The following is a 144,179-nucleotide window of genomic DNA, read 5'->3' on the forward strand; positions in this document are numbered from 1 at the left end:
GGAAAGGTACTTTCCCAAAAAAAAATCGTTTTATTATAATTTATACATTTTAAATACTTAATAGGTACTTCACAGTATGAGCGTGAACGAACCACCAGCAGAATGTTGGCTTCTGGTTCAAGACGAGGATACTGATGAGCATGAAACTGGAACGATCATTTCTGCACACTGCGATTGCACTGCTGGTGCAGGAGAAACGTGCACCCACGTGGCAGCAGTCTTGTATGCCTTATCATTCGCGCGCGAGATTTGTTTGGGCAAACAGGTATGACATATAACAAAACAATAATTTTGTTTATATCAAATCTTTATTAATTTAAGATTGCCGTGACCGAACTACCGGCATATTGGACAGCGCCAGGAGGCTCGGCAAACCAGAACATGTTTGTACCTATCGAGCAAGTGTCCTTCGGCCGGATTCGCGAAACGTTCTGTGATTTGCGCTTTTTTAATCTGGAGAGGTCAGACGAAGACTACAAAGCACTAATTTCAAAGCTTATGGAATCTGGTCAGGACGTGGCAGTAGCAAAGGCATTTTTCTCAAGGCCCAACGGTACGGACGAGGACGAAGAACTTGTCCGAAATAGGCAGAAAATAGAAAATCTGTCGATGCTTGCCCTGTACGACGATTGCTTTGAGCATCTACCCATAGAAGAACTTCGAGCGGCGGTTAAATTTATGGACTGGAGTATTCAGCAAGAAAGTTGTGACCTTGTCGAGCAGATGACGAGACAGCAATCGGGTGACCCTCTCTGGTTTAAGATGCGCATAGGTAGAGTAACAGCTTCGGTTTTCAAACGGTGTGTCAGAACGAGTTCTTCAAACCCATCAATGTCGCTCCTTCGATCAATCTTCACGGAAAATCAAAATCAAAGTATACCAGCTTGTCTCCACGGGAAACTCAACGAAGCCAACGGTGTTGCTGCAGCGATTAAGTGCTTCCAGATTCAAAAGCACCGGAACGTTCGTCACACTGACAGTGGATTGGTAATTTCTCCCAATTTTCCCTATTTTGCAGCATCGCCGGATCAAATCATTACGTGTGATTGCTGCGGAAAAATAACGGTCGAAGTGAAGTGTCCTTTTAAGTTTGAAAATCTAAATCGAGAAGAAGGCATTAACTTATTATTGAATCAAAAACAAGCATACATCGTGCGTAATGATACTGGTGCATTGGTTATGAACCGCGACCATAGTTACTATTTCCAAGTGCAGATGCAAATTTTCCTCACGAATGCCAACTATGGATTTTTCGTCATATATGCATCTAAATTTCAATTGTTCTTGAAAGTTCATCGTAATAATGAGTTTTGGGAAAAAAATTCCAAAAAGGCAGAAGAGTTTTTCGAAAATGTTCTAGGACCGGAGATAATCGGACATTTTTACTCACCGAGATTTTGAACCAGATTTTGAAAGAATGATTTAACCTTAATTCATTGCATTATTTATAAATAAATTCTAACATTAACCAATCCTAAAGTGTGTTATTTAGTCAAGAAAATTACTGAAAAACTTGATAATTGGATATTTACCATGCTGAATCAAGCCCAACTGGACCTCTATCGCAATACTGTAAACCACGCTCACTCGAATTCGTCCGAAGAGACTGATCTGGATAAGGACATCGTTGAAATAAAGGTCGTCTTGTACAATCTAAGAAAGCATCTAACGTGGGTATACAAACTAAAAAGTTAAATTTGTTTTTATTTTGTGATCCACTCGACGGTTTGTACAAAAAAACTTACCTTTGTTATGGTTATTGCTCAATATTTACAAAAAATATTCGAGTACACTTAACTTCAAGGCTCATCTAATTAAAACTGATTTCCATACAAGATAGATTAAAAAACTTTTTTTTTGTTGACAAGTGCGTTCAAAATAAAAACTCAGCTGGCACCAAAGTCACGGCTCATGTGATTTACACTGTTAGGGTATATGAGTCATAATTGAGTACTCACGCTGTTGTACTTATTTTTGAGTAACACGTTTAAGATAAAGATTTGCGCATAATAATTCAAGCAAAACAATTTAAATGGACCAAATTTGCCTGATCATTTTGACTAAACTTTGTACTCCGATATTAAAACATATCCCGTTATAAACCTAACTTTTGTGTTTTAAGCTGAATTGCTAATTCAAAAATGCTTTTGGAATGTAGCAAAGATATTTGTTTATGAGGTAAAGTAAAGACTTTTGTTTTATTATTTCCGTTTCTAACATCTAGCTGACATTTAGGTTGATGAAATTATTGACGGACACAGGTTAAAAAGTGCACAAGCAAGAGTGACAATCATGTGCAAAACATTAACTCCGTTGTGCTCGTGGTTTAACAATGTGATTGGAAGACGTGTGCTTAAAATCCCAGATTTTTGTCGTAATGATCCTATGCTACGTTCTACTTCATTTCGAATGGATGCTAGAGCACGAGTTCTTTCGATTGCTGTCGAGCTAAGTTGCTTTTTCTTACTTGATGAGTCGGGTACCTTGAGAATAGCTCCTTTGTCCTGAACAGCCTTCCTTATGGTGAAGCCCCTATCAGCTAAAACAATGTCGTCCTTGTGTAGGTTTTCCAAAAAACCACAGGTTTCAGTTAAATACTTATCAGATGTTCTACCTGAGTAGGGTTTTGAAATAAAAGAAATGGACCCAAAAGATGTTATCCCTATCAGCTCCTTAACTGTGTGATGATGTTTGTACGTACTGTACATCTTTACAATTGCATCTTTAACTCCTGGTTTCTCGGTAAACACCTCAAAACAGTCGAGTATAACAGCTATGGGTGCATTATAAAGTTTATGAAACTTAGCGGGGGTGTTCGATGCTATCAGATCAGGCGAAGGCCACTTAACTAAACCTTTAAGTTGCATGTACATAGAGTATAAACCGGAATAGAAGTAGCGGGTTACCGTGGCAGTACAGACCCGAAACAAAACTGACAATGTACTAAAGCATAGACCTAGCCTAATGTACATAAGTACCATAATTATAACTTGCTCCTTGCTCAAAACATCAGAAAACACCATAATTCCTGGCCTTACAAAATCAACCACTGCTGCTAAGGTAATATAACTCGGTAATCCTGTCAAATGTGTAACCTTGCGGTCGTTATCTTGAAATGAATGAAGATCCCACCGAAAGCACTCTAGAATTTTGTTCTGCTTCTCTACCGTTTTCTTCAGCGAGCAAATTTCAGCGTCTTTTTTCTCAAGTTCTTCCTTGTACTGTTGTATCTGTCGGAGTAACCCCAAGACATTTTCCCTGGAAATGTTTTCCTCGTTTTCTTGGTCGTCAACGTTCATGTCCTCCGGAACAGCTTCGTCAAATTCTCCATGCATGTCCTCCGGATAAACATCATCTAGCTGTTCATCGTGGATCAAACTGATGTTTGTTTGATCAAGCTCGGAAGGGTTCGTAATATTATTGTTGTTGGTGTCTTCATTAGGTCCATCATCATAGAAAAGGTATTCCGAGTCGGGCACATTTTGAGGAGCATCTTGTGAAGTGTGCTCTTCGAGCCACTCTTCATCGCACTTGTCCGAGGCCCAATCTAAAATTAAAAGGTTGACCGATTTAATGAATCTTAAATTAATTATCATTTTTATGTGTTACCTGGAGAAGAATCTAGAGAAGTATCCACAGGATTTAGATTTATTGAAGGAACCCAATCGATATTTGATATATCGTTAGGAGGAGCAGGCTTTCCTGTTTTTAAAATAAATATTGGTTAATATATCCAATTAGATTTATTATATTTTTTACCTGAATGGAAATGTTGGCCACAAACAAAGTCCTCTTTGTGTTCTACTTTCAGATTGACCGCACTAATCCACAATTTTCGCCTTAGAACTTCTCTGGCAAGGTCCCCCTTAGGAATTTTGTAAAATCCAGTGTCGGTTTTTCTTTCCATTGCTCCACATTTTATAACAGCACATTTTCGGGGCATTTTCGCAAATAATTTAAATAAACTTCAGGTCGAGCTTCGCCTGGGAGAGCCTGCGGGACAGCTTTATCACTTGTTTCGTCCGGCCGAGGTTCTTCGAGGAGTGGTCAACTCGGGCGTGTTCCGAGAGGGCCTGCGGATCAGCTTTTACACTTTTTTGTCCGGTTCTGGTTCGTCGAGGAGTGGTCAACGCGGGCGTGTTCAGAGAGGACCTGCGGGACACTTGTTTTGTCCGGTGGAGGTTCGCCAGGGAATGGCCAACTCCGGCGAGATGCCACGAGGGCCTGCTGGACAGCTTTTGCACTTTGTTTTCGTCCGGCCGAGGTTCTTGGAGGCGTGGTCAACTCGGACGTGTTCCGAGAGAGCCTGCTGATCAGTTTTAACACTTTTCTGCGTCCGGGGGAGGTTCTTCGTCGATTGTTCGGCTCGGGCGTGTTGTCTAGAGGGCCTGCGAAATGTTTATCCAGCTTGTGCGAATTAAAAAGAAAAAGATAGAAAAAACAGCTACGCGCATAAACTTTTACGATCACGCGGGTTGAGTCGTCGCCATACTTGTGAAAATTTTTGACAGATCGATCAAAATGGTTTTCTTGAGCTGTCAAACCAGACTTTGACAACTCCGGCGGTCAGCAGGACGCAGCCAGTGTTTGCTGCATTATCGATTCCTCCATTAATAAAAACGTGGATTTGGGTCATTTTTGTCATTTTAGTAATTTTTGGTAATTTTTGTCATTTTGATGATCTTTGTCATTTTTGTTATTTTTTCATTAAAAAAAATGGTTTGTTTAATATTGCCTTTTTTGTGTAATTCTCAAATTAGTTTTCAAAAAGACGTAAGAGCCAATGATAAACAAAGTCTATTTTGCATCACTATTCGACCTACTTACGAAAAACCAATTTCAAAAATGCTTGAGATTGTTCATATACACGTCTTTTAAGTGCCCCAAACTAAAAATAAATGAAATTTACAGTTACAGTTTGTAGAAAAAAGAATATTAGAGTCGGAGGTCACGATGACTCTTACGGCTTTTTGAAAACTCACCGAGAATTTTACTTAATAAATGTGAACCTGTTACTATCATTTTTTTCTGTAAAACACTATATTTCTAGCGTTTGTTTCGAATTGGTCCTATAAGCTATTGTGCTTCATCTGTTTATAGGATCATTTAAAAAAAACTCTAGATTTCCAAATTTCAAAAAAGAAGTGTAAGTTAAACAAAAAATAAATGAAATTTTCAGCCAAATCGGTGCAGATTTGGCTTTTTCAACAAATTGGCCCATATGTGGTTAAAATGTGTGATTTAAACCGAAAATCATAAAAAAATGTGCTGAATTGATGAAATTTGGTGATGATTTCATACATTTTTGTCATGAAATTATAAATTTTATATTATTTGATTCATAAAATCGTGAACATTTATTCACGCTAGCTATTTTTATTTTACTTTATCAATTTGAGCACGACTAATTGCTTACATTTCATGAAATCATGAACTTTATTCATGTTTACGAGTGGATTTGGTCCCACTTTCACTGTCATGTCTGTCTGCAGAAACGTCCTGTTGTGTTGAGATTTGGCATTTGTTGTGTTAATCAATAGGACAGCTGTCATAAGAAGAAAAAAAAAACAGCAGTGATTTTTTTATCAGAATTCTTCTAGCGCAATTGTTTCGCGATGATTGTTTTGTTTACAATTTTTTTTTTCGTTGAAAACTGGATCTGCTGCTCGCTGAGTGCCGCTACCACGTTCAACTAGATTTGTGATCATATTTCTTGAAAGCTTCAAATTCTACTGATTCTACACGTGTTCCACCAACCTACTGCGACCGCGATCACAACTGTCAATTTGCACCCCAAATTGCAACCTTCACCGCGCACCTGTGCTCAAAAAATGCAACCACCGAAATCCAACATGGCGCCCGACTACCCTACCTTCTAGCTCGGCAAAAACCTTTGCTCTTCTTGTCACTGCGCTCTCTCCGCCGCCGCACTCTCTCACCAAACACGCTTTTCACTTTTCAGAACTTTTGCAGCAGCACGCGTCGCGTCGCGACGCTGGTCCGGCAGAACAAAAACATTCCCTTCCGAAGCGGCCCCGGAGGCAGTCGTCGTCGTTCGGCTTACTGCGATTTCGCGCCCGCTCTCCCTCTCTCTCGCTTGTCTTTCGGTACCAGTGAGAGAGCGCTGACTCGTTTGACAAGCGCTCCTGCGGAGCTCTGGTTTCAGTTCAACGAGGGCGACGCGACACGACGGACGGATAAAAACGGTCGTTCCTGCAGCTGCTTCGTGCGCGCGTGTGTGTGCATCGTCGTTGTGTGGGTGTGTTTGTGTAGCGTTTTGCTAATAATTATACTCTGGCTTGCTGAGTGTGATAAGGCCCCGGTCGAGGAAAATTTTCGTCCCGTTGTCCGCGGAATCGAGGGTCGGTCGGTTGGTTTTTGGTTCTCCGGGTGATTCCGTCGCGTTTTCCGGTTCCGGACGTCCGTGTCGAGGGAGTTGTCAAAAGTATTTCGTTCGCTCGCGTTGCTTTCTGGAAGTGAAAAAAGAAGTTCGCACCTGCCAATCGTAGCAAGCCGCGAGTATCCTTGCCGAACCGGAAGCTGCAGCCCGAAAAGGTGCGCGAAAACCAGTCGAAACTTCCGGAAGTTGCGTGTCGATAGGTTAGTTCCGAATCCGTCCCAAATCAAGCTTCCAATCCGGAAAACCCGGAGACTTCCCCCTGCTGGCGTTTATCAGCCCGGGGGCATTTTCGGACCGATGGTGGTTCTGAAGGTTCTCCTTCTTGGCGTTTATCGATTCCGACACAGACGACTGGGAAAATCGGCGTTCGGCACACACACACAGACACAACCAAGCCCCGGACTCTCGCGTCTGGGCCGCACACCACCATGTTTGTTTACGTTTTTTGTTTGGTTGTGTCAGTGGGGGAAAATTGATTTTATCGCAGCGGCAGCAGCAGTGTCAAACGCTTGCTGTTCTCGAGTGTGTTTTGATGAGTTTTGCGGACACGGGGGTGCTCTCGAGTCGTAGCAGCAGTAGGGCCGATCTGCCGGGAGATTGCGGAACCGATGAAGAGGGGTACTTGTCGTCGTCATCGTCGGAAGAGCTTGGTGATGAGATGATTAACAATTTACGGCCCGGATTGAGGAGTTTACAAACAATGCAGAAATAGTTTTAGTCAGCGGGAAAGGTGGACGATAAGAAGTTGAATGTCAAAGGATGGAATACATTGTGTGTGTGTGTTTGAGCAGGCGAGGAGACCGTCATAAACGTCAAAGAATCTCAAACTTGTCCTTTTGTCGATTTTAATAAGATCTAAACGTCAGAGTAGTTATAGCGCAGACAAAACCGGTATGGCTTAAGACCAGTTTATATAGTTCAATACTGACTTGCAGAGTAGGAATTAAATTCAGAGTTAGATACTTGAAGTTCACGTCGGTGTTAGGGAAGTTTGGTTGAAACCCCAAATAATTGAGTATAGAAACGTTACAAACTTATTCGATTGAATTGATTTTGAAATTGCGGTAACTACCTTTTTCCAATTTTTGACAAAGAACTTTGTCCTAAGGTTTCTATACGTGGTGTCAATCCAAAATTTTCGCGAAGCGAAAACGTTACGTGACGAATTCCCCTCTCGGCCAATTTCCCCTCTTTTTGGTGCACGCCGGTTGGATGAACGAACGTTTCCCAATCAGTCAATCGAGAGACGTGAGATTGATGTATCTAAATTCACCCCCAATCCACCTCATAATTTTCGGATCGTCGACGAGCCAACAAAACTCGGCTCGGTCGGTCCCGAAAATTCATTCTATTGCTGGACGTCGACGAGAACACATCAGAAGCAGATGGCCTGGTGGCCCGGTAGCAGACGGCCTGGAGGTCTGGGAGCAGATGGCTTGGAGGCAAGGACCAGCTAAGACATGGCAGTCGCGGGAGTCGATCATTGGAACTGGCCACCACCTGGACTGGAGCGGCCGGAGGCCCCGGGGATGTTCCGATGGGGGGACATTTGCCGAACCATAAGAGTAGGGGCAATATGGGTATCAAACTTTATGGTAGTTATGAATCTAGTGAATCTTGGGAAATTTGGACCAGACAATGTAATCGAAAATTTCAACAACCATCTTGCAAAGTTCTTTGTCATACTGGTCATGTGTAACATAACCACCTGCACCTTTTTTTAGTTCCTTTTCGTTGCTGGTTAGGTCCAAGGCGGTCATTTATTTTTCTTTTTTTTTGTCTAGAGTATTTCATAACTACATTGTTTTAAAATCTATCAACTGTCTAAATTTTTCTAATATTTGCAATTAAATTTATTAGAAGGAAGATAAACACTAAAATTAAATTTCTTGCTTGAAAATGTTTCATAAATGTGGCAAAACAAAAACCAAACTGTTATTCGCTGTAAAATGTTTTAAAACAAATTTATGGAAAACTAGTTCCGCGAGGTGATTTTTTGTGGCCCGTGGACCCATTTTGAATTATTATGTTAAATGGCCCTTTGATGCATCTTTAAGTGATATTATAATTCCTTAATTATAAGTACATGCCTTTTTGTGTGAACCATTTCAATTTTTGTTAATTTAAAATTAATGATTTTTTCATACTTTGATCCCAATTATATAAACAAATATTCGCATCGCTTCGCTAGGAGACGGTTATTATGAACAAATATTGTGTTGATAAATCTATCTTGTTTAAAAAATTTAGGTATTTAACTCGTTTAAATGTTATTGAAAAGAGTAAATTTTGTCGAAATTTTCATCAAACATTTTTGGAAATGAGTTATAAACATTCGAATTCGATTAATGCAGGAAACTGTAAAGAAAGTTAAAATATAGTCCTTTATATGATAATTCAAAAATCATTGCGCATTTTATTATCCGGGCCTCAAACTTATTTGGCACTTGGAAATATTCCACTCTTGATTTGAACTCATAACATGTGGGTTTCGTATCTGAGTACCATACATCTGATTAAGACAGAATTAAATTTATTGAAATTTTGTTGCAATTGAAGGAATAAGTTTTGAAAACAACAGCAACAGTTTATCATTAAAGTTTTTATGAAAATATAAAATTACGCACTTTAACAAGGTTTGTTTCACCCATTCTAAAATATATTTGTTTACAAAAAACATCATACCTTTAATTTTTCAAATTTGGCCCGCCATTCAAAAAAAAAAATTGAGCACCCCTGTTTTACAGTTTTTCCAACCTTTAATCATATTAATTTCGTATATTTTTTAAACTATTAATATCATATTTCAACTATAAATTAAACGACAAATTTCATGCAAAAGAAAGGCCCAAATGAAAAAAAAATCCGAGTAAATTTTGTAGACCTATGTGAGTTTTGTAAATTTTCTGAAGAAATCATCAAAGTCGTTTCGCTGATAGGATATTTTGCCTAATTCTATCTTTTGCTTAAAAAAAATGTGCTTTTCTTAAAATGAATGTAAAACTCACAAAAACTTGTTTCGAAAAACTCTGTTTTAGCTGATCTTGTTAAAGAGAATGCAAAACCACACATAATTAAAGTATTCTCGCTAACTGGGCTGAACGGAAAATTACGAGGGGACAACCGACGCATTTTTTTTTTGCTCTGATGAAATATAAAAATAAAGGTTACCAAAAATAGTTTACTTCAACTGTTTCTTTAATTGTGACTTGAAATTAAATAAAAGTTTGATAAAACTTTTCTTATTTGCTGAACATGAATTTAACATCCACTAACCCCTCGGTTGTTTCGGTTTGTTTTGGTTTGTTTGTTTCAGGCTAGAGAACCATTCCTCATTCCTAATTAAAATAAATAGAAATAAATAAATAAATAAATACACTGCAGAATACCATTTAGCATTGAATCAACCATACTCCCTATGGAAATAGCTGTTAATCAAAATAGTTTCTGTCATGAAAGGCTGCGAGTTATTTATGTTTTTTCAAATTTTGTTTCAAAATCCATTTTTGAAAGCGCTTAAAATATCTCAATTTATGAACTCAATAATTTTCCAAGGAACTACTATTATTCAGGAATCTGCCAATGTTTCAAAAAATGCACAAAAAATAGCCTGTCCCATTTTGAGGTCATGTCGAGGAATTTCAGGTGCTCACTTCTTAAATGATAGATTATGATGTTAGGAACAATGCTTTCCTAGACAAGAAAAAATAATAAAATACTTTCTCGCACTTCGATTTACTGTCACTTTTTTGAACCAATTGTCAAAATCGCTTGGAATCAAAACAAAAACTATTTTAATCTGGTGTGTATCTTGCTTAAACGATAGGTTTTTGTCTATAGGTTAAGATGCACTATCAATATTAGACCAAATTTTAAGTTTTTGGCTTCTCCCAGGCTGATTTATGTTGACAAAATCGCATTTTTTCATAACTTTTTTCATAAATTCTCATTTAATTTAGAGTAGCCCATTTTTCCCAGCAAAATTAATGCATGAGTAATTTTTCTGGTACTTTTGCACCCGACCCTCTCCGATTTCAATGAAACTTTGTGGTCATGTTAAGCTAAGCCTATATTAGCCATTTTTATGTATATGGAACCAATTGTACTCGAAAATAACATTTGAGAAGGGCGTATGTTATTTAAATATTTTTGTATTTTATAAATTTAAAAATTTGTGTATCTCGAAGCCGTTGCATCGTATCAAAAAGTGGTCAGAGACAAACTTGTAGGAAATTGGACGGGCTTTCTGAAAAAAATACACTGAAAGAAAAATACACGCCACTTTTATGAGATTTTTCAATTTTTAAGTTTAAAAGTTAAATTTTAAGGTGATGTCACGATTTTTTCTCGTTCAAAATGTTTGAGGAAATACGACGAAAAATGCAGGATGCTATGTCTCTCCTAAAAAAATACAAAAATCATTTACTAAAACTGTTTTTTTTTCGAAAAGTGGTCTAAACGTCAAAATTTTAAAAATCGTGGTCCTCCAGACAATTTTACATAAAAGTCTCCATATTGACCATTGTCCTATGTCCAATCCTTGTTAAGATACAGCGGTTTAAAAATTAAAAAAGTTGAAAAAATAGTTTTTTTGGTGGTTTTTATTAATTTCTATATGACAGACTTGATTTTTCAGTCTCGAAGCTTTTCAATTTAACTCTTTTTAATAATTACGTAAGCTTATTTGCTATCAAGGTTTCTACCACACTGAAAAAAAAATCTATTTTCAGTTATGATCAATGTAATTAACACCCAAGCTCGGAAAAAAGGGAGAATTTGTAGGGAAATTCTCCCTTTTTCTCGAGTTTGGGAGTTTAGGTGTTAAGCTTATATCTGCAAGTCAATTCATTCAATTGAAAAGCTATCAAAGACAAACATATGAGAAATTGGACGAGCTTTCCGGTAAAAATACCGCTATCGGTTTTTAAAAATTTTGACGACCACTTTTAGAAAAAAATTGTTACCGTAAATGATTTTTGTATTTTTTTTAGGAGAGACATACCATCCTGCATGTTTCGTGAGCCTTTTTGTAACATCTTAGGCTATTTTCTCAAAAAATTTGATCGAGAAAAAATCGTGTCATCACCTTAAAATTTAACTTTTAAACTTAAAAATTGAAAAATTTCGTAGAAGTAGATTGTATTTTTTTCAGAAAGCCCGTCCAATTTTCAAAAAACATTTTTGTATGGAGCGCCACCAGAGAAAATATCAAATATTAAGAAAGCTAGTTTTGATTTTGTTCATTTCCGAACGTCAATTCCCTTTGATCAATTTCTAAGCAACCTGGGCTGGACAATCACGACATGTACATGACGAAATCCAGTCCGCAACCCGCTAGGATCACCAACTCCATGTGAATGCGAATGTTCAGCAAATTGTGTGATATTTACGATTTAAAAAAATGTTAATGTAGTAAGGGTCTGTTGTCTGCCCTACTGTAGGACTGATTCGAAAAACATAATGAGGTTCAAAGTTGAGCAGATATACACTCTGATTAAAAGAGCAACTGATTTGATAAAGTCTGTCAGGAAATTTAATTTCCACAAGCACCATGTGTCCTGCTGGAGTACTACCAGACGTCCTACCACGTGTTGTTACGCAACAGAGCCACCACCACCATCATCATTGTTATCATTTGTGCTGAAATGTTTCTCATTTAAAGAACCTAAAAATAAACAGTTGGAAAAGAATCGTTCAAAAAAGGATCCAACAACTTTAAATTCCCATAATAGAAAAACTCACAAAAAAGGCGCCTTTTGGCAATAAACATTTCCCTTCTTTCCACCCCCTTTACACACCACCACCACCGAGAGTGTGACATAATGGCAAATGACATAATCGAATCAAATATCACTATTTCATTGCAGAGTCCAGAGATCGAGTCCGGAAACGACACCACGAGGCCCGATAGAATCAACGTCGCGTCGATTTCTGTGTTTTTTTTTTCGTTGTCTAAGGAAAAAGGGTTGTGAAAAGCTCGACTTGGAGGAACCACTAGAAAAAAAACAACAGCAAAGAAACGTTTTCAATTTCGTCCTGTCCAGTCCTGTCTCGGAAAAATTCTGTGATTTGTGAAAGGAAACAAGTGAATAAGAAAATGTCTTTAATTTAAAACAAAAGTGGAAACTGTCTGAAAGAGTTGATACTGTCCCGGCTCTGAATCGCTTCAAGTTTGGCCCCGCAAAATCGCCCCAATTCAGCGTGTATTTGATGCGTCCAAACAGTTCCGTGTACGATCGGTATCGCTGGAAAAAGATGGACCAACAACCGTTGGAGCGAAATCAGGCCAAAAGTGGCGGCGGGGATAGCGAGGGTGGTCACAAAATTCCGGTGCTCACGGGAGGGGCGACGACCACCAGCGGGTCGCCTCCCCGGACGGGATCGGGATCGGCGGCGTCGTCGGCCGGAAGCGGAACCACCCCCGTGGCAGCGTCGCCCTCGCGACGGGCCGGAAAGCGGAAGAATTCTGCAAGTGAGTACACGATTTTGATTGTGGTGTTAAATATCAGGGGCCCGTTGCCCTAATGTTTAGGCTTAGGGTGGTTTGTTCTAATGTCCAACACCGATGCCATCTGCTCTTGTGTTCAAAAGTGGGGCTCTTTGACTCATTGTCCAATACAACGGTCTTTTCATCTTTGTTCAAAATCAGGACCGTTACCCTAATGTCCAAGACTACGGTAGTTTATCGTAATTTTAAAAAGGACTCCAATGCCACGGTCCACTGCTCTAATGTCTTAAAATAGGGCTTTTTGATCTAATCTCCAAATCAAAACCCGTAATGGTCAACACTACGATCCTTAACCCTATTGCCCAACCAGGACCTTATATCCAATTCTACAGGATCCCTACACAATGTCCTAGTCATAAAAAATTTTATAACTCTTTCAAATTTGCGTTGATAATTGAAAAATTGTTTCTTGTTTTTCAATAAAAATACTAAGGTTTCTAAATTAATTATTGTTAATTCTCTACAAAATCGTTTTTTTTTTGAATTTTAATTTTTGTATTTTTTAATCCGACTGAAACTTTTTTGATGCCTTCGGAATGCCCAAAGAAGCCATTTTTCATCATTAGTTTGTTCATATAATTTTCCATACAAATTTGGCAGTTGTCCATACAAAAATGATGTATGAAAATTCAAAAATCTGTTTCTTTTGTAAGGAATTTTTTGATCGTTTTGGTGTCTTCGACAAAGTTGTAGGTATGGATATGAACTACACTGAAAAAAATGATACACGGTTAAAAAAAGTTTTGGTGTTTTTTTTATTTAACTTTTGTCACTAAAACTTGATTTGCAAAAAACACTATTTTTAATTTTTTTGACAATTTTTTAAAAGTTAGTTATTTTTTCGAAAAGATCGGAAAATTTCACGATTGTTTCATATTTTAACATTGAAAATCTGACCATTAGTTGCTGAGATATCGACATTAGAAAATGGTGTGTTGTTTGGGTGGGACTTAGAAAACATCAATTTTCCTGTTTTTAAACCTTTTCATGGCAATATCTTAGGTTCGTATCAACAAAGTTCAAAAAAGCAAAATATAGAGAATTTTTTTAGCTTTCCGAAATTTGTTTTTAAAAAGTGGGTAGACATGTGCACTAATTTAAAAAAAAGAAAAAGTGAGATTATATTCAAAAAAGTTACTTACAAATGGCCTTAACTTGAAAACAGTGCACTTAATCAAAATTTCACTATGGTACTTTTTGATTGCACATTGAATTTTACATCGAAAAATGAGGTTGACAAGTTTTTGCGACTAATATTCCTGTTTTTTGAAAAAAATCAGTATTAATTCAAAAATTCATAACTCGGTCAAAGATTTTTTGCACAACCTGGACATTTCTGAAAAGTTGTCATTTGATGTCCCCTAAAACATATAAAAAAATAAAAAATAAAAATAGTGTTTTTTTGCAAATCAAGTTTTAGTGACAAAAAGTTAAATAAAAAATCACCAAAAATTTGTTTACCGTTTATCATTTTTTTTCAGTGTAGTCTTTATCCATACTTACGTCTTTTCCAAAAACACCAAATCGATCAAAAAATTCCTTCAAAAGATACAGATTTTTGAATTTTCATGCATCGTTTTTGCATGGACAGCTGCCAAATTTGTATGGAAAATTATATGGACAAACTAATGATGCAAAATTGTTTCTTTGGGCATACCGAAGGCCCAAAAAAAATTTGAGAGAACTGCTCTATTTCTAAAAATTTGGTTTTGTTGGGTTCGGGATTAGTTTTTTCTCTCATATTTTTTTATTAACCTAAATTTCAAGATTTTTAATTTTATATTTTTCGATTAGATTCGATCCATGCATTTGTTTTGTCAATAGAAACTCCATGCAATTTTTCAGGTTGGTCATACAAAATGGGCATGTAAATATTTGAAAATCTGTATCTTGAGAATGGGTTTTCTGGCAACCGTCGTAGATTATGGCAGGACAAAAAAAGTTACGCGGATTTTTTTTCAAATATTCAATATTACCCCCTTTTAAAATGTGAGTCTTGATTATTATTTTTTTCAAAATATTGTTTTCGAAATCGAAAAATGCGAAATCGAAAAATGCAAATATTTCGCTAAATTAAACTTTCGGTGGCGGAACCACTTTAAAAAAAATCTGAGCAACTCTCTACGAAATCGGCCGATTTCGACCATTTTTATTTTTTGTATTTTTTTTATTTGACTCAAACTTTGTGGGGGCCTTCCCTATGACCAAATAAGCTATTTTGCGTCCTTGGTTCACCCATACAAGTCTCCATACAATTTTGGCTGCTGTCCATACAAAAATGGTATGTAAATATTCAAACAGCTGTAACTTTTGAGTGAATTTTCTGATCAATTTGGTGTCTTCGGCAAAGTTGTAGGTATTGTTGAGGACTTTTGAGAAAAAAATAGGTACACGGAAAAAAAATTTGGAGATTTTTTTATCAACTTTTTTTTCACTAAAACTCAATTTCCCAAAATACGTATTTTTTGATTTTCGAGATTTTTTGATATGTTTTAGGGGACAAAAATCCGCAACTTTTGAGCCATAGAGAAACATGGTCAAAAAATCTGCCGCCGAGTTATGAATTTTTGAAAAAATAGTGATTTTTGGAAAAAATCGAAGTTTTATGCAAAAACAAGTTTGACATTACTTTTTAATGCAAAATTGAATTTGCAATCGAAAAGTACTTCACAGATTTTTTGATAAAGGGCTCCGTTTTCAAGATATAGCCACCGAAAGTTTGATTTTAGCGAAATATTTGCAGTTTTTCAATTTTTAAAAATAGTGACCATAAGTGACCATTTCTAAAAATATTTTTTTTGAAAAGTTCAGAAAATTTGCTATAAAATTGTCTAAGAGACATTGAAGATTGGACCTCGGGTTGCTGAGATAGAGCCGCTTTAAGAAAAAGAAACACGAAAATTGAAGTTTTCTAAATCTCACCAAAACAACCCACCTTTTTCTAATGACGATATCTCAGCAATTAATGGTCCGATTTTCAATGTTAATACATGAAACATTCGTGAAATTTTCCGATCTTTTCGAAAAAAATATTTTGAAAATTTTTAAATCAAGACTAACATTTTAAAAGGGCCAAATATTGAATATTACGCCCATTTTTCATTTTTTATTACGCAATTTTTTATTTATGGAATATTTTTTAATTCCAAAACTGAACATATTATCAAAAAATTACCACTTAAAAACAGGGCACTTTATCGAAAAATGTGTAAAATAATTGTTTATTGAAAATTAAATTTAAACATATTTTCGAGAAGCTGAGAAAATTCCTACAATTTTCCTTTTTTGACTTTGTTGATACGACTGTTGACGGCTGAGCATGATTAAAGTTTATTCTTTGTGAAAAAATAGTTTTTTCTCAGTGCTTGTCGAATTAGTCCTAATTTATTCAACTCACGATATCTCGGAAACTATTGGTTTGATTTTCTATGTAAATAAAATGAACCTCTGTGAAATTTTTAACTCTACTGTAAAATCTAGTGCGTTCATCTTGGGATATTCCACGACAAACTTCCGAGTTTTATATTTTTATTTGTGCTTCAAATATTTGTATTTTTTTTTTTACTTTTGGCGAATAAATTTTTTTTTGTTAGATAAAAAATTTCCGTTTTGTCTAAAATTTATTAGAGTTTTTCATGAGATTGCCATTTCAATTGATTTTGAAGTAATAATCATACAAATTTTACATAAACTTGAAAGGTTTTACCTTAAAATGAGTACAAATTCGACGATATTAATGGAAACTGCACAGACCTGTTATTGATCCGCAACTATCTAAAGATCATCAACGTTCATAGTTAAACTCTGAAAATAAAAAAAAAGCTTTTTGAAAAAAATATATTTTGATTCGGATATCTCGCTTACCACGAGCCTTCAAAGCCTTGGCAATTTTGACAGTCTGAGCTGGTGTGAAAACGGCAACAGACCTCGCACCAAACAGGACGTAAACACAAAGACGAAACGAACGTCACATTTGCACCACTCAAGCAGCCACCCGAACGAGACAACGTGTTCGCTCTCTTTCTCGCGTTTTTCGTCTCTCTCACTCTCTCTCTCTCTTTTGCTTGCGTGGTGACAGAAGTCATTTGATTGCGATCAGGCGAGAGATGATCGGAATCTCGGTAGAATGTCAAACGATCGTTCTCTGAGCGAATGTATTTCTAGAGGGAAGTCAATGACTGTGTGCGTGTGTGAGTTTGCGTAGCACTCATTTTTGAAAGTAGAATGTCAAAATCAGGTTGTCGTGGTGAAGACGTTTGGAGTGTTCTGTCACCTGTCACAAACAAAGTCGAAGCTTCGTAAGCACTGTCGTGACACTTGAAGAATATTAAAATTGTCTTTTTTGTAATATTGTCCTAATTCGCTTTGCTTGGAGACGGTGATTTTAGCGGATTGCAGACAGACTTTTTTTTATTAAATTACAAATAAGAAGTTTCGAAAAAAATAAAAATAAAAAAAATGTCATCGGAAAATTAAATCTGGAACATGTTTTCTGGAGAACGGTCTTGTTTTTATTTCAAAATTGAGTTTCCAATTTCGTGACCAAAATTGCCCCTTGAATTTGACAAATTCCACCACTAGAAAGTTTAATGCAGTCCCTGGCTGATTCCCCTAAACCTCCTCTAATATCCTTCCATCACCCACCGGTTCAAACGTGTTTGTGACCTGCTCCTAGCTGTATGTGTGTGTGTTTGCGTTTTTCCACCATCCGTGTCGGTGGAAATCGCCTGTTTCCAAAATATAATAACAGAACGAAAAACAACAAGAAGTCGGACCAGAGTTCTCTCGCGCAAATTCAGCACAAAATGTGACGACTGCCTGGCTTCCGGTTCTTCTCCGACGGTGGTTGTATGAGTGTGTGAGTGTGGGAATTGGAACCATTTTGTGTATGTTTTGGTATCGCGCGCGCTGAGGATAGTTTTGCAATTGGCGTGAAACTATTTTGACCCCCCCTCCCTTCTAGAGGAATGAAGGTTTCCTAGACTTTGTTTCCGTTTCTAGTGCCAGTGTCTAGTCAGGGAATTTTCTACAATTGCTGCAGACAGTGGCGTGCAGTGAAATTATGATAAATTGAAAAAATACCAAGAAATTGCAAAACTGTTAAAACTTATATTTTTTATTTTTTGAATTGCCAATTATTTTTGAAAATTCAAGTTTTCTAATTCAATCAAGTCACTTTAGTTCTACAAAAAACATAACTTTTGTCATCTGATTTTTTATATTTTTTATTTTCATATTTTCTAAGTCACCTTTTTGACTTGCAGCAAATTGCGTTATATAACATAGTCCAGGATACAACACAAAATTGCACAGTTTAAGTTTGACTGTCAAATTTAGGCATTTTTTGTGAACAATTTTTTTCAAATTTGCCTTATAAAAACGTAATTTTTCGATTTACTAACGATTGTTGTTTCAAACTACAATAAAATCATTTCTAAATGTCTACGCCCATGTTCTTCCCCCAACCCCTCAAGGAATTTCGTGCCACATTCCGAGCCAACTCCGCAATGCCATCCTCCGCCAAATGTTGCTGTCTCTGCGCCTTTCTGTCCCCTCTTCCAATTTCAATACCAAATCCACCGCAGTGTGGCCATTCCATATACTCTTGAGCCCAATTCCTAAGCGATTAACCCTCAACCTTCGTGTTTAAAACATTTTTTTTTTCATTTTTATCAAGATTAGAGTTGTTTTCTGTAACTTTCCTTTGGTAAAAGATTTAAATTAAATTTAGGGTAAAAAATGTTTTTTTTTATATTTGAAATCTACCAACAAATAAAAAAAATAATAACAAATAAAAAATGCACAGTAGAGGGTTACTCTTGCAAAAAAAAAAAAACTAGGAAATTATTCAGCCAAATTCAGACTCAGAGAGAGAGAGAGAGAGAGAGAGAGAGAGAGAGAGAGAGAGAGAGAGAGAGAGAGAGAGAGGGGCGGGGGGGAGGCATGGAAAATATCCGCATTACGCTAATTGCCTCTAACACACTTCCGCCGTTGTGTCCCACGCGGTTTTGGTCTTGGGTCCGGTGAAACCGACCTCGCGGAATTTTCACGCGACTTCCAGACACGTTAAGGCCAACCATAATGACAACTTAGTCTTGGAGCATAGATAAGGGGAGGCGATGTTTTTTGAACTTGTCAAAATAAATAAATAATAATAACAATTTTTCGAAACTTTTTTTAAACATCTAAAAAATCTTTTTATATGATTGTCACATAACTTCAGACACACCTCCTTGTTTATTTTTCCCCTGATTTTTTGGAAGACAAAAATTTCAAATGAAATTCGAGAAATTATCCCAAAAATGATACAATTTTCAGCAAATTTAATTTTTGCGTTTTTTCATTTGGATGAAACTTTGTGCGTCCCATGACCAAAAAAAGTTATTTCACATTATTAGTTCGTCCATAAAGTCTCCATTGAGTTGCTAGTAAAATATTTAAAATCTGTATTTTGAGAACGGATTTTCTGATCAATTCGGTGTCTTCGGCAAAGTTGAAGTCATTGCTCAGGACTTCTCAGAAAAAAAAGTTTTTTTTGTAAATCGACTTTTCACAAAAAATATTATATGTTTGAAAAAGATATTCAAAGCTTGTTGGGCAGTGTTGGCAGGCTTGAAGGGCAGTGTTGCCAGTTTTTGAAAAAAAATCGTTACTTAAAAAAACACAAAAAATACTTTATTTTGAGATATAAAAATGTGAAAATTAAAAATTATTATCAAAAATGATGATTTCGTGCAGAAGAAATAGAAGAAATAGCCACAAAAAAATCGTTTTTTCAAAGTGACTTTTTTGTCTGTAGAAATTATGAATATTTTTTGAAATTTCCTCCAGATTTTCTTGAAAGGCATTGAAGATTGGACCGTTGGTTGCTGAGATACAGCCTCTAAAAAACAAAAAGGAATAAATATGTTCTTTTATTCTAAATCGCCAAAAAAAAAGTCGTTTTTTAAGTGATGATAACTCAGCGTTCAATTTGTGATAAAAAAAAACTTCAACTTCAAATAGTTTCAAACTTATAAAATCAACCATAACATTTGAAATAGCCCCAACACTTTTTTTTGTACCGTGTAAAATGATAGGGTTGATTCGAAAATTTTGAAAATATTTTTTTGTCGAAGGAATTAGAATTTTTATTTTAATTTTTTGATATTTGGAAAATTGGACACATATTTGCTGAGTTATCGTCTCTTGAAAAATCGACGCTATTTTCGAAAATATACAGTGGTTCATTTTTTCACACTAAAAATCGAACCAATAGTTTCGAGTAGAGGTGGGCAAAACCGCTCTTTAGGAGCCGCTCATCACATATGTGGAACTTTAAGTTCAAAAACGGGGACAGTACATGTGCTGCCTCTCGCGGTGGAGAGCTGCAACTTTCCTACCAGTTTTTATGGCAGTTTTGCACCGATGGGTCGTCCATAGTGCTTGTAGTAAGGATATTTTGAATTTTATAAAATTATTTAAAGTAGCAAATTATTTATTATTAGTTTTGGATAACAGCATGTATTTCCATCCAGCACATAATGTTGACTTAACGGCACTTCGGCGTGCAATTTAACTTCATCATTTTTGACTGAACTCTTGTAATAAAACTCGGAAACTTTTGAAAGGCCAGAAATGACCGCTAAAATCACGCTAAAATTGACCAAAAATAACCGCCCTCCCTCCTATGTCACACTTTGTCACGCTGGCTCCAACGTAGTCAGATTTTGTTGATTTTTTGAACAATTTTTGCATGATATATAAAAAGGATTATGTTCAAATTCGGAGTTCATTCGCTAGATTTAAATTGTTACAGGTTGTATATGGATTTTTATTTTTATTTTGTTGAGTGATAGAAATCAGAATATTTTTAAAACCCTGGTTATGTTTTTCTTGTACTGATAGCCGATTATAATTGTTGATTTTAATGAGCCTTTTGTGCCTTGGACAATCTGTTACAAGGTATCATTGTCAAGTAGATTCTAATAATTGCCAGTAGATGTAACTAATTAGTAAACTTTATTTGAATTTGAACCGTTCTCACCTGATGATCATAATTTTGCTTTAATTATAATTTTTTGCTGTAATAAAATCTCATAATAACACTCATATAGTGCAAAACATATTTTTTTCTAACTTGAGATGTTTTTGATAATGATACTGTAACAATATGTAACCTATGTGTTTTTCTTTTACTACTTACTTACTTAAAACCAAATTTTAATTTTCTAGTAAGTTTCCCTATATTCAACATTTTCAAATGTTACTCAAATGACAACATCCTATCTTTCGTTCAATTTTTAAATTAATATGTTTTTACAGAATTTTGGTTGATTTGTATAATGTCATTTAATCGTAAACAGATACCGGCTACATGAAATATGCATTGACCCCTCGTCCGATCAAAACTGGTATACTGAGAAGATTCCTCAAGTAAACAAAATCGCAGCATGCCATGATTTGAATTTTCATTTTTCTTCTCGCGCGCCTCTCGTGTCAGCCGTTTGTTTTTGCAATTTATCTACTTTTCATGCTCCAAAATGCCGGAAAAACCTGTGCAGTTAAAAATTGCATCTTCAATAATCATTCTATTCCTTTGGGAACAGGTATTTAGCTAGTGCTGGTAAAATGGCTTGAATTCTGTGACATTGAACAACAATAAGGGAGGTCGTCTTCCTCCAATCCCCCATTCGCAACATCAAAATCTGCTCCTTTCCTTTTTAAAACACGATTTTATCAACCCATCAGTGAAATAACGATGGTGAGCAAGCTTTAACTGTTGAAGAAGAAATGAAGTGTTCACAGCAAAAAATCCGATGGTAATATCGCATGCAAAAGCATGCACATCACCTTCGTCAAAATAAACACTTAATATTACACACCGCATGTACAATTTTTGCAAACACAAAAAAAATGCAACCAACGGGATTCAAACCCAGCACCAACAGTAAGGACTGCCTTAGCCCACTCGGCCATTGGACCGATGAATAGCTGTTAGGATAAACGCATATATGAGCTTGCCATTTCGGTCAAGTAGGTTTCCCATACTGATGGGCTACATATTTCAGGGTGTAAAATCACATAAAATTGCATAAAATAAACCAATATTTATTTTACACCCAGGTCTTTTACACGCAGCTGAATTACTACTTTTTTAGCTGTGTTGGCAAAGAAATCGCGCCGCTGGAGCAACATATTCTCCACAAGTCGATCATGTTTGGAAACAATACTTGAATTACGCAGAATTGGTAGATAAAACAAAAACAAGGTCTGTCTGTCAATTTGCGAGTGGTATAAGAGATTCATATTTTTTTGCTGAGTAGGCTGTGACTACCTTGGACAAATTTACACTATACCAGCGACAAAGCTCAACAATCGTCCCACTTTTTGGGCTAACAGGATGTATGGAGTTCCAACCATGTGCGCTCATTTTCGTTCGCTCATAAAAAAGAGTCGCTCTTTTGAACGGCTCTTTCGCTCTTTTTCAAAATATTGATGGAAATGTTTTTTTTTTAAGAGTCGTGTGATTTTATAAGTTATTTCATACTGGACTTTTACACATTATTTGATAAAAAAATTAAAACTGAAAACGAGAAGATGTCCTTGAAAACCATAGGTCTTGGCGGTTTCTTTGTCAAGATTTCTACAAGAACCTAAATATTCGAGAAATTGAATCGCATCCAAACTTAAATCTACTGGAAAAAAATGCTATTAATATTAAAATTTATTTCGTTTATTTCTGCAAGAATTGAACTAATGCTCATATTTTATATGGAGAAAAAATTCTGTGAACTCTTTTCTACATTCTGATTTAATCGATAAAGTCTATAAACGCTAAAGTAGATTCAGACAGAAGGATTTATTTTTTTTTCCAAAATCTCTTATCGATTCAGAAGATTTTTGATAATATTATGCAATGCTCAAATTTGTATTCCAGTAATACTTCAATTTAAAAGCAGTTTTAAAATGAAAAATATTTTCATGTTTTTAAAAAAGCATTTTCAATTCTCAAAAACAAATTTTATACTACATTTTTTGGAAATTCAATAAATTATCAAAAAAATCAAATTATAACAGCAGCGATTCTCAACCTTCTTCGAGGCCGGTACCCCCTGCCATGTAAATCAAGTAGGCCTGGTACCCCCATTGACAATCGCTGCTCTACAGCATTGCCTTGGCGTTCTCGATTGCGAGATTCCTAATCGAAACTAGGTATCCGAAGGCTTGATTGTTGAGGCAATTGCAAACCTCTTTTTACACCTTAGCTTCCATCCAACCCGGGATTCGAACTGACGACCTTTGGATTGATAGTCCAACTGCCTACCAGCGACTCCACCGAGGCAGGACCCAGGGAGACGACTCCTACACCTGGATTGAGGTAACGACCTAACCCTCTAGGTTAGACCGGGGCCAAAATTTACTTCCCCGTCCGACGGAAGGTGTGATCAGACAAATCTCGTCTCGAAAAATGCCACCGGGACCGTCGAACCCAAGCCGACTGAGTGAGAGGCAACCACGCTTACCCCTACACCACGGTTCCCTCAATAAATTATATTTATAACAAAATCCATGCCATCTTGGGCCGGTTCTTTCAAAAGACCGAAATTTAGAAAAGAACCGCGGTTCTTTTTTTGTGAGCCACGGTTCTTTCGCTCTTTTCGGGGAATCGGCTCTTTGAGCGGCTCGCTCTTTTTTTGCCCACCTCTAGTTTTGAGATATCGTCAGTTGAAAGATAATAATTAATAAGGCGGTAATAAAAAACGTGTTTTTCGAAATTAATTTAAATTTTAGAAAAATAATGTTGTAGTAAATTTGCTAAAACAATTTTTTTAACCTTATTTTTTCTTGTTTTCCATGAACTTTTTTCTTTATTGAAAAACAAAAATATTTTCTGATAAGGCTGGTACACATATTTTAAAGAGTTTTTGTCACCCAAATCTTAGGCAAAAATATATTTTTTTCAAAAAAAACTTTCAAATTTAAATGGAAGTTTAAGTGCAATCAGCTGAATCATGTTTTACAAGCTAGCTTTTACGCTTAGAATAATTTTTGATTTTATTTTTTTTAAAGACAGAATTTTTGAATCTTTTTTATATGCAGTACCGTAATTTTTTTCGCTAAACTTTTGTTTTCGTCAAATTTTACATTTTTTGAAAACTAATGCTTGCAAAACAACTGAATTTGTGTAAAATGTTTAAGTCTTAGTAAACTTGTAATAGTAGTTTATGATTTTTTTCAGCTCAAGGTTGACCGAGTTGGATGAATACGCCAAGTGCTGAAAAAATCAAGTTTTGAAACGAATTGCTTACAACATTTCTTGCAATCCCGAAAAACGCTTTTTGAATGGAATCATCCACGTGTTAAGTAAATTCATCGCTCAAAAAAAAATAATTTTCGATACAAGTGCTGAAAAGTTCAACTTTTCAGCACCCATTTCAGTTATTTTTGGTAGGGAAAAGTAGGCCGTTTCAGTTTTCCGAAAGGACAGTAAAAGTTGAAAGTTTCAAAGAAATAATTTCTTTTATGAGTAATTCCATGTCAAATAGGGAATCGGTTGTACCCGAACCTCTCCGATTTCGATGAAACTTTGTAGACATGTTATCCTAGGCATATATAAGCCATTTTTGTGTATATGGAGCCAGTTACACTCGATAATGACATTTGAGAAGGGCGTAAGTGTTTTAAATATTTTTGTATTTCGTAATATAAATATTGCTGTATCTCGAAGTCGTTGAATGGTATCAAAAAGTGGTCAAAGACAAACTTGTAGAAAAAAAATACACTGAAAGAAAAAAACACTCCACTTTTATGAGATTTTTTAATTTTTAAGTTTAAAAGTCAAATGAAGGTGAGCCCACGATTTTTTTTCGTTCAAAATTTTGTGAAGATAGCCTAAGATGTTACAAAAAGACTCACGAAAAATGCAGGATGGAGCAACTCACCTAAAAAAATACAAGAATCCTTTACTGAAACTGTTTTTTTAATGTGCTCTAAACGTCAAAATTTTCAAAAACCGAACACGAGAGTCGATTTTCCAGAAAATTTTACAAAAGAGTCTTCATGTTGACCATTGTCTTAAGTCCAATCCTTGTGAAGTTACAGCGGTTTTTTTTAAATAAAAGACTGAAAAATCAAGTCTGTCATATAGAAATTGCCAAAAACTATCAAAAAACCTATTTTTTCCACATTTTTATTTTTGAAACCGCTGTAACTTTACAAGGATTGGACTTAGGACAATGGTCAATATGGAGACTTTAATGTAAAATTGTCTGGAAAATCAACTCTCGTATTCGGTTATTGAAAATTTTGACGTTTAGAGCACTTTAAAAAAAAAAACAGTTTCAGTAAAGGATTTTGGTATTTTTTTAGGTGAGTTGCTCCATCCTGCATTTTTGTGAGTCTTTTTGTAACATCTTAGGCTATCTTCACAAAAATTTTGAACGAAAAAAAATCGTAGGGCTCACCTTCAAATTTGACTTTCAAACTTAAAAATCAAAAAATCTCATAAAAGTGGAGTGTTTTTTTCTTTCAGTGTAATTTTTTCGGAAAGCCCGTCGAATTTCCTACAAGTTTGTCTTTGACCACTTTTTGATACGATACAACGGCTTCGAGATACAGCAATATTTAAATTACGAAATAAAAAAATATGTAAAACACTTACGCCCTTCTCAAATGTCATTATCGAGTGTAACTGACTCCATATACACAAAAATGGCTTATATATGCCTAGGAAAAAATGTCTACAAAGTTTCATTGAAATCGGAGAGGGTCTGTTTTGGGCTGGAATTGCTTTTATATTTTTTATTTTTTGCTCCACCTAAACAGCATCACTAAATGCTCATTACAGCATTACAGTTTTGCCTCTGTCACAAATTTGCAAGATATCAAATATTTTTTTCCCTAAGCTTTCATATTAAAACTTTACCAAATTGGTATATCTGCTCAAAAAAATCTTCTATAAAAATCAGATTTCAATATATGTATTCACATAGTTATTTTGTATGGAGACTTGTATAAAAAAACTTATGATGCTTACAAATTTTATTCAAGGTTTCTATCTCATCAATATCTTATATTTTGTTATAAAGATTCAAGCTTAATTTTAAATAATTTTTTTTATCTTTTTCATTTTTTCTGTTTCATTCCATTATTTTAATTGCAACTATTTACATTAAAAAAAAATCATTTTTCCGGTATAAATTTAGAATTTTTTCTGTTTACTAGACAAATTTTTCATCCAATTGTCTTTGTCTCAACTAGCGCGAACTTAATTCCCCCTCCCCAAACGAACACCACAAACTTTGTCCGGTGTCGCACGTGGCTCCGCCACCACCACGATATCCACCCACGACGGTTGGAGGAATATCCTTGCGGCAATTAATGGCGATACTTTTAGAAAATAATGTTATTCACGGTTTACTTGTGTCATTACGCCTCGAGTCGCCATGCCGAGCAAGTGTTGTGCGTTCGTGTGTGTTTGAATGTTTGCAATAAATTCTGGGATGACCTAGTTTTGTGTTGTTTATTGTTATGTAAAGTATTTTTTTTGTATTGTTTCAGTTATGTTATTGTTTATTGAAAAGTGACGAGTTTTTCCACTTCTCTTTTGTTCACTAACTTCCTTTCATTCTTTTTCAAGTGACTTTTATGATGATTAAGCGTTTTTAAACTTCCTTTTACTTGATTTTCCCCCCTCCCTAAATCAACCCCAAATCCCCCCTCTTTTCCCTCAGTTTGCTCTCTCCATTTTTATTGGCCTTCGCCGCATAATTCCGCGTTCATAATTCATATCGGAGCAATGGCGACAACAACAACAACAAAAACAGCAGCAGCAGCAGCAGGCCCTGGCATAATTCGATTTTTATCAGCCTCTTGACTGTCAAGTTGTGCACAGAAAAAAATAATGTAAATTTGGAAGCTGTAATTTTGGAAGGTTGAATATGACCTCTTTTATGATGTAATTTTACCTCAATTTAGACTGAAAAAGTGAAATTACACCAGAAAAGTGGTAAAATTACACATTTCCAGAGGTAAAATTACACCTTTTTTCTGACATAAAAGATGTACTCCTTCCCAGATGTAATATTACCATGATTTTTTTTTCTGTGTGCTGTTTTGTGTAGTCCTCTATGGGTGAAAAAGGATGGATGGATGGACGGAAATATGCACGCGGCGGCCCCGTTAATTTGGATGCAGATGTATGTAAACAATGTCACGTCGTCGTTTGTGTTAGCGATTGCCCGCTGGTGGTGGTCATATGGCTCGGATGGGGGAATTTGGCAATTTGGGGAGCGAGTTGAATGTGATATTTATTAGAAATTTAGTTTTTTTTCGGATTTTTCAACTACATTTCGGTTTGGATTTTTATTGAAATAATATTACATGATTTTTCACGAACTTCAAATCAATTTATTTATTTATCTTCTTATAACTCGACTGCTATTTGATGTTTGAGGATTGTATTTTGTAAAATTGACCCAGATTGTTGCCAATACTTTTGTAGACAGTATTTCAGACAATAATTATATATATCAACTGTTTCCGTAGTTTGAAAAATACTAAAATGTTTGTAACAAAAATCTATGAAACAATGTTTTCTTTTATTTATTTATTTATTTTGAATTTTGAACGCAGGTCTACAAGTTTTATCCTTTGGCAAATTTTGCAATGCATTGGATATGAAATGTATCGTATACTGATAAAAAATAATTTTCAATCGCAAAATTTCTCTACCATAAAACATACTTTTATTTTAACACATGTTGTAATCATTTTTGAAAGAACTTTTGTTAAAAAAGTGGGCTTGGAATTGGAAATGTGTTTATTTTAATTGCTAATGCCACAACAACTTCTCTCTTGAGAGCAATCATGCTTATGCTGTGTGAGTTTTTGTTAATTAATGATTGATTTTACAATTTTGACATAAAAAAAAAATCGAATTATTCGCTCTACAGCATTGCCTTGGCGTTCTCGATTGCGAGATTCCTACTCGAAACTAGGTGTCCGAAGGCTTGATAGTTGAGGCAATTGCAAACCTCTTTTTACACCTTAGTTTCCATCCAACCCGGGATTCGAACTGACGACCTTTGGATTGTTAGTCCAACTGCGTACCAGTGACTCCACCGAGACAGGACCCAGGGACACGACTCCTACACCTGGACTGAGCTAACGACCTAACCATTAGGTTAGTCCGGGGCCAACATTTACTTCCCGTCCGACGGAAGGCGTGATCAGACAAATCTCGTCTCGAAAAATGTCACCGGGACCGTCTGGGATCGAACCCAGGCCGACTGGGTGAGAGGCAATCACGCTTACGGATCACGGAATTTACACGGACAAAATTATGGTGGTAATGTTCACCATGGAATGGTGATAGATTTTGTGTCAAAAAATGTGTAATATTACATCAGGAAACTGTAAATTTTCATCAGATTCTGGTAGATGTTTATAAGGTTCACTTTTTTACACCTTTATTAGGTAAAATAATTCAAAATGAGGTAATATTCAACCAATTAAATTTTCAACCTTCCAAAGTTCAACTTTTGTAGACCATAAACATAAAAAAAGGTGAAATTAAGGAAAAATCGATTATTGTATTTATTTTTATTTTTTTTTATTTTGAATGTGTTTTTTTTTCAAATTACTTCAGTTTTAAGGTAATTCTTTAAATTTGGTAAATAAAAGGCTTTTTTAAGTAATAATATGCAAAATAGAAGTCTATACCTCTTTTAAAGAGTTATTAAAATCATATATTTTTTTGAATGATTTATGTTAATAAGCTACTGATGTGTTGTAACCTAAATTAAGGATTAAAAGACACATTTAGTAGAAAAACTCGGAAAAACTTGACTACCAAATGAAATCCAAACGTTCTTCTTCTTGATCGATGAAAAACAGTTAAATTACTTTTTTGCTTTTGTTAAAAAATATTGAAGTTGTAAAAAGGATAGATTAGATTCAACACGTTTTTTTAATTAGTCTCTTCACAAAATTCGTATAAAATAAGAGTGAAGTTTTTATTAAACTACATTTTAATTGAAATGAAATGGAAAACAATAAAATACTAACAAATTAATAAATCAACGTAGATGTTTAGAGTTACAGATAAAATACACAACATGGAAAAAGAAACCTCCTAAAAACAGTGCGCTAATTCTTGGACTTTTCGATTTTTTTTAAAACTAGTTAATTATAAAATTTAAAGTTTAATTATTTTTATCTTTTTGCCATTCCCTTTTCTCTTTCTATTGAAACCTACAAAAAAAAACTCAATGTTTAAAATTAAACTTAAAATCTTATTTATTTTTGAGCTCAATTTTTTTTTTAAATTTTGGGTTGTTTAAGTTGTCTCCGTTTGTCAAAATTAGGAGTGTTTCATGCATAACGTACTTTTTTTTTAAATAAATTTGTTGTTAATAGTTTTTTTTTAATTTATCTAGAAATAATATTAGGAGGTAGATGGTCACTTTTTAATAAATTCTTTTTAGCAATAAATTTTTCGAGTGAGAAATTCTTATTATCTGATGTTCTGGAAAAGTCGAGAAAAAGTAAAAAAATAGAAAATGGGATTCATTTAAGCTAATCGATTTACGACATATTTTACTGTCTGATGGATTTGGATTGCTTAGCTCAAATGTGACATAAAACAAGCTCCAAAGTGATAGAGTTAATCTAATTAATTTATTTTGTACAGATAATTAGCCACTATAGTTTATTTAGTAAGGGGCAATTTACTTAACAGTTGAGCCAATTATGGTTGTATTACATCTGGGTATAAGCAAATAAATGGGTTAGCCATACTGCAATACGTCGTAACATCCATCACGACCTCCGACACCTGTTTGATTCATTTATACACAGTAAAAAAATCATGGTAATATTTCATCATGGAAGGGGTACATCTTCTATGTCAGAAAAAATTAAAAAAAAAATTAACCTTCAATATTCAACCTTCCAAAATTACAACCTCCAAACTTACATAATTTTTTACTGAGTTGAACAAATCAAATTTTAATTGTTTTTCAGTAAAGGGCATTTAAAGGCCGTTTATCGATGGACGATTTAAAGCAATTTTGAAGTTGATAATTCGTAAATTGAACTAGAAGCGATAAAAAAGACAACAAAAGCTTTTGCAAACTAACCCAAGAATTTTAGATCTAAAAATATGTAAATTTACTGACACTTTGTAATGCCACTTTTCAGTCTTAATTGATGTACTTTTATCTTATAAAAGAGGTAATTTAAACCATCAAAATTTAATATTTGTTTTACTAGAGGGTTAAAAAAATCTTAGAATTAGAGTTATTCTTCAAAATCCACCGATAAAAAAATACAATTCATGGTTAATCCGTAAACTCGAATTGAACTGAAGGTAAAGGACAAATTTTTCAATGACTCCGTCATATTTCACATAAAAAAACACTGAAAAAAAGCAAAACTAAAAAAATTGCAATTTCAAGTTTCATCTGGCAACACTGCCTAGCAACTTTAAAAAATATTTGCCACGGCCATTCACGATTATGTTCGAAATAAATTGTTATACTTGAAATTTTCATAATCTTTATGAATTATGTTCAACACTGTTTTTTTTCCATAATCAGTTAGGCTATTACAAATTATGTTGTTAAATTATTTCACTCGAGCATAATTTGAAACTAATTTTAAAAATGTCACAAACATTCTATGGAATTTCGGTTTAATTTTGCCTAAATTTTTAAAGCTAGGAAATAATTTTTTGAGTAATATAACCTAAAATAATGTGTAAAAATGTAAAATTCAAAACAAACTGATGAAAGTTTTATCAGTTCCTGATGTAAAATCACACATTTTTTGACACAAAATCTGTCTTTTAACTTTGTAGTTCTTTCAACGACATCCACCAAATTACCCTCAATGTACCTGCCCAAAAAAACACCATCCTTTTGGCAAAACCTTTGGGTTCTGGTTGCGGTTTGGTTGTTGTAGCATAACTGCAGGGGTTCGCAATCAAAGCCCATCGACGTCATCGCAAATAGTTTTTCTCCTGAGGGGTTGAAACGTGTGAATGAAAATTGCTGGCCCCTCATCATCACAGTAATAGCTCGATTATATCACTGCGCCAAAAATGACGGCCCAAAAGGTGCCGCCGCGTGCTTTATCTCACTCGCGAAGGAAAAGTTTTGCCCGGCACGTCATTTACACGCGAGTTTTGTGCGATTGAGTCAATTTTCGAAAGAGTAGAGAGAATGATTCAGTTGTGGGGGGAAAGTGACGCTTGGTTATTTTTAGAGAGGCGGGTAGTATTGAAAGGCATATTTGTGCGCAATTTGCGATATTTTGGGATTGTTTTTTTTTCGTCTAAGTATAAGATTTTGAAATTTACAAATTTCATCTCCCGCTGTAGCCATAATCGGCAGACAACAGTCGTAAAAAAAAGTGTCAGAATCGATCTGAAAAAAAATTTCACACACTTCGCATCGTCCTCGATGTTGTTGTTGTTGAGTGTCGCGTGGTGGGGACATTAAAAAAATTAAACGGAAATTTATACCGCAATGAGTGGATGGAGAGCGTGCGCTTATCGGTGTGTTTCCGGTTGAGGGGATTTAATTTGATTTTTGGGATATAAAAAATAAAATGGAATAATTAAATAAAAATAAAACAAACAATCGATGAGGGAATTCCGAAAGTCGTTGAGAGGTTAATGCAATCGATTTGTTTTGGAATAAAATTTCAGGCTTTTTGGAGTTATGAAGAAACAATTTAAAATTCTTTTTTTTTGTTCAAATTGCTAATTATCAAACAAATGTAACTGCTTTTAATGAGCATGAGCATGAGCATGAGCATGGTTGACTGCCAATGAGCTGCTACTCCGTTATTGACAGATCAGCTGAAGTTAAACAATGAATCAAAAATGATCAGTGGGGGCCAACCATCCGTTCACTGTTTAACCCCTGAAGACCCCGACTTTATTAGTCAATACCGGCGCCCTCCCAAGAAGCCTGCAGTTCAACGAAAGGGAGGAATGTTAGTCCGATAGTTGAAGTTGCAGACTCATCAAGCACATAGTTTTTCGCTATATACTTGTCGATACAGCTTGAGACCGTTGAATCCACAGCATCTCCTTCAAGCATCACGTGATTATTATTTTTTTGGGTTAGTAGGATAAGATCGATGCCTCCCGAGCTACGACGCTATGGGGAGGACTTTCATAACAGACCCGTCGGCGAGCCTTCCGAGCAACGATGCTATGGGAAGGTCTTTCTGGTTTACACACAAAATCACACACACAGTTATTTTGCTCCACTATTAACTCAACGATCCAAATTGTCAGTGCGTCTTTCGTTCATTATATAGAATTGGCTTTTTCACCGCAAAAAAAATTAAACCTTATTCGAAAAATTTAAACACAATCAACCCGACGCCGTGCCTTCCGATCAACGATGATATAGGAAGGGCTTTGAAAATCACAAAATAAATCACTTTTCACTCCGCATATTTTTTACGACCACGCGCTCCCTTCGTCAATTATGCACTGATGACGCTACATTTTCAGAGGGTAATCTTCTCCTCGCAGCACACAATACACGATAAAAATGCGAAACAAAATGCACACAAAAAAAATCACTTTTCACTCCGAATATTTTTTACGGCCACGCGCTCCCTTTGCCAATTATGCACTCTGCACTCGAACAGCGACACAAAAGAGATGGAAAATAACACGAAAAAACAGGACTTCGCCAAACAAATGTAACTGCTTTTAATATCCAATAACTAATCGTGTAAAATGTAAGAGAAATCTGAAAACATTATCTTATTTTGTGTACTTTTTATTTTGTTACCAGATGTTGTAACATTTTCTTATAATTAATTTTGAGCGACTTTGCTCTACGAAAAACTTAACTTCTCTTGCTTTATGTTTTTCGTGTTTAATTTTTAGTATTTTTATTTGCATTTATAGTTTTTTTTTGTTTCTGCTAGTATTTGGCTTATACTACCACCTCCTATCAGTTTGTTTTGCCTATTTAGTCTTTTCATATTTTTACAGCCACTTTTCCATTTTTTTAGTTTTGGGGAGTCTTAAGTTTTTTTGTAACGGTCCAATAACCCAAATTTTCTTTTTTTTCTGGCTCAATTATACTTTCAAAAGCCATAAATATATAACAATATATTGGACATTAAAAAACTCCGTTTATGTATCCCTAATTTTTTGAATGAAATTTGATTGTTCATAAGAAATTTAGGTACTTTTTTTAATTTCAGTTATTTACAGCCGAACACATAAAATATAAATTTTTAAATCAAGAATTTTCCGCAATTTGATAACAATTGTTTACATTTTTTTCTGTATAGTTATCAAACCATTATTTTAATTATTTTTTTTTCAATCCAAATTCATTGGGACATTTTAAAACTTATTATATTCAAATAAGAATTTCAAGCTTAAAAATAAAAAAAACATCACATAGGGCAACGGTGCATTTTTTGAGGTCTAGTTTTGTTTACAACCAGTAAAAGTATATTTGTGCAATGTGCATTTTTAATCAATTGAGAAAAACAAGATTGATGTTTTATTTTCAATCGATATTTATCATGCTTTCCATTTGAATAAAATAATTTTAAAAGTGGTCCATTGCATATTTGACAACGCTTACTTGTCTCATACGACATAGCATTGGCCATAATCCTATGAAAGATCATACAAGCATTAAAAAGTTATAGTGTTTTGGAATCGGGATGATGTCAGCCATCGATTTAAACTAGAATTACATGAACATTTTAACAAAAATGCGTATTCTTCCTGTATTTTGGAAATGCAATTTTTTTCGAAAAGAAACTCGAATTTGTTGTTTTTGCTATATGGGTATCAAATGATCGGGATTTTTTCACACACTTTGATAGTAATAATATTTTTTGTGAAATATTAAAAAATTTCACAAAACTATGTGTTTTCAAAAAAATACTCCAAATTTTAGTTTTTTACAATATGGGTAACAAATGATCGGGAGTTTTTTATACATTCGAAACTAACAACACTTTTTTAAAATACTCAATTTTTTTTACAAAACTATGTATTTTTGAAAAAATACTCAAAATTACAGTATTTTACATCAAAAGATCGGAAATTGTTCAAACAATTCGATAGCAATAATATATTTTCGTGAATTTTTTTTTGCAAAACTACGTATTTTCGAAAAAAAATACTCAACATTTCAGTTTCATACAAAATTGGTTTCAAATGATCGGAAATGTTTCAAACATTTCGATAGTAATAATATTTTTTGTTGAATACTAAAATTTTTCACAAAACTGGTTTTTATGAAAAAAGTATTAAAATATAAAATGATTGGGAATTTTTCATACATTCTGAATCACGTACTTATGAAAAAAATACTCAAAATTTCAGCTATATGGGTATCAAATAATCGGATTTTTGGTGTAAAAAACTGCAAAAATTTCGAGTGTTTAAAAAAAAATTTGGCTGTACTTTTGAAATGTGAAAAAAACTCCCCATATTATAAAAAAAACTAGAATTCTTAGTTTTTTTTTTTAAATACGTAGTATTGTGAACAAAATCCCGATCATTTGGAACCCATATTGTAAAGAACTGAAATTTCTAGTATTTTTTCTAAAATACGTAGTTTTGTGAAAATTTTGAGCATTTTTAAAAATGTATGAAATGTATGAAAAAAACCCGATCATTTGATATCCATCTTGAAAAATAAAACTTAAATTTGTATTTAGTATATTTTTGAAAATACGTAATTTTGGGAAAAAATTTAGTATTTTACAAAAAATATTATTACTATCGAAATGTACGAAAAAATTCCGATCAATTGATACCCATATTGTAAAAAGCTGAAATTTTTGTACTTTTTTTTTCGGAAACACACAGTTTTGTGAAAATGTTGAGTTTTTTTTTAAAAAGTGTGTTAAAACTCTCAAAATTGCTCTGGTCGACGTGGGGCAAAAAAAAACTAAATTTCAAATTTCAAGCCTGATATGATTAGGAATTTGCAAAATATCATTTAAGCCACGAACTTTTTTTTTGTACAAAACTTTTACTTCTTTTACTGAAATGTGGTCAAAAATAAAAAAAAAAATTTGAAGAAAATTTTGGAATAAAATTTGCAATGGAAATTTTCAAACAAAACATAAATTTAACAAGGCAAATCCATTGCTAAAACTACTATGAAAGAAGAAAAATTTCAAACAGGAAAAGTTCAATTTAAACAAAAGTTTTCATTGATTGGTTTTTATATCAGTTTCCACTGAAATCTCGTCAACTAACATAACAGCTGTTTGAAGTTGAAATCTATGTATTTAAAGTATTCAAGAAAATAGTCACAAAATCATGCATGGCATCAAAAATTATCGTCGCGCATAAAATATGACCATGTCGTGCTCACTTTTCCTTTTTTTCTCCTTTTCGATTTTCCACCAAATCGCGTGTCATATTTAAAAATCAGCAAAAAAAAAAAATAACTCTGTCTCATTTATCATTAATTCACATTCCTGCAACGCAACACATTTTATATTTACAACTTCTTCCGCCGTTTTACACATTCATCGTGGCAATTTCGTAATATGACACACTAACAAGGAAGGGTGATTTTTTTGGAGCACGAAATCGAAGGGGAGCAACTTTTTTTGAAAACCGAAAAGAAATAAAAATAAATTTTCCAAAACATTTCGGTCGGACGGCCGCGAGCACTTGTGGCTTGCGCGAACCCCTTGAAAATTGATTGAAAGTGGCAGCTTCTTACAACGAAAAATAGATTGGTGGGAAAAGGTTTTCACAGCACGTGCTGAAAACTCTTAGGGAGTTGTGATCTTTTTAAGGTTTTAATTAAAATTAGGAAATGAAAATTAATAATAACGTTGAGTAAAAATAACCATAATCATGCGTCTTCTTACCGTAACGTGTACTTGACGTTAGCGAACTGTCACTTACACACGCTTAGGTGGACTTACCCGAGCTGTTTTGTTTTTCAACTTTTTTTTTAAGAAATCTTTCAAAACAATTTTTTGTAACATCCCCATCGAACAAAACAGGAACTAAATCACGTTTTGGAAATCAACCCAACGCGAAACATAAAGTTCACTGCCTGCCGTGTCGTGTCATGATTATCATCGTTGTGGTGCTGGTGGAATTAAAATCACCTCTCCAACTCTCAACCCACTCGGGTTCTCTGGCCACTAACCTCTCCGCAAAGACCTAACCTCGCAAAAGTGGTTCAATGTTTTTTGTTTTGTTTTTTTTGCACCAAAAATTACCCCTTCTTCATTTCGAGTGCAAACTCAAATCACATCACAACATACACCAATACACACACACTGCGCACTGTGGACTGTCACTCATTTTCAAGTGGATTTGCGGGAAAGGGTAAAGGGGTTGGTTTTTGGCAAATGAAATGGCCTCTGGAAATCGATTATGGTGTGGGTCGGTTCTAACCTACAAAAGCGGGATTGGTTCCGAGCTTGATGGGACGGGGTTTCGAGCATGAATATTTTGGCGTTTGACACTAGCCGTGGGATTGGGTGTGTGTGTTAATTTTGCTTGATGGGTTTGGACATTGAACGCGGCTGACACTTGGGAAGCGAAATAATCTAATTTTTGGTCGAGCCAATCAATCAAAAGTGGTAGATTTCTCTAAATTTTTGGCAATAACTGGAGTTGAGATGAAACTCAACAATAACATCGTTTCAAAATCTTGAAACATAACTTGTTTGTAGAGTCCTCAAAAGTTTATTTTCGCAAGAAAAATAAATAAGTCATCTACGAAAAGAAAACCGTATTTTTGTAAATACTCAAATTTTCACAAAATATCGTATTTTTGGAAAATAATCTAATTTTTTGAATTTGCAAAATGGGTTTCAAACGAAACGACATTTTGTATGTTTTTTTTTACATTTATATGAGTTTTTTTTGCAAAATACTCAAATTTTCAGCAAATACTGTTTTTTGGAAAATACTCAATTTTTCATAATTCGCATTCTGTGTATGAAACGTAGTGAAATTAGCTTTTTTCACTTTTGTTAGAGAATAGTGTTTTTTTTGTAAAATACTCTAATTTTCAAAACTTGCATAAAACGAATCGAAATTTGTATGGTTTTTTGCTTTAGATAAAGTTTTGTAAAATACTAAAATTTTCACAAAATACCGTATTTTTTCCAAAATACTACAATTTTTACAACACATTTTTTACAATTTACAATTTATTGGAAAATATTCAAATTTTCATTATTCTCATTCTTTTTATAAAACGAAGCGAAATTTGGTATGCTTTGTTCGCTTTTATTGGAGTGTTTTTTTTTATAAAATGCGTGTTTTATAGATGGTCTCATGCTTTTTTAATTCTATTAGAGCGTTTTTTTGTTAAATTCTAAAATTTTCTCAAAATACCTTTTTTCGAAATGCTAACATTTTTTAATTTGCAAAATGGGTATCAAATGAAGCGAAATTTTGTATGTTTTCACACTTATAAGATTATTTTTGTAAAATACTAAACTTAAAAAAAATATCGTATTTTTTTCAAAAATAATCTACTTTTGTTAGAGTGTTTGTTTCTTTTGCAAAATACTCAAATTTTAACAAAATACTTTTTTTTGAAAATACTTTTTTCGAAAGCTATAATTTTCGCAAAGCGATTTTTTGGATTCTTTATCACCTTTGTTAGAGTGTTTATTCGAAAATACTCAGATTTAATAGTTTGCCCACAGTATGGAAACAATCGAAATTTTTTATGGTTTTTATCGTGAAATAGAGTTTTTTTTGTAAAATACTCAAATTTTCACAAAATACCGTATTTTTTGAAAATGCTCAAATTATCATAATTTTCATAATTTTTATTCTGTGTATAAAACGAAGTGAAATTTAATATGCTTTTCTTACTTTTACTTGAGTGTTGTTTGTTAAATACTCCATTTTTTACAAAATATTTTTTTTTCCGAAAATACAAAAATTTTCACAATATACCGTATTTTTTTTTGGAAAATGCTCAAATTTCCATAATTTTCATTCTGTGCATAAAACGAAGCGAAATTTGGGGTATGCTTTTCTAACATCTGTCTTTTTGTAAAATACCCAAATTTTCGCAAAATTCCTTTTTTTTTTTTGAAAATATTCAAATATTCATAATTTGCAATACGGGTATGAAACGAATCGAAATTTTGTATAGTTTTTCACTTTAAATTAAGTTTTTTTTATTGTAAAACACTCAATTTTTTACAAAATACCATATTTTTCGAATTAATTCAATTTTTCAGAATCCTCATTATAAAACATAGCGAAATTTGATATGTTTTTTCACTTTTATTCGAGTGTGTTTTTTAAAAGATTTAAATTTTCAAAAAAATGTTTTTTTTTCGAAAAAACTCAAATTTTTACAAAATACCGTATTTTTCGAAAATTCTATTTTTTTTGAATTTGCAAAATTGGTACCAAAGGAAGCAAATTTTCTATGCTTTTGCTATTTTATTAGATTTTTTTTTGTAAAATACTTTTTTCATTAAAATACCGTATTTTTGCGAAAAAAATCATAATTCGCATTGAGGCTAGAAAACAAAGTGAAATTTTTATTATAGCGTTTTTTTTTTGTAAAATACTCAAATTTTCGTATACATAAATTCTCATTATTTTCAATATGGGTATCAAACGGAGCGACATTTTGTGTGCTTTTTCACTTTATTGTAGTTTCATTTGTAAAATACATAAATTGTTGAATAAATAAATGAAAACAAATTCAAATAAATACACACAGTATTCTTGAATGTCGGTCTAAAAAAACTCAAAAGTTGTGCAGTACAAATTATCAGGTTCAATTGTTTGAATATTTTTTCAGTACAGATATTTTACTTCAAAACTTCTAAAACTGTGAATACCTAAACCCATATGGCAAATTACAAAAGCTTCAGCATTTTTTTAATTTAAGTGATAATTTTAGTATTCTATTCAAAAAACTTTTAAAAAGTGTAAAAACATGCAAAATTTCAAACTGTTTAACAGCCTTATTACATATTCTGAAAATCTGAGAGCTTTAAAAATTACGGTATTTTGTGAAAATTTCAGTATTTAATTATTTAATTTAACTTCTAAAACTTTGAAAATGAATACCAAATTTTAAATCGTTTGATACCCATATTGCAAACTATGAAAATTTGTGAACTTGAAAAAAATTGTATTTTGTGAAACTTTCAGTATTTCATTCCAAAAGCTCTAAAACAGTGAAAATGCATGCGATATTTCGAATTATTTGATTGATTGATTGTGAATGATGAAAATTTTGGTATTTTCGAAAAAAAATCGGAATTTTGTGATTTTTTTAGAATTTATACTTTGAAATTAACCATATCATCAAAAAAAAAAAAAAATTCGGTGAGAGCTTTGAAAATTAAACATAATTTAGTTGGATTAAGTTGATTTCAGAAATAAATTGATTATTTATTTGATTCATTATCGTAATTGAACCTCGATTATATAATCGTTAACAACTTTTATGCAAATGTATTAGTGAGTTCTCCCGACGCATCTAGAGCCGTCTCTCCTTCCACCGATTTATGAAGAGAGCTAAGAGAGCCAGGTTTGTTTTATCTCTCTTTTGCTCTATATTTTTCTTTCATTCTCTCTCTCTTTTTCTCTCTTTCTCTCTGTCTCTCTCTCTTTCGATATCGTTTTTAACAATTCTCTCCTTCTCGATATTTTCTCTCAGTGAGTGCTCACTGAAACTTTTTTGATCAAGATTCATCCTATACTGCTTGAAGCACCACGGGAAAGTCTTCAGTTCTAAAGCTGGTATTCCATTACAGGAAACGTTGTTTGCAAACTAGACAAGCCTAACACCTTTGACGTTTTAAAAACAGACTCTTCAATCTTTTTGCAAAAAAATCAGCTTTCAGATAATTGAAAAGCTTGTTTACGTCAAAACACTTTTCCAAAGAATGTTTCGACCAACTTGGCACCCACCATAAGCGGCATTCCGACGTGCTGAACCTACCTTGAATAGCTAGTTTAGCTACCCGATATAGAACTCCTGCTGCTGCTCGTTTGATTGCTCACTTTGACGTTCGCCGCTTGAGCGCCCGAGCTGTCAACGAGGCGTGAAAAATCGCTGCCCGCGGCCAAAGGAGAGACAAATGATAACAAATCAAGCTCGACATCGTTGGGCTCTTCACACAGCAGTTGTTTACGAACGTGGGAGTCTCCTTCTTCGATGTGTGTGTGTGTGTATGTGTGTACGATCTGATTGTGTGAGTGGCTATTAGGTCATCCTTTATGGTTGGACTAGGAGGAAGCACTGATCAAAATCATTGTTTACGTTTAAGAAATTGAAAATTTTTGATTTTTTTAAATGTTTCATGTTTTTTTTTCAACTCTGTTTACCTTTACTAAAATTTCATTTATTTTTTGAGTGGTTAAATAAATCACAAAATTGCATGGCTTTGGGTCATATTGAATTGATGAATTTTCGCCAACTCACTCGCACCACCCACACTTGGGAGCCAATTTGACGCGAATCTCGTGGTGAATAGACAAGCAGATTTTGAAATTTTCAAACTAAACTCGTTTTGTTTTGGTTTGCGAGCTGTCAAACGCAAAGCGCCACCCGTTTCAAGGTGGTCAAACCGAGAACTAACCAAACTTCTTTTTTCTTTCTAAAATGTTGCAATCCATTTATCTGTGCCGCTGACGTACTTGCACCGAATGTTGCAACTTTCTGCCAAATCAAATCCCAGAAAATGCATTCGACGACGATCCAAAAGGGGTTGCCACATAAATCAGCCCGGAGTTGTGCGGCCAATATGTGCGCGCACACATTCGTGGATTTTCTCCAGGCGGAATCTAAATTTAAAATTCGCGACTGCCAACAGGAAATGGAGTTGCATTTTGCGCCAAACCAATAATTCAGCGGGGCAATCGCAATCAATTTGGCCCTTATTGCAAGTGTAAATTAGGGCTGAGGCCGCCAACTTGCAGAAAACTTTACGAGCTCAAAAAGCTAAAGTTATTAACCCTCCCCGGTTGCAAAATAAACAACGCCGGCAAAGGTTAAAGACCACTCCGACCCCCTCCCTACCCAGGTCGTCAGAATAAAACAAACGAAATGATCAATACCCGTAGGACCGGAGTCGGTCCAACCCACAATGTCAACCTCCTTCCCTTAAAAAAGAACGACTCAAACTGCCTATTTACGAACGTTTCCCATCATAACCTCAATCCTAGCTTCCCCCAGCTAGACACTACGCTGACGACCCCCGCTCACACCTGGACGGTCTATTGAGAGGGTCGTTCCCCAGTTCGATATCCTTCCTGAAAGTTGCCGGTTCTCTGCGAAAAGTTACATGCGTTTGTTGTAAATTTGTAAATTTAAATAAATTTTAAGCGACCCCCAGGAAGTCGCCTGGTGGTGTCGAAACGTCAGTTAGTTAAAAAAAATCGATTTAAAAAGTTAAGACATAAACTGACAACAAAAATCGATCCCTGGAATGACATTTATCTATGAAAAATTATTGTTTTAAATTTTTGATAAAAAAACTAGCTTTTGGGTTAGAATTACTGAAACATTAGTAAAGTTTACCAATTAAATTTTGTTAAAGAAATAACGATCGAAACATTGCTAGCATAAACTGGAAGCCGAAAAAATTACTGATAGCAAAAGTTTTGATATGATATTCCTCGTATTTACAATATTTCAAGTATTGCTTTTTCCAGTATTTTGAGAATTTCAAGTATTTCAATTATTTTAAATATTTCAAGTATTTAAAAAAACGATTTTTAAAGTATTTTAAGTATTTCTAATATTTCAAGTACCTTTTTAAAGTATTTTGAGTATTTCTATTATTAAAATATTTCAAGTTTTTCGAGTATGTTAAAAATTTCAAGTATTTTAAGTGTTTTTATATTTAAAGTATTTTTGATATTTTAAGTATTTCATGTTTTCTAGTTTTTCAAGCAATATTTCAAGTATTTAAGCTATTTCTCATATATCAAATATTTCTTATATTTCAAGTATTTCGTGTATTTCAATTATTTCTGATATTTCAAATGTTTCAAGTTTTTCGAGCATATGAGAATTTAAAGTATTTAAGGTATTTTTAATAATTCAAATAATTTCAAGAATTTCCAGTTGTTCAAGTATTTCAAGTATTTTCGATATTTTATGTTTTTCGAGTATTTTGAGAATTTCAAGTATTTTAAGTATTTTGAATATGTAAATTTTTCGAGTATTTTGAGGATTTCATGTATTTCAAGAACTTGAAAAATTTCAAGAATTTCGAGAATTTCAAGAATTTTAAATACTTAAAAGATTGCAACAACAAATTTCAAGAATTAAAAAAAATAAGAATTTTATGAATTTCAAGATTTCAAGAATTTCATGAATTTCAAGATTTCAAGAATTTTAAGAATTTCAAGAATTTCAAGAATTTCAAGAATTTCAAGAATTTCAAGAATTTCAAGAATTTCAAGAATTTTAAGAATTTCAAGAATTTCAAGAATTTCAAGAATTTCAAGAATTTCAAGAATTTCAAGAATTTCAAGCATTTCAAGAATTTCAAGAATTTCAAGAATTTCAAGAATTTCAAGAATTTCAAGAATTTCAAGAATTTCAAGAATTTCAAGAATTTCAAGAATTTCAAGAATTTCAAGAATTTCAAGAATTTCAAGAATTTCAAGAATTTCAAGAATTTAAAATATTTCAAGAATTTCAAGAATTTCAAGAATTTCAAGAATTTAAAAAATTTCAAGAATTTTAAGAATTACAAGAATTTCAAGAATTTCAAGAATTTCAAAAATTTCAAGAATTTCAAGAATTTCAAGAATTTAAAAAATTTCAAAAATTTCAAGAATTTTAAAAATTTCAAGAATTTCAAAAATTTTAAGAATTACAAGAATTTCAAGAATTTCAAGAATTTCAAGAATTTCAACAATTTCAAGAATTTTAAGAATTTTAAGAATTTTAAGAATTTTAAGAATTTTAAGAATTTTAAGAATTTTAAGAATTTTAAGAATTTTAAGAATTTAAAGAATTTCAAGAATTTCAAGCATTTCAAGAATTTCAAAAATTTCAAGAATTTCAAGAATTTCAAAAATTTCAAGAATTTCAAGAATTTCAAGAATTTCAAGAATTTCAAGAATTTTAAGAATTTCAAGAATTTCAAGAATTACAAGAATTTCAAGAATTTCAAGAATTTCAAAAATTTCAAGAATTTCAAGAATTTCAAGAATTTCAAGAATTTCAAGAATTTCAAGAATTTCAAGAATTTCAAGAATTTCAAGAATTTCAAGAGTTTCAAGAGTTTCAAGAATTTCAAGAATTTCAAGAATTTCAAGAATTTTAAGAATTTCAAGAATTTCATGAATTTCAAGATTTCAAGAATTTTAAGAATTTCAAGAATTTCAAGAATTTCAAGAATTTCAAGAATTTCAAGAATTTCAAGAATTTCAAAAATTTTAAGAATTTCAAGAATTTCAAGAATTTCAAGAATTTCAAGAATTTCAAGAATTTCAAGAATTTCAAGAATTTCAAGAATTTCAAGAATTTCAAGAATTTCAAGAATTTCAAGAATTTCAAGAATTTCAAAAATTTCAAGAATTTCAAGAATTTAAAAAATTTCAAGAATTTTAAGAATTACAAGAATTTCAAGAATTTCAAGAATTTCAAGAATTTCAAGAATTTCAAGAATTTCAAGAATTTCAAGAATTTCAAGAATTTCAAGAATTTCAAGAATTTAAAAAATTTCAAAAATTTCAAGAATTTTAAAAATTTCAAGAATTTCAAAAATTTTAAGAATTACAAGAATTTCAAGAATTTCAAGAATTTCAAGAATTTCAACAATTTCAAGAATTTTAAGAATTTTAAGAATTTTAAGAATTTTAAGAATTTTAAGAATTTTAAGAATTTTAAGAATTTTAAGAGTTTTAAGAATTTTAAGAATTTCAAGAATTTCAAGCATTTCAAGAATTTCAAAAATTTCATGAATTTCAAGAATTTCAAAAATTTCAAGAATTTCAAGAATTTCAAGAATTTCAAGAATTTTAAGAATTTTAAGAATTTCAAGAATAACAAGAATTTCAAGAATTTCAAGAATTTCAAGAATTTCAAGAATTTTAAGAATTTTAAGAATTTTAAGAATTTTAAGAATTTTAAGAATTTTAAGAATTTTAAGAATTTTAAGAATTTTAAAAATTTTAAGAATTTTAAGAATTTTAAGAATTTTAAGAATTTTAAGAATTTTAAGAATTTTAAGAATTTTAAGAATTTTAAGAATTTTAAGAATTTTAAGAATTTTAAGAATTTTAAGAATTTTAAGAATTTTAAGAATTTTAAGAATTTTAAGAATTTTAAGAATTTTAAGAATTTTAAGAATTTTAAGAATTTTAAGAATTTTAAGAATTTTAAGAATTTTAAGAATTTTAAGAATTTTAAGAATTTTAAGAATTTTAAGAATTTTAAGAATTTTAAGAATTTTAAGAATTTTAAGAATTTTAAGAATTTTAAGAATTTTAAGAATTCCAAGAATTTTAAGAATTCCAAGAATTTTAAAGAATTCCAAGAGTTTCAAGAATTCGAAGAATTTCAAGAATTTCAAAAATTTCAAGACTTTCAAGAATTTTAAGAATTTCAAGAATTTTAAGAATTTTAAGAATTTCAAGAATTTTAAGAATTTCAAAAATTTCAAGAATTTCAAAAATTTCAAGAATTTCAAAAATTTTAAGAATTTTTAGTATTTCAAGAATTTTAAGAATTTTAAGAATTTTAAATATTTCAAGAATTTTAAGAATTTTAAAAATTTAAAAAAATGTTTAATTTCAAGAATTACAAGAATTTCAAGAATTTAAAAAATTGCAAGAACTGCCAGAAATTTAAGAATTTTATGAATTTCAAGACTTTTAAGAATTTTAAGAATTTCAAGTATTTCAAGAATTAAAACTTTTTTACAAGTATTTCTAATATTTCATGTATTTTGAGTATATCTCATACTTCGAGAAATACTTGAAGTATTTTAAGTATTTTAAGTATTTCTTATGTTTCAAGTTTATCTAATATTTCAAGTAATTCTAATATTTCGTGTTTTTCTAATATTTTAAGTATTTAAAGTATGACGAGTATTTCTATTAATAAAATATTGCTAGTTTTTCTTGTTTTGTGAGATTTTCAAGTATGTTAAGTATGATTTTTATACATATCTAAAGTACTTTTAATATTTCAAGTATTTGGAGAATTTCACTCTTATCTAGTATTTCTAATATTTCATTTTTTTAAAATAATTTCTAATTATATTCTAAGTATTTTAAGTATTTCTTATATTTTAGGTATTTCTAATATTTCAAGTATTTAAAATATTCCGAGTATTTCTTTAATGAAATATTTCAAGTTTTTAGATTATTTTGAGAATTTCAAGTATTTTAATTGTTTTTTTTTTATATTTAAAGAATTTTTAATTTCTAGTTTTTCAAGCAAAGGTTTTAAGGGTTTCTTATATTTGAGCTTTATTCTCATATTACAAGTAATTTTTTTTTTATTATTTTAGGTATTTTTTTGTTTCAAGTATTTCAAGAACTTACAGTTTTGCAAGTCTTTCAAGATTTTAAACAATTTCAAGAATATTAAGAATTCAAGTTTTAAAGTATTCCTTATATTTTATGTATCTATGATTTAATTTCTGATATTTCAAGTATTTCTAATATTTCATAACGAGTATTTCTATAAATAAAATATTGCTAGTTTTTCTTATTTTGTGAGATTTTCAAGTATGTTAAGTATTATTTTCATACATATCTAAAGTATTTTTAATATTTCAAGTATTTGGAGAATTTCACTTTTTTCAAGTATTTCTAACATTTCATGTTTTGAAAATAATTTCTAATAATATTCTAAGTATTTTAAGTATTTCTTATATTTTAGATATTTATAATATTTCGAGTATTTCTTTTAATGAAATATTTCAAGTTTTTAGATTATTTTGAGAATTTCAAATATTTTAATTGTGTTTTTTTATAATTAAAGTATTTTTAATTTCTAGTTTTTCAAGCATTTCAAGGGTTTCTAATATTTGAACTATTTTTCATATTTCAAGTAATTTAAATTTTTCAATTATTTTAGGTATTTTTATGTTTCAAGTATTTCAAGAACTTACAGTTTTGCAAGTCTTTCAAGATTTTAAACAATTTCAAGAATATTAAGAATTCAAGTTTTAAAGTATTTCTTATATATTAAGAATCTAGAATAATTTCTAATATTTCCAGTATTTCTAATATTTTAAACATTTCTCATATTTCAAGTATATCTAATATTTCAAGTTTTTCAAGTTTTTCAAGTATTTCAAATATTTTTAATATTTGAATTATTTCAATTATTTCTAATAATTCAAGTTTTTAAAGTATTTCAAGTATTTCAAGTTTTTCATTATTTTAAGTATTAATTATTTTAAGTGTTTCGAGTATTTCAAATATTTCTGAGTATTTTGAGAATTTAAAGTATTTTTTATATTTCAAGTATTTGAAATTCAATCAATTTTAAATTGTGTCACTTTTCCAGAGAATCAATCCGGGTGTCGTACGGGAGCACCTTTTTCCTTCCCGCTGCTGTGCAAAATCCGAGTTGTGTTTGGGGTTTGTCGAAAGACAACACAAAAAATGGCAACTGCCACACATTATAGCCCCATTAGTCTCTACCCTCCCCCCGTAAAGTCAGGACCCAAAGGGGACGACGACCATCGAGTGTAGTTCCCGCTTGATGGCAGGTTGGACGGACTACCAGAGGACGACACTAGCTCTATAGCCTTGGTGGTTTGTTAGTTGGAGGGGAGGAGAGTGGGGTAAAGTGGACCTCCTTGAGCATATTTTTCCACTTTGATGGAATGTTTCATTTAGTTGGAGACATATTGTGTGCGCAATAGTCCTGGCTGGTGGCCTCAGAGAGAGAGAGAGAGGAAGTTATTTCCTTCTTCCTACTTAATGCGAAAACGAGCGCGCAAGTATTTTCTCGTGCTGAAGATTAATTTATGCAATTCCATGAAGTCGCATATGTCACGTAATTAATATCACTTCAGGAAAGTCAGTGAGTACCAATAGCTCAGAAGCAGTGACTTATGCAGTCGTTAGGTTTTTGTAAGAATTTATCATCATTATTTATGTATCTTCTTTTTTTAGAAAAATCGTAAACATAAAATCATCATAAAACTGTGCTGAAAAGTTCAACTTTTCAGTACTTTTATCAAAAAGTTACAAGTTACAAAAAAGAGAATGTCATGAATGTCAAAAGAAGTATCGAAAATGATAACTTTTCGATACAAGTGCTGAAAATTTGAACTTTTCCGCACTCAAATGGATGCTGAAAAGTATTTTCTAGTTCTGTTATTTTTTGCGTTGTAAAGTTGGCCCTTTCGACATCCTGGAATGACAGGAAAAGTAAGAAGTTTCATAACTCATTCATTGATGCTCACTTTACCTCATTAAACCCCCTTCTTTTTTGGTCTGTAACCGTACCAAGTTCACACAACCCGTCCATCCTTTCGCGTTGCTGTCGCTTCTTTTGTACACAAAAATCTACTCTAACATAAACATAACCACACATGCTCTTCGTCGTCGTTGGTCGTCAGCAATGCCCCCCCCCCTCCTCCTTTCCCAGGAGGATCCTTCCTTCCTTTCTAACTGGTTCTTCATGCGACACCCGGCTAGACCCTGAGGTTCGATTTCCCCTGCGGAGTTTTTCTCTTCCTTGGACTCCAAGCCGGTTCTCCGAGCGCCGGAAAATGCCAGACTATGCGCCAGGTCGTCGTTCCTTGGGGTCCACTTTTTTGCTTCACTTTGAAACTTAGTTTTTGCGCTTCTTTCCTCGTCGTTGTTTTGTTTAATGATGCTAAATAAGTAATCGGAGTTGGTTCTTCAATGAAGTTGTGCCAGTACAGCAGTGTGCACCTGCTCTGGGTGTGTTGGCCATATCCCCGTTTCGTGAAGGTTGTAGGACATAAGTTTGCTCGGAAACTTAATTTGCCCAACCAGAGGACGAGGCTCGTCGTCCAATAAGCATAAATTGCAATGCTTTAGTGCGCACAGGAGCAGCATAAAAGTGTAATGGGTGAAAGGACTGATACAAACTTTGTTTTTTGTTGTTGTGAAACATTGGTGTTCACATAAAATTGTTATTCATAAGAATGAGTACACGTAAAAGTCATTTTAAACCACCATGTGACAGTGATGCTCCTCAAATCAATTGAAAGAATATTTGGTTTGCTATAAAAGCTTTACTCACGTTGCTGAAATAAAAGCTTATTTTTGCCAATTTTAGCCTTTTTTTGCTGCCAATGTTGGCCATTATTTTTGCAAATGTTTGCCAATTTTGGGGCAATTTTAGCTTGTTTTAGATAATGTTAGCACATTTTTGGCAACTTCAGCCAATTTTTGCCATTTTTTTTTGTCAATTTTAGCAATTTTTTGCTTATTTTTGCCAATTTTAGCATTTTTTGCCAACTTGAGGCAATTTAAGCTAATTTTAGATATTTTTTGCCAATTTAAGCTAATTTGAGATAATTTTAGCTAATTTTTGCCAACTTAAGCCAATTTTTGCCATTTTTTGTTCATTTTTGCCAATTTTAGCATTTTTTTGCCAGCTTGTGACGTTTAAGCTAATTTTAGATTATTTTTGCCAATATTTTGCAGTTTTAGCCGATTTTAGCCAGTCTAGCCAATTTTAGCCAATTTTAACAATTTTTTTCTAATGTTTGTCATTTTTTGCCAATTTCAGCTGATTTTAGCAATTTTTTTGTAAATTTTAGCCAATTTATTCTTTGCTGCCATTTTTTGCCAATTTAAGGCAATTTTAGCTAATTTTATATAAATTTAGCTAATTTTAGCCAATTTTTGCCATTTTTTTTGTCAATTTTAGCAATTGTTTGCTTATTTTTGCCAATTTTAGCATTTTATGCCAACTTGAGCCAATTTAAGCTAATTTTAGATATTTTTGCCAATTTAAGCTAATTTTAGATAATTTTAGCTAATTTTTGCCAACTTAAGCCAATTTTTGCCATTTTTTGTCAGTTTTAGCAATTTTTTATTCATTTTTGCCAATTTTAGCAATTTTTTTGCCAGCTTGAGCCAATTTAAGCTAATTTTAGATTATTGTCTTTTTTTTTGTCAATTTTAACATTTATTTTTCTAATGTTTGTAGTTTTTTTTTTGCCACTTTCAGCTGATTTTAGCATTTTTTTTGTAAATTTTATTTTGTTGCCATTTTTTGCCAATTTTGAGGCAATTTTAGCTAATTTTATATAAATTTAGCTAATTTTAGCCTATTTTTGCCGGTTCATCCAATTTTATCAATTTTTTGCCAATTTTAGCTGATTTTAGCAATTTTTTGTAAATTTTTGACAACTTTCCCTTTTTTTGCCAACTTCAGCATTTTTTGCCAATTTGAGTCTAAAAAAATCGTCAAAATTGGCAAAAAAAATGACTAAAATAAGCTAAAATTTGCAAGAAAAATTACAAACACAGGCAAAAATCAGCTAAATTTTTGCCTATGTTAGCCATTTTTCCTGTTAATTTTAGCTTATTTTAGTCAGTTTTTTTTTTGCCAATTTTAACCCATTTTGCCAATTTGAGGCAATTTTAGCTAATTTTAGATAATTTTCGCTAATGTCAGCCAATTTTTGCCGGTTCAACCAATTTTATCCAATTTCATTTTTTTGCCAACTTTAGCTGATTTTAGCAATGTTTTGTCAATTTTAAGCCAACTTTCCCTTTTATGCCAACTTCAGATTTTTTTTGTCTATTTTAGCCATTTTTGCCAATTTCAGTCTAAAAAAATTGGCAAAATTGGCAAAAAAAAAAACTGACTAAAATAAGCTAAAATTTGCAAGAAAAATGCCAAACACAGGCAAAAATCAGCTAAATTTTTGCCTATGCTTTTAGTCAGTTTTTTTTTTGCCGATTTCAACCCTTTTTGCCAATTTGAGGCAATTTTAGCTAATTTTAGATAATTTTAGCTAATGTTAGCCAATTTTTGCCGGTTCAGCCAATTTTATCCATTTTTGCCAACGAATGTAATTTGTTTGCCAACTTTAGCTGATTTTAGCAATTTTTTGTCAATTTTAAGCCAACTTTCCCTTTTATGCCAACTTTAGATTTTTTTGCCTATTTTAGCCATTTTTTGCCAATTTCAGTCTAAAAAAATTGGCAAGATTGGCAAAATTGGCAAAAAGGGTTAAAATTGGCAAAAAAAACTGACTAAAATAAGCTAAAATTTGCAAGAAAAATGGCAAACACAGGCAAAAATCAGCTCAATTTTTGCCTATGCTTTTAGTCAGTTTTTTATGCCAATTTTAACCTTTTTTGCCAATTTGAGGCAATTTTAGCTAATTTTAGATAATTTTAGCTAATGTTATCCAATTTTTGCCGGTTCAGCCAATTTTATCCATTTTTGCCCATGTTTGTCATTTTTTTTGCCAATTTTAGCTGATTTTAGCAATTTTTGTCAATTTTAGCCAACTTTCCTTTTTTTTGCCAACTTCAGCAATTTTTGCCAATTTTTGCCATTTTTTGCCAATTTCAGTCTAAAAAATTGGCAAAATTGGCAAAAAAGGGTTAAAATTGGCAAAAAAAACTGACTAAAATAAGCTAAAATTTGCAAGAAAAATGGCAAACACAGGCAAAAATCAGCTAAATTTTTGCCTATGCTTGCCATTTTCTTGTTCATTTTAGCTTTTTTTTAGTCAGTTTTTTCTGCCAATTTTAACTCTTTTCGCCAATTTTAGCCATTTTTTTTGCCAATTTTACCTAATATTTCTCTTTTTTTGCCAACTTCAGCTCATAATTTGTCTGCCTGTATGGATCAATTGGACCGCGCACTGGACTCACAATCCAAAGGTCGCCGGTTCGAATCCCAAGGCGGGCGCAAAAAAAAATCTAAGTGTAAATATAGGTATTCGGTGCCCTCTCCCCGTGCCATAAATTTTAAAATTTGCGTGGTAAGTTCCCGATTCTTCAAATTGACAGATAATTTGTTTGTTCTCTGTGGTTAGACGTCAGATTTTGTTGATTTAAAATTTTTTAATGCAATTTACCTAAACTCAATTCAAATTAAGATGAGTCCTTTGAGTTTGATTTAAGAACAATCGTAGAAAATACATGCTTCAATTGATTCAAATGCATTGTTTGTCATGAACTCTTACTACCAAAAGACGTTCTTTACTTCAAAGGACTCACCATTGAGGTTAACTTGCGTACACATGGAACTGCTTACGTGGTTGCTTTGATCAAAAGGAAACCTCTCTCCTTGAACAGAACCGATGATGGGTGGTGCTGGAAGTGTACACTTTGTTCTGGCCCCTCCCCCCCTTTAAGGTCAGCACCCACTTTTAATTACCAAGTGCTCAAGCTTGAACAAGAAAAAAAAACCAGGCGAATGAACAAACTAGGAGTGCACAAATGCAGTTTGGTTGTGCGCAAGAAGCTGGACAAGTGTTAGTTGTTGAAGTTTTCTGCTTGGACTACACTTTAAAATTGATTTTAATACAAATTTTCAGAAAAAAAATATCAGTTCGAAATATCGCTGTCCAATTTTTGCAAATTTTTCTGTAAATTGAATTTTCTAAGAAAATCCCTTTTCCAATTTTGCGTGTACTCTCTCTCTCCTTAAGATGTGACTCCTTTTCACAAGCGCAAAAAACGGAAAGTCACCGCCACCTTCCCGGCATCCTGGGCTAGGGGGTGGGGGGGGGGAGACTGTTGATGGCTCCCCGCCGACTTGCTTCCGAGGTAAAATCTTTTCTGAATTGCGAAATCACGCCTGGCACCCCAGTCTGACACTTTACAGCTAACCAGTCGGGAGAGTCAGGGAAACCCCCCTTTTCTCTTCTCCTTGAACACACTAACAATGCTTGCCGGGGTTTCCGGCGGCGCGGGGGGTATTTAAAGAATAGTGAAACTGGGCGGTGGGAGAGGGTGGGAAGGAAGTTTCTTTGGTTAGAGCACAAGACTAATACTTTAAGGACACAGAAGGTGGGGTTTGTTAGGGGAAAGTAGCAAATTTTAGGATGCGTAGAATGTTGTTTTAAGAATGTTTAAAATAATTAAAAAATATATCACGATGCACTAAAATTAAATAACATGGAGCGTTTTGCACGGTATGTCCACGCATCCTTCTTCTTCTGTTGATTCAGTGAAATGTGAGTCCGTTCACATTTTCCAGTGGTGTCGGATGTAGGGGAAGGTGGGGCAAAACGACCATATGGGGCAAGAGGAACAATTGCTCGTACGGCAGTAATTTTTACAATTTTGATTATTTCCAGTATGAGGAATTGTTGCTAGCAATGCAATTAGCTGATTCTACTACCACATAACCGCCAAAACGACGTAAACGCCACTGTTCATAAGACTTAGTGAAGTTTTTTCAAAACCTTTGTTTTCTTATAATATTTGGAAAGTGCAAAATAAGGCTTAGGGTTCGTTTTAAGGCTCATTTTATCAAAATGCTATTTTTCCTAGATCAGTAGTGTCCCTACCAATGACATGCACCTATTACGAAGTATGATTTAACTTTTGGTTATTTTTGTTGAGAGCTTTTAAAAAATCTTGTTCAGGTGGGGCAAGTGTACCATATGGATTTTTAGTATGGAAAAAAATACGAATTGCTGCAACAACATATTTTATTGGGAAATAAATACTTGATAGTACTTAAAAATTGATAAACAATTTAAAAAAAATTTCATACAAAATAAAGTGATATTATGAAAATTTACTATTTGTCATCTAAGTGATATTTTTTCCGTAAAAACGATAAAAATCTTAGTAAAATATTATTATTTAATCTAAAAATGGAAGAAACCTTTCAAATACATTCTAATCTGATGTATCTAAGTGATAACAGTTCAATTGTTAGCAAATTAACATGTTTTTTCATGCATTGTTCCTCTTGCCCCACTAGTTGAGTAGAACGTACGGAAAATCAAAAATTTTAAAATCAATTTTTTACATTAAAAACTGGATTTTTTAAAAACTGTTTCTTACAAAGTCTTAGTCAAGACCTAGAAAAAGATGATTATAATAAAATCCGACAGATTTTTTTTACCTTTTTAATGGGTTATAACGAGCATTTCCTTAGCTTGTTACACTTGCCCCACTTTCCTCTAGATAAGATTAGATTATTATGTTCGTATAAACATCAAAAATCAGAAAAATAGTTATAATTAACATTTCAAATGGGCGTTATATTGAATGTTTGGCCTTTTAAAATGTTAATTTTGATTCCATTTTTTTTTTCGATAAGTTTACAAACTATCACAAATATTTCATCTTTCAACTTTGAAAATTGGACCATTAGTTTGGATAAGACTTTAAAAACTTAAATTTCCTTGTCTAGTTTTTTATTCGCTTTTTTTCTGCAAGGCAGGGTTGCCACTCAAGTCGGAAAAAGTCGAGAATTCGTCAAAATCCGTGAAAAAGCGGGAAAAAGTCGGAAACTTGTGATTTTTGGTCAAAAAGTCAGGAAAAGTTTGGACTTGCTTAGAAATTATTTTTTAACTTAAATAATTTTGCAATAATATGTACAATTTAAAATTGTTTTCACCCAATTTGACTTTAGCACTTGACTTTAAATGTAAGGTTTTTCCGTTATTTTAAAAGTGATGCAATTTTTTTTATATATTTAAAAGTTAACATTTAACTTAAACCCCTAACCCCCAGGGCAAAATCGAGATTTTTTTACTTTTTTCACCATTAGGGACTTTTTATAAACCACATGGACACATTTTTGAAATCTCAGACCCTCAATCCCCCCTCGTAGACAATTTCCATGCAAAATAAATCATTTGAATGGATGAAATTTTAATGGTTATAAGTACATTCTTTTAAACTAATTTGAAACATATTTTAATTTTGGGTAAATAATTATAGATAAAGCTTGATTTTGAAACTTTTTGACGTATTGAAAATATGAAAAAAATATGAAATTCAAACTGCAAAGAAATATCCAGAAATTTTTGTTTAAGTCATTACAAATAAGTTTGAAGAATTTGTCTCTTAAAACATTTCACATAAAATGAGTGGTAAACATGGAGTCTTATTCGAAAATATAAGGGAATTTCGTATCAACATGTTTTTAAAGGAATACTAGATATTTTGAATTCTTTTGAAGGAATGAAATCTGTAATCATGTTTAATGCATATTTGATAAAAGGAAAACAAATCTTTGCCATCCTCTAACATTAAGAGTTGAATTTCAGTTTACAAAAAATATGTTTGTCAAATTAACAAAAAGAACATTGTAATTATACGTTTTGTTAAATTTCTAGTTCAAACTTTTTTCAGTAAAATCGCTGTTTCTCGCCAATAGTTCATATTAGTTTGAGGTCTACATTGATTATTATGTAAAATTGTCCGGGAAACACGATGGTGCTAAAATAAAAAAAATATAAGGAATTGGTCAAAAGTGAATTTTTAAACTTAAAACGTTAAAATAAAATATTAGGGGGCATTTAAGGTTACAATTTTATTTTTATCGAATTTCTTGGACAATTTTCTATAAAATGTAACCTGTAGTAAGTCTTTTGCTCAAATATTTGCAAAGTTATGATTAAAAGAAAAAAAAGTTTTTTTTAGAAAATCGTCAAAAATGAGGGCAGTGCCAAAAATAGAGGGATGGTCCAATCAGCTCCAAACTTGGAATTTCTGATAATTATCGATACATGTACGTTCCCTCCAAGTTTGGTCCAAATCGGTGAAGGTCAAGTCCAAAAGTGTACTTAGTTGTCCTGGAATGACCCTAATCCTTTTTCGAAGTAATGTTTTAAGAAATCTATTGTTCTGTTTCTGTTTTTACTTCGATTGTCGTTATTAGATTTTGTAAATTTAATTAAAGTTAGTTTTTTGCTTGATTTTAGCTATTTTTAAAATTGATTTTAATCATTCTTTAGACAAGAAATGACTGTTATTTTCTGGTTCTAGAAAAGTCCAGAAAAATTTGGAAATTTTTAAATGGGATTTTAGTGGTCACCCCGTCAATGTCTCATAAGCAGTTTTATTGGAAATTTTCTGAACTTTTTGATTTTTTTTCAGAAATGGACAATCATTTTTTCATTTCGTTTCATTCCAGAAATGGACAATTATTTTTTCGAAAAACGGAAATTTTTCAGTTAAATTTTTTTCTTGACTGATATTTTTTCTCAAAATGTACCTTTTTTCAAAAAATATAACTCGGCTTGCGGCTTACGGGTTACGGTATTTTAAAAAAATTAAATCATATAAATTTTGGGAAATAATTTAAAAAAAAAAAAAGTTAATTTAATTAAAAACTGCATTTTTCCGTTTACCTTTTTTGAATAGTCCTCATCAATACCTCCAACTTTGCCGAAGACATCAAATCGTTCAGATAATTTCTTCAAAAGTCACTAATTTTCGAATATTTACGTACCATTTTTTTAAACCTCAATTTTATGGAGCCTTGCATTGGTGAACCAATGACACAAAACGGCTTCTTTGGCCAAAGGGAAGGTCCTCATAAAGTTTGAGCCAAATAAAAAAATACAAAAATATTATCGAAATCGGCAGATTTCGTAGGGTATTTCTCATAAATTAATATTTGTTTACTTATTTGACTGTTAGTCAAGGCACAAAACCCAAAAAAGGCGATGCATGAAGCAAACTGTGTAACAGGTCAGTTTTGCATAGATATAGACTAAATTCTCGATTCTCGACGGGAACCGAGATATTCAAGATGGCTTCCAATATGGTGACTGAATGAAAAAAAAACCACCATAAAGGGATTTTTAATTTCAATCAATTACAAAAATTTAACTTATTTGGGGTTGCTGAACTCGAATTTTAATCCCCTAGAATACTCCAAAGTACTCAGGGAATGTGCAATCCAAGATGGCGGCCAATATGGCAAAGCTAGAATGTTGGAATTTTCTGGATGCCATCTTGGATGACACATTCCCTGAGTACTTTGGAGTATTCTAGGTGGGTCATTTAAATTTGAGTAGTTGATTGAAATTAAAAGTCCTTTTACGGTGGTTTTTCCATTTAGTCGCCATATTGAACGCCATCTTCAATAAATCGATTCCCTTTGAGAATTGGGAAAATTAAACGGCAGATTGTATTCAGGAGAGTCAATTTAGTCTAGATCAACCAAAAACTGTCCTGTTACACGATTTGCTTCTAGACACTTAAAGTAACATGATTTTTTGTTAACAATTCGTTTACGTTTTATGTAATTAAACATAAATGCAAAAGTATGATTTTGTGTTAAAAAATGGCTTCAATAAAAAAATGGGAGCAGTTCCAACGCAGTGATTGAATTGACCTAAAATGTTTATTTTTGGAATAAACAATTACGCAAAAATCAACCAATCAAACCAGTCAGAAACTGCGAACACAGCCTGTCACTTTAATCGTGCCTTTGTTTTATTTTATTGTTGGGTTAGGGTGGGACCGGAGGGGGTCTCCCAAGCGATTATTCCACCCACCGAGCTTCTAAATTAGATCAATAAACAAATTTTCCGCCCTCCCGAAACCTGACACAGTGTTGACACATTTCAAAACAAAAACAAACCCAACTAGAACTCGAACGAAAAAAAAAAACAACTAATAAAGTGTGAAAAGGCGCGCGCGTGCAAATAGAGTCGGTTACCACCTCGCTTCCCGTCCCTGTTTTCCCCTGAAAAGTGAGTTTCACTAAAACAATAACGGCATAGTATCGCGCAGTAGTGTGACAACGGCGCGCGTCCCTTCTGTCATTTTCTCTATCTGAAGGAGGAACAGAAAAAAACACGGAAGAAATACTTAGAATTGTTGTCCCGACGACGATGACAGCGAAGGAAAAGTGTCAAGTTGATTCACCTAACAGGGTGTAAGAGTTTTTGAATTATGATACAATATTTTTTGTAAATTTCATTCAGATGTAAAGGGGGCAAAACTTTATCCAACTCTACTCGACAAAACAAAACAAAACGTCGAAAGCAACAAAAAAAAACGGTCCTCGGGTGCAACACCCGACAGAGTTTGCTGTTATTTTTCCGGGTTAGTTTTGTGATTTGATGGGTAAAAGTTTTGATTGATATGGAGAGAAAAAAGAAACAGCGACGACCACCACCTGGAATGGGGCGTTTTACTTACGTGTGCTTAAATTTTAATTAAAAATGGGAACAATAAAGCAGAACTAAAGAACTGATCCCACGCAGGGGAAAAAATCTAACTAAACACCGTGCATTGAGGTGAATTTGAAATCATTGTTGATTTTTTTTTTTAATATTTTTTGCAATTTCGTTGTGAAACTAATATCTTTTCCTGCCCTTTTGGAGTGACAAAACGACCTACTTTTCATCACCCGAAATAAAGAGATTTGAAAAGTTCATTGAAGCACTAATTTGAGTTCTGAAAATTTCGACTTTTCCGTACTCTTCTCAAAATGTATCGCAAGGTTAAACTTTTCCAAACTCATCTTGACGTTATTTTTATATTCGAAGTCTAATTAATTAAGAAAGCGGTTAATTTGACCAAACGCACACAACATAAATTTGGTCCACTGAAAAATCGTTGCAGAAGTAAAAAAAAGCTTCTTTTGGCAACTAATTAAGCCCATCATTTGAAAATTTCAAAAATAAACTTTAGCTCTTTCAAAAAGTTATTCTTAATTTATAAATTTCAAGCTTAATTTTAGTTTTTAAGCATCGAAAATCGGACAATTTGTTCTCAAAGATATCGGTGATAGATATAGAGATAGGGGAAATCTACCCTTTCCAATCAAACACCTATCTTCGTCATATGGAGAGTTTGATGCTCGATTAAAGCTCCAAAAATACTATTTGGGCTATAAACTTACCAGCAACAGCACCGCCTCGAGTAAGCACGCAAATGTATGCCACTTACTGGCCAAAAAGATCACATTTAATGCACTTTTGATCATAATTTGTATTTTGCGAGACCACTTCTCATCATTTTGTTGGCACACACAGTGACACACACGAGAATCCCTCAAACGCTTAATGAATATCGCCAAAATTAACTTTTCACTTTCGCTTACTTTTTCACGGCGCTTAAGATATGAAATTGCTTCCAACTACCGGCAACATGTTCTTTTGATCATTAGTAAGGCACTCACTTGAAGAATAATCCCGAAAAATGTAATAAATTAGCAAGCGCCATCAAAAAAACAAACGCGCCAAGTCGTTTGACGTTTCAATTTTCACTTTGCATTCCACTCGAAGGCTGAAGAAAACCGAGCGAGAGACGAAGGCAAAAAAGAACAAAGGCTGGCCGTCAACACCACCAGCAGCACAGCCAGCGATGCCAGGAAACTTTCCCTATAAATGCCACTTTTCGTGAGTGTTCGTTTGAAATGTCAGCGCAAATGGCAACACTCGACAGAGTGTTGGAAGAAAAAAGAACTAAGCCGATATTAGAAAAATGGGCGTGGCCCAATGCATTCGCCTCGATTAGAATACCCTTGGGAATTTTTTTTTTGTTAAATGCTTGGTAAAGAAATAGAATAACTTTTAGTGAAAGTGAAAATAAACAGAAATGTTCACAAAAACTTGCTCTACTCGTTGGTGTACTTGGTTTTAGTAAAATTCAAGGGAGACTCTAGATTATCCAGCATCATTCATACACGACCGCTTATTAGGATTAAAATGGGTAGATTTCCCCTATAGAGTTATAGAGAATATTCTTAGCTTTTTGAAAATACTACTTTAAAAAAATAAATAAAAAAAACGAAAAAAATAAATAAAATTAAAAGTGAAAAACTGCGAATTTATATACAGTGGACACTCTGGCTGTCGATCTTCTCGATGCCAATATTTCTCCAGCTGTCAATAATTTTTTCATTCCTTTCAAATAGATTGCTTTGATTTTTCGCTGTAGTAACCTTAAAAAAGTAACTTAAAAACGGTGCACTTCATCAATATTTCAAATACTTTTTGATTGCAAATTTATTTTAACATTAGATAATTAATCAAAATCACTTTTAGTAATAAATGATGATTTTAAGAATCAGCTAAAGGAGCAGATTTTTGAATTTTGACAGAATTTTGTATGGACAGCTGCCAATTTTGTAAGAAATGGTTTCTTTGGGAAGGCACCCAACAAGTTAAAACCATATTAAAGAATAAAAAAAACATATATTTGGAAAAAAGGCTCACTTCGTAACGATTTGGTCATTCTAATTAAGGTTTGGAATGTTCCAATTTTCACATATTTCAGTACTTTTAAACTGATACAAATTTACCAATACCCGTATATTTGAAAATAATCATATTATCATAATTTGTAGTATTGGCATCAAACGATGTTTATCTGCACTATATTAGAGTGTTAATGCAAAACATCCAAATTTTAATGACTTATTTTTTAGAAAAGCTAAAATTTTCAGAAAATTCTCTTCTGCTGGAAAATATTCATCTTCTAGAATTTTCAACGTTTTAGCATATTAAAAATATAAACATATTTAACGACATGAATTTGGTTTACACTTGTTTTACATTTATAATTTTTATGTGCACAAAATACCGTTTCTCTATGAATTTTCATGGTTTGACAAAAAAAATCTTTTTTACAATTTTTTTAAAGCCGCTTGGACAATATTTTGTTCTGATTTTCAGTATATTATAATTTTTTATATTGAGTACTAAAATGTTTACAAGGTATGTTGTAAAAATTTAAATTTTTTTGAATACTTTTTTGTTTTTTTTGTAAAAAACCTCAAATGTTAAGAAAATTTATTGAACATTTTTCATCGTTGAAGAATACGAAAATTAAAGCTGAAGATTTTTTTTGTCAAAAAATAGTTGTTTTACACCAAATTCTTTAAAAAACCTTCAAATTTGAATCAAAATTCGATTTTTTTTTTTCAACATGTCGATGCCTCTGTGCTCTCTTATGCTAATAAGATAGGAAAACCAGCAAGCTAAGAACAAGAGAGCACAGAGGCATCGATATGCTGAAAATATTTTATTTAGATTTTAAATTTATATTTTATAAGCCTGAATTAAGCCATTGTAAATTTTATTTAAAGTGTTAGCTCCCCTCCCCGTTGATTTTTTTTTCGAAAAATCAGGGGTAAAAAAATTAATGTGTGACAAAAGGTCAAAAGACGTGAGGTCGAATTGTCAAAAGGTCTATGTCAGACTTTGAAGATATTTTTGTATGATTTATTTTCTTACTAACAAGACCGTTTGTATCAAAACTATCTAACTACATATTTGTAAAGGTATTTTCATTCCTGAAAAATATTTTATTGTAGTAACATTCAAAGTAATCTCATTTCCTTATTTTGAGAGACTTACATTTTTAAAAACTTGCTAACTTGTAATATTTTTTTATGTTTTTCCATTCATTCAAACTTTAGCACTTCTTTAAAAAAAAGTCTGAATTCTTAAAAAAAATATGTAAGTTATTTTTTTATCAAAATAATTTTTCAAAATGTTGAAAAATATTCAACTGGCTGAGAGCAAAAATTTCGCAAAGTCCTGAAAATCTAATAAATTCTACCAAAAATCTTATCGTGATACTGATCCCGTAAATTTTCTATGTGCCGGAACGATTTTTGTAGGGGGTATATCAATAATTATTAAAAACCAACTTTCGAATTTCAGAATTTCAATGAAGACGTTTTGTTAGGGACATTATTTTAGGAACCAACTGATGTTTTTGTAAAAATCGGACGAAAATTTCCTGTAATTTCGACGATTTTTCCAAAATTTTGGTTCAAGGCAAAAATAAACATCAAAATAATTTATCATGTTTCCAAACTCCCAAAAATTTTCTAAGTCCCAATTTTTTTTTTCATTTTCCTGCTCTCCAAAATTTTTTAAGTGTTGAAAATATTTTACTGGCCAAAAGCCAAAATTTTGCTAAGTCCAAAAAATCAAATAAATTCTACCAAAAATCTTGTCGTGATACGGAACCCGTAAATTTTCTAAGTGCCGGAACGATTTTTGTAGGGGGTATATCAATAATTATTAAAAACCGACTTTCGAATTTCAAAATTTCAATGAAGATGTGTTGTTAGGGACATTATTTTAGGAACAAACTGATGTTTTTGTAAAAATCGGACAAAAATTTCCGGTAATTTCGTCGATTTTTCCGAAATTTTGGTTCAAAGCAAAAATAAACATCAAAATAATTTATCATGTTTCCAAACTCCCGAAATTTTTCTAAGTCCCAAAAAATGCTTTTTCTGTAAAAAGTAAAGAATTAAAAAATATACGCAAAAATTTCAAAGTCCAGCATAAATAAAATCAAACTTTAAAATATCAGCTCATGAAAATTATTCTAAGTATCAGAAATTGAAAATTCTGTCAGTGACTGCAAATTTTGCTAAGTCCAGCATAAATTTGAAATAAAGTCATAATAATCATTTCATGATGTTCGGGTAAAATTTTTGAAAAAAATTAAATTAAGTCTAAAAAAACTACCACTAACAGCTCAATATCAACTGTAGATAATGCAGTATGGTCATGGAATATACTTTCCATGATACGCAGTCGGTTTCAAAAGTCGTCATAACTCGAGGAGTTTACAACAAGATGCAAATAAACAAGCCAAGATAGTTCGAAGTTATCGCAACCAACTCACTTTCCACCCGGGACTTCTTAAAATTATGTTGAGGAATGTTCCATCCTTGAAAAACGCAGTAATCTTGATTTTTGTAATATTTTTGTAGGTTTTTTGTCATTCTTTTTAAGATGGTCATGGGTTTAACAATGGTCTTTTTAAAAAAAAATCGTGTTTCTAAAATATTTTTTGAGTATAGATCTATCCTTGAAGGTCGTTAAAAAAATTGCACTAATAATAATTTTATAAATATCATTTTTTAACCCTCTACTGCCCAAATGACATTTTGGAAAACATTGGCAAAGTCACACTTCCGACCCTAAAATTTTCTATAATTTTAAGATTTTTTCTTTCCAATGCTTTTTAATGATCAAAAATTGGTTAAATTTTTTGGTTAATTTCTTTAGATCGAAGCCTGTCTAGAAGCGGGGTTGGGTTGCAAAGGGTTAAAATAACCTCTAATTTTTAATGAAAATAGAAGTGAGATTAAATGTAACCGATCAGAATAACATTTCATAGCTGTTTTGCAATATGCATCCTAAAATATTTTTTTCTTTTTATTAAGGCCGTTGTAAATATTTTTCAAAGTGACGCCCCTTTCAAATTTTTTACGAAAAATCACGGGGCAAAAAAATATTTTTTTTTTCAAAAAACTTCAAAATTTCAATATAAACAGAAGTTAAATCAACTGAAAACATTCTAAAATGCATTTTTCTGCAATCTAAAATGCATTTTTAGCATGTTTGGGCTGGATTAAAATATTTTTAATTTTTATGAAGTTCCAATGCACAGAAACGCAAAACCTTTTTTTTCGCGAAAAATAAAATTTTCGTCAATACTTAGCTATTTTGGAAACTAATGATTGCAAAACAACTGGACAGGTGTATAATGCATTTTAAACACTTTTTTCATTTAAATGTTGAAACCATGGCTCGTCAATTCAATTTTTAAACTTTTTTATTTTTTTACAGAAATTTTGAAACTGTCAAGGTTTTGTTATCAATTTGAATTTAATCTGAAGAGTTTGTTTTCCTTAAATTTTGAATTAGGTATGAAATTTGACGTTTCAAATTTTGTTTTAATTTAAAAAAAAATCTCTGCCAAACAAACTCCCTCCTCATTACGGTTTAAAAAAAAACAAATCGCTTTCGGTGGCTTCCCTGGCCAGTCCTTGAATTGTCACGAGTTAGCCAAGCGAGGAAGGAAGTGGGAGGGGGTAAATAAATTAAAAATGCGATCCGGAACGCGCCAAGGACCTGCTACTTCCGGTCTCTCGATGCTTAGAAAGAAGGTGTTAGAAATTTAATGAAACACAATAAATAACGGTGGCGGCGGCGGGGAAAAAACTAACCCTTTTTAGATTTTTCTTTTTGTTTTGACATTTCAAGCTGGGGCACAGACCAGACAACAAAGAGTGCAACAAACAGCGGCACGAAAACATTTTAATTAATGCTGACACCTGAAGTGAACGCTGCTTGATTTGTTTGGAACTTAATTTTCGTTCTATTTAGAAAAAAAAAGCAAAAATGCTTCAGGTGTCATAAATTTCAAATTCTACTTCTAGCGATCAAACTAAAGAGAAGCGATAAATTTCAACCTCAAGGAAAGGGCGAATAAATTCAGTTGAAATTCGTCAAAATAAATCAGGACACGTTTCTGAAAAAAAAAACTAGAAAAGCGATTGGAGCATTAGAGCGCGGCAGTGTAGGAGGAAATAAAAAATCATCTATTTATAGTGGGGCACGTTTTCGCCCCCACCCTCTTGAGGGGAGAAGAGTAATAAGAACAAGCTGGGGGGAGAAAACTCCAAGGAAAATTGAAACGCTTCCTACAATTGCGAAAGAAAAAGAGTCGAGTCTTCGAGGAGCGCTACTAGAGTCTATTAGGCGTTGGTTGGTTGTGCTCGAAAAAGGAAAAAAAAACAAATAAAAAGAAAAACTACACCGCAGAACTAAACAGAGCTATGGAGGAAGAAAGAAGGACATACATACCGGAGACTGTAGTTATGCCTGAACACTAAGCTCTTGAAACGGTTTTTTTTTTGTAGGGGAACATGGCTAGTACTGAAAATGAAACAATGAATTTTAAAACTTTAATTTGTGATGATCATCTGCGCTTATTAAGGTGAAACGGGTTGGCAGCGCCATATTGAAACCACGATTCGTGTTTTTGGAAGCACCTTTCCAATGCCGCAACTTAGACAAGTTTTGTTTGTTGCAGACGATAAATGTGAAAATTGCAAGCAATCTGTCGAGTTCAGAAATTGATTTAACTTCAACTCAGGTTGTTCACGAACTGGCGTCCCGTTTCGCCTTAAACCTTTTTCAAAGCAAATTTTCTATCAAAATTTCAATTTACGGATACTTGAAATGGTTGTTGAAAATTGAAAAATTAAACTTAATTTCCAATGTTTTTTTCATCAATTATGGAAAGAAATGAAGATCTGGCAACCCTGCCTTAAACATCGGCTCATAGTTAAATGTCAATCCTTTCATCAATCATGTTGAAATAAAATTAAGAGCGTTTGCTGTGACTTTCTCAGTCTTTCTTTTAAAGGCTATTATGTTGAACGAAAACTTTTAAATTCTGGCAACACTGTTGTGTGATATTTCCACTTGATCCACTGAGTCATAATTAAGATTATATTATTTTAAAGAAATAATATGTTGGAATCAATCCAATAATTCTGTGGATGGATTTTCGAAAGACAATCGGACAATAAATAAAAAACCAAAAAAAAAAACACACAACAAATAAAACATTTATTTTAAAATAAACCTTAAAAAAATAAAACTGTGAGAAATAAAAAAATAGGAAAATAAAAATATTTGAAACATACATTTCAAACAATAAAACTTTATATGAACATTCCAACCATTAAAAACATTCGAAACAAAAAAATCATTTCAAGTTGAGAAAAATGAGAAAAATGAAAATCCTCAAAAACATTTTAAAAATTTGAAAACATATTAAATATTTAAAGCATTTAAAACATTGAAACAATTTAAAACATTTGAAACATTTAAAACATTTAAAACATTTAAAATATTTAAAACATTTAAAACATTTAAAACATTTAAAACATTTAAAACATTTAAAACATTTAAAACATTTAAAACATTTAAAACATTTAAATCATTTAAGACATTTAAAACATTTAAAACATTTAAAACATTTAAAACATTTAAAACATTTAAAACATTTAAAACATTTAAAACATTTAAAACATTTAAAACATTTAAAACATTTAAAACATTTAAAACATTTAAAACATTTAAAACATTTAAAACATTTAAAACATTTAAAACATTTAAAACATTTAAAACATTTAAAACATTTAAAACATTTAAAACATTTAAAACATTTAAAACATTTAAAACATTTAAAACATTTAAAACATTTAAAACATTTAAAACATTTAAAAAAATTAAAACATTTGATCATTTAAAACATAAAAACAGTAAAACATAAAAACATAAAAACATAAAAACATAAAAACATAAAAACATAAAAACATAAAAACATAAAAACATAAAAACATAAAAACATAAAAACATAAAAACATAAAAACATAAAAACATAAAAACATAAAAACATAAAAACATAAAAACATAAAAACATAAAAACATAAAAACATAAAAACATAAAAACATAAAAACATAAAAACATAAAAACATAAAAACATAAAAACATAAAAACATAAAAACATAAAAACATAAAAACATAAAAACATAAAAACATAAAAACATAAAAACATAAAAACATAAAAACATAAAAACATAAAAACATAAAAACATAAAAACATAAAAACATAAAAACATAAAAACATAAAAACATAAAAACATAAAAACATAAAAACATAAAAACATAAAAACATAAAAACATAAAAACATAAAAACATAAAAACATAAAAACATAAAAACATAAAAACATAAAAACATAAAAACATAAAAACATAAAAACATAAAAACATAAAAACATAAAAACATAAAAACATAAAAACATAAAAACATAAAAACATAAAAACATAAAAACATAAAAACATAAAAACATAAAAACATAAAAACATAAAAACATAAAAACATAAAAACATAAAAACATAAAAACATAAAAACATAAAAACATAAAAACATAAAAACATAAAAACATAAAAACATAAAAACATTAAAACATTAAAACATTAAAACATTAAAACATTAAAACATAAAAACATTAAAACATTAAAACATAAAAACATAAAAACATAAAAACATAAAAACATAAAAACATAAAAACATAAAAACATTAAAAACATAAAAACATAAAAACATAAAAACATAAAAACATAAAAACATAAAAACATAAAAACATAAAAACATAAAAACATAAAAACATAAAAACATAAAAACATAAAAACATAAAAACATAAAAACATAAAAACATAAAAACATAAAAACATAAAAACATAAAAACATAAAAACATAAAAACATAAAAACATAAAAACATAAAAACATAAAATCTAATCTAATCTAATCTAATCTAATCGAACACAAGCGCAGCCAGTCCGAAGAAAGCATCCGGGAAGAACTTATGGTTAGATTACGCCTCAAGTTCTTTCTTGTCACTATTAATGATTGCAGTACTTTCGAGAACCCCCGAAGTGTATTACACTCATTAAAGCGGCCCGGCCTACTGCGTTGCATTAACCGCATGAGACAGATTCTATGAACGGATCCCACATTTCATAGAACCAACAGGGGAAGAAGAAGAAGCCGGGGACATACCGTACCAACCGGTTCGAGTTATTTATAGATTATAATGGTGTGTGGTGTGTAGGGGAATCGTTGGGGAAGGGATTGTTGTATTATATAGTAAATGACCTTGTGACATTATTTCACCACTACGGATTAATTCACTCAAGGGGTGTCAACCCCTCGGTGGCCGAGTGGCTAGAGCATCTGACTACCAATCCAAAGGTGTGAGTTCGAATCCCACCTGATTCCATGCGTTTTTTGTTCATATTCAAAGTTCAATTATAGTCGAATAATTTCAAGGAGACCGGTTGGGAATCGAACCCGGAACCTTCCGCATATGAGGCGGGAGCCGTAGCCATTAAGCCACGGGCCGGTCACATAAAAACATAAAAACATAAAAACATAAAAACATAAAAACATAAAAACATAAAAACATAAAAACATAAAAACATAAAAACATAAAAACATAAAAACATAAAAACATAAAAACATAAAAACATAAAATCATAAAAAAACTTTTAAAAATTAATAAAAAAAACTTTAAAAACCTTTAAAAAAAATTAAAAACTTTAAGAAAAGTTAAAAAACTTTGAAAAACGTTAAAAAACGTTAAAAAAACTTTAAAAAACTTTAAAAAGCTTTAAAAAACTTTAAAAAACTTTAAAAAGCTTTAAAAAAGCTTTAACAAACATTTTAAAAACCTTTAAAAAACTATAAAAAACCTAAATTTTTTTTTCAAAAAAGTAATTTAGTGTCATTGGTTAGGCCGATGCCCTGGCCCTGGCCGTGGTCAAGGGGGGGGGGGGGGGAGGGCAAAAAAATAAAAAAATATAAAAATTTAAATAACAAGCCATAGTCTTCACATTTAAATGAAAAAAGTGTTTTAAAATGCATTTTACACCAGTTCAGTTGTTTTGCAATCATTAGTTTTCAAAAAATCTAAGATCTGACAAAAACAAAAATTGTATCGAAAAAAAAGATTTTGCATCGAAAATTTTCAAAAAATCTTAATTTTTTTTAATAAACCCAAACATGCTAAAAATGATTTAAAACGCAGAAGAATGTATTTTAATTTGATTTCAGCTGGTTGCACTTGAATTTTCATTGAAATTTTGAAGTTTATTGTAAAAATATTTTTTTGCCCCCTGATTTTTCGGGCCAATTTTGAAGGGGGGGGTGACAAAAACTTTTAAAAATATTTGTACCAGCCTTAACTTAAGAAAAAAAACAGGTACACGGAAAAATTTGCTTTTTTATTAACTTTTTTGCTCAAGAAATCCTTTTTTTATTTTTAATATGTTTAAGAGGACAAAACCCCGCATCTTTTAAGCCATTCAAAAATATGGACCAAAATTTAGTCGACGAGTTATTTTTTTTAATTAGTGATTTTTGTAATAAATTGAAATCTTGTACTTAACATTTTTTGACCTCAGACTTAGAAAACTTTATCTTTTTCTGTTACTTTTTCCGCTGTATCTCAGCAACCAGATGTCCAATCTTCAATGTTTCTTCGACGAAATTGTAGGAAATTTCCTGAACTTTTCGAACAAAATATTTTCAGGAATGGACAATGTACACTATTTTTAAAAGTCAAAAAACCGAAATTTATCAGACATATTTTAACTTTGAATGGCTGAACTTTGAAAACGGTTCACTGAATCAAAATATTTGTAAAGTACTTTTCGATTGCAAATTCGATTTTACTTTAAAAAAAATGAGGTCAAAATTTTTTAATATACAGGATTTCAATTTATTACAAAAATCACTTTAAAAAAAAGCATAACTCGTCCGGTAAATTTTGGTCCATGCTTCTAAATGGTTTAAAAGATGCGGATTTTTGTCTCCTAAAACATAAAAAATAAATAAAAAATCAAAAAAATATGGATTTTGGGAAATTGAATTTTTGTGAAAGAAACTCCTAAAACACAAAAAACGTAAAAATATAGATTTTGAGAAATTGAATTTTTGTGAAAAAAAAGTTAATGAAACATCATAACTCGTCGACAAAGATTTGGTCCATATTTCTGAATGGCTTTAAGAGCGAGTTTTTCACCAATGTGTAACAGGTCGTATCGAGGTGCTCCGATTTGGATGAAACTTTCAGCGTTTGTTTGTCTATGCATGAGATGAACTCATGCCAAATATGAGTCCTCTACGACAAAGGGAAGTGGGGTAAAACGGGCTTTGAAGTTTGAGGTCAAAAAAACATAAAAAATCTTAAAATTGCTCGCATTTCCGTAAAACTTCATCAATTCCAACTCTCTTAGATGCATTCGAAAGGTCTTTTGAAGCACTTCAAAATGTGCTATAGACATCCAGGATTGGTTTGACTTTTTCTCTTAGCTTTTGCAAATTACTGTCAAAAATAGATTTTTTCAAAACCTTAATATCTTTTTCCAACAGCCTCCAACACCCATACTCCTATAGGTCAAAAGATAGGCAATTTCATGGACTATAAGCCTACGGAAATAACTTTTTGGCCAATCGCAGTTTTTCTCATAGTTTTTCGATTTTTCTGCAACAAACATTTTACAACGTTAGTTTTTGCCCTGTAGGCCTCCATAACGGCACTTTTTGGTCTCAATTTTGTCATATTCGGAATCCTCGGACAATTTCACGTAAATTAGAAGTATTGGAGTTGTAAATTTGATTGGAAAAATTGCCATTTAGAATGAATTAAAATATTTTTTAACAATTTGTTGGATTAGGGGTAAAACAGGTTTTCGCCTACTTGATACAGCATTTGACGTATTGATCATAGGGTAAATAAAATCTATTTCTTTTTTCAAAAATGTTTTATTTAATTATTTTTTAAATCAAAATTACAATTCCAATACTTTTAACTAACGTGAAATTGTCCGAGGATTCCGAATATGACAAAATTGAGACCAAAAAGTGCCGCTATGGAGGCCTACAGGGCAAAAACTAACGTTGTAAAATGTTTGTTGCAGAAAAATCGAAAAACTATGAGAAAAACTGCGATTGGCCAAAAAGTTAATACCATAGGCTTATAGTCCATGAAATTACCTATCTTTTGACCTATAGGAGTTTGGGTGTTGGAGGCTGTTGGAAAAAGATATTAAGGTTTTGAAAAAATCCATTTTTGACAGTAATTTGCAAAAGCTAAGAGAAAAAGTCGAACCAATCCTGGATGTCTATGGCACATTTTGAAGTGCTTCAAAAGATCTTTCGAATGCATCAAAGAGAATTGGAATTGATGAAGTTTTACGGAAATGCGAGCAATTTTAAGATTTTTTAGGTTTTTTGGACCTCAAACTTCAAAGCCCGTTTTACCCCACTTCCCTTTGTCGTAGAGGGCTCATATTTGGCATGAGTTCATCTCATGCATAGACAAACAAAAGCTGAAAGTTTCATCCAAATCGGAGCACCTCGATACGACCTCTAGAACAAACCGAGCAATTTTTGCAAATACTGCCTCTTAAAGATGCGGGTTTTTGTCTCCTAAAGCAAATAAAAATTAAAAAAATACGGATTTTGGGAAATTGATTTTCTATGAAGAAAAGTTATTAAAAAAATCACATTTTTTCCGTGTACCCATTTTTTCTGAATAGGAATAGGAAATATTCTCTTCGTGGATTCGGAAAAATTATTTTATTAAGTATTTCAATATAATTTTAAAAAATATTTAAAATTTGATGATCAAAATATTTTAAATAAAAATTTGAAAATTTGACGAATTGAACTCAGTTACGATAAAGTAAAATGATAAATTTCACGTGTTTTTACGGAAATTTCAAATGTTGTGCCATGAAATCGTAAAAAAATCACTTACCCTTATAATAGTTGATTCAAAACATTGCGCAAACTTAACATGAATGCACGTTTTGCAAGCGATAAAATACCTTATTTTCTTCTTCAGGTGCGATTAAGCTTTGCGATTTCTCGACTTCGATTTCGTCACCCTTCGACAATGTCATAATAAAAATAAGGAAGCAAATAAGTCATACCCACACACTCACACACACATTCACACAGAAATGCATATATTTTTGGCTATTTCTGGAGACCACCAAACAACGCGACACTTCATTTTTTTTTCGAAAATAAGGGTGAGGGTGGATTTGCGAGGGGGGTCAAACCAGCGTGGAAGGTGTCATATATTTCCCAAAATTTACGGCTCAGGTCGACGCGGGCACCGTTTTTTTGACATGCACGGTGAACAAAGTTTGAAAGGGGGGGCGGAGGCTAGAATATGTTACAAGAAGCACTACGTCAAAAGGTGGAAGGTAGAGCAAGTGGGGCCAAACTGGCATTTAGACAATATTGTATATTTTTGGCGGCTCTTTTGGTCGTGTCGCGTTGACACTTTTGGCTTTCCGCACAGAATAATGTGAGAACGTGGTGCAGTCATTATGCGATGTTTTTCCCCTCTCTCCTTCATTCGGTCGTTTCCCACCTGAGTTACCATTTTCTTTTTGTTGAGGGGCAGGGTGATGTGGGGGCGTCAGGCGAAAAGCTAGAATTGAATTATGAAATTGACACACTAAGAGGGTGGGAGGTGTTGCCATAAAATAGTTTTGTTATGCTCTCCCTCCTTCGCTCTTGTTCACCCCTCCGGGTTTGTTCTTGTTTTCATACGGCGAGCCTTCCCCTTAATGCACCCCCACACCACCCTTCCCCTTTTTTCGTGAAACGATGACACCTCGCGAAAAAAGTGTGCTGAGTTTTGTTTTTGTTTTGTTTTATTTTGTTTTCTTCCCGAAGGACATTCACCCGGCGGCATCACAGAGGGCGCCAAAATTGCGATGCACGAAAATTTTGAGGTTAGGGTTGAGTTTGCATGCATTATGCAATGAGAACTTGAAGAACCGAACGGAGTTTGTTTTAAAGTGTTAGTAACAATCGATACCTCGCGGTATCCAACTGTTGAAGTGGCGTGAACTTTAAGTTTAACCTACTAGCGGCAGCGTCTTGACTTGGCGACTTGGCGACTTCTTTTTGAACAGTTTGTTTTGAAGAAATCAGTTCAGAAATCTGTTTATCAACCAACTCCAGCTTGATAAATGAGCTCAAACAAGCTAAACAACCTCATTTTTCTCGATTTTCAAGCACCCAGGTGTTAAACAGCCAATTTCACCTCCACGAAACATCGCACAAATGTTACCCAAAGATGCCGCACCTGGCTTCGACGATTTCCCCGTATGTTAATGTGTGTGTGTGTGTGTTTGAGTTGGAAATTAATTGCCACGTTTTAACCTGCCACACCGTCGTCAGGTGAGCCGCTAACTAACTGGAGCGAAATTGAGAAAGGAACGAAGGAAAACAATCTCTCTTTTTGGGCACAGTTAAAATTAATCATTGAAAATTTTTTTTTTACATTTTAGAATTGGTATGAAGTTAATTCTGGCAACCCTGCAAATAAATTTCAATATCGTTGCATAGTGTTAATTTTTTTTTAATTATTCAAAAACTAATCAAAAAATCTAAAAAAATTACAAAAGAATGAACAAACAGAACAAATAAAACAAACAGACAAAACGAATAAAACGAACAAAATGAACAAAATGAACAAAATTAACAAAATTAACAAAAATAACAAAATTAACAAAATGAACAAACTGGACAAAATGAACAAAATGAACAATATGATCAAAATGAACAAAATGAACAAAACGAACAAAACGATCAAAACGAACGAACAAAATTATCAAAACGATTAGGATGAACACAAGAACAAAACGAACAAAACGGTCAAAACGAACAGAATAATAAAACGAGCAAAACAAAAAAACGACCAAAACGAACAAAACTAAAAAATGGTAAAAAACGATGAAAACGAGCAAAATGAACAAAATGAACAAAATGAACAAAATGAACAAAATGAACAAAATGAACAAAATGATCAAAACGAATCAAATGAAAAAAAACGAATAAAAAGAGAAAAACAAACAAAACGAATAAAACGATCAAAACGAACGAAACGAACAAAACGACCAAAACGAACAAAATGAACAAAATGAACAAAATGAACAAAATGAACAAAATGAAAAAAATGAACAAAATGAACAAAATGAACAAAATGAACAAAATGAACAAAATGAACAAAATGAACAAAATGAACAAAATGAACAAAATGAACAAAATGAACAAAATGAACAAAATGAACAAAATGAACAAAATGAACAAAATGAACAAAATAAACAAAATGAACAAAATGAACAAAATGAACAAAATGAACAAAATGAACAAAATGAACAAAATGAACAAAATGAACAAAATGAACAAAATGAACAAAATGAACAAAATGAACAAAATGAACAAAACGATCAAAACGAACGAAACGAACAAAATGAACATAATGAGCAAAATGAACAAAATGAACAAAATGAACAAAATGAACAAAATGAACAAAATGAACAAAATGAACAAAATGAACAAAATGAACATAACGAACAAAACGAACAAAACGATCGAAAAAATCAAACGATCGAAACGAACAAAACGAGCACAACGAACGAAACGAACAGAACGAACAACACGATAACTAGTCGAAGAGCCATAAGTCAACAAGAGAAAGTGAAGAAAGATTCAACGAGGCAATGAACCAAAGAGCCAACGAGCGAGAGAGTGAAGGAGGAAAAAAGCAAAAGTGTCAAAGAGGAAAGAGGGAAAAGAGTCAAAGAGCCAAAGCGTCAAAGAGCCAACGAGCCAAAGAGTCTAAGAGCCAACGTGCCAAAGAGTTAAAGAGGAAAAGAGCCAAGGAGCAGCATACGAGTTAAATAGCCAAAAAGCCAAAGAGTCAAAGAGTCAAACGAGCTAAATAGCCAAAGTGTCAAAGAGTCAAAGAGCCAACGAGCCAAAGAGTTGAAGAGGAAAAGAGCCAAAGAGCAGCAAACTAGCTAAAAAGCCAAAGAGCCGAAGAGTCAAAGAGTCAAGGGCAGCAAACGAGCTAAATAGTCAATGAGCCAACGAGCCAAAGAGTCAAAGAGCCATAGAGTAAAAGTGCCAAAGAGCAATCGAGCTAAAGAGCCAAAGAGTCAAAGAGCCAACGAGCCAAAAAGTAAAAGAGCCAAAGAGCAGCAAACGAGCTAAATAGCCAAAGAGCCAAAGAGTCAAAGAGCCATAGAGTAAAAGTGCCAAAGAGCAAACGAGCTAAAGAAGTGGCAAAGAGTAAAAGAGCCAAAGAGCCAACGAATTAACGAGGAAAAGAGCCAAAGGGGCAAAGAGTCGAAGAGACAAAGAGTCGAAGAGACAAAGAGTCGAAGAGACAAAGAGCCAAAGAGTCAAGGGGCAACGAGCTAAAATGTCAAAAATCTTACAAGGGAGCGTTCTTTGATTACGTAACGCATAAACAAATATTTAATCAAAGAAATTCTTCAATATTACTCTTTTATCGTTCGAAATTTCATGGCATTTCTTCAATATTTTGTTTTATTCTAATTTTGATTAAAAAAAATCAATTAAAATTCATCAAAATTTGAAAAAAGTTACCTAAATTATTCTTTTTTTTTTTTTTACTGTGCACTGTTTCCAAAATTGACTTCCAGCGCAGCAGTAGTTTGGAGAGAAAGAGTAGCTGGTGAGGAAATAAACAAAGCCAAACAAGCACATCTGGTGTGTTTATTCCTTCGATAATCACACGCGGTCTTTGGCCGAACGTGCCGCGGCCGATTTCCGCAGCGAAGTTCTTGGAGGCACTTATTAATCAATGTGTGTGAACTCTGCAGAGGGGTGAATCATGTTTGGTGTTTTTCAAGTTCTAATTTTTTTGAAGTTTCTTTGAAAGATTTCAAAATTTGTGGATTGTCATTTGTGGATGACCCCTCAATTTGGTGTCATTTTTCGCGGAAACCAAACGTTTGTAAACAATTTGAAAACAATGAAATTAGCACATTCTAAAGTGACAGCTGTTTGTTTACCATCCAAAAAGCGTGTACGCTGACACAAACAAACTAATTTTTGGGTTAAAAAGTTGGAAATACAATTAATTTTCAATTTTCACTGTCCAAATAAATTACCACCACTTTAAGCGTTCGCTCCGCCAAACCTTCTAAAAAAGAATTCCCACGTCAACACCTAACCTCACCTTCAGACATCTTTCCGTCAGGTGCAAATGATGTAATGTCGTAGGTGGGAACTGCACCCGAAAAGTGCACTAAATTGCACACGAACCCTAACCCCAAAATATTCCGTTCCTCCTCCTCCTCTGCCTTCAAGTCAAGTCAAGTGCAAAGTGAAACCATTGAAAAAGTGTAAACTCGACCCGACACGTGCATTCCCACCGACCTGCCCCAGTAACCTCCAAATAGGTGGGACGTTCCCACCAGAAGTAAAACGGGAAGGAACGCGCTCGCGAAATTTCAACGCTTGTTGATCCGATTGGCAAACATAGAGTTGCGTGCCGATGGTATAAATCCTTCCGCCCTCCCCTCCCCTCCCTTCTCTGGAAGGATTTATTAGTTGGGATAGTGATTTGCGAAGCCAAGGTGGTGCGAAAAAGGTGGGAATGGTGGTTGTCAAAATTGAAGAATTTTTAGGAAGTGATGATCGACGTAAATTTTTAGATTGATTGAGAAAACAAGTTGATCTTGATGATTTTGACGTTTGATTCCCACCTTTCCATCAATCATCTTGGTTGGTTGAGTAGAGCAGACCACGGTAACAATGGAACCTGCACTCATACCGTAACATATTGGTTGATTTCATTACAGCTTTGTGTTCTATTTTCGACACTAATCCTATTTTGATTTCCACTTTTCCTACCTTTTTCCCATCCTTTCGCGCAGACAATTTATAACTAGCGATTAGGGGCTTGTTTTTTGCTATTATATTCTATCGAAGGAAGAAAAGGGGATTTTTGCGTGCCAAAGGCTTTCTTCGGGATTTCAATTTTATTGCTTCCCACCTTTATGTCTCGTGCGTGTGCGTGTGTGTGTGATCGTCAAGATTATTGGAACGTTGAAAGCACAAACGCACATGCACCACGTGGCTCAATTTGGCGAGGTAGATTTAAGGTTTCGTGTAGCTTTTGTTTAACGATGAGGAGTAATTTATGTTTTATTAAAAAGGGAGTCATTTTTTGACAGGTATCCCTTGAAGTCTTGCATCCTTTATTTTCTTTTGAAATGACATTTCTATTTTTTTTGGAAATAAAAATAAAATAAAAAAAATTCCCATCAAGAATCACAAATGAGTGAAGCAGCAATTGTTAGATTGGAGTGAATTTCAGTCTGAGTAAAAATTTAAATATAACATTTTATCAGGGTGGCCACTCAAGTCGGCAAATCGTGAATGTTGGGAAAAAGAATTACGCCAAATCCGCAAAAAAAAATCGGGAAAAAAATCGAAAATTATAAATTAAAATTATAAATGCACTCCATATTTGAAGCTGTTATTAAACTTTGCAGTTTTGCTTCTATTTCGACTGTTTTTTTTTTATTAAAAAAAATATATTTAAATTTTTTTTAGATGGTTAAGATTCACTTTTCAAAGTAAATTTTTCGATTTGCAATCATTCTTTGGCTACGAAATGCCTATTATTAGAAGTTATGAAAAAGTCGAAAAAAAAAATCGGAATTCCGAAAATTGGGTTGGAGTAGCCACCCTGCATTTTACTTATTTTGGAGTAGATTCGATTTTCACGAAAAATTTGCTGTTTTGATTGTGCGTGTATCGTTTTCAATTTCAGTTCAGATTGCAGATTCTGTTTCACCCAACAAATAAACAACTTATTTTTCTGATCTCAATGACACTTTAAATGACCACAAAAGAAATAAAATTGATTTTTAAATCAATTTTGAAAAATTTGGTTTGCAACCTTTTTTGACAGATAGAAACTAATTTTTGCGGAAATATTTAAAAGGGTGATCAGAAATTGTTCTCTGAAGTGCATTTTATGGCTGTATGCTAACATTAACAAATAGCTTTATGACCTAATTGGTAAAACGCTCACGTTAAAAACAACTATCATGAAAGTTGTTTGTTTATACTACGTAATTTTCCCAATTAAATTGTTTTGATCGAAGATTGGAAAGCGACTTAGCAGTCAAAATTGTGCGATGAAATGTTTCAAAAAATACCAGTTTTTTTTTTTAATTTCAAGATCTCGAAAATTTCAATTTTGTTGATTCTTATTGTTATTGAAACATTTCATCCCACAAATTTGACATTTGGGTCAAACTTATAATTTTGGTGGATTGGTTTGAAATGTTTCATCGGTAAGTTTGCTCGTGCCATGTCGGTGAAAAGTTTGGCGAGGATTGACACATTTTCGCCAAACATCAGCCTGAAAAGGGCAGTTAAATTTGTGCGATGAAATGTTTCCTGAAAATCCACCAAAATTGTAAGTTCAAAAATACTACTTTGATCCCCGCTAATCTTTACACAGACTTATCGATGAAAAGTTTCAAAAACCCCCTCAAAAATTATCTATTTAACAATACGGCTTTGACATTTTTGAAACATGACATGAGAAAAAAAACAAAATATGTATTTTGAAACATTTCATCGCACAATTTTGACAGCGTTATTTAATTATCTAACTTGTCAAGCAAAACAATGTCCAGTTGGAAACTTAAACAATCAATCTACCCTGCCAACGCCAGTTGTTTTTCTCATTTGGAACGAGCAGTGTTTGTTTACATTTCGTAAACGGGGAACGACTGTCAAGCTGTCATATTCTATCAAAATTAGGGATGGAATATTTCAAAAAAATACACAAAAGCTCTCAATTTAACAATGGGCTCGTTATTCATGGTTTTCAATGAATGTTTGCTTTTTTATATGTTTAATTTTTTGTCCATTCCTCGTTATTATCATCAGCATGTTTTGACAGCATGTCAGTGTGACGTTTGGCAAAAACAAAACAAAACTTTCCCCGTCATGGCGTATCAAAACTGTCTTATGAAATGTTTCAAAAATGATTGGAATCAATTCAAGGGAAATTTTATTGTAGTGAAATAATCATAACTTTTGTTTTATAAAAAATGTTTAAATCAAACAAAAATAAAATTAAGCACAACTCAACATGCAACTTCACATGGACAAAAAATTACAGTTCATTAGTGTGCGAAAATGTCTGTTTGTATGTAAATTTTGGCTTCTTGCCCGGAAAATCACGGCCGAGACTTAACATTTTCCATCCACCGTCCAAAAGGTGACGCAATTTTCCGCTGACATTCTGCAAAGTCTCAACATTTTTCCCGCTGAGCTCTGAAAATCTTTGACAAAGCTTCCCTCAAACTATTTGCTGAGCTGTGTTTGCTGGACGAGCTCGGGCCGTAAAATCCTTATCGAGAAACGACAATTGAAAGGTGGCGGCTGGAGTCACTTTTCAAAGTGGCTTATTTTTTTAAAGATTTTGTTGTATTGAAGTTAAATTTTTAATTTAAAAAAAAACCTGCAATGTTTTTCACTATTTTCTAGAATTTTGCACTTTCAAAGTCATTTGATGCTTTCTATTATTGCATCTGTCGTGGATGCACTTGAACTTGGGTTGTTAGTTCGACTCCATGTGGAATTATTGCCCGCCGCCCCTTTATTTGTTTGCCAGCCTTTGGAGCGCACTAAACGGGCTAAGTTTTGCTCCCTCTCTCAGGCTAATTGGATCGATTGCAGCCCGCCAGACACCTGGTCTGAAACTTGGCAATCTGTTTAGTGGATGGATATATTTCCAATCAAACTTTGTCGAATTAGCTGCAAGCCATTATGATGAGTAATTATTTGAGTAGAAAGTCTGAAATTGAAATGAAACTGAGACTGAAATTGAGATTAAAATTGAACTGATATCATTAAATTTAATTATTTTCAACCTCTGTTTGAGATTCAGTTTCAGTCTCAGTTCCTGTCTCAGCTTCAGTCGACGTTTCTGTCTCAGATTCTGTCTCAGATTCTGTCTCAGTTTCTGTCCCAGTTTCTTTAGAAGTTTCAGTCGCAGTTGCAGTCTCAATTTTAGTTTCAGTTTCTGTCGCCGTTTCTGTCTCAGTTTTAGTCTCAGATTCTGTCTCAGTTTCTGTTGCAGTTTCTGTCTCAGTTTCAGTCGCAGTTTCAGTCTCAATTTTAGTCTCAGTTTCAGTCTCAGTTTTAGTCTCAGATTCTGTCACGGTTTTGTTGCAGTTTCTGTCTCAGTTTCTATCTCAGTTTCAGTGGCAGTTTCAGTCTCAATTTTAGTCTTAGTTTCAGTCGCAGTTTCTGTCTCAGTTTCAGTCTCAGTGTTAGTCTCAGATTCTGTCTCAGTTTCTGTTTTAGTTGCAGTCTCAGTTTCTGTCTCAGATTCAATCTCAGTTTCAGTCTCAATTTCTATCTTAGTTTTTGTCTCAGTTTCTGTCCCAGTTTCAGTCGCAGTATCAGTCGCAGATTCAGTCCCAATTTCTGTCTCAATTTCAGTCGCAGTTTAAGTCTCAATTCTAGTCTCAGTTTCAGTCGCAGTTTCTGTCTTAGTTTCAGTCTCAGTTTTAGTCTCAGATTCTGGCTCAGTATCTGTCTCAGTTTTAGTCTCCGTTTCAATCGCAGTTTCAGTCTCAATTTTAGTCTCAATTTCAGTTTCAGTTTTAGTCCCAGCTTTTGTCTCAGTTTCTGTCTCAGTTTCAGTCGCAGTTTCAATTTTAGTCTCAGTTTCAGTCGTAGTTTCTGTCTCAGTTTCAGTCTCAGATTCTGTCTCAGTTTCTGTTGCATTTTCTGTCTCAGTCGCAGTTTCAGTCTCAATTTTAGTCTCAATTTCAGTCTCAGTTTTAGTTCCAGATTTTGTCTCAGTTTCTGTCTCAGCTTCTGTCTCAGTCAGTCGCAGTTTCAATTTTAGTCGCAGTTTCAGTCTCAGTTTCTGTCTCAGTCTCTGTCTCAGTTTCTGTCTCAGATTCAGTCTCAGTTTCTGTCTCAGATTCAGTCTCAGTTTTTGTCTCAGATTCTGTCTCAAATTCTGTCTCAGTTTCTGTCCCAGTTTTTTTCGAAGTTCCAGTTGCAGTTTCAGTCTCAATTTTAGTCTCAGATTCTGTCTCAGTTTCGGTTACAGTTTCTGTCTCAGTTGCAGTCGCAGTTTAAGTCTCAATTTTAGTCTCAATTTCAGTCTCAGTTTTAGTCCCAGATTTTGTCTCAGTTTCTGTCTCAGTTTCAGTCGCAGTTTCAGTCTCAGGTTCTGTCTCAGTCTCAGTTTCAGTCTCAGTTTCTGTCGCAGTTTCAGTCGCATTTTCTGTCTTAGTATCTGTCACAGTTTTTGTCTCAGTTTCAGTCTCAGATTCTGTCTCAGTGTTGTCTCAATTTCTGTCTCAGTTTTTGTTTTTGTCTCAGTTTCTGCAGGTATATTTTGTCTTGTGATTTGTTGTTAATTTTTTTTAACATTACTGATTTTAATTTTTCAGTTCAAGGTGTCACCCTGTTCGACCTTTCAACATCGCCGTTGCCTCACAAAAACGGCACATTGGTTGACAGTTTTGGTCCCCGATTTTTTTCCTTTTTTCGTGTCTAAATTTTCTCACTTTGTCACTACTCGCTGGAAAAAAAGACATCTAACACGATGGCCCGTCCCAGCGCAGACACGCAGAAGAATGACATCGATCACACTTTCGACAGAAACCGTTGAAAATGCTCTGAGTTTTTGTTTCGTTTTTTTTTTTGAGTTAATAAAAAAAATCGTTTTTTTTAATTTAGAAGCCAAGGGATAGCTCTTTTGAACACCAACATTTTTTAAATTTCAATTTTAATTTTGCATTTAAAATTTTTGATAAATATTAAAAAAAATTTAAACAAATATCAAAATTGAATGCAAACCTCAATTTATTGCTTCATAATCAACCTATCCCTCAGCATGGCCCGTCCTGCCCCAACTCAGCCATAATCGTTGACAGTTCGTCTTGACACGCTGAAAATTGGGTTGAATTTCAAGCTGGCCCCGCGCGGGCAGTCTTTCGTCACGACTTCAACCTGTGTATTTCACGTCGTCTCACGCGTGTTTATTCCTCTGCAATGAATGAACCTGAGCAAAAGGGGTAGGGAGGGGAGGGGAGAGGAACAACTATTTTTAAACACCCAAAAGTCTATTAGGAAACTACGGCCGAACGAGAGCGGTTGGCAACGGTGCGACTCCATAAACAACCGCGAAATATTGCGAGTAAGGTTTGAAAAGGGCGTAAAGTGGCAAACATTTTGAAATTTGACATTTGGTTTTCAATTTTGTGGTTATGCCCTTTTCAAATGTTGCTTCATTCTAGCTTTATCGAAATAAGTCTTCTCTAGATTATCTCATTAACGTAATATTTTGAAAAACGACTAACTTTTCCTCTACTTTGTCTATTTTCTTCTCTTTTCCCGCCACCAAAAAAAAAAAACGTCTTCGCGCCTTCACGCCCCAAAATGGACACTAAAAATAGTAAATCTACCGTCAGGTGAGTTTCTGCTGTGACGTTTGACGTTCCCACCTTTTTATGTTTGTCTTGGTTTGGACGCAAATTAATTTCAAGAATGTGTGAATATTTTTATCTCTTTTTTTTCATTCTTTTGTCTTTTCAAGTGTCAAGTCCCCCCCTTTATTAAATATTTATTTTCATTATCTCCTTTGCTGCAGTCCCTTATCGCAAAAATCGAAACGAGCTGCGACGACGACACTTTGATAAAAATCTCAATTCCCACCTCTCTCTCTCTAGGCCACGTGGCAGCCCGGAAACGGCGCAAACTGCAGCAGGCCCAGCTCAAGGTGGGGGAACCGCCCTCGGGAACGGGAGCCGGCGGCGGTGCGGACCAGGTCCCCCAAACCAAGAACACCGTTGCGGTGCTGAACGAGCTGAAGCGCAATCTGGTGTACAACCTGGAGTCCCAGTCGGGGCCGGTTCACGCGCCGCTCTTTACCATGTCCGTCGTGGTGAGTATTTGGGAGGGTGTGTGATTTAAGCGGAATTGTTTCGTTTTGATTACAGATTGAGATAACATTTCCAGAGGTTGTTTTTAAAAGGTCCCATAAGCTTTTGTGTCTTTTTGGATCTTTTTGAAATATGATCTCTAGATTTTGACTAGAAGTATAAACGTTATGATCGGCAATGAACAGTGCTCATTGCAATGTAGCCCAGATTTAGCTGCGCAATTTTGCTGAAGACACCAAAGCCCTAGGACGTAACCCCAGAGCGCTATTGATTTTGTCCCACTAGTTTGCCACCTCGCCCCACTGCAGTGCATTGGTCCAGATCCCAAAATTAAGTGGAAAATTTATTTTCCGAAAAATAGTGAAGTTTTGAAGCTTTGGTGTTGCTTTGATGTCTTCAGAATAGTTTTTTTGTTTGGTTGAAAATTAGGGTGGTTCACGAATAAGGTGATTTTCAAAATCTAACTATTCAGAAATATTTTAGGGTTTTTTTCGTCTTCTAGAAAGCCTCCAGTCTCCAACTCCAATCCAATCGACTTTGTCGAAGACACCAAAATTTTATCGCGCAATCTACGACCAAATCTCAGGCTGTAAAAACTCTAAGAGGTATTTTTTTCAGAAAATCCATGTTCCACTTAATATTGCGATCTGGCCAAATGTGCAGTGGTTGAAAACGAAATTTAGCAGGAAAAAAATATTTCCGCTTCAGGAATGAAATTCTACATCTTTTGGTCAAAACGATATTAAGGTGATTTCTAATATTTTCAAAAACTATCTTCCCTCCTAGATGAGTCAGAGGTATTCTTTCTTTGGCAGTATTGTAAGTACTAGCCATTTCGAACAACTTTGCCGAAGACACCAAATCGCTATCTCTTAATCTGTTCGTGCATTTTATATGAATAGCACTAGGGTGGCCCATCAAAAAAGTGTTTTTATTAAGCGTATCTTTTTGCCTTCCTCACCTTACTGAGGAAAGGCTATAAAATCACTCGAAAAATGAACTTCTCAACTAGACCTCCTAGACCCACCTTCATGTATACCTATCGACTCAGAATCAAATTCTGAGCAAATGTCTGTGTGTGTGGTGGGATGTTGATCAAAAAATTGTCACTCGATTATCTCGAGACTGGCTGAACCGATTTTGTCCGTTTTGGCCTCATTCGATCCGTCTTGGGGTCCCATAAGTCGCTATTAAAAATTATGCAGTTTAGTTAAGTACTTCAAAAGTTATGCTAAAAAAACAATTTTGACTAAAGTTCGGAAGATTGTAAAAAGGGTGGTTTTTGTAAGAAAACCTGTCATGTTATACATTTTCAGAAAGGTATTTGAAAGACCTTTCCAACGCGTCCAAGACATTGAAGATCTGACAACCCTATCAAAAGTTATAAGCACTTAAGTGTCATTTATGCACCTTTAAGAGGCCGGATCTCAGATATTTTGATGAAACCGTTGTCCGGATCTCTCATTCGACATATCGTTGGATAGGTAATCAAAAGACCTTTTCAACAAGGATTGGGGATCTGGCTACCCTATCATAAGGTGTAAGCATATAAGTGCCCTGCAATATGAAGACTATCCAATCTAGTGGTATGAATAATGAGTCAAATTGATAAAACACTGAAAAACATCGCCCTTTTGTGTCTATTTTGGATAGCACCCTTTAAATGTGAGGAAGGCACCAACCATCCTAGGGTGGATTAAGTTACGTTTTTGTATAATTTTTGGCAATTTTGGTGGGATTTTTTTAGAGCATAAAAACGAGACTCTTGAAATATGAACGAAGTCACGGTATCATGTTGGTAAAAAGTTACAGAGTTTTTAAGTTTTTAATAAGCCTTTTTGAAATGTTTGTATTATTTCGAGTGGAGACTTCTTCTTTGATATGACTATATCATCTCAAAAGGGTTTTTCTAAACCCAAGTTACAGCGCGATTGAAAAATTGCCATTCTATGTATTTTGTTGTTTTTTGAAAAAAAAACGAAAATATTGTTGGTCAAAATAAAAAAAAAATACAATTAAAAACGACTTCATTCATTTTTGGTAAAGTACACCGTTATCATTATTTGCATTTTTAGGTAAAAAAAAAAATGGAAAAAGGAACATTGCATCGGCAAAACCGGCTCCGTGGCTTAATGGTTACGGCTTCTGCCTCATAAGCAGAAGGTTCAGGGATCAAATCCCGGCCGGTACCTTTGAAATTTGGAATCGGGAATTTGAACTTTGAATATGAACAAAAACGAAAATGAATCAGGTGGGATTCGAACTCACACGTCTGGATTGGTGGTCTGGGACGCTAAGCAGTCGGCCATCAGAAGGTTTACACTCTAGCAGCGAATTGATCCGTAGTGTTGAAACATGTTATCTTCTCATATTAAATACGCGCTGATCCCTGATTTGCCTGAGGGGATTGGAAGTCTAAATATAGATCGAGTTTCCTTCAGATGCTTGCTTCTATGTTTAGGCGGGGCCGAACAATGCCCAGCGACCTCGGAATTGGACCGCAAGGAGCTCTGTCATTCTGAAACGGGTCGTTGGAAGCAGCGCGAGGGCTATCACCACCTAATAATACCCGGGACTGAGATAAGTTGTATCAACATTCGGCATATACAAAGCCTGATACAAACTATACTTTCCCATAATATCGCTACCGGTTAGCGGGTAATGCAAAATGGCAATTTCTAACATAGGAAATGCATGGAAAGTGCTATCCAAATAAAAGAAATACAAAGAAAAGAATGCATTTTATAACAAATCCCTTTCGAATCAACTTAAAAAAAAATTTAGGTAAATGATGGGAAAATGATTCTAATGACTATACGAAAATTATAGGTCATATATGACTCTTCAGCCCTGTAAAGGTTAAAGAAGAAATGTTTAGCGTTCAGATGCACCGCGGAGCATTTTTTTGTTTTTACCCCCTAGAAAAGATGCAAACATTATTGAAAACTTTAAAAACGCTGTAACTTTTTACCAAAATGATCCAGCGACTTCGTTCATGTATGAAAAGACGTGTTTTTTATGCTCTAAATATGTCCCGAAGACACCAAAATTGCCAAAAATAATACACAAAAGATATGCAATAAAAACACTTTTTTGATGGGCCACCCTAGTGCTTTTCATATAATATGCTAGAGGATGAACAGATTAAGAGATAGAGATTTGGTCTCTTCGGAAAGTTGTTTGAAATCTATGTTCGCTCGAAAATGCATTCCTGAACCGGAAATATTTTTTAACTGCTAAATTTGCGTTTTCGACCACTGTGCAATGGTGGTGGTGCCAAAAACGGATCGATTCGGAACTAAATTATGAAAAAAAGGTTTTGAGTGTATTTGATGTACCGAAACTCCGTGTCGCATAATATCAACAACAGTCCAGGCTCAATTATCCGAGGCCTCAAAATTAAAAAAAAATAAAAATTCAAATTACAGGCCATGTTGTTATTATTTGAACGAAAAAAAGTTTTTTAAAATGCATTTTTAACCTGCTAAATCAATTTGCAACTATTAGTTTTCAAAATATCCAACCTTTGAAGATATTTTTTTTTCGCCGCAAAAAAAAACCTTTTTTGCGGTGCTGTACATTGGGATTCTATAAAAATTGATAATATTTTTGATCGATCTCAGACATGCTTAAAAATGATTTAAAACGCGGTAAAATGCATTTAAAATTGTTTTCTGTTCATGAAAAATATAGACATAAACTTCGAAAAATATTTGCTCACGAATAAACTTCAACTTGTAAATTTTTTATCTAATGAATTTGTGCATAAAATTTACAAATTTTTACAATTTACAAATTTTAGAATATTTTCTGGATTAATTTTTATTCATGAACTTGTGCATGAAATTCACGAATTTAAGAATATTTTCTGGATTGATTTTTGGAGCCACGATTTCAATAATAAAATCCATGAAATCGTAAATTGTTATTCATGAAATTAAACATGAATATCATGAGTTCTAGAATATATTTAGTAGAATTTTTTGAAGCTGTAAATAAAATTCACAATTTTCCGAATTTTGTTTTGAATTTTAACATTAAATTCATGAATTCCAGAATATGTTTTTTTTAAGTAAATTTTGAAGTCGTAAATCAAATTGTTGATTATTATTATTCGTAAAACTCAAAAATTCTAGAGTATTTGATTGGGTTCATTTTTTCAAATACACGATTACATTAATATAATATAAAAAATCGAATATTTTTGTTATGGATTTGTACAAAAAAAAATCATGAATACCGGCATTTTTTTTTTTTTTGATAATTTCTGAAGCCGTAAATAAAATTTATGATTTGATGATGATGTACAAAATTTATGAAAACATGAAAAATTAACAAATTTACTTTTACGGCGAAATGTATTCCATGTATAAATTGTTAAAATCATAATTTTTCATGACCACATGAAGTTTAGTCATGGTTTCGTGATAATCATTCATGAAATCATGAATCATCAGTGATATTCCTGATGTCATGAATGAAAATTCATTTTTGCTCGTATTTTTTTTTAAATATGAATAAGTCCGTTGCAAATATTTTTGAATTTTATATCCCTCGACCCTGGTCGGAATTGAGGGAGAAGCAAAAAAAATTAAAATTGAAATAACAAGCCATGGTCTGAACATTTGAATGAAAAAAGTGTTTCAAAGTGCATTTTACACCTGCCCAGTTGTTTTGCAATCATTAGTTTTCAAAATATCCAAGTAAATATTTAAGAGCTTTTTTGCCGAAAATAAAACATTCTGCAGTGCTGTACAATTGATCCCAGACTAGAGCGTCCGATTTCCCGTCCCAGGAAAAAAAATCCCGGGAATTCCCGGGATTTCCCGGAAAAAAATATTTCCCGTTTCCCGGGAAGTTTGTAAATTTCCCGGGAATTACCGAAATTCAAGCGGAAGTATACGTTTTCCTAACTTCTTGGCACATTTTTTTTAATTTACAAAAAAAAATTAAAACACTGAATTTGATTTGATTTAATTTAATTTCATGTTCATATAACTTATCGGTTCGTTTGAAAATTTCACGTCAAGGTATATTACAGATAATATTAGTTTCTGAAGCTTTTACAACTGGGATCTTGTTTATTCGTAAAGCAACTAAAATTACGATATGTTGGTATGAAAATTAACTATTATAATTCTGGTTAGTTTTTTAAACGAAAATTGTTGTTATATCATCTGAAAATATGGTACCTCTTTTTGCCAAGATCAAAATTAAGTTTTTTTTTTCACGATTATGTTTACCATGGCCAAATTGGATGAAAATTAAAAAACTAAATATCACAAAAATTGACAAAAACTTTGAAAAATATTTGCCCCGCCCTAAATCACAACATTTCTCTCCATATGGTTCAAAAGTGGCGGTTTTTTGTCCCTTAAAATTTACAAAAAAAAAATCAAAAATTAAAAATGGCCGAATTCAGCCGATTTCGTAGATAATTGCTCTTTGTCGTACAAAATTCTATATTTTTTTTTTCTTTATAATTAAAATAAAGTGGAAATCACCCCGAATTCAAACAATGATAGTATTTCTTTCAAAAGCTATCAATAACCACGGGTTAAAGCCATTTGCATTTAACCTACAATTTCCCCTTTCATCGCGCAAAGACACACTCTTTCCCAATCAAACAACAGCGCCCCGCACCTTTTCACTAATGAAGCAGTTTATGACAGAGCAAAACTAGAATCAAGGGAGGGCCTGAGGATATTCTCAATTTTCCGAAACTGTTTAATTACTGCCTACGATCGGGAATCAATATTTACTACAGCACAACTTCGCTAGTTTGACAATTGATAGTTTAAGGTGGTATTCCACTGCGGGAAGCTTTGTCAGCGATCCTGTCAAAACACAGTTTGTGACATTTCCGGAATTCTGACGCCACAAGTGACAGCTCGGGACTTGTTGGCTTGATATTTTCAAACCAACGAGGCTTCAGTGTACCTTCACCGCCATCTGCGCTCCGTAATGATGATTATGATGACGTTCTTGTTCAGTTCAATGTTTGTTGGCTTGTTGGAGGTGGAAAGAATTTTTGACGATGTCTGCCTACTGTGTGTGTGGGAAATCGTTAATGGGCTGGTAATGCACACTTGGACGACCGGCAAAATATGACCGGGTGATGTCATTTGATGAAAATTAGGGGTTAAAGATAGTTTCAGTGACAGCACAGCACTAATTTCGGGTTGTTTTTATTGGCGATAGATTGGGTCTTCAAAACTGGTCGTTTGACTAACGAGAGTCGATCAATGTTGATGGCTGCGCTGTCAAATGCGGTGGCTCTGCCTCATCGACCTTTTGCAATTGACGTATGCAAAGCGACTTAACCTCACTTTTTGGCACCCAGCAAACGTCAAATGTATGATTTGATGCTTGCTGAGGGTGATCGTAAACAAACGTTGATTCTTTTCTCTCTTTGCCCGCAGGTTGACAGCCAGAAGTTCATCGGCCACGGTCGGAGCAAAAAGTTGGCCCGGATCGAGGCCGCTGCCGCGGCTCTCCGGAGCTTCATCCAGTTCAAGGATGGCGCCACGTTGACGCCGATCAAGCCGCTCCAGAACGTGGACTTTACCAGCGACGATCCGATGATCGAGAACAGCATCTTCCCGCTGTCGGACCCGGTGGCGGTGCTGCCGGAGCAGATCGAGACGGTGACGCCGGAGAAGAAGTCGGCGGAGCGGAAGTCCAGCTCGGAGAAGGGGTCCAAAGAGCAGAACGGGCCTAGCCACAACAACAACAATAATAACAATAACAACAACAACAATACCAACAACAACAACAACAACCACTCAACAAACAACAGTAATTCCCCTTGTCAGCCCAATCCACATTCGAATTTCAGCCATCATAACAATACTACCACTAGTTACTATCACCAAAACGCTAGCCATAACAATACTACTAGTTTAAACAGCAACTGCAATAGCCACAACACTACTTCCGGTTATTCCCCGTCCCATCCTCCTGGGTCCTTTTACAAGGGCCCTTCACAGTCCCATCACGGTCACAATCCCAACCTCAATCAGTCACAAAATCACTACACGAGTTACAATCAGCAACAACAACAACAATACGTACCAAAACAATATCACCATCAACAACAACAACAACAACAACACCACAATCATAGTCAGGTGGTGCCACATCCGCAACCGTTGTTAGCGCAGCCAATGCATCACCACCACCACCACAAGAACAATAGCTACAACAGTAACAACAACAACAACAACCACATCGGCAAAAATGGTGGTGGCACTGTGAAAGCCTACGCCGCGGCCAACTCCAACTCCTTCTCCACCACCACCATCACCAATATTAACAATAGTAATGACATTTTCTTTACTACTACTAATACTACTAACCCTCCCGCCAACCTCTATTGCTACCATAACAAGCCCGTGCCCTCGAGCCCGCTCAGTTCGTACAATAATAATAATTCCAACCCCTTTAATGCTCTGTCGTCACGAACGCGCAAACCACCACTGCTACCAATACCATCAAACCACCTTCCACAACAACAACAACAACCACCACCAATACAATCACGTCCTGTTGTACTAGCTACCACAACAGCAGCAACAACCAATAGGAACAACAACAACAACAACTACAGCTGCAACCAGAACAACAACCACCAACAGAACAATCGCAGCAATCCGTCGTCGTCGTCGTCGGTGACGGCAGTGGTGGCAGCGGCGCCCCAAACGTCAAATGTCACGCTAAGCCCCTCCCCCTCTTCCGCGGTCCCGATACAGCCGCCGCTGCTGCAATCGCAGCAGGCCGCGGCAGCCGCCCCGAACGCGCAAAACGGGCACCGGCAAGTGGTTGAAAAAATTCAGCAAAGTTTAGATCTATTTAAAAATTCCAATGAAAAGAATGTAGCATGGAAGAAGCGATTAGAAAGCAAGTATATTTTGTTTTTCTCACTCCTCTCTCTCTCTGTCTGTCTTACCTATCTGTGCCTTTATCTGTCCTGTCATCTGTCGTGTTTCTCGCTCTATCTGTGTCCTTCTCGCTCATTTATTTTACGTTTCTGTTCTGTGTACTCTTCCGTCGAGCGCGCGCGCTCTCTCTCTTCGAGAGAGCTGCCCCGAAAACACTCTCTCTCAAACACATACACATACGAGCAAACACAGTGTTTTACTCTCTCTGTTCCTGTTTGTCTGTCCTGTCTCGCTCTCTCGCAGTAGTGACACGATGTTAGCTCATGACGTCATCAAATTGGCATTTTTTTTTCGGCGAAATTGGAAGTCTCTCAAAAAAATCGAAGCGAAAATGATTTGTATGTATGTGTTATAGCGATCCCCCGCCACCACCCCCTTCTTGTGCGTAGCCTATTGTTTTGTTTTTTTTTGCGTTCGTTTTTGTAACATTTTTGTTTTTGTTTTATTCAACTGCCCCCAGCCCCCCATCGTTGTCGTCGTCGTCATCACACATACACGTGCATAAGATCGTTGTTGTCATTATACCTTTTGGTTGATTTTTTTTATTTTGTTGAGATTGTGTTGAGAATGTGTTGAGCAAGTTCACTCTCACTTGTTGTGCAACTCTCTGTCTTTGTTTAAAAACTGCGTTTTTTGTATTTTTTAAAATAAATTTTGATAAAAATAATATTGAGGAAAAATGTCAAATAGAAAAATATTTTTTTGTTTTTATCAAAAATATAACCACATATTTGTCACTAGTTATTACGTGGAGAATACCTTGATTTTGAATACTCTCAATTGAATAAAAAACATGGAAACATAAGGAAATGCCTAAATAAATTATTTTTTGCCGATAATTTTGTTAGGACATCGCTACGATAACGATAATCTTATCGTCATTTATCCACGATAATCATCGGCGATAATTTACGAAAATACATGACAAACGTGCCTATTAAATAAAAGTTCTGTTTTCAGATCACAGTGTTTTTTTTTTTCAAAATAATCAAAATATTCTCAAAATCCATTATTTAAACTAAAAAATAAAAAAAAAATTTGAGAATAAATCTGAATAATCAGTATTAAAAGAATTTCAAAAATATTACTTGGGAAACATTAAAATACATATTTCAAAAATTTATATTTTAAAAATTTATATTTTAAGAATTTATATTTTAAAAATTTATATTTTAAAAATTTATATTTTTATTATTTATATTTTAAAAATTTATATTTTAAAAATTTATATTTTAAAAATTTATATTTCAAAAATTTATATTTCAAAAATTTATATTTTAAAAATTTATATTTTAAAAATTTATATTTTTAAAATTTATATTTCAAAAATTTATATTTTAAAAATTTATATTCAGAAAAAATACATTTCAAAAATTTATATTTTAAATATTTATATTTGAAAAAAAATATTTCAAAAATTTATATTAAAAAAAAATATTTCAAAAATTTATTTTTAAAAATTTTTAATTTTAAAGGTAAAACTTAGAAATTTATATTTAAAAAAATATTTAAAAAAATATTTCAAAAATTTATATGATTAATAATTATATTTTTATAATCAATATTTAGAAAAAAATTATTTTAAAAATTTATATTTTTAAAAAATATACTTTGATATTTTGTTTTAATTTATATTTAAAAAAATTATATTTAAAAAAAATATATTTTGAAAATTTATATTTGAAAAATTAATATTTGAAAAAGTTATATTTGAAAAATTTATGTTTTAAAAATTTATATTATAAAAATTGATTTTATAAAAATTTATATTATAAAAAATTATATTAGAAAAATTTATATTTTAAAAATTTATATTTTTATTATTTATATTTAAAAAAATTATATTTAAAAAAAAATATTTTAAAAATTTATTTTTTTAATTTTTTTTTATTGGGGGGGCCCCCGACTTTGATCGAGGGGCATAAACTTCAAAAAATATTTGCAACGGCCTAATTTTTATTTAAAAAATGTTTATTTAAAAAAATATTTTAGAAAAATATATTAAAAAAATATATTAAAAAAAATATTTTAAAAATCTCAGCAAAATCTGGGGTTATGTTAAAAAAAAGAAATTTGAGGGTTAGACATTTTAGGAAATACTACAAAATTATTACAATTTCTTTTAATTTCGTTTAAAAAAAATTGCAAAACACTTATTTAATTTTTTTGTGAAATAAAAAAACCTATGGTCTTTCATATGTTTATCGGACCTTTTTTAAAAAAAACCTACAAATAATCAGTTTTTAAAATTCATAAATTTAAGTCTTACAAAAATTTAAATATTTCACAAAACAGAGATCGAGATTTTTTTTAATATTTTCATTTACTCAAAATACCTTATTAATGAAAATGAAAAACACTATTTTATTTCATTCCTACACTATTTTATTTCATTCCTTCTGAAAATGTAAGTGTTAGCATTGAAAAAATATATTTTGTCAAAATACTTGTATCTCACAATACAGTTAAATGTTAGATAACTCAGCATTTTTTGGTTTTTTTTTTAAGAAAAAGGAATGTAATTTGAGCATTTGTATTTTTTTTAAATCGACAAATTTAGTCTTTTTGTAAAAAAAAACTCCCTGATAACTTCATAAAATTAAAATTTAATAATTAATAAAAATTGTTACCTTTTTGTCAAAACTTTAGCACATATTTGAAAACAACAACAATTTACAATTTTTGCATTTTCATTAAAATCATAAAGTATTTTTGATAAATACTTTTTTTAAAAACCCGAATCAAAAATAATATTTTGTAAAAAAATCAAGGGTCCTGATTGCTCAAAATCAACCACTCCATTCGCGAGCACAAATAGCAGGCGACGCGATACTGCCCTGATAAATTCCTACCGTTTGTCACTCTATCACCATTCGCTCCCGAACACTCTCTTTTCTACTCTTCTCTCTCTCTGATCGGCTCAGTCTCCGAACGGTTCAGACAGGCCGATCGTCTCCGATCACTCTGAACTGAAAACATTTTTTCTCTGATGCGCTGCGTTATACTCATTGATTTGGGTTGCCTAAAATCAATGTTATCAATTAAATTGTGCATTTATTTTGATTTCATAACATTATAGACACCATTCAAAGAAACTTCCACCAAGAAAAAATCAAATTGATGGCAAACTGAGGGCGTGAAGACAAAAAGACTGCCGCGCTGGCATTTTGTGAGAGCTGAGCATGGTAGTGTGTGAGTGTCGTCGAGCGACGGAGTAGGCAAATATTTTCACGATGCATTTGTTCGCTGAGTGAACAGTTCGGGCCACTCGCTGGCTGCTTGCGAGACTCATTCGCTCATGAATGCTAGCGGGTTGGAATAGGCGACGAATGGATAGGCGATGAGTGAGTGGTTTCTGTTCATTGAACCGAAAATCAGGACCCTTGAAAAAAATTCTATATTCTACATTGAAAAAAATACGCAGTGTTTTGAAATACTTTCATTCAAGTCCTCAGAATATTTGAGTATATTGCAAAACAGCATTGTTATTATGCCTTAAAAAAAATAAAAAAAATATTTTTAAAATAGGCATTTTGTTAAAAAATTGGTCTCTTTCTGCCAGATTTTTTTTTTATTTTTTTTTATTTTGAATCTATTATAGACTGTGTATACACATAAACTCTAGTCTACTCTTTTCAGTATTTTTTGATAGAAAAATCACTTTACCTCAAATTATTTATTAAAATTAGCATTGAAATATAGTTTTCTGTGAACATTGTGAACACCTTAAAAAAAAACAATACTTTTCGAAATCCCAGCAAATTTGAATTCCTGTGACAAAAAAAAAATTAAGTATTCGCTATTTGATTTTTGAACATTAGCAAATTTTGAAATTTCGCGAGAAAAATTATATTTTGTGAAAAAGTCTGTAAATTATGCTTAAGGCCGCTGCAAATATTTTTCAAAGTTTATATCGCCAGGTTTGACAGGTTTTAAGCTTTAAATAGGTTAGTTTTCACAGGATCTTCGTAAATTATCGCTGAATGAATAAAGATGTGTCGTTGACGATTACGATAAATTCATCGTTAATCGTTAACACAATATTATTTTCAAACCAATACTTCTTTACCTTGTCGTTACCCTTAAACCAGCTCATAATATAAAGCAAATTTCCTCTCATAACTTAAAATAATATAATCACAGATAAAGCATATAACTTCATACATATAATAGAATAGATTCATTTCATTTTTTTTTAAATGAAAGTTTATTTTTTATTTTGTTTTTTGAAGAAAAAAAAAAAAAGATTTCTTTTTACCCCGAAAACACGCAACAGATTTTCATTGATTTTTTCAAATATATTTAAACTGTATGAAGGTCGAAAAATCACTGCGGGCTAAAGTTTGCGCGACTAATGAATCTGTACATAAAAAAAAGCAAAACAATTCCAGGAAAATACGGAAATTTTTGCGCGAATTAAACTTACTTCAATTTTTATTAGTGTACATATTACAAGTAGCACGCGCAAGCGCCTCCTTTCTCGTTGTACTAGAGTTAGCGTTTAGTTGTGTATTTTTTTCTGTACTAAAGATTATTTATCAATGTGTACATATACAACTTTAGCGGAAACAATAGAAGTTACCATTACTCTCTCACACTCACACACACACAGCGATACACACCCAGCTACACTGACACACACATTTTCCCCCGAAACTCCAAACGCTTTGAAACCCTCTCATGCTTTATCGGTAACTCTATATTTTTTTAGACCAGTCCGGTAGGGACGCCCTCATTTTGGCATTACGAAACCAAAACAAAAATCGAACTCCACCAGCAAAAAACAAAGCAAACCTTGATAAGTGTTTTGACGGTGATTCTCAGTGAGGATCAAACTTGTGTTTACGTTATGATTTCTTTTTTTGAAGTTGTACTAAAACTGTACTAAACTTTCGATGTGCGTGTGTTACACCTCAATTTCGACACGTGTTTGTGTGCGTTACCTTTCTACCCCTTCTCTCTCTCTTTCAAGCCTGAACGTTTGATGTGTTGTTTTGTTCACAAATAATGCAACTTTCAGATGATTGCTACATTTTTTCTAATCAAACAACAATTCCCTGTTTCTTTTCCCCTTTCCATGAGTTGACAAAAACAAATCAAACTCTTGAGTCGAGTATTCTCGGATTAAGCGTAACGTATTTCATGAACCTCCCCTCGAACGATGCATCGAAACTTCAAAATTTATAACCCTCGATTAACCACCCTTTTCTTGTTCTAAATCACCTGTTCTAAAACTGTCCCACCGTCTTTGGTTCTAATGTCAACCAACCAAAAATTGCCACAAACAAGAGAATCAACAATTGTTTTCTTTTTCGGTTTGACAATCTTTCCTAATTTGTTCTAAAACAAACCCGTCGTATGTGTTTTTGTTCTAAAACCAAACTTTCTGTTCGAAAAATAAAACGCAAATCTTCCTATCAGTTTTTAATCCATCTTTTCTCGATCGTTCCCACAAAACCCAAAAAAAAAAAACAAAAAACACGGCGCGCAGAGCTGAAGGCATCCGCGGTGAACGCGTCCCGGAACGTGGCCCCGGGCCAACCCCCGAAGCCGCAGCCCGAGAAGGGCCCCGTCATGCTGCTGCACGAGCTCTTCACCGACGCCCACTTTGAGTGCGTCTCGACGGACGGCCTGCAGCACTCCAAGTTCACCGTGGTCGTGTCCGTGGACACGCAGCGCTTCGAGGGCACCGGCCCGTCCAAGAAGATGGCCAAGAACGCGGCGGCCAAGGCGGCCCTCGCCTCGCTCTGCAACATCTCGTTCAGCCCGCTGCAGCAGGCCAAGTTCGGCGTGATGAACTCGTCCGGAATCGGCGGTGGTGGCGGTGGCGGAGGCGTCGGTCCCGGCGGAACCGGTGGCCTCAACGCCGGTGGGCTCAACCCGGTCGCGATGATGGGTGGGTTCGGGTCGAACGGGGACCTCGGACAGTGCTGTGACCACCAGGGCAAGAACGTGGAGCTGCCGCAGACGTTTGCCGATTCGGTTGGAAAGTGAGTGTGTCCTGCCCCTTGGGAAGGCAAGATGTGCGTGACGCTAATGATTGTTGTTTTCCTTTTTTAGGTTGGTCATCGAGAAGTTCAACGAGGTGATGAAGGGCAACGATGTGTACTCGCGGCGGAAGGTGCTGGCCGGCATCGTGATGACGCAGGGCTATGACGTCAAGTCGGCGAAGGTAATTTTGGCGAAATTGGTGGCAATTTTAGGGATTTTTTTTTTCGCATTATCTGATTGAGGGAAACAGGAGCAAAACAGAGAGCAAGGTTGGAAACTCAAGGGAAGAGAGTGGCTTTCTTGCTCACGGTCTTGCGTCGAAAATTCAATTTTTGTTGAAACTTCGATGGTTTGACATGGATTATTCGTGGTAAATTTTTAATTTACACGGAGCTAAAACAATTTTTTTTGTATATTCGACGCGGGGTATTGTTTTCGAGACATTTGAAAAATCAATATTTATTCATAAATCCGGTAAACTTTTGGGGTAATTTGGATGCTAAATGCGAATTACTATGATTGGATATCAATTTTCTATGATTGATTTTTTTTTTTGTTGGTTCCTCGCGTATTTCCAAAGAAGCCATTTTACATCATCAGTTTGTCCATATCATTTCCCGGCAAAATTTGGCTACCAACTGATGTCAAACGAACGGGGTCACTTTTTAGTTTGACACCCCTTTTACACGGAGTTCACACACACTACAAAACGTTTGCTTTGATAAAAGTAAAAAGTAACAATTCATCACTTTTCAGTTCGACTTTGACCAACCAACGGGATACAAACTAAAAAAGTGTCAAACGAAAATGTGACCAACCACCGGGGGTTAAGTGTATTCATACATAAAATGGTATGTAAAATGTTGTATGAATACACTTAACCCCCGGTAGTTGGCAACTACTTCTCGCGGGCACCAGACGTGTTGCTCTGCTGTGCTTTCGCTATTGTTTGCAAATACAATCGTCGCGTGGTGCAGACTCAGCAAAATGAGTGCTGACCAAAAACACAAGCTCGTTGTGGACTTCAGCGTCCTCCCGGAACGTCCGAAACTGGATGTCGTGCAGCGGTTTGTGCAGAAAGGGCTGGGGATAGCTCCCTCCGACCTGCGCAGCATCCAGCTGCATAACATCCGCCATTGCGTGCTAATCGAGATGGCGGACCCAGCTGCCGCTATCAAGATTGCAGATGATTACCACCTCAAGTACGCGTTCAAGAACAACCCGACCATCAAGATCCCGGTTTACATCGACGACAACACCGTAGATGTCCGGGTTCACGATCTCCCGCTGGACCTGCCAAATGCCAAAATCATCGATGCCATGCGTGAGTACGGAGAAGTGCTGACCATCAGGGACGAGGTTTGGAGGAACTTCTTCGCCGGTGTGCCTAATGGTGTGCGGGTGGTGAAGATGAAGCTATCCAAACCCGTCCCCTCATTCATCACCGTGTGCGAGCTGAGTAGCCTAGCCACATATACTGGTCAAACGGCCACGTGTCGACGCTGCGGGGAGAATCGACACGTGTCTAAGAGCTGTGCCGAAGCAGCGAAGAAAAATCGCCTCAACAAGCCCCAACAACAATCAAACAAAACAAACCCGCCCGTTCCGATTGCTTTGCAGCCAGCACAACCAGCAGTAGTTGAATCTCAAGCCGTCGTGCCCCACACAGAGGACAATGGCAAGGACGGATTCACTACTGTTGGGAAGAAAGGCAAAGCAAAAAGACTTTTATCGCAAGAAGAAGCATCAGCAGAAAAAAGAAGCTGCGTCGATGAGGAGAACAACACACCGATTTCTGGTAACGAACAATGCAACGACCCTGGACAACGAGAGACTCAACCGAAAATAATCACGCCGAAGAGAAGACAGTGGAAGCCTGCAGTTTGACGTGGGACTGCGCCAGTCGCATTTATTTTAAATAAATATAATTGAATTGTAAAAAAAAAAGAAAAAGGTAAAACTTGGCCAAACTATGGTAACAGAGGCCAGATAGTTAAATAAACAAAAAAAAAAAAAAAATAAAATGGTATGTGAAACTTCAAAAGTTTGTTTCTTTTGAAAGAACTTTTGGATCGTTCGGTGTCTTCGGCAAAGTTGTAGGTATGAACGAGGACTACTCTGGAATAAAAATGATCCAACGAATATTTTTCTTCAGATTTTAAAACCAATTTTCTCACGAAAAACGCAATTTTTGTTTTGTTTTTTTACATGTTACAAGATTCCAGAACAGGCAAAAATAATTTACCAAAACTGGGAATAAATATAAAAATTATGAAAAAAGACTTTTAAAAACATTTGCAAAAGCTTAATAAACCTCTAAACAATATGCAGTTTTTCATTTTTTCAAATAGTTTAGTGCCCATGTTTGCATATTTTTGAAAAACAATATTTTCAAAAAGCTGGGAAAATTCCCTACATTTTGAACTTTTGTTGCTGAGATGATATAGCCACGAAAAAATCTTGAAAAGTAACGAGCCTGGAAGGGAGGGGGGGGGATGGATTTTTGTAAATTTTCTGCTCTATTCAATTAAAAATGTCACAATCTGCTTAAAACTATCTAAAGTAAGCCTTTTACAATAATTTTCCTTAATTTTAAAATTTATTGAAAAGAGCAGAAAACTTCACATTGTTTTGCATTGCAAATCGGACCATTAGTTGCTGAGATATCGACATTAGAAAATGGTGGGTTGTTTGGGTAAGACTTAGAAAACATCAATTTAAAATCTTTGCATGGCAATATCTCAGCAACCAAGAGTCGTATCAACAAAGTTCAAAAAAGTAAAATATAGAGATTTTTTACAGCTTTTCAAAATTTTGTTTTTTTTTTCAAAAGTGGGCAAACATGGGCACTAATTAAAAAAAATTAATAACTGCGACTATTTTCAAAAAAGTCACCTAAAAATGGCTATAACTTGAAAACGGTACACTTTATCAAAATTTCACCAAAGTACTTTTTGATTGCAAATTCGATTTTACATCGCAAAATGAAGTGGAAAAATTATTGCGACTAATATTTAGATTTTTTTTACATTATCAGTATTGATTAAAAAATTTGCAACATAATTTTTTGCCTGTTTTGGAAATTTCTAAAAAGTTGACATTTGATGTCTTCTAAAACATACATACAAAAAAATCAAAAATAGTGTTTTTTTAATCAGGTTTTTGTGACAAAAAGTGAAAATCATCGAAAAAGATTTACCTTGTATCATATTTTTTAAGTGTCTCTTTATTCATACCTAAACTTTGCTGAAGACACCAAATCGATCAAAAAAATCCTTCAAAGGATACAGATTTTTGAATTTTCATACATATATAATTTTTGTATGGAGCAGGGGCAATATAGAAAAAGTAAAGAAAAAACACAGAGTTGACCCCAAAAAAAATCATTTTTTTAAATATTGGCAAAGTCACATAAAACAAGTTAAGGGGGCTACATACATGTTGAAAATAACAAAATTTCATGTTACAGAAAATATATTCAATCCCCTAAAAAGATTATTTTCAAAAACTCCTTGAAGTTTCATGTAAATACTGCTTGATTAAACTGCGTTAGAGACGATTTAAGCTCAAAAATTTGCCAAGCGCAAAGCGACCTGTCAAATTTTCTGAGCGTTTTACTTAGGGACCTACATAGGGAAATGAAATGTTCTGGGAGAAATTTCAAAGACCCAAAGTCATTCAAATTTAAGGTTGAAAAACTTGTAGTTTTTTTTTTTGATGCTGGCACTTTTCTTCCCGGGCAGAAAGTTGCATCTTGGAAAAATCTACCCATGTTCGTAAAAACACGAACAAGTCAAGTTCACCCCAGGGTATGGTTAAGAGATTACCGAACATGGCCACGAACATAAATTGTTCGAGGTGTATCTGCGAAAAATCTTGTTGAGTTTATTTGACCAACAATGCCACATCAAGTTGAGTTTATAGTAGCAAACCACTGAAATCTTCCAAAAATCATATCTAGTTCATAAAGTAGATTTTGATCCCAAAAATAATTTAATTGGTTTTTAATGCACCCCGCCACAATTCAGACCGCCCCCCCCCCTCCTCCTTTCTTCCTCTTCACAAATATGAGTAATATTGCAGGAATATACGCACTTACATCAAAACAAGATTTTTCAAAGTTGAAAAATTATTTTACTTTAAAAACTCATTAAAAAATTGTGGAGAAAGCGTTGAATTGCCAAAATGTCATAATAATTTTCCAAATCACAAAAAATCCAAAGTCTCTATATTCCATTTTTTTAAATTAAAAATAAAAGTTTATGAAAATATTCCTAAAATTGCATAAGTCCAAAAATCCACAGTAAAATTCCAAAAAGCCTGGTAATGTTTCTTATCAAAATAATTTTTCAAAATGTTGAAAAATATTCAACTGGCTGAGAGCAAAAATTTCGCAAAGTCCTGAAAATCTAAAAAAATCTACCAAAAATCTTATCGTGATACTGATCCCGTAAATTTTCTAAGTGCCGGAACGATTTTTGTAGGGGGTATATCAATAATTATTAAAAACCAACTTTCGAATTTCAAAATTTCAATGAAGACGTTTTGTTAGGGACATTATTTTAGGAACAAACTGATGTTTTTGTAAAAATCGGACAAAAATTTCCTGTAATTTCGTCGATTTTTCCGAAATTTTGGTTCAAAGCAAAAATAAACATCAAAATAATTTATCATGTTTCCAAACTCCCGAAAATTTTCTAAGTCCCAAAAAAATGCTTTTTCTGTAAAAAGTAAAGAATTAAAAAATATATGCAAAAATAAATTTGAAACAAAGTCAAAATAATCATTTCATGATGTTCGGGTAAAATTTTGGAAAAAATAAAATTTTCGAAATTTTTGCTAAGTCCAAAAAAACTACCACTAACACCTCAATATCAACTGTAGATAATGCAGTATGATCATGGAATATACTTTCCATGATACGCAGTCGGTTTCAAAAGTCGTCATAACTCGAGGAGTTTACAGCAAGATGCGAATAAACAAGCCAAGATAGTTCGAAGTTATATCCACCAACTCACTTTCCGCCCGGGATATCTAATAACAAAAAAATCCTGAATTATTTCCGTCTGCTCGGGATTAGCTCAATACTATTAATATCAATCTAAACAAGGATAGCCGTTTTTAGATAGCTTAAACAAATTTTTGTTGTTCTCTGTTGGGCTTTGAATTTTATATGCACCACATTTATAGTTCAAATTAAATAAGTATCCTATAAATAATTTTTTTAAATTTATTTCTATATGACATGACTAAAACAGCTTAAAAATTGGTTTAAGATGTCTAAAAAACAAAAATTACAACACATAAAATGGTACCAATTTATGTAAAATTTTAGAAAAGTTCAAACGTATTAATTGTAATGCTAATGTAATCTCCAGGCCAAAATTAGAGTTTTGTTTGATTCCGGGAATTTCCCGTACAAAATATAAAAATTCTCGGGATTAGGGAAATCCCGGTTTTTGAAAAAAAAAATCCCGGGAATTTTGTGCCGGGAATTCCCGGGATGGACGCACTATTGCCAAGCACGTGGTTTTGTGCGTTTGACAGCTGTCAGTCGATTGAATTCCAAAGACTTTTCTCAATATGCTGGAAGCTAGGCAGTAATTCCAAGTTATTTTTATAAATTTTAGCAATTCTGCGTGGTTTCTGGTAATCCCTCGAGTAATCCCTAGTAATTCTGGGAAATCAAAGTAATCCGTGGCATATTGCCAGTAAACCTGGTAATTCCATTTAGACTGGTCAGTAATCCTTGATGCTGAAAACCCCTTTGGTAAAAACATGTTTTAAACGAATTCCTAGATATTTTTCTAAATTCTTTGAAAGAATGAAAACAGTTACCATGTTTTAAGCGTTGAAAATCATTCTTTAGAAAAGAAATTACTATTATTTGAGTTCCTAGAGACCAGAAAATGGGATTTGAGTAAAAAATATCAAATTTTGTATGGGAACAATTTTAAAAGTGAAAAAATCACCAAAATCTCCTTTCATTCCAGGTCATCGCCCTCGCCACCGGCACCAAGTGCGTCAGCGGCGAGCACATGAGCGTCACCGGTTCCGTGATCAACGACTCGCACGCGGAAATCATCGCCCGGCGGGGTCTGCTGGACTTTTTCTACACCCAGCTGGACCAGCACTGCAAACAGGCAGCGGCGGCAGCGTCGACCAACAACGGCAATAACAATAACACTGTTGCTCAACAAAATGGGAAAAATGGCGAACCGGAAGCGGCGGAACCCGAGCCGAGCATCTTCGTCCGGCCGACGGACGGCTCGTCCAAGCTGTACCGGCTCAAGGACGGCATCTACTTCCATCTGTACATCAACACGGCCCCGTGCGGAGACGCGCGGGTGTTTAGTCCGCACGAGAACGACAACATGGACGTGGACAAGCACCCGAACCGGTAGGGAGATCACTCTGATCTGAGGACATTTCGCCAGAGAAGCACGCAAGCAAACAATTTTGCCACCAGATGGCACTGCTCAGGTTTGCGTCTTGGCTAGGTTGTTTGTTTGATTTCTTTGGTGGAATTTCCCTTTCGAAAAAAAAAGCCCGTAACTGATTCCATCTTTTCATCGATCGCGCTCCCGATTCTGGGCGCTCTGCTCTCCCTAACATTCCTACCCCGCCCTAACCTCAAAAAAAAAACACAGGAAAGCCCGCGGCCAGCTGCGCACCAAGGTGGAATCGGGCGAAGGGACGATACCGGTCAAGAGCAGCGAGGGCATTCAGACGTGGGATGGTGTCCTGCAGGGGCAGCGTCTGCTGACGATGTCCTGCTCGGACAAAATATCACGCTGGAACGTGCTCGGCTTGCAAGGATCGCTGCTCGCGTCCGTGATCGAGCCGATCTATCTGCACTCGATCGTGCTGGGCAGCTTGCTGCACCCGGCGCACATGTACCGGTAAGATACGAGAACGGCCACAAACAGAGCGGAAACAGAAACAAAAAATGACAAGTGTTGTTTCCCGGAACCGGCCGCTGCGTCAGCCACGCCGAAATTTGCTGAAAAAGTTTAGTCAGGAAAATTTTGTAGTGTGCAACGCACGGTTTGACACTTTCGGAACTAACGTTGCAGTATTCAGACTCCTGCTGCATAGTTCCGAAAGCCACCGGGGTTCCGGGTGTTTGCTATTACTACTATGTTACCAATACACTGTGTGAGTGAGTGTTTGCTATAGACACAAACGATTCGGGCGTAACAATGTAAAACGGTCAACCGGAGTGCGTGTTTACGTTGTTACGCCGGAATGTGTTCTTCGCTTCGAGATTTGGTTTTCTTTTTTGTTTGTTTGTTCGTGTGGTAAGCTGCCTCTTTTTGATAAAGGTTTTATCATTTCCTTCAGACACATTGTAAGCCAGGTTCAGTGTCACGTTAAACGAACGCATGATCTGTTGGGGTGTTCAGTGTTGCCAGGCTGTTCGGAAAGAACAATAACCTTCTTAGCAAATTGACAAAATTTTAACTGGCATGTAAAATCATCTATCCTATCAGAATTCAGAATTCTAACAATTTTTTTAAATTATTTTTAATGTTATTTGTCATATTGGTCACCGGGACCCGTGGTGTAGAGGTAAGCGTGGTTGCCTCTCACCCAGTCGGCCTGGGTTTGATCCCAGAAGGTCCCGGTGGCATTTTTCGAGACGAGATTTGTCTGATCACGCCTTCCGTCGGACAGGGAAGTAAATGTTGGTCCCGGTTTAACCTAGTGGTTAGATCGTTAGCTCAGTCCAGGTGCAGGAGTCGTCTCCCTGGGTCCTGCCTCGGTGGAGTCGCTGGTAGGCAGTTGGACTAACAATCAAAAGGTCGTCAGTTCGAATCCCGGGGTGGATGGAAGCTAAGGTGTAAAAAAAAGTTTGCAATTGCCTCAACAATCAAGCCTTGGGACACTTAGTTTCGAGTAGAAATCTCGCAATCGAGAACGCCAAGGCAATGCTGTAGAGCGAATAATTTGATTTTTTGATTTTTTTTTGTCATATTGGTCATGTCTATAACATAAAAACCACATGTATATTTTAAATGTAAAAAATCATAGAGCAATTTTTATAAATGTTTTAAATAATCCTTACCTAAATAATCCTTACATACAAGGTAAAATAACTAACAAAGTTAGCAAAAAATTAACAAAATAAATAAAATTTACAAATTAAAAAAAAATACAAAATTAACAAAATCAGTCAACTTTACAAAGCTGAAAAAATTTAGAAAATGACGATAATTACTGAAATAAATAATACTAAATGAACTTAACCAATAAAAGTACCGAGCTTAACAAATAAAAAAAAATTACAAATTCATTACATATTTAGCAAATATAACAAACTTATCAAATAAACTAAACAAAATTATGGAAATTACCGCAATCTACAAAACCCAAAAATAAAATAAAAATAAATAAATAAAAATAACTAAAAACTAACAAAATGCATAAATTAATTAATTTTAATAATCATACAAATTTTTCAAATTAAAAAAAATACATTTGCAACGAATTTATTATATTCAACATATTCAGCATAATCATTCATTTCAGCAAATTTTACAACTTTATCGAATAAAAAAATTGATAACTTGATGAAATAGATAAATTTGTCAAATTTGATAAATTTTTCAAATTTGGCAAATTTGATAAATTTTTCAAATTTGATAAATTTGTCAAATTTGTCAAATTTGATAAATTTGTCAAATTTGATAAATTTGTCAAATTTGATGAATTTGTCAAATTTGATAAAATTGTCAAATTTGATAAATTTGTCAAATTTGATAAATTTGTCAACTTTGATAAATTTGTCAACATTGATAAATTTCTCAAATTTGATAAATTTGTCAAATTTGATAAATTTTATAAATTCCATAAACTTCATAAATTTGATGAATTTCATAAATTTAATGAATAAATTTTATAAATTTCATAAATTTTATGAATTTCATAAATTTTATGAATTTCATAAATTTAATAAGTTTCATAAATTTCATGAATTTCATGAGTTTCACGAATTTCTTGAATTTCATGAATTTCATAAATTTAATAAATTCAATAAATTTGATGAATTTCATAATTTAAATGAATTTTAATAATTATCATAAATTTTATAAATTTGATGAATTTCATAAATTTGATGAATTTCATAAATTTGATAAATTTGATAAATTCATAACTATCATAAATTTCATAAATTTGATTAATTTCATTAATTTTATAAATTTCATAACTTTCATTAATTTCATAAATTTGATGAATTTCTTAAATTTGATGAATTTCATAAACTTGATGAATTTCATAAATTTAATGAATTTATCAATTTCAATTTTTTTTATAAACTTCTATAATTTTATAATTTTTATGAATATTATAAATTTTGTGAATTTCACAAATTTGATGAATTTAATAAATTTAATGAATTTCAAAAATATAATAAATTTTATTTATTTGATGAATTTCATAAATTTTATAAATTTCATAATAATAACGAATTTTATAAATTAAATGAATTTGATAAATTTAATGAATTTCATAAATTTAATGAATGTCATAACTTTCATAAATTTGATGAATTTCTTAAATTTGATAAATTTTATAAATTCCATAAATTTTACAAATTTCATGAATTTCACAAATTTGATGAATTTGATAAATATAATGAATTTCAAAAATATAATAAATTTTATTTATTTGATGAATTTCATAAATTTTATAAATTTTATAATTATAACGAATTTTATAAATTAAATGAATTTGATAAATTTCATGAATTTCATAAATTTAATGAATATCATAACTTTCATAAATTTGATGAATTTCTTAAATTTGATAAATTTTATAAATTCCATAAATTTTACAAATTTCATGAATTTCATAAAATTGATGAATTTCATAAATTTAATGAATTTCATAAATATCAGTAATTTCATAAATTTTATAAATTTCATATTTTTTATAAATTCATTTTTTTATAAATTCCATAAAGTTTATAAATTTCGTGAATTTCACAAATTTGATGAATTTTATAAATATCATAATTTCATAAATTTCATGAATTTCATATTTTTTTAAAATTTCATAATAATAATGAATTTCATAAATTAAATGAAGTTCTTAAATTTAATGAATTACATAAATTAAATGAAGGACCTCCGTGTACGCACGAGAGCAAGCAGCAGTCAAGTGCTCAGTGCTCCATCGTTTTTTCGATTTTTTTCGCCGTAGTTTACCGTGATTAGCCGCGAGTTTGCTCCTGCAGCATGCCAAAGGCCGGCCGTGGCCGTGGCAGTTCGAGTGCGGCCTCGAAAAACCCGCGAAGTTCGTCTACTGGCCGTGTGCAAAAAGGTAAACAAACCAACGCCGTGTCGGCCGCCATCGCGCAGGGGAGCGTCAGCGCTGAAGGCATCGATAAAAAGTTACTACATCCCGGATATGTCCCAAGATCACCAGTGCGAACCCGTTCCGGTACTTCCGGTGCCACGACCAGTGGCACATCAACATCCGCCAACATCCCCATCAGGAACGAGTTCCAGATGCTGAGCGACGACGAAGAAAACAGCAACACCGACGGTAGCAGCACTACCGACGACGACGACGACGATGATGGTCGTGCACGGAAAAAAGTGCCGACGTCAAAAAAGAACAATTCTCCAACGGAACGAAGACCACCTCCAATTTTTGTTTTGGACACGTTGGCGGACGATGTTGACGAGTTGCTGGAAGGCCTCGGATATTGTCTGAAAATCGGTAAGTCGGCAGTGCAAGTGATCACACTGAACAGAAAAGATTTCGACCTGGTGCTTGAAGAACTGAAGCGTAGCAACTTCAACTTCTACACATACGACCCAGAGAAGCCCCCTGTTAAGGTCGTCTTGCAGGGTTACCAAGACCGTCCGATCGCCGACCTGAAGCGACACCTCTCGAACGCCGGAATAAAGCCACGGGAGATAAAAGTGCTCTCGCGAAAGACAACAGTCACAGGTACACACACCCTGTACCTGTTGTACTTCGACCGCGGCACCGTCAAGATCCAAGATCTGCGGCGGACTAAGACACTGGACGGTTTTTGGGTAAACTGGCGGTTTTACACCAAGAACCCGACAGACGTAGCGCAATGCCACCGTTGCCAGAAATTCGGCCACGGCTCGCGGAACTGCAACCTCCGGCCCCGCTGCGTGAAGTGCGGTGAGTCACACCTCTCGGAGGCGTGCGCACTGCCACGAAAGGCGGACTTGGGGGAAAACGCAGAACAAACTAAGCCGCGCGTAAAGTGCGCGAATTGTGAAGGCAACCATACCGGTAACTACCGCGGATGCGTCGCGCGCAAGGCTTACCTCGAGGAGCAGGAAAAGAGGAAGAAGAAAGCAGCAGCGCCCCACTCTCCTCAGCGAATTACGAGCGCAGCCGTTCCTGCAGTTGGGCAGCGTACGGTTCCAGCGGACAACCCAGCGATCCCTCCTGGATGGGGGCGTTCGTTTGCCAGCGTGGTCGCTGCCGGTAGCGGCGATGCGGCCCAGCAAGGAGTCACCGGGGAAGATCTCTTTACCCTGCCGGAGTTCTTTGCTCTCGCGGGGGAGATGATGACGCGGTTTCGGAGCTGCCGTAACAAGGCGGAGCAATTTCTGGCCCTCGGGGAGCTGATGATCAAGCACATCTATAATTGATATTATTTTTGTCTGTGATCTAGTTTTAAGCTTTCTCTCTATCTATCCTTTTCCAATTGCACTTTCTGTAAGTTTTTTGAAAACTTTTTCTTACTCTTGTCTATTCCATAGTTATAAGTAATAATTTTTCGATTGAATTACGATGTAAATCACAGCTGAAAGGAACACCAAAACTCTGTTGTGTACCTAAATGAACTCATTGTAAATTGATTATTCACAAATAAAACTGAATTGAATTGAATAAATTAAATGAATTTCATAACTTTCATAAATTTGATGAATTTCATAAATTTAATGAGTTTCATAAATTTAATGAATTTCATAAATTGAATGAATTTCATAAATTGAATGAATTTCATAAATTTAATTAATTTCATAAATATCATAAATTTCATAAATTTGATGAATTTCTTAAATTTGATGAATTTTATCAGTTTGATGAATTTTATAAATTTGATGAATTTCATAAATTTGATAAAATTCATAAATTTATATCCATCATAAATTTCACAAATTTGATGCCTTTCATTAATTTTATAAATTTCATAAATGTCATTTATTTCATAAATTTGATGAATTTCTTTAATTTGATGAATTGCATAAACTTGATGAATTTTATAAATTTAATGAATTTATCACTTTCAATTTTTTATAAATTTCTTAAATTTTATAATTTTTATGAAATTTTATAAATTTTGTGAATTTTACAAATTTGATGAATTTTATAAATTTAATGAATTTCATTAATATCATAAATTTCATTAATTTGATGAATTTCATAAATTTTATAAATTTCATAATCATAATGAATTTCATAAATTAAATGAATTTCTTAAACTTAATGAATTTCATAAATTTTATAAATTTCATAAATAATAATTCATAATCAATTTGAGGAATTTCTTAAATTTGATGAATTTTATAAATTCCATAAATTTTATATATTTCATGAATTTCATAAATTTGGTGAATTTCATTAATTTAATGAATTTCATTAATATCAGTAATTTCATAAATTTTACAAATTTTATAATTTTCTTAATTTCTTTTTTTATCATAACTTCCATAAATTTTATAAATTTGATGAATTTCATAAATTTAATGAATTTCATAAATTTGATGAATTGCATAAATTTTATAAATTTCATAAAATTTATAAATTTCAAAAAGTTTATAAATTTCATAAATTTTATAAATTTAATTAATTTTATAAATTTGATTTTAAGAGCCAAAAAAATATTAATTTGATAATTTTTATAAATTTTATCAAATTCATGAATTTAATGAATTCTGATTACTTTAATAAATTTGATACTTTTTTCTCATAGATAATGTTAATGAATTCTGATTAATTCAACTTATTGACATTCGTTAATTTTGATAAAATGTATTGAATTAGGATTAATTCAATAAATTTTTACTAATTTTTACTAAATTTTACTAATTTTTTACTCTGAATGAATTGATAAATTTAATAAATTTTGAGTAAGTATTTCTGTAAATTAGATAAAATTGTTAAATTTTATAAATTTGTCATATTTGTAAAACTGAGAAATGTTCAAGAAATGTTTGTGAAATTTTGTTAATTTTATTTTATTTTTGAAATTTGAGAAATTGATGAATTGAAAAAAAAATCAATTTTTGAGTTTTTCGTAAAATGGTCTAATTATCTATAGAATATTCTATGTTTAAAGGACTTTTTCAAGTAAAAATCTAGAATTGATAAAATTGATGAAATTTCCAACAAATTGACAATTGCTACTGCCAAAAATATTTTAAAAAAATTGGCTTCAAATTAAAAAAAAAATACATATCTCATTACATGACCCTGGCAGCACTGAACTATCCGCTATGGACAACATTCGTCAAGTCCCAGTTCTAATGCATCACTCAAATCTTCTCTTCCTCCTTTCCCACCAGCGCCATCTGCGGCCGCGTCGAGAACTCGATCCAGGGCCTGCCGCCGCCGTACCGGCTCAACAAGCCGCGCCTCGCCCTCATGACGTCGGCCGAGTCGCGCAACCAGACGAAACCGCCCAACTTCAGCATCAACTGGGTCATCGGCTGCCAGGAGGTGGAAATCGTCAACTCTTTCACCGGCAAGCTCATCAACAACAACACCAACACCAACAAGATGTCCCGGCTGTCGAAGCAGTCCTTTTACCGCCGGTACGCGGCCATCATCGAGCGACTGCCGGAACCGGCGCCGGTGCTGCGGGAAGTGCTGCCGACGTACTTTGAAACGAAGATGGCCGTGCCGGAGTACCAGCAGGCGAAGAAGGAGCTGTTTGCGGCTTTTGCGAAGGAGGACCTGGGCGACTGGCTGAAGAAACCGATCGAGCAGGACCAGTTTACGCTGATTCCGCCCAAGCCGGAGGAGCTGGCGCTGGTTCAGCAGCAGAACCAGGCCGGCAACAATGGGGTGGCCCCGGTCGGCAATGGGAACGGACCGACGCAGGGCGGCAAATGACACGGGGGGAAGCATGCCGGCAAGCAGGGCAAGTAGAAGGGCGCGAGCGATGATTCTCGAGAGAGTCTAGTTTTAAGGTTTAAAGGCTGTTTCTTTTTTGTCGTGTAACCTAGGATTAGGTTGGTTGTTTTGATTTTATTTGAACCGTTTAAGTTTTCTGTTAGCTGTGCAGAATTGTAGGCTTAACTGTACCGGACACAAAGCATAGTCGAAGCTCGACCGTCTGAACAAGTGAGAAAAGATTGACGAAAAAACTGCGTCAAAGCGAATAATTTAACTGATTTTTAAAGAATCTGTAACTAACCTTCCCGAAGATGTTTAGGGTAGAAAGTACTCTAGTATTTCACGTGAATTGTAGTTGTTTTGATTGATCATTTACTCAGAAGGCACGTTCCTCCTCCTGCCGAATCGTCCAGATCTCGTGACCATAGAGGATTCTGTGGAGGTTTCCGTAATCCGAAGCGGTTACCAGCGATCCTACCTTCTTCAACTCATCACCATCCACAGCTTTCGTTAAACTTACCTATTTCCTAAACATTGAGAATTTTCTTCAAAACTAGATCATTTTAGAACAATACAAAGACCGTTTCGAGTAAACCTTACCAAAACAAAGCAAACTTGTTGGAAAATTTGCCTGAACAGAAGCAAAACAAAGTGCCAACTGTCATGGCAACGAGTGCCCAGTGGTGTGCATTGTTTACGAATTGACGCTGCTCCGAGGGGTAAGACACTTCGATATTTTTTTTTTTAGTTTTGTATTATTATTTATTTGACTTTTTTTAAAAAAAAAAAAGATCGATCAAAACAACTAAATTTCTAGAAAAGCAAACTCGGTGAAAACTCATAAACAAGAAAACATCGGCGATTTATACAGCCGACATAATTGTGTAAAAATCCATCAAAACAAACCCCAACAAAACCAGCAAGTTCTACAACAACAAAAATCCACTAATCAACTCGTATCTAACCACAACATTTAACCACCCCCGTTCTTCGCCAGTAAGTAGAGTTCAAACAAAAAGAAAGCAAAAAACAAGTACATCAATTAAAAGTAAACAAAGTAAACCAAGTTGGAAAAGAAATAACTCGAAGAGGAGGAAACCCGTGTGATATATTTCAAGTAAAGATAATATTTCAGTAATTATTCAAATTTAACAAGCGCGCGCACGCACGCAGCGTGCGGACCCCATTGAAAATCGACTGAAACACATAGACAGCAAGTGCGAACAAACAGTGTTGTGCGTGTGAGAGTGTTTTTTTGTTGCTTTGAGCGGTTTGACAGCTAACGGTTGTTAGGTTAGGTTGCCAAATGTCAAACATTTGGCAACCTAACCTAACTTTGCAAATCTTGCCAGTAAAGTTGTGTGATTGAGACTCATTTTTTTTTGTTTTAGTTCAGCGTGTAGTTGCGAGGTAAACAAACGAATAGCACGTAGTACAAGTTTTTTGTTTTGAGTTTAAGATTTTTTTCGAGGTTATGTTTAGGGTTAGCGAAACGCACGTTTTAACCGGCAGACAAACAAAAACAAACGGAACGAATACACCAATGGTAGAGCGAAAGGGATGAAGCAGCAGCAAAGTGTAGACTTACTAAAGTAAACAAACAATGCAGACACAAACGTCACTTTTAGTAGGCCTTGAACGTTACTTACCGTTATCGACTCGGTTTTGGGTGTATTTTACGTTTTAATCTTGGCAGCGCAGCGGCAGTAGGCCGTGAGAATCTCTCTCCTTTTGTGCTTTCCAGCAGAAGCAGTGTTAGTGACAGATCTCTTCCCGTGAGTGAGTGTGCGTGAGAGCGCGAATGAGTGAGTGAGAGCGAGTTTTCCCCCACACAGTTTCGCCCCCAGAATATTTGTGTATGTGTAAATGTCGATAATAAATTGAAATATTTACTGTGATATTAATCTTTACTTCAAATATTGACATTCGTATTAGGGAGTAGAAATGTCAAATGAGCGTTAAATGGTTAAAGAAAAATCAACCAACAAATATTCAAACCGACGAGCGGAAGGCGTTAATTAGCGAAAGTAACGTAAAGTCTAACATTATTAAACAAAAAAGTAACAGTTAAGAATTTATCTTCCTTCAAAACTTATCCGATCGTTGCGCATTAAACAAAAAGTAAACAAAAACACTGCTAGTAAACACAACGCAAAGCACGAGGAAGCTGTCCGTCCGGTCGCCCGGCCGAAAGTCGCCCGAAAGTTGAATAATTTCAGTAAAAAACAAACCCGCAAAAATTAGCACTGCAAATTGGTCAATTTTCCCTCCGTGTGCGCAAACTAGTGCGACGGACAGCTTCGAGCTCACCAATACATTCACAACACCCATACCTTAAGCGACACACCTTTTCATTCGAAATCTTTAGCGAAAAAAAAATGAATAATAAATATTACCAGAGATCAGCTTGTTTGCCTAGACAGAATTTCAAGATAAACTAAATAAATCTTACACATTTTAACTTATTATCTAACCCAACAAAACAAAACAACAACAACAAAATGCATCAAGCGTTCGCTTTGGATTTTTCTTTTCTTACTTCTGACTCACTCGAAACGCACACCAACACATCGGTAGCGAAGCGCTGGTTGGATCTACCTTACCGATCGCCTTTTCTTTCGACAGGCACGATACAACGACGCCCGTCGGTAAGGTAGACCTCGATTATTTGTTTGTTTTTCCTTTCCAGTTGAGGGAAGTTGGGAAAAGAAAAATTTTAAGTGGCTTAACGAAACATGATTAAAACTTACCAAATAAGTAGCAATTGCGGAAACGTAGAACGTTGAAACGAGCGTTTGCAGAAAGTAGTTGAATTGACAGCTTTCGCGTTGGGAATCGAAGCTTGCCGGAAGCGGCGCGGGTTCGATTCTCGCCGGGGGCAAACTTGTTTTTCTCACGCTCCTATTTTTAGCCAATAAAGCTAACCGAATGTAAAATGATCAAGGTTGTTAATCGATGAAATTATCGTCGATAATATTATCGTCTAACGACAACGATAATGGTTATCGTTATCGTCGGGACGATAACGATAATCTATCGTTATCGTTTTTCCGATTATTCTATCGGCGATAATTTTATCGCTGATAACGGACGATAAATTATAATTAAAATATTTCAAAAATTGACTAAAACCAACCAAATTATGTTGAATTTTAAAGTTGCCTTTTAGTATTTTTTTATTTGATAAAACGGTATGTTTCTAAGTTTAAATACTAAAAAAGCACAAAATACTCAACTTTTTATAATTTGAAATATGGGTATCAAACAAAGCGAAATTTTCCTGCTTTTTCATTTAAAAAAAAATCTAAAATAGTTAAAATACATTAAAAAATTCGAATCGTTTGTTACCCATAATTGCGAATCAGAAAAATTTGAGTATTTTCGAGAAAATACGGTATTCTATGAAAATTTGAGTATTTCATTTAAAAAAATCTAAAACAGTGAAAATGCATGAAAAATTTAGAATCGTTTTATACCCATATTGCGAATTAAAAAATTTGAATATTTTCGAGAAATTGCGGTATTTTGTAAAAAAATAGTATTTCATTCAAAAAACTCTAAAACAGTGAAAATGCATGCAAAATTTCGAATCGTTTGATACCCTTATTGCGAAATATAAAAAATTGAGTATATTTGAGAAAATACGATATTTTGTGAAAGTTTGAGAATTTCATTTTGAAAAAAAAACTTTAAAACTGTTAAAATACATGCAAAATTTCAAATCGTTTGATACCTATATTTCGAATTATAAAAAATGTGTTATTTCGAGAAAATAAGCTATTTTGTGAAAATTTTAGAATTTAATTCAAAAAAACTGTAAAACAGTGAAAATGCATGCAAAATCTCGAATCGTTTGATACCCATACTTCGAATTATAAAAATTTGAGTATTTTCGAGAAAATACGGAATTTTGTGAAATTTCAGTATTACATTTAAAAAAAAACTCTAAAACAGTGAAAACGCATGCAAAATTTCGAATCGTTTGTTGCCAATATTTCGCATTGTACAAATTTGAGTATTTTCGAGAAAATACGGTATTATTGTGAAAATTTTAGTACTTTATAATAATAACTCTAAAACAGTGCAAATGCATGCAAAATTTCTAATCGTTTAATACTCATATTTCAAATTATTAAAATTTGAGTATTTTCGAGAGAATACGGTATTTTCTTAAAATTTGAGTATTTTCGAGAAAATACGGTATTTTCTGAAAATTTGAGTATTTCATTTAAAAATCTCTAATACAGTGAGAAGGCATGCAAAATTTCAAATCGTTTGTTACCCATATTGCGCATTAATAATGTTTTAGTATTTTTAAGTAAATACGGTATTTTGTGAAAATTTTAATCTCTAAAACAGTTCGAATACATTTAAAATTTCCAATCATTTGAAATCCATACTGCGAATTATATTTTTTTCTGTATTTTCGAGAAAATACGGTATTTTGTGAAAGTTTGAGTATTTCATTAAAAAAATCTCTAAAATAGTTGAAATATTTTAGAGATTTTACATTCAAAATTTCGAATCGTTTGAAATCATTATTGCGAATTATAAAATGTTTAGTATTTTCGAGAAAATACGATATTTTGTGAAAATTTGAGTATTTCATTTAAAAAAAACTCTAAAACAGTGCAAATGCATGCAAAATCTCAAATCATTTGAAAACTCGTAATTCGAATTATAAAAATTTGAGTATTTTCGAGAAAATACGGCATTTTGTGAAAATTTCAGTATTACATTTAAAAAAAACTCTAAAACAGTGAAAACGCATGCAAAATTTCGAATCGTTTATTACCCATATTGCGCATTACTAATGTTTTTTGTATTTTCGAGTGAATACGGTATTTTGTAAAAAATTTATTATTTCACAAAAAAAACTCTAAAACAGTTAAATACATGTAAAATTTCGATTTGTTTGATACCCATATTGCGAATTATTTAAATTTGAGTATTTTCGAGAAAGTACGGTATTTTGTGAAAGTTTGAGTATTTTATCAAAAAAAAACTTTAAAACAGTTCAAATACATTCAAAATTTCGAATCGTTTGAAATCATTATTGCGAATTATAAAATGTTTAGTATTTTCGAGAAAATACGGTATTTTGTGAAAATTTGAGTATTTCATTTAAAAAAACTCTAAAACAGTGAAAATGAATGCAAAATCTCGAATCGTTTGATACCCATATTTCGAATTATAAAAATTTGAGTATTTTCGAGAAAATATGGTATTTTCGAAAATTTGAGTATTTCATTCAGAATTATCTAAAACAGTGCAAATGCATGTAAAATTTCGAATCGTTCGAAACCCATATTGCGAATTATAAAAAAATGTGTTTTCGAGAAAGTACGGTATTTTGTGAAAATTTGAGTATTTAATTTAAAAAAAAACTCTAAAATAGTTGAAATACATGCAAAATTTCAAATCGTTTGATACCCATATTGCAAATTATAAAAATTTGAGTACTTTAAAAAATACTATATTTTGTGATTTTTTTGAGTATTTATATGTTGAAACTTACCGCATTTTCAAAAAAAACCTTAAAGGAAGCTTGAAAATTCAACATAATTTGGCTGGTTTTAGTAAATTTTAGAAAAATATTAAATATAAGTTATCGCTGATAGAATTATCGAAATATCGATAACGATAATTTTATCGTTAAAGACCTTGAAAAAGATGATTACCAATTCATAGACGATAAATACCACAACTCTTATCACGAATAAGTAAAATATCTCAAGTTCTAGGTTGAAACCGAGATCGGTTTTGAACAAATCCCAAGCAAAACAAAACAAAACATTACAGGTTTGTTAAAACCAAAGTTGTAAAATAAATAAAACCAAGTAGGATAGAAAACTGTATAATTTTTAAACAAAGACTTCCAGATAGTGCTCTCGTTTGGTCGTGACTTATCTGCATCGATTACACAAATACACACACACATAACACACACACGCTCACAACACACAATGACATTTAAGAACAAAACCAATTGAATAAAAAAATTATTCGAAGTAGACTAGTGCAAAAACCAATACAAAACAATTTACGAACCTAATATCAAATATTGAAACTATAAACTTTTGTTGAGAGTTTTTTCTAGTAATTTTTGCTCGCTATCACCTTGAATGACTCTAGAGATAGAACTCACCTATATCAAAGTAAAATCGAATTAAAGAGAAAAAAAAACTCATTTTTGTAGATGTTCTGAAGCGAAATTATCAACCCTGAATCTGAAGCAAAACTTTAAACTGAAATTGGCAAACCAATTGTGATTTGATACTCGTTTTTTCGTAAGGTAACCAAACAAAATAAAAAACAAACGTTTGATATAGTTCCACGCAAAATTGTACTTGTGTGTGTGCGTTTTTGATAGTTTGACATTTGTAGAAAGTAACTCTTAATAAAAAATTCTAAAAGTAATATCGTTCGACGACAAACATAACAATAAATAAGAAAAAAAACAATTGTTTTTAATTCGTTCTTTGTGAAAATTTCACAGCAAAAAAAAAATAATAAAAACAAACTATCTTGAAGCCTGAATAAAAAAAAATGAAACAATTTCACTCAGCAAAAAGGTCAATTCTTACACGAAAAAAAAAACTAACGTGTGTTACAAACAACATGGTTTATATTTTAACGCAAGAAATCTCAATCCAATTAGAACCAAATACCATTAAAAAGTTGCACTCAAGTTCTGGTTAGAACTTATTCTTGTTAGAAAAAAAAACAAACAAACTAATCTATCACACAGTCAATAAGTCGAATATGAGTTCTGTTCATTTTGCATCGTTCCGAATCCGGTCAGAATTCAGAATCTTACAAACAAGAGAAAAAAGTCACATTCAAAAAATCGAAAGTCCGAGAAATAAAAGCAGATTCCTAGACACGATTCTAAAAGAGTAACACTTTACACATTTTTAACGACACCCCTGTCGGCGTAAAACTAAACTAAACATTTCGGCAAAAACACAAAAAACAACACAATGAAAGAGCAATGTCGGTTTTGAACCAGAGCAAACAGTTGAAAGTGAGTGATTATGTTTCCAAAATAGCAAGAATCGAAACAAAAACAAAAAAACACGGTGCAAAAACAAAATCGTAAGCAAATACACAAGAACAACCAGCATATGAAACAATATGATTATTACTATGATTATATCAGCCATAATAGGATGACTATTCTGTTTATGACACAACAAAAAAAAACAAAACAAAAGTGAACTGCATTCAACCAATTAAGCGAGACAAGTGAACAAAGTAATAAACATTTATTAATACTGATTTCAGCCGGGCAGTTGTGTTCTTGACACGGAAAAATAATGAGAAAAGTCCCTTAAGAGGCAGTATTTGTAGATTCTGCTCGGTTTGTTCTAGAGGTCGTATCGAGGTGCTCCGATTTGGATGAAACTTTCAGCGTTTGTTTGTCTATGCATGAGATGAACTCATGCCAAATATGAGCTCTCTACGGCAAAGGGAAGTGGGGTAAAACGGGCATTGAAGTTTGAGGTCCAAAACACATGAAAAATCTTAAAATTGCTCGCATTTCCGTAAAACTTCATCAATTCCAACTCTCTAAGATGCATTCAAATGGTCTTTCGAAGCCCTTCAAAATGTGCTTTAGACATCATAGCTTTTGCAAATTACTGTTAAAAGTGGATTTTTTTAAAACCTTAATATCTTTTTGCAACAGCCTCCAACACCCATACTTCCATAGGTCAAAAGATAGGTAATTTCATGGACTATAAGCCTACGGTATCAACTTTTTGGCCAATCGCAGTTTTTCTCATAGTTTTACGATTTTTCTAAAACAAACATTTTACAACGTTAGTTTTTGCCCTGTAGGCCAAGAAGACGGCACTTTTTGGTCTCAATTTTGTCATACTCGGAATCCTCGGTCAATTTCACGTAAGTTAGAAGTATTGGAGTTGTAATTTTGATTTAAAAAATATTTAAATAAAACATTTTTGAAAAAAGAAATAGATCTTCTTTACCCTATGATCAATACGTCAAATGCTGTATCAAGTAGGCGAAAACTTGTTTACCCCTAATCCGACAAAATTCTAAATAATATTTTGATTAATTATAAATGCCATTTTTTCCAATCAAATTCAAAATTCCAACACCTCAATCTAATGTAAAATTTTCTGAGGATTCCGAATATGTCAAAATTGAGACCAAAAAGTGCCGCTATGGAGGCCTACAGGGCAAAAACTAACGTTGTAAAATGTTTGTTCTAGAAAAATCGAAAATCTATGAGAAAAACTGCGATTGGCCAAAAAGTTAATACCGTAGGCTTATAGTCCATGAAATTACCTATCTTTTGACCTATGGAAGTATGGGGGTTGGAGGCTGTTGCAAAAAGATATTAAGGTTTTAAAAAAATCCACTTTTAACAGTAATTTGCAAAAGCTATGAGAAAAAGTTAAAATAATCCTGGATGTCTATAGCACATTTTGAAGGGCTTCAAAAGACCTTTCAAATGCATCTAAGAGAGTTGGAATTGATGAAGTTTTATGGAAATGCGAGCAATTTTAAGATTTTTCATGTGTTTTGGACCTCAAACTTCAATGCCCGTTTTACCCCACTTCCCTTTGCCGTAGAGGGCTCATATTTGGCATGAGTTCATCTCATACATAGACAAACAAACGCTGAAAGTTTCATCCAAATCGGAGCACGACCTGTTTCACATCGGTGAAAAACTTGCTCTTAAGACTCAAAGCACTCATTTAACAGTGTTGCCTGTAATTCTCCTGTAGTTCTTTTTTATCTTTTCGTCATTTTTAACTATAGAGCAATTGGGTCCTAAAATTTAGCTTAGATTGCTGATATTATTGTTTACAGCGATAAAGCTTATTTTTCTTAAAACTATGACCCTTTATACGACCACAAAGAGTTTAAAATGGGTTTTTAAATCAATTTTGAAAAATTAACCTCGCGGTCCATCTTGACAGAAAAGCTCCTACTTGACAGCTCGTTCCCAGGGGACCATAGTTGATCCATCGAAAAAATTGTTGTCTTGTCAAATAAAAAATTAAGCGGGTGCAGGGACACTTTGCATAGACGCCCTTGCTCCCATCACGGTCACAGAGGGTATGGAGTGACGAGATATTAATAATTTGATCGAATTTTTGATCGATTTGGTGTCTTCGGCAAAGTTGTAGGTATGGATACGGATTACACTAGAAAAAAAATGATACACAGTAAAAAAAATTGGTGATTTTTTATTAAACTATTTGTCACTAAAACTTTATTTGCAAATAAAAAAAAAACTTTGTTTCAATTTTGTTATATGTTTTAGGGAACATTAAAAGCCAACTTTTCAGAAATTTCCAGGTTGTGCAAAACATCGTTGACCGAGTTATATTTTTTTAATCAATACTGAGTTTTTTAAAAAAATCGAAAAAAAATGGTCAAAAAATTTTCAATTTCATTTTTCGATGTAAAATCAAATTGGCAATCAAAAAGTACTTAAGTGAAATTTTGATAAAGTGCACCGTTTTCAAGTTAAAGCCATTTATAGGTAACTTTTTTGAAAATTGTCGAAGTTTTAATATTTTTTTTTTTTTTTTTTTTTTTTTTAAGTTTATATTTATTCAAATTTCTTTTCCATGTACATTCATTCAGTTAAAATATTATTGAGTGTCCAATCACAAACGATGACTTTTCACCTCAATTTTAAATACTAGCAACTTTCATTTATTCATGAAATATTGTAGCTTTCGCTATTCAGTGATTTCAAATGTAGGAGGTCCTACATGTACAAAAGGGAAAAGGGATACCTTAAAACTAACTTATAAACTATATAAAGAGCGGATCAATGTAGCTGAAGACTGCAATGATTTTTGTCGAAATGCATCAATTATCTTATTGGACATAACATCCAAAGTGTCAACTTCGGCTAATTGATGAAGTTCACTGGTGCTGAACCAGGGAGGAAGTTTCAGAATCATTTTCAGAATTTTGTTCTGAATCCTCTGAAGTTTTTTCTTCCTGGTTGAGCAACAGCTTGTCCAGATCGGCACAGCATAAAGCATGGCAGGTCTGAAAATTTGTTTATAAATTAACAGTTTATTCTTGAGACAAAGTCTAGAATTCCTGTTTATAAGTGGATACAAACATTTAATATATTTGTTACATTTAACCTGGATACTTTCAATGTGATCCTTGTAAGTTAGGTTTTTGTCAAAAGCAAGTCCAAGATATTTCACTTGATCCTCCCACTTTAAATTTACCTCATTCATCTTTATAATGTGATGACTTTTTGGTTTAAGAAAATCAGCCCTTGGTTTGTGAGGGAAAATAATAAGTTGAGTTTTTGCAGCATTTGGAGTAATTTTCCATTCTTTCAAATAAGAATTGAAAATATCCAAGCTTTTTTGTAATCTTCTTGTGATGACACGAAGGCTTCTGCCTTTGGCGGAGATGCTTGTGTCATCAGCAAAAAGTGATTTCTGACATCCTGGGGGCAAATCAGGCAAGTCAGAAGTAAAAATATTGTATAAAATTGGACCCAAAATGCTTCCTTGAGGGACGCCAGCACGTACAGGTAGTTGATCAGATTTGCTATTCTGATAACATACCTGCAGAGTACGATCCGTCAAATAATTTTGAATAATTTTCACGATATAAATCGGAAAATTAAACCTTTTCAATTTCGCAATCAAACCTTTATGCCAAACACTGTCAAATGCTTTTTCTATGTCTAGAAGAGCAGCGCCAGTAGAATAGCCCTCAGATTTGTTGCTTCGAATTAAATTTGAAACTCTCAACAACTGATGAGTAGTTGAATGCCCAAGGCGAAATCCAAACTGCTCATCAGCTAAAATTGAATTTTCATTAATGTGCGTCATCATTCTATTAAGAATTATTCTTTCGAATAATTTACTAATAGATGAAAGCAAACTAATGGGCCGATAGCTTGAGGCTTCAGCAGGATTTTTATCCGGTTTCAAAATCGGAATTACTTTGGCATTTTTCCAACTACTGGGAAAATATGCCAAATCTAAACATTTGTTGAAAATTTTGACCAAGCAACTTAAAGTTGCTTCTGGTAATTTTTTAATTAAAATGTAAAAAATGCCATCCTCACCAGGGGCTTTCATATTTTTAAATTTTTTGATAATAGATTTTATTTCATTCAAATCCGTATTAAAAACTTCATCTGATGAAAATTCTTGTTCAACAATATTCTGAAATTCTATTGAAATTTGATTTTCAATAGGACTCAAAACATTCAAGTTGAAATTATGAGCACTCTCAAACTGCTGAGCAAGTTTTTGAGCTTTTTCCCCATTAGTTAATAGAATATTATCACCATCTTTTAAAGAAGGGATTGGTTTTTGAGGTTTCTTAAGAACCTTTGAAAGTTTCCAAAAAGGTTTGGAATAAGGTTTAATTTGTTCGACATCTCTTGCGAATTTTTCATTTCGCAGGAGAGTGAATCTGTGGTCAATAACCTTTTGCAAATCTTTTTGAATTCGCTTCAGTGCAGGATCACGAGAACGTTGATACTGTCTTCGGCGAACATTTTTCAGACGAATCAGAAGCTGAAGATCGTCATCAATAATGGGAGAATCAAATTTGACTTGGACTTTAGGAATAGCAATATTCCTAGCATCCAAAATTGCATTAGTTAAAGATTCCAAGGCTGAATCAATATCAGCTTTGGTTTCTAAAACAAAATCATGATTTAAATTATTCTCAATATGATGCTGATACCTGTCCCAATTAGCTTTGTGGTAATTAAACACAGAACTATTGGGTCTGGTAACTGCTTCATGAGAAAGTGAAAAAGTTACTGGAAGGTGATCAGAATCAAAATCAGCATGAGTCACTAAAGGACCACAATACTGACTTTGATTTGTCAAAACCAAATCAATTGTTGATGGATTTCTAACAGAAGAAAAGCAAGTTGGCCCATTCGGGTATAAAACCGAATAAAGACCAGAAGTGCAATCTCTGAATAGAATTTTACCATTGGAATTTACTTTAGAATTATTCCAAGATTGGTGTTTGGCATTAAAATCACCGATAATCAAAAATCGAGATCTATGCCGAGTAAGTTTATTCAAATCCCCTTTGAAATAATTTTTATTTTCCCCAGTGCACTGGAAAGGCAAATATGCAGCTGCAATCATAATTTTCCCAAAAGAAGTTTCAAGTTCAATGCCCAAACTTTCAATAACTTTTAACTTAAAGTCACGTAAAGTGCTATAAGTCATACTACGGTGGATAACTATTGCAACTCCACCGCCATTTCGATTCATTCGGTTATTAGTTATAACTTTATAATCTGGATCACTTTTCAAATAAGTGCCAGTTTTTAAAAATGTTTCGGTTATAACAGCAACATGCACGTTATGAACTCGTAAAAAGTTGAAAAATTCATTTTCTTTCGCTTTTAAAGAGCGAGCATTAAAATTCATAATATTGATGGAATTACTTAGATCCATGATTAAACTTCAGGGTAAGAACAACATCATTCGCAAATTTTAATCCAATCTGGATTGCTTCCATCATGGATGTAGCATTACTCATTGTTTGAATCAAACCAAACAGTGAGTTTTGCAAAAAAGTCATTTTTTCAAACGTAACATCGCCGAGATCAGAAGATCCCAAAGCGTTGCCAGCAGAAAAATTTTCAAATGAAATTTGAGGTACCTGCCCAATTTGAAAATTGGTAGAGGATTTAAAATTCGTGGATGAACCCGAACCCGAAACGACGTTAGCATAAGAAATGCCATTGTTGTTACCTAACTTTTCCACGGTAGGGGTATTTCTAGAATTGTTCGAGTGAGACAGCACGAACGTTTGATTTAAAGATGCAGGTACAACCTGACTTTGAGAAAATTTCGGTTTGGATTTCGGCTGATGCTTAGCACGAGAATCCAAAACCTTTTTTCTGATGGGGCAATCCCAGAAATTTGATTTGTGATTTCCACCACAATTTGCACATTTAAATTGGGTGACTTCTTTCACGGGACAATTGTCCTTGTCGTGAGAAGAATCCCCGCAAACCATGCATTTTGGAACCATGGCGCAATGATCAGTACCGTGACCGAATGCCTGGCAACGCCGGCACTGGGTCAGATTCTGGCCATTACCGCCATGTTTCTTAAAATGCTCCGCGTTTTGTTTTTGTTGATCTTCTTCTTCGAATTGCATGGCATTGTTGCCGGCAATGTTTTTTATTGCACCAAAAGTGCAGAAAATCGCTGGCAACAATGTCTGCGGCACATTATGGAATGCCGCGCGGCGTGTACCTTCGAGAGAAACGGACAATATAGTCTCTCAAATGCTCAACTAATCTTTCAATGCTTTTATTTTGAAAATGATAGCATTGAAAGATTTGATCAACATAAACAGTAAATTAAATATATACTAACATGATGAAACGAATGTTTTTGGATTATGGATCAGTGTCCACCAAGACAGAAGATTCACTCTGCGCTACCCAGGTTCAGTCTAGCTTAAATTTAATTCGAAAGCTAACCCTGAACAAGTTTTTTTTGGTCAGCATTTCCTACTCCTGTTTTGCATTATTCTTACATTAAGGGGTTCGTTCGCATAAAACGTAGCACACATTTCGTCCTTTCCCACGTAACAAATTTGGAACACAAAGAAACAAACATTGAAGGTCAGTGACAACCCCCGTTCCCCAACTTCAATGTGCGACGGAACATGTGAATGGCCCTCTCGCACTCTTAATCTCAACAAGTTGAAACTTGTTGATACGTGTGGCAAAATGCTGGCCACTTTGTTTTTCAATTCAGTGCGCGTATGGTGACTTCTGACCAGTTCTCTAGCTTTACACCATTTTTTTCGGTTTTTTTTTTAATTTTATGTTTTTTATTAATTTAAAACTTTGTCAATCGAATATTGCGGATTTCAGAGATTTTTAGACAATCGTGCAATTTGTGGAAAGCTCTCCAACAAAGTGCACACCTCAAACTACAGCAGAAAAAAAACTATCCAAGACACATACCCTAGTTTGAAACTGTTCTAAAGTGGTCGGAAGCAACAACAGCTCAGTTGAGACACGCACCACTCTAGACGAAAGGGGGGAGAAGGGGTAGGATTTCAAGTGTGCAAATATTTGGTGTGCAGATATTATTTGCAAGGGTGGAGAATTTGGTGCAAAGTGTGCAATAGGGTAGGGTAGTCATCAATGAGACACTTTTGGTTTTCAACTTTCAACGATTTTTCTAATTTTTTCATTAGCATGTTTTAATGATCTTTTAGTTGCATTATCTTTCTTTTAATGTGTTCTAACATTGACCAAAATATGAGATCGATCCGACATCTACAGCCAGAGTTATTCAACTGTCTCATTGTAGACGCACTTGGCAGGAACTATGAGACAGCTGGGGAACAATGAGACACTTTACGAAAATCAAAATTTTTCTAGCAAAACATCATGTTTTTGTATTGTTCCATTGCAGGTGACTTGCCTTGAACATTTTAGAGCAATTTTACCAACATGAAATTTTTAATAACAAAAGTTACACTAAAAAGTATTGAAATTTTGTAAAATTCGTATAAAAACGAAACTAACGAAACTATTGGCACTACGCCCCCCGGGGCATGGCCTTCCTCTAACGTGGGATTTCTGCTCCAGCGCCTCTGACGAGACAGGAGAAACCGGGACCGACGTTTTACTTCACCATCCGATAGAAGCTCAGTGGATAAGGCGGGAATCGAACCCGCGTCTCATAGCATCATCGGGATCGGCAGCCGAAGCCGCTACCCCTGCGCCACGAGACCCACAATCCATATATTAATACCAAATAACTTAGTATTTTTGGTTAAATCAAGTTTAAACTCTATAAATATGCCAAAAATCACTTTTAATTCATGTTTTGAAAGATTTCCATCGATATTGAAAAGTTTATTGAAGAAAAATCAAAGTGTCTCATTGTTCCCCATGGGCTGAAATGAGTGGGGACAATGAGACAGCCCTGTATTCTGGTTATATTCTAAATTTTGGCCAAATTTAATGAAAGGACATTGTAGCCCAACTTAATCCCTATGGAACGTCGAAAGAAATTTGAAGAAATATAAGTTTTGGTGTAAATGGCAGTCTACGAGCGAAAAAGTATTTTTTGTCCATAATTTACTTTTACACCCCAGAATCAAACATTTATGAATTACTTTTCAAGGGAGCAACCATAACCAAAGCCACTAATATGGCAGACGTGTATCCAGTAGACACACCTTTCCCCCAAATATGAGCCTGATTGGTTGAAACTACGACTTGTGAGAACCATTTTATCATTGTTCCCCGTGTCTCATTGATGACTACTCTACCCTACTTATGTTCAAAAAAATCGCATCTTTGGTTTCTCTATAAAAGTCTCTTTACAAATCTGTGTTTTAAGAAGGGATTTTCTAATCGAATTGATGTCTTGGGCAAATATGTTGATCAAGATCACGGGGATGCTACGGCTGTCATCTGAAAACAATGTCATTGTCATGTCATGTCATGTCAAGCCTAAAATGCACTACAAAGTTGGGTTCTGGACATCAAAATATCGAGAGTGACATTGTGACATTTATTCGAAATTAATATATTTTTCTCAATTCAATTAAAAAACGACATGACACAAAAAAACTTGTAACTTTCATGACATATTTTCGATCATATTGCACGATCAGTTCCTTACTGGACTCGGTCGTTTGAAACGACCGTCGGCCCACCGACTTGCCGAAATAGGCGGCGGCGGCGGGTTATATGCGGGATTGCAAATGTCAAAACCTCTCACCCTCACTTCGTCTCACCATCAAGCTACAGCTTTGTTGACAAACAAGCGGAGCTTGTGGCCACATGATGGCGGCATCGAGCTAAATCTCGGGATGATCATATAATAAAAACTGAATCTTTTTTAAGAAAAATAATATTTTGCCAATATGATAATGAAAGATGATAATTTTGCAAGAATGTATTTTGGATGTTAGAGAAGTAAATAAAGATAAAAATGGTCAGTCATATTATTTTCTTTGAAATGAACTTTTTCACACCTATTGGGCACACCAATCGTTTCCAACGACCGTGAGAAGATGCTAGAAAATCCTATCAGCTACAGTATGTAAAAAAAGTATTTACACCCCTCGGGCACTATGTACATTTTGTGATGAAACATGTAAACAATTTAATGTTGACATAAACCTAGTACTAAGTTCTGTTCAGAAACTCATGCTGAACATTTTGCTGCAAAAAGCTCATGAAAAGATGTTTTCTATAAAAAGTTATATAACAAATACTAATAAAAAAATAAATAAGGTGCAAAAAAAGTTTGTACACCTTTCGAAAAATTAACATAAATAAAGTTATTTGTTGACAAATCACCATAAATCCAGTCTCCCAACTCCAAATAGGCATCCTTGACTGATTAAAAATATAATTTGGATTGAATATAAAGTTTACTAATTACTTAGTATAAAAGTTTACATAACTCTTGAAATTCTATATAAAACTTATCTAAACTTAATTTTGCAAACTTTAAATTTAACTAAATGTCAATATATTACCATAGAATTGATAAATAAACATTCTGGAGTGGGTATAACACCGTTCTGGGGGTCTTTGTATCGCTAGAATAGATTTTTCGTTGGAATTTCGTACCAACCCGGAATTACGTCGTCGGAAAATCCGCCGGCATCCGAACCGGTCCACAATTAACAAGTCAACCTATGTGGCATCTAAAAGGACATAAAATTTCCGATCTTTTGATACCCAGACATCTAGGTTTTCTATAAAACCCACGTTTTTAAACACCTAGGCAAAAACGTTGTTATGGTTTCGTTTGAGCAATCTGCCAAAAATGTATGGAATTTCGTAATTTTTGTTCTCGTGGATCAAACTTACTTTTTGCCCAGGTATTTAAAAACGTGGGTTTTATAGAAAACCTAGATGTATGGGTATCAAAAGATCGGAAATTTTATGCCCTTTCCGATGCCACATAGGTTAACTTGTGAATTGTGGACCGGTTCGGATGCCGGCGGATTTTCCGACGACGTAATTCCGGGTTGGTACGAAATTCCAACGAAAAATCTATTCTAGCGATACAAAGAACCCCAGAACGGTGTTATACCCACTCCAGAATGTTTATTTATCAATTCTATGGTAATATATTGACATTTAGTTAAATTTAAAGTTTGCAAAATTAAGTTTAGATAAGTTTTATATAGAATTTCAAGAGTTATGTAAACTTTTATACTAAGTAATTAGTAAACTTTATATTCAATCCAAATTATATTTTTAATCAGTCAAGGATGCCTATTTGGAGTTGGGAGACTGGATTTATGGTGATTTGTCAACAAATAACTTTATTCATGTTAATTTTTCGAAAGGTGTACAAACTTTTTTTGCACCTTATTTATTTTTGTATTAGTATTTGTTATATAACTTTTTATAGAAAACATCTTTTCATGAGCTTTTTGCAGCAAAATGTTCGGCATGAGTTTCTGAACAAAACGTAGTACTAGGTTTATGTCAACATTAAATTGTTTACATGTTTCATCACAAAATGTGCATAGTGCCCGAGGGGTGTAAATACTTTTTTTACATACTGTAAATCCACAATAAATTTCAAACATTATTGCAGTGATGTTTTCCTAACACAAGTTAATGTCAGGTCTTGAAAAAGAATGGAAAAGTAAAGCGCATGTTTTACCGTTATTAAGGGCGAGTTTTTCGCCAATGTGAAACAGGTCGTATCGAGGTGCTCCGATTTGGATGAAACTTTCAGCGTTTGTTTGATGAACTCATGCCCCATATGAGCCCAAAAACATAGTTTTTGTTCTAAATGCTTCCAAATTAGCACACAACTTTCGATCGACGACAACCTGTGTGATAATCGGACCGCGTACTGGACATTCGATAAAGGCCAAATAATCTAATCTTAGTCCAACAGTCAAAAAAATAATGAAACAAATTGTTATGACATCGATTTGCGAAACCGTAGAGAATTCCTACTTATCATTTTCATGAACGCTAAACATTCCTCAGGAGCAACTGGCTCGTTCAGAGAGGTCGCTGCTGTCCGTACGTCCAGTTCGTTTCCCGTAAGTTTCTGCATTGTGAAGTTTGAAAAAGTGAAATTGCTGCTTAGTAGAAGATGCGGAAGCTGCAGGAAATAAATTAACTGTGTAGTAATTTGAGTTATTATACAAAATTCCTGATTTATACAACTTGTGCAACTGTTGGTGGTGTATTGGTAAGTGTGTTTTTAAGATACTATTCTGAATAAGAATTCGTTTTCTTGACTCCGTCAAAAAACAGAAAACTGCAACAAAAATCATCTCTTGATCGTTGTGGTTTGGTTGAGCGAACAAAGTTAAACCACACCGAACGCACTGAAAGCCACCTTTTTTTTTTTTTTTGTAATACTGAGAATCGGTTATAAAGCTGACCTCACATTTTGCCAGCTCACAGTTTTTTGCTCTAGGGAGATAAGATTTCAAGCCATGCGAAAAAGAAATAGGGGAAATATACCCATTTTAATCACTTTAAGCCGTTCAACCAATTCTCATCACTTTTGTCGTTTTCCGCGATTAAATCAACATTTTCAGATGTATAATTAATGTAGAGTTGCTTGCTCACTTTTATCTGAGCTATTTATTACTTTGTAACAGTCAAAAACACTTTATGAAAGCTGTAATTCATGATCAAAGTGCTGATAGGCCGATAATAGAAATAGGCTGAAAAAGGGTATGGTTCCCCTACTTGGCCGTAACGCAACCATTCGGGTACTTTTTTTTTCTCTGGTTGTATGATAATAGAGCATAGAACTCTGCAGAACTCGATTAATTTAATCCTTTGCGAATTTTCGCACAAATTTGGTCATTAGGGTCTAATATGGTTGATTTTTCAATCCTCTGCCACATTACACCATTACATTTTAAAACATTTTAGAATCAATCACATTGTAGAAAACGGTTTTCTGAACAAGTTCCATTAAAAGGTATCAGTTTTGGCTCAATATAAGCAGATATATGCTCAATTTCCTGAAATTAAAAGTGCCTTTCTCCAAAATGTAATAATGTTCATGAATTTCGTCAAAACTTTTTATGTATCAATAAAAAATATCTTAGTAGGCAGTGCCCATCATGTGAAAGAGAATTAAATTAAGAAATTTTGGAGAAAGGCACTATTTATTTCAGGAAATGGGGCACATCTCTGCATATATTGAACCAAAAATGATACTTTTTTATGTAACTTGTTCAGAAAATTGTTATCTACCTACAATGAGATGGATTCTAAAATGTTTTAAAATGTAATGGTGTGATGTGGCAGAGGATTGAACACATAATTTTCGGGACCTATTGGACAATAAACATCTTATTTATTAAATAATCCATGCTTTGCATTGTTTGATGCTCAAATTTGTATCCGGGCAATGTGTTGCTGTATTTTCGTGACAAATTGTTCAAAGAAAGATTTATTTTCGGTCGTATCGGGGTTTCCAGCATGGATTTTGGAGTTATTTCAAAGAATGCTAGAAATCTGGTAAATTTGGTTCATATTTTTTTTATTTGAGGTCAAATGTGGGTCAAATATAGTTGGTTAGAGTCCCCAAGGCATATTCATAAGAAGTTTGAGCTATATCAACATGAATGCACTGATTTTCTGTGACTTTTTTGAACAAATATCCCATTATCTAATGTCTATATCTCAGTAACTAATGGTCCGATTTTCAATTTTAAAACATGAAACTTTCGATCACATTTAATGCACTTTTGATCATAATTTCTATTTTGCGAGACCATTTCTCATCATTTTGGTGACACACACATCCACACCCAAGATGAGAGGTTAAGTGCTTAACGAAAGTCGCCATCAATATCTTTTCACTTGCGCTAACGATTTCAAAGCGCTTAAGATATGAAATTGCTTCCAACTACCGGCCACATGTTCTTTTGCACATTAGTTAGTCACTCACTTGAAAAATAATCCCGAAAAATGTAAATAATTAGCAAACACCATCAAAAAAACAAACGCGTTAAGTCTTTTGACGGTTTGACTTTTGAATACCCATTCCAATCGAATGCTGAAGAAAACCGAGCGAGGAGCGAAGGCAAATAAAGATCAAAGGGTGGCCACCACCAGCAGCGCCTGTTGGAGTGAGCCAGTGATGCCAGGAAACTTTCTCTATAAATGCTACTTTTCGGGAGTGTTCGCTTAAAATTTCATCACAATTGTCAGCAGACCCAAAAGAGCGCTGGAAGAAAAAAGAACTAAGCTGAAAATAGAAAAATGCATTTTCGTCTGATTACAATACATTTGTGAAATATTTTTTTCAAATGCCTGTAAAAGGAATAGAAAAACGTTTAGTAGAAGTGAAAATAAACAAAAATGTTCACAAAAAAGTTGGTCTACTCGTTGGTGTACTTGGTTTCAGTAAATTTCAAGGAACACTACAGATTATCCAGTATCATTTAAACACGACCGCTTATTAGGCTTAAAATGGGTATATTTCCCCTATTTTCAAAAGTGGTCACTCATGGTCACACATTTTTAAAAATCGAAAAACTGCAAATATTTCGTTGAAATCAAACTTTCGGTGGCCCTTTATCAAAAAATCTGTAAAGTACCGTAAACTGGGGTGACTTTGATAGCCCGGGGTGACATTGATAGAAATTTGATTTGGCCACTATTTTTGATACATCCAATGTAACAGTCACATTTTTGCATATATGTTCGATAATAAGCTTTCCCTTAATGCTTACATACTCAAAATTCTCAAAAATGTTTAAATATTAATTTGACGGGCATTTGAAAAACCTATCAAAGTCACCCCGGGCTATCAAAGTCACCCCAGTTTACGGTACTTTTCGATTGCAAATTCATGTTCTCATAAAAAATAAGGTCGAAACATTCCGTTGACCGGGAGTGCTCATATTTAGCTCGTTATATGTCCAAACAACCCTTGAAATTTTCAGGCAGATTGGTGGGGTCGCAACGAAATGGGTTTGCTCTGCTCGTGGACTCGCTCTTAAAAAAAAACTCGTAAGCTCAAGTAGTAACACAACAAGACAAACTTATCAATAAAATTAAATTTTTCCCATTTCAATATCATGTTTTTTCTAGAAATACTTACCAATTCATCATGGAAGATGCTAGCAAGGTTAACAGACTGCTAATGTTTGCCGTCGAGCGAGCGGACCACAGAGAAATTGAGCGCCTTCTGCAGAACGGAGCTGATCCGAACTATTACAACTCCTGTGCCGCCAATGGAAAGTGCACTCCGCTGCACGTGGCAATTGTAGTGGCGGATCCGGTCGCGGTTAGAATGCTGTTGCGGAAGGGAGCAAATCGTGACACGACCAACAACAAGGGACTATCACCGCTGGATATGGCTCAACTGTTGGAATATTCGGAAATTGCATCGCTCCTGATAAACCATTCCAAAGAGCCTTCTTCAGAGGATGGGCCGCAAACGAGCAAATGGTTCTATACTCGCCGATCGGGAACGTCCAGCATTGCCGGCCAGATGTATGAGTATAAATTGTTGGCTCTGGTTCTACTTAGACTAAAGAAAGGTCCGTATCAGTTTCTTCTCGGATCTAACATTACAGGAATTGGAAATTTTGACGATCTGTGCGTTCGGTATCGCCAGGTTGGAGAAACAAGTTTCAAGTACTTGTTCATACAGGCAAAACACCGGGAAGATCCGGCGAAGAAAAAGGTAACTAAAGAACTATTGCTGAATTTGGATTGCAAAGATAGCTCGGAGTATAGTATGCATAAACACTTTGAACAATATTTAAAAATACGGGAGCAGTTTACTAAAACCAGCAACGATGAGTTTTTTGCCGGGAATTTTGAAAATTTAAACATTGAATTTGTACTCTATACTACGGCACATAGTGACTTAGAAACAAATGATCAAATCAATAGTGAGTTTTTGTTAGAAACCAGTGCAGACGGTAAGGTTTATATGGTTGAATCGACGGATGAAATAATACAAAGTTTGTGCGCACATGTAAACGAAGCAAAGGTCGAACAAACATGGAAAAATGAAAAACCAATTGAGAAATCTGGTTTTAAGCAAAAGTTAGCCATTGATTTTTTGAAAAAGTTCCGAGTTTATCATAGTCAGGCAATGGAACATGAAGTAGGTGAAATTGTTGGTGCAGAACTAGATGGTAAATCTGATAGTTGGCAGTTGCTGAATCTGATATATCTTGACCTCGTTCAAAAGTATTGGATGCGCAAGGACAAAATTGTGTATCTTACGGAATTTTGTAGATTTCTTGAGGAAGCTGAGCAAATAGTTGCTGATACAAGCTTACTTTCGCATTTAACGAGCATTTTCTTCAATAAAGTAAAAAGCTTTGAATTGATTTTTAGTAATGACGCTATAGTAGAACTTAACTTGGACTCTTTTTTGTCAGACTGCAGCAGAATTTTCTTAAATATTCACAGCAATGCTCCCGAAATAAGCTTTGCTAATATTTGTCAAAACATGATGCAAAGATTTGGTAATAACCTGGCAGTAATTGACTTTGAAAAAATAGATGATTTCTCTAAAGTCTTTTCAGAATTTTTAAATTCGAACAGCATTAAATATATGGTCATCCACTGTAAGGCCAACACGCGTAAATTGCGGGAATATTTAAGTTCGAGTGTGCAGAAGTTCAGGAAGAAAATTATTATCGCGAGTGATGAACCCTTCGATTGGTTGCAAGGTTGTGAAAACAAATTTGACCATATGAATGGCATGGCAAATCTAACGGTGGAGTGCCAGGAAAGTATTTTGCACAGCAAATCAATCATATTTCAAAACACGGAGGTCAAACTTTTTGATATTGTGGGCAGTCTCCAAGACGTTGATCACGTTCCCAGAAAGTGGATTGCTGGCGGGTTTTTATTCAAATTGTTAACTGACAATTTGTTCGAAATTGCTTCAGTGTCCGCAAAGCCAATAGAATATTTTGTAAAGCGCAAGCTTTGTACTTACAACCATTATACAAAAACTATTGAGAATGTAGATTCATTCGATGAACACGTTGTGATCATAGCTGCCGAACCGGGAATGGGAAAGTCCACCCTGTTAACGGAGCTCACAAAACATAACGAATCCGTTTGGATTGTTCGTTACAATTTACTGGATTTCACCGGACAATTGAGTAAAATGAACCGCGTTACAATTGACTTGCGCATTGCTATCAAATTCATTCTGCACACATTAGGGATGCCAGAATCGTCTGTTGAGTTTCAAATTTGTTCATTCAAAAGAAAACTTCGATGACAGCGTGCAAATGTTTGAGCTAAAGGTATTTGAGCGATATTACAATCTAAAGAAAGTTATTGTGTTTGCGGATGGGTTTGACGAAATAGCACCGCAATACATGAGTTCTGTCATACAGTTATTGAATATTGACGTAGACTTACGTCTTTGTCGAAGGTACTGGGGTGTCATTCCAAAAAACCCGGGCCGAAGGCCCTGGATTACTGCGTCATCCGTCAAACGCTTATATCTTCCTTCCCTCTAATCGAATCGACACGATTTATGTGCCATTCGATTCGAAAATTATTCAGCAATTTGCTATAAAACTTTCATTGTTGGCAAAATAGTTTAAATATTGAAACAATTGAATGTTTTAAAATGTTTTCAAAATGCAGAGATTTTGCAAGCAAAATGAGCGCTTCCCACTCACGGACGGGAATGTCAAGTACCTATTTTGAGGGGAAAATCATCCGAGCAACGCGACCGAGTGTCGGTCGCGAAAAAGGAGGGGAAGTAGCGGGCCGAAATCATACATAAGAACGCGCGCCAGAGCCCATTCCATCATTCACGTCTCAGACGTCGGACCGGCAGCAGCAGCAGCAGCAGCAGGAAAGCTCAGCCCAGAGCAGCAGCAGCAGGAGAGAGACCAGAGCAGCAGCAGCAGGAGAGAGGGACCAGAACTGGAAAAGAAGTGCGCATCGCCTTCTCGTCGTCACCGTCAGCCAGTTGCCTCTCGATGGCCGGACCGTTAGGATCTTTCGTGGTTGCTGTGGTTCGGAGGTGCTTCAATCCCCATCCCTCGTCCCACCCGGGACGAGGCATCAACAAGATGAGGCGCGCGCCTGCTGCCTTCCGCCGAAAAGCCTCTCGTGGGTCAAGCCTTGGTTGTTAAACAATCGGGACATCCAACTAGCTCGTCGCATTCGCGGCGAGCGCTTCTGAAAGATTTACGTCTCATCAAATTCTAGTGTTGAAAGAGTTGCCCTCGTCCCACCCGGGACGAGGCAGCGAGCTAATTTGAATTTAAATTTCAGGAACAAATTTTGGTCTTCGGGGGCGACGGATTGCACAGCTTTCTGAGGCTGCTCTCGCCCCCAACCCCTATGCCCCCTCTCCCCCTCCCCCCATTCGGCTCGCTAAAATTCCTTCGTCTCTTTCTTTCCTCTCTTTGCCGTTCGTTCGTCTTCTTCGACGGCCATGCCTCACGATCTTGAGCAGTGTGTGTGGAACATGATCCAATTTTACTCGAGGCTGATTCGTTTGGGGATATTTGTGCCACAAAAGTTTCAGAAAATGGGATTCAAACATTGTTTGTTGTTGTGTATATTACGCCAAGTGCAACATACAAACAGAAAATTTCTTTCTTGATCCGGAATTTGTTCTGGTATGCAAAGCAGGACATCCGCATTGTTGTGTCTGGGGATTTTAACATTGATATCCTCAAACCGGAAAATTTGAAATTTGTTGATTTTATGAATTATGAAAGAGTACCTCAAGCTTGATCTGCTTTCCAATCCTTTGGGCGCACATGCCTTGACCTTGTTTTTGGTAGAAATGTTCTGACACAGTCACGAAGGTATGTTTCGTATTTTAGTTATCATCGGCCGATTTTGACTTTGGTTGATACACCAGCCTAATATAAATTTCGCACCACAATCATTTGCAAATACTACACGCTTTCCTAAACAACTTTGTCGGTTTCGCATCCATCAACAACGCTAGCACCTGCAGCATCCACCGCGGCCTATCACCCATCTGGACAGAACATCTCCCGGCTTCAGCCTTGCGACCAACGCCACCATCCAACTCTAATCGGTCCTTTTTAGGGCCACCAATTTTCTCATGAAAGAGTTCTTCTTGTTCATCATTCCCACCAAACACTACCACCCCGAAATAACGCCCTTAGCTGAATTCCATCTCCCATTCATGATCATATTCCGTAAATCTATTTAAAGAATATAGCTAATTCTTCAAATTAATATATGGAAAACCCACATGTCCACATATCTAAATTTTACGTAAGTCTACGCCATTCCGGTTATGTCTGTGACATAACTACTTTGACTTTTTTTAAAAACTGTAATATTCGGAAATTACTAGTCACAACACGAGATACGAGTGTTAGTATTGAACTGGAAAAACAGCTCAATGTTAGGGCGTACAGTTTGGGACCATTTTCTAGAGAAGATATTCTTGATTTTTGCAAAAAGTTTTGGGAATTGAATTTAAACCTACAGACGAAGCTCAACAAAAAACGAGTGAAAGAATTTGTGAATGCTGTTACTGAAACCTACAATGTTTATAGGTATGATTTCATTAGTATTCCTTTACATACAGAGATGATTGCAAGGTGTATCCAGGAAAAGTTTGAATTATTTTATAAACACAAAGACGTTCGTTATACACGTGTACCCGATTATACATTAAACGGGTATTCATTGTTTAAGGACTTTATAGATATAAAATATGATGATATCTATCTAAAGGATAAAAACAAGATCGATCCAACATTACCAATATGTTTGTTGGATGGTGGATTGAAGGAATCGTTTTACAATCGACACAAACGCCTTGCTTTGTGTGCCTTATTTGACCGTGACATTATAGACTTATTGTCACCGGAAACATTTTACAAACTTCCTAATGATCTTAGAACAGTTCAACATGGCAAGGAAAGATGCGGTTTTGTGTGCAGATTCGAGGACGATAAGCCACAATTTACTCATTTATCTTTTGCTGAATTTTTTGTTGCTGATGTTATCTGGGAAAGGTTTAGGCTGATTTCAAGCAGTCAATTAATGACACTCTTTGAAAAAGTTTTGAAAGGATATTTAATCACAAACGATAAGCAACAAATATGTATATTTCTACAAGGTTTTGCAATGCATGAACCGAACAACATCAAAGATTCGTCAGCAAAAGCACGTTTCCTCCTAAGGAATTTAACTTTTGAATCAGGAGAAAAAACCCACAACTGTATGTTAAGTCTCATAGAAAGTTGTTCAGCTGAAAATTGTTCAGAATTGTTGCAAGTTCTTGATGGCTTGTCAGTAGGCGAGAAGAGAGCAATTTTTACATTGTCAGCTCAAGAAGGATATACAAACCTGCTCCGTGCTATGAATGGAATGATAGGCCAAGCCATAATGAAGAAACAAAAATGTTACTTCGAACTTCTGTCACAAACAAAAGAAGACGAAAACATGAAGACGGCAAATATACTAGTGAATGAGCATGGTTATGGCATCAATTGGACTTTTGCATGCAATACAACATGTTTCAGTGGTTTGATGAAATATAATTCTTATGCAATGATTAAATCTTTCCTTAACTCTGGTTTTAAAGAGTTTGTAAATCCATGTGGTAAGTTCTCGCTTCCTCTATATGATGTATTGAAAAGAACAGATTCACCGCAAGATTTAATAGAGACGCTTCTTAATGCTACAGATTTAACTCTCATTGAACAACACTTCTACCCAAAGATCAGTTGGTTCTTACTAAGCCGAGATCAATCACTAACTGAAGCTTTTTTGCAAAAAGGCATCGACATGGTGCAAGTATTTCTTGTAGAACAAGAGCGTGGTGTTTGGGATGGTGCTTGGAGTGGTGATTACTTCTATTACCTACTAAGCCTTCGTTGGATGAATCAGATGCAACTGTTTTTTGAAAATGGGGTTGGTTTCCATACGAAGTTGCTTGCAAAGGTCAAACAAATTAATTACATTTTCAATTCGATTTTATCTGCATCTGAGACTGATCAAAACTTGGCGAATGTGTGTATTAATGCCCTTATTAGGAGTAAAAATGCAAAAAGTTTTCGTTTGGTGGTCAGATCAACTTGTTTTGATAAGACGTTATACATAAACAATAGAGCAATAGATGTTGATAAATTTATGTCCAGAACGATATTTAACATAGAGACCAGTAACTTTGAGGAAATTTTTGAGCTTTTAAATTGCAAAGATCTGCCTAATGCATCGCAGAATTTCAATAATTTTATTTCTGAGGTTCTAAACTCGAACGAAGAAGTTTTATCATTTAAAATCATTAAACATATTTGTCTTACTCATTTTATTGATGCTAAAGATTTGGGTGAACTTGTAAGTAAACTATCCACAATCGTTCCAATGCTGGAAAAATTACACTCACATTATCTTAAACTTTTTGATGCCATACAAACTCGACAGCAGAATTATGTTAAACATGAACTGATTTCTATACAGAGTGAAATGCATCGCAAAACAATCATCAATGGAAGGAGTGAAACCTTTGGCTCGCCATTACTCTATGTTGTAACAACCAATGACACAACAATGGCTGAACTTCTCCTTGACTATGGGGCTAATCCAAGCATTGTTCTGTATCACGAAAAAGATCAGAAATGTGACAAGTTCACGCAACTTTTCAAAAAATATATGGAGTATGACAATATTACTTCTGTACACGTTGCCGCATGTTTGGGAAATCTAGATATTATCAAGTTGTTACACGCAAAAGGGGCCAATATTCATCCCAAGACATCGATCACCCCGTTACATTTGGCTGCTCGTGAAGGCCACATCGAAATCGTTCGATATTTGCTCAATAACGACGCTGAAGCTGATGCCAAAACATTCAATTATAATAGATCGTCAATTGCAAAGGACGAAGAAGGACGCACGCCTTTAGAACTTGCGCAACAGAATGGCCGCACTGACGTTGTAACTCTTCTCAAGCGCTATCAACCATCACTAGCCAATGGCTTCACAGAGCTTCATCGTGCTGCCGCGTCCAACGATTTGGACGAGCTACGGATTTTGGTTCAAGCCGGTACAATCGCTATCAACTCGCGTACCACTTACAACGGGTACACCCCACTGCACGTGGGTGCCGAACATGGTTACGCAGCGGTTGTTCTGTTTCTGTTGAAGAACAGAGCCGATAAAAATGCGAGATCGCTCAAAGGGAAAACCCCCCTGGAAATTGCTTTGGAAAAGAGACATAACAAAGTAGCTGACACAATCAACTTCTTCCAACTTTCAGATTTTCAGCAAAGTTACATTCCAGACTTCCGAAGAATAAAGAAAGAAGAAGAAATATATCTACAGAAAAATGGAGATCACTCATGTGGTTGAATTGCATAGTTCGACGGCAACATTTCAAAAGGCATCATGTACATTTTGACACTTTCTGGGTTATTGGATATTCTGAAAGTACTCCTTATAAGCTACCTCACCATCAAACATGAGCAAAAGTTACTTCAGTAAAGTCTGTTTAATAATGATTTTAAATAAAGTAACATAAACAAAATCTCTGCCATCAGCAGCGTCTGTTTATATAGCCCTGTCAACCTGTCAAATAAAAGACTACATTCTCGGGTGAGTCTTCAAAAAGCCGTAAGAGCCACCGCGACCTCTGACACTAATTTTCGTTTTTCTCAAAAATGAAACAAAATTTCATTTATTTTAAGTTTGGGGCACTTGAATGGACGTGTAGATGAACAATCTCGAGCATTTTTGATACTGGTTTTTCGTAATAGGTCGAATACCGATGCAAAAAGGACTTTGTTTACCAATGGCTCTTACGGCTTTTTGAAAACTAATCCGAGACATGAACCTCGTGACGAAAAAAAGCATCATAAAAAAGCGCCATGTACATTCGGCGAAGAAAAACGAACCATAACAAAGCGTCCCCCTCAATGACAGCAGGGTGATATAGACGTTGGTGATTTCAAAAAAAGTTATGTTTGTTTTTCTTAAATATAATGACGGAAATAATGTTTTATTGAATATGGATGATCAAATATCAATAAAAGCAACGTTTTTCATCGTTTGTTATCATTAAAACATCTTCTTTTGCTTTTATATTAAGATGGGAATTGAAAAATGATGCCCCCTATTCAAATGCGTTTTTCTCATAACGCACTGTTTGTACATGATGCTTTTTGAAATGTTGGCGTCGAGTTTTTAGGTTCGGAATTAATCGTGAAAAAGGATGTTTGCTTTTATCTCACAGTTTCTTTATCATGATGATCATGATCGTTATGTTTGATCCGTTCGAAAAAAAAATCATGGACATTTTTTAAATATTTGCACCACTCTCCAAGTAAATATTATTCAAAAAAGACTCTAAATACCTCCCCCTTCACAGCCCAAGTGTTGACCGAACGCCATCAATTAGCACCTTTTCCGTTTCGTCCACTCCGTCCACAGACCCTTAATTTAGTCACAATTCGATGCCCTGACCCGAGGGATAAATTTCAATAAATTTCCCTAAATACTCAACGAACGCTCGCTCACCTAATGATACAGTTAACCTTCTTCCGGGCAACGAGTTTTTTTTTCTTTTTTTCAAAAACCACCTTTTTTTCGAATGGCATCGATGAGGGTATCGAATATCCCGCCGAGTTCAAACGATGATAATAGTAATGAGTTATTTGCTTGGTGCCCTTTAAACTGGCAGATTTTTTTTTGTGAGAGGACCCTTTAAATTTTCAAAAAAAAAGAATCGAAGACGGAAAAGGTCACCGTGAGAAAGTGAACTTTTTTTTTGCGCTCGAAATTACCCCAATTTAAAAGTGCACTTGGCGCTGCGCCGCTGCAGCAAAAGGAAGATTCTTCCGAAAAAAAGTGAAACAACTTAGGGGACAAATAATTCATCATTTTGAGGGATTTTGGGCTGGAGGATTGGAATTTGAGAGGGTCACCCAGAGCAAAAAGAAGGAAGGAAGGAAGAACGGACTGGCGGTGGTTTTCCCCTCGGTTTTTAAACTATTTTAGTTGCGAAAGGGAATCGATCGAAATTTATTTTGTCTATCTGCGTTGCAAAATAGTGGAGATTTAAGCAAAAAAAAAATAGGGGGAAAGAGGTAAATTGATGATGGCCTGCGGGAGATTTTACGTTTTTTTTCGGGTGCAGATTTATTTTTTAAAAAACCTTTTCGCTTCTAGCTGAACATTTAAAGGGTTCTCGAAAGCAGAGTGTGAGAAAAGTTTTTTCTCTTTTTTTTTGTGGGTATTTGTTTAAAACTTGGAAATTGAAACCTTTGCGCTCACGGGAGATTGATGATTTTGGTGGACGCGAGAGATGCGTTTGAAAAATGATGCTGCAAAAATAATCCTTTTGGGCATGTAACGGTTCGAAACAGCTGGTTTCCGTTAGAACTGAAAATCAACTTCTAGAGATTATTACAAGAGCAAAATTGAATTTAATTTTAACTTGATTCATTTGAAACAATTCCAATATTACAATTATTTCAACTAAAAAAAACAATTGCCAAAGTGCAGTTCAAGAAAAAAATCCAAAAATTGATTAATCGTGAAAGCAAACCGCAAAATTTTGAAAATTACATGTAATTGAATCCGATCCTTTGACCCCTGATTTCGACTTGAGCGTAATAATATCCGTGTGAAACGAAGTAATTTGACACTTTCGATTTGATTAGTTTGACCTGGCCACGGCATGGACTGCAGTCAGTACCCTTTTGAACGTGAAATATTACCTTGACCCCTTTTGCCTGAACTATGCTCGTAAGTTGATTTGGATTTTCTTCAAGAATTCTATACGTCTTCCATGATTATAGGTAGGTCTTATATAGTTGTACAGAATTTATAGGATTTAACGATATTTTTTTAAGATCAATGAACTAGAATTAATAAATGATAACACATTTGTAAAAAGTTATAATACATAATTGTACAGCCTTCCAAAAATAAAATAAAAATGTTTAAAAAATATTTTGTCAAAATCTTATTACATTCATAGGAAAGAAATAACCTATATTTCAATAAATAATATTTTTCAACAAATAAACCTTTTTTTAATCAAGAAAATATGAGAAAACTCTAATCTGCTCCTTAATTATAATTATAATTATAATTATCGATACAACAGTAAACCACGGCTACGTCACAACTGTCATCCACATATAAAGCGAGTGAAGTCAAAATCGAACCAAGACCGAACCAAGTTTTAAGCGCGTGGCGTTTGAAAAGGTCGTATGCGCATCGGACATTAATTACAAAAAAAAACTCAATAGAACAATTCTCAGAGATTACGGTCATTCGATTTTTTTTTTGTATTTTTTAATCCGGCTGAAACTTTTTTGGTGCCTTCGGTATGCCCAAAGAAGCCATTTTGCATCATTAGTTTGTCCATATAATTTTCCATACAAATTTGGCAGCTGTCTATACAAAAATGATGTATGAAAATTCAAAAATCCCTATCTTTTGAAGGAATTTTTTGCTCGATTTGGTGTCTTCGGCAAAGTTGTAGGTACACCCAACTGGCAGTCACATGATTGTGATGCATGGCGGCATGAAAGTATATCAGAATCTGCATGAAAATTGTCCTCATGCATTTTTTGCGATATAGGGATATGACATTTTTGCCCGTTACCGATAATTATCGACATTACCGACGGCATTTTGGTTGTATTTCACAAAAAAAACCCCTTAACAGAACGAGGATTGAACCACTAACTTTTTGGTTATTGTTCCGACACGCTACCACCGCGCCATGGACGCTTGATGAAAAATGAGTGAAAGAGCACCAACATATGCTTCTCTTTGGAGTGTTGCTCTAAGACGGGCCAGCATTATATGTGTTGGTGAGAACTGCAGATCGCTGAAATTATGACACGCGGGCAAAAATGATCTACGGGCATGCTGCAAAAAATGTTATAAAATGTGTCATTTTCTGCAGCAAATCTAATGTTGCAGATTTTGAGATATATTTTTCCTTTGGGTGTATGCACCCAAACGGCGGCCGCATGATTGTGATGCATGGTGGCATGAAAGTATATCAGAATCTGCATGAAAACTGTCCTCATGCATTTTTTGCGATATAGGGGTATGACATTTTTGCCCGTTACCGACAATTATCGACATTACCGACGGCATTTTGGTTGTATTTCACAAAAAAACCCTTAACAGAACGAGGATTGAACCACCAACTTCTTGGTTATTGATCCGACACGCTACCACCGCGCCATGGACGCTTGATGAAATGTGAGTGAAAGAGCACCAACATATTTTTCTCTTTGGAGTGTTGCTCGGGGACAGGCCAGCATAGGGGGATGGCGTCGCTATTTTTAGACAACATTTTCCACTTTTTCTCATCGAAACCGACTTCTTTATCGACTTCATTTTGCTGGGCGAGATAGGACGCCGTCTATTTTTAGACGATGACTCAGCACTTTTACACTCTTGCGCTTAAAAAAACCAGGTGGCAGCACGATGTAACGCCACGTCCCTATTATATGTGTTGGTGAGAACTGCAGATCGCTGAAATGTTTACACGCGGGCAAAAATGATCTACGGGCTTGCTGCAAAAAATGTTATAAAATGTGACATTTTCTGCAGCAAATCCACTGTTGCAGATTTTGAGCTATATGTTTCCTTTGGGTGTGGATAAGGACTACACTGGCAATATGTGATACACGGTAAATTGAAAATTAACATTACAAATCTGACCAATAGTTGCTGAGATATCGACATTGGAAAATGGTGGGTTGTTTGGGTGAGACTTAGAAAACATCAATTTTCCTGTTTTTAAACCTTTGCATGGCAATATCTCAGCAACTAAAGGTCGCACCAACAAAGTTCAAACAAGCAAAATACAGATAATTTTCTCAACTTTTCAAAAATATTTTCTCAAAAGTGGGCAAACCTGGGCACTAATTTAAAAAAAAATGAAAAACTGCGACTTTTTTCAAAAAAGTTAAAAAGTAAGTCAAATGGCTATAACTTGAAAACGGTGCTTTTTATCAAAATTTCACTAAATTATATTTTGATTGCAAATTGGAACTTTCATCGAAAAATGAAGTTGAAAATTTTTTGCGACTATATATCGATTTTTTGAAAAAATCAGTATTGATTCAAAAATTCATAACTTGATCAAAGATTTTTTGCCCATTCTGGATGAAAAGTTGGTTTTTGATGTCCCCTAAAGCATATAAGAAAATAAAAAAAATTAAAATAGTTTTTTTTTTGCAAATCAAGTTTTAGTGACAAAAAGTGAAATTAAAAATCACCAAAAAAAAATTTTACAAACTAATTATGCAAAATGGCTTCTTTGGGCATACCGAAGGCACCAATACAGTTTCAGCCTGATTAAAAAATACAAAAAATTAAATTAAAGAAAAAATACCGATATCGTAGAGAATTGCTCTACTGCAAACATTCTGATATTATTTCATTACCAATTGAATGACATCTAACCAAAATTTCAGTAAACTTTATTTCAACTTTAAATTTTCATTTCAGTCTTATTGCATAGAACACCCATTTCAGATTGGTTGAAATGAAAATCAAGATGACAAACATTATTATTATTTAAAACGGTTGTAAATATTATTGAATTTTTCAAAACGATTTACCAATGACGGTGCACATCAACCAGAGCTTTTGCACCCAGATTTTTGTTACAGACAGTTTAGTATTTTCAAAACTACTGGTACTGTCGAAATATTTTATTATTCATCCCCTAAAGTACTGTCCACAAAGTAATTTACAACAAAGTTTGATTAATTTTACAATCCCGTTATTGCAGGATTGGGTCCGTAAGTTTGACAATTTTGGAATAAGAAGACAACAACTTCCTTCGTTGCTGTGCACCCTTAAATGCAATCACGAGCACAACAAATATACCGAAAAATAAGTTTAAAAACAGTAATTCGGATTTTTTCAACCATCATATTTATGTCTCGAACTGCAATAAATAAATACAAGCTTTATGAAGCAATTATTGAAAGTTTAAACATCAATTTGTCAAAGTGTTGCTAAATTTGATAGGGGCGCCAAATTGATGCAATTGACCAAGAACAACTCTGTTTGTATAACATTGAAATTTTTGTTTCGCCAAAAACGTTTTTTTCTCAAAACATTGTTGAATGGCCCAAACATGTTTGTTGTTTTGCTAAAATCTTTCATGATTTGAGTATGAATGAATAAAGGAATCCTCCAAAGGCTTCAGGAGACTGGAAAATATCAAAACTGCCTAAAACGCTCTACTTATTTTTATTTAAGAAATGTTAATTTTAGAAAACACTGCCAAGGTTGATCCCTGGAAATGACTTTTGAAGATCCAAAATTGATTGGAATGGATGTTTGGAGATTTTTTTAATCGAAGCCCTGGTTTGGGCTATAGAGGGTTAAAAATGTATGTAAAAAAATGACTTATTTTTCTTTATGAAAAATTTAATTTTCTATCAAAAACTACTTAACAAAAAAAATCTTAAAATGTCATCTTTAACTTTCAACAGTCACTATTTTCCAGCATCAATGAAAATATTTTTTTCGTAAATACTCGCTCAGACACCTCTGATAGGAAAACAAATACAATGCCATCTCGTTTTGAACAACACGACTATTTGAAAAACATTCTTTCCACGAAATGTGAAAATAATTAAACAAACCTAATTTTTCTTTTTGAATGTTCATCGCTTTGAGGCAAAACATTATCTCAACATGTTTTATTCATTATTAAATTTCTATGTCAAAATGTGCAAAATATGAATGAACCTACGAGAATATTTCTATTTGCTATGGTTTTATGACTTATCCGAGCTGTAGTCTGAAAATTCTAAATTTGCCAATGGTTTAATGGTGCCGTATTTGATTGAAATTACAAAAAATAACGTCTTACAATGTGTACAATTAATTTTTTTTTTTTGAATTCAATGCAATTTTTTTGAAAAAGTTATTTTTTTGCCTCCTGATTTTTTGTTAAGGCATCACAGTAACCCAACGGAATCCGGAAAATCTCCGGTAAAAATAAACCACATTTGTCTCCCAATTGACAGATAAAAATATAGACAAATCTAGATCTTTTGCAACCGGAAGCATCCGATTTAGTTAATGCTCCCTAAAGTTAGGGATCAAATGTCTACTCGAGCGTTTCAATCAGGTTTGAATGTAAGGGAGTAATTTAACGCTTTCAAAATCTATTGTGACAAATTTTAGTCCTAC

The 144,179-nt window shown here is 33.9% G+C and overlaps 4 protein-coding genes across 10 annotated transcripts; 3 read left to right on the forward strand and 1 right to left on the reverse strand.

Annotated features, from left to right (window-relative positions):
- Positions 1 to 1,533: 1,533 nt before the first annotated feature.
- LOC120416937 (uncharacterized) lies at positions 1,534 to 4,606 on the reverse strand. Of its 3 annotated transcripts, none has more exons than XM_039578855.2 (4): positions 3,760 to 4,606; positions 3,610 to 3,702; positions 1,746 to 3,547; positions 1,534 to 1,665 (listed from the first exon to the last, which is right to left on the reverse strand). In XM_039578855.2, the coding sequence occupies exons 1-3, from the start codon at positions 3,941 to 3,943 to the stop codon at positions 2,232 to 2,234; spliced, it is 1,593 nt and encodes a 530-aa protein (XP_039434789.1). In that variant the 5' UTR covers positions 3,944 to 4,606; the 3' UTR covers positions 1,534 to 1,665; positions 1,746 to 2,231. The 3 variants fall into 3 exon arrangements, with proteins under 3 accessions (XP_039434789.1, XP_039434788.1, XP_039434790.1); XM_039578854.2 differs by having other exon boundaries at positions 1,547 to 1,683; XM_039578856.2 differs by having other exon boundaries at positions 1,547 to 1,683; positions 1,746 to 4,606.
- A 1,561-nt stretch (positions 4,607 to 6,167) lies between these two features.
- Positions 6,168 to 116,289, forward strand: LOC120416935 (double-stranded RNA-specific editase Adar). Of its 5 annotated transcripts, none has more exons than XM_039578849.2 (11): positions 6,169 to 6,600; positions 12,268 to 12,872; positions 80,469 to 80,483; positions 80,742 to 80,956; positions 87,377 to 88,274; positions 88,512 to 88,853; positions 94,386 to 94,884; positions 94,955 to 95,066; positions 100,879 to 101,285; positions 101,536 to 101,787; positions 108,451 to 116,289. In XM_039578849.2, exons 2-11 carry the CDS (start codon positions 12,611 to 12,613, stop codon positions 108,998 to 109,000), a joined length of 3,552 nt encoding a protein of 1,183 aa, XP_039434783.1. In that variant the 5' UTR covers positions 6,169 to 6,600; positions 12,268 to 12,610; the 3' UTR covers positions 109,001 to 116,289. The 5 variants fall into 5 exon arrangements, with proteins under 5 accessions (XP_039434784.1, XP_039434783.1, XP_039434785.1 ...); XM_039578851.2 differs by having other exon boundaries at positions 6,172 to 6,600; positions 87,377 to 87,752; XM_052706617.1 differs by having other exon boundaries at positions 6,425 to 6,555.
- Positions 116,290 to 127,109: 10,820 nt separating this feature from the next.
- Positions 127,110 to 134,046, forward strand: LOC120416910 (uncharacterized). The gene is made up of 3 exons (XM_052707499.1): positions 127,110 to 127,218; positions 130,092 to 131,499; positions 133,957 to 134,046. Exons 2-3 carry the CDS (start codon positions 130,111 to 130,113, stop codon positions 134,044 to 134,046), a joined length of 1,479 nt encoding a protein of 492 aa, XP_052563459.1. The 5' UTR covers positions 127,110 to 127,218; positions 130,092 to 130,110.
- On the forward strand, positions 133,570 to 138,717 carry LOC120416934 (uncharacterized). The gene has a single exon (XM_039578848.2). It carries the CDS (start codon positions 134,217 to 134,219, stop codon positions 137,343 to 137,345), a length of 3,129 nt encoding a protein of 1,042 aa, XP_039434782.2. The 5' UTR covers positions 133,570 to 134,216; the 3' UTR covers positions 137,346 to 138,717.
- Positions 138,718 to 144,179: the final 5,462 nt, after the last annotated feature.

The sequence above is a fragment of the Culex pipiens genome, chromosome 1, assembly GCF_016801865.2.
Source record: "Culex pipiens pallens isolate TS chromosome 1, TS_CPP_V2, whole genome shotgun sequence".
Lineage (NCBI taxonomy): Eukaryota > Metazoa > Arthropoda > Insecta > Diptera > Culicidae > Culex > Culex pipiens.

Bases quoted from the DNA above. Each gene is read 5' to 3' on its own strand.
- LOC120416937 (XM_039578855.2), bottom strand. From the start codon at position 3,943: ATGCCCCGAAAATGTGCTGTTATAAAATGTGGAGCAATGGAAAGAAAA. The intron at 3,703-3,759 runs GTAAAAAATATA...TTTTAAAAACAG, and splicing joins TGGCCAACATTTCCATTCAG to GAAAGCCTGCTCCTCCTAAC. The intron at 3,548-3,609 runs GTAACACATAAA...TTTTAATTTTAG, and splicing joins TTCTCTAGATTCTTCTCCAG to ATTGGGCCTCGGACAAGTGC.
- LOC120416935 (XM_039578849.2), top strand. From the start codon at position 12,611: ATGCGTCCAAACAGTTCCGTGTACGATCGGTATCGCTGGAAAAAGATG. The intron at 80,957-87,376 runs GTGAGTATTTGG...CTTTGCCCGCAG, and splicing joins TCTTTACCATGTCCGTCGTG to GTTGACAGCCAGAAGTTCAT. The intron at 101,286-101,535 runs GTAGGGAGATCA...AAAAAAACACAG, and splicing joins GTGGACAAGCACCCGAACCG to GAAAGCCCGCGGCCAGCTGC.
- LOC120416910 (XM_052707499.1), top strand. From the start codon at position 130,111: ATGGAAGATGCTAGCAAGGTTAACAGACTGCTAATGTTTGCCGTCGAG. The intron at 131,500-133,956 runs GTAATTGACTTT...CAACAACGCTAG, and splicing joins GATTTGGTAATAACCTGGCA to CACCTGCAGCATCCACCGCG.
- LOC120416934 (XM_039578848.2), top strand. From the start codon at position 134,217: ATGGAAAACCCACATGTCCACATATCTAAATTTTACGTAAGTCTACGC.